This window comes from Metopolophium dirhodum, chromosome 8 (assembly GCF_019925205.1).
Source record: "Metopolophium dirhodum isolate CAU chromosome 8, ASM1992520v1, whole genome shotgun sequence".
In the NCBI taxonomy this organism is placed as follows: Eukaryota; Metazoa; Arthropoda; class Insecta; order Hemiptera; family Aphididae; genus Metopolophium; species Metopolophium dirhodum.
The window spans coordinates 18794296-18910576 of NC_083567.1; the positions used below are offsets into that span (position 1 = coordinate 18794296).

Below are 116281 nucleotides of genomic sequence, written 5' to 3' on the forward strand. Positions count from 1 at the left end.
TACAAATTATGTATGACAAACGATCAACATTTTAAAAAATATAGTTAGTATCAATACTTTTTAAATTCCAAGATGAATACCTATTTGATGAAAATTGCAAGTCTCTACGGTTAGTTAATTTTGAGTTACATCAAAAAAAAAAAAAGGTGGATAAGTGGATGTCGCTCTGCTGTACGGTAGGTTACAAGTGGGTCACTGTAATGGATGGTGTTAAATTTGAATTCAATGATATAATATCATTGTATAAGAAAAACGATTCTGAGCGAAAACGGTCAGTCAGCCTATGATTTTACCAAGTATATTTGATGATATTATTGTGAATAAAGTAATTTATATATAACCTATTTACGTGGAGCCTTGTTTTAAATTTTCAATCCTTAGCCATAAAAGTTAAAATTTTTAACCACAAAATAATTAATAAATTATAAATTTGATAAATGTTGTCAAAATTTGAACTTTAAAAGCTTATAAAAAAAAATTGTGCCGATATATTTTTAATATTTTTCAACTGCTATTAGAACGATATATCAGGAGCCTTATATAAATTTTCACGCTTTTTTACCCAACAAATAAAAATGTATTGATATTTATAGAAAAAAAAACTAAAAAAATTGAAAACTGACAATGTCCGTAAACAGCTCAAAAAGAGTCAAAATATTTTCAACATTTTATGGTGTATAGAAAATGCTAATATAAACATTCAGTGAAATTTTCAAGTATTTACAGTCATTCGTTTTTTAATTACAATAAAATAAGAAAATTGTTATATGAAAAACGAGTGATTATCAAATGTTGTAAAAATATAAATTTCAGACGCTCATAAAAATTTAATTTAAGTTTCTTGTAGACATTTTTTTTTGATAGAGGTAGACAAACTTATGAGTAATCTTATATTACATTTTCAAATCTTAGATTTAAAAAGAAAAATTTTTATGAATTCTCAACTCAAAATAATTTGCTATTTTTCGTGATTTTTCCGTATTTTGTCAAAATTTGAACTTTAAATGCTTATAAATAAAAACTGTGACTAAGGATTTTTAATTTTTTTCATCTGCCTTTGAAACAATAACGTAGGAGCCTTCTATTCAATTTTCAAGCTTTTTTCCTCAACAGATAAAATTTTATTGATATTTATAGAACAAAAACTAAAAAAATTGAAAACTGAAATTTGTCCGTAAACAGCTCAAAAAGAGTCAAAATATTTTCAAAATTTTATGGTCTATAGAAAAGGCTAATATAAACATTCAGTCAAAATTTCATGTCCCTACGGTCATTTGTTTTAGAGTTACACCACAAACCAAAATCGATTTTCTCGAAAACAGATTTTGCGTAAAAATTCCCGTTTTTCCTTAATTTTTCTTTTGTTTTTCACGTCGCTTATGAAAACTACTGGGAAATTTTTACTTTTGACCCCCCAAAGTACCAACTAGATTCACTTTCCTATCAGAAAAGTTATTGTTGAAGAAAATCCAAGCACTTTTACTGTCCTAAAAGGTGATGACAGACACAAAAATAAAAAAAAAAAATAAAAAAAACACACTTCATTGTAAAATCAAAACATTCATCGCTTCGCTCAGGACCTAAAAATACTATTTTCCCTAGTTCTTTTTACGTTTTTCATGAAAAGTATTGAGAATTTTTTACTTTTAACCTCCTAAATAGGTATCATCATGATCCAATTTTGTACCAGAAACCACTCAAAGTTGATGATCGATGCATTTTTCTACTCTAAAACGTGTACACATAAAAAAACTCATCATCATTGTAAAATCAATATATCGCTCCACTAGAAATCTAAAATATTATTTCTCGGGACTTGAAACTTATCACCACAGCACATATTATTATGTGCATAATATTACTGCACATAATGATATTTTCAAAATATTTATATTAATTTTAAACTATTTATACCAAGAACTGGTATTTATTCACACTGTTGTACGTTTCTGAGTCATAATCTTCTTATAAGTAATTAACATGTAGAAAATATATCATATGAAATAACAAGTACTAAGTATATAATAAATGCAATTTGTTTTTGCCAAAAATGAACTAAAACTACGCCGTACCCATGAGGTTGGAAAATCTCCGCGACTATTAGTTCAATGCAAAACAACAAATAAACTATTTCGTTCATCGATAGAAATAGAGGCAATATTCAATATGATTTCCAAAACGGATGGAAACTTCAAGAAGAAGATCTATCAGTTATCACTAATATAAAAATATATTACTAATATCAATATAAATTATAAAATATAAATAAAATATCCTTAGAAATATCAGCCTATAGGACCGTCTCTGTTCAGAATCGTTCATCATGTCCGTGCAATAATTCATCATTGAATTCGTACACATTTGTCACACATCCATTAAAACGACTTACTCTCAATGACGAAGTATACCTACTCGAAGCCTACGTTACAGCGAGCGAGTTGCCCGGTCTTGTGATATTATTTGCTCGGTTATTGCATTTAATACTTTTTAAGGGAATTTAATGCATTTTCGTTAAATAAATAAAAATAAGTCATGTGTAGACATGAATACATGATATAAATGAAATGGTTTTTCCGAATATTTCCTATGATCATAAATTATTCACACACACATGCTTAAAACATAATATCATTTAACCTGCTGGCTGCTTCATAGACCATAGTAGCGAAAGATAAATAAAATTCGTTAGCTACTAAAGCTAGATTGTATATATTTGTATTTATCGTAAGATAAATTATCTTAGATAATCGATTAAAACATTGTCAGTCGCATAATGATAAATTTCTGTAGTATAGCGCTGAGTAGTTGTAGTCAATATGTGTCTGTTAAAATCTTAAATTTTCACATCAACTTGAAATGAGTTCAAAATGCCCAAAATGTAATCTCCAAATAGTTAACGTTTAATTTAAAATCATTTCAATTTGAAGGAAATATTTTTCCGACTGACATTACAGTCCGTTCTTTATTTGTATTTTAACAATGTTTCCTATTTTAATTAAATATTTTTTTTTTTAAAATACACATTTTAAATGAAATTTTATTTCGCATTTTTAGTGCATTTTTAAACATTTTTATATCATTTTAAAGTTTTTTTGTGAATTTTTGAAACATATTTAGTTTATCAAGTAAAGGTGGGCTGGCGGGCTCTAGTTATGAGTGTTATGACACAAGTCCCTGGTAACTATTCGTATGAATCGTACACAAATAGTTTTTCGAATCGTGCAACTGTTTACCAAATGTCCCTGTGAATTATAACATTTATTTATACTGTTTTTATGTGCCATCCTTGAGTTATCCTCATAACACATATTATATAGGTTAACCTATAGGTATAATAAAACTAATATAAACTAACCTAGTGTACCTACCTATTTAACAAAAATAAATAAATATATACTCTAGGAACACGTCATGTTATACTACAATATTTGGTACACATATTAAAATATTGTATGTTTTACACAAGTCACAAGGTAATAAAATACTCAGTCCTTTACAATTCATTCTCGAAAATCTATACTATACTATTCGAAACTGATCTATTTCACTTGAGTATAATTTTTAATATAACGAGAGATCAATCTTGCATTCTTGCCTCATTAAGTTTGGCAGTACAATCTAATACAGACACCTACGAAATATATTCACCAAACTTGTTCGTAATTGCTATTGGACATTGTTGGAGCACTCTTCAATTTGTTTGAACTTTATTTTAAAGAATTCTTAGTTTTGCTCTGCCAACAATACTTCAATGGCACATCTTTCACTGCGTTCAAAGTTCAAATATTTGATAAAAAATGCATTAAGAACCTGCATTTTCCAATTAAATTTTAGTAAATAATATTTTTATTTTCAATTACTAATACCTGGAAATATAATTCAAGTTTAATATGTACTAATAAATATCAAAAATTGGTTGTCAACTTTATAAGCGTTTAAAGTTTATACTTTTCTGGTAATTTGTTCTGAACTCAAAAAACTGAAACCCATAATATTTATTTGTTGTTTAAAGTTTGTTTGCAAATGTTCTATTTTTGTTGCAAAGTGTAATTACTGCAGTCCACACATCGGTTTATCGTTGAACCTCCCATAGGAATAAGAATCAGATTTAATATTATTTTTTTAAAGTATAAAATATGATTCTAATGTTTACAGGATCCTACTTGCGTTTAGTTACATTCCAACGACAATCGTAATACCAAATTAGTAAATTAAAAGGCTTTTTGCGTAAATTAATACTTTTTATTTTACTTTGAGGATAATTATTAATTCATAATATAATAATAATAATATTGAAAATCTAGTATAGCGGTTCTTAGTGTTGACTGTTGAGAAAACCCTTGGTTTCTATGATTTAATACCTATCCCATAAACAAAAGTGTGGTTCAAAATATACTTATATTATATTATCTATAAGTTACTCTATTACAACTTACAATGCTAGAATCCGCAATACTAACAATATTATACTATATTATACTCTGTCAGTCCCAAACCCAAATGTCCAAACGTTATAGTTTGGTAGCGCATGTACTCGTATAAAACCAGTTTCGATTCCTAAAATGGTCTGATTATGATTTATGACTATTTATAATATACCTAATATTTGTATGGAATCATATTATGTTGACACGCGTTGTACGCACTAAACTTTACCGTTGTAAGCCCAAGCGCCCAACAAGGTGATTATAATATTATTTTTCTTCGCAAATTTCGTAAATTTCATACTATAGTAATATAGCTAGATGCCTAGATAATTTATTTTACAAGCCAACAATTTAATTAAATAGTTTTTTTTCCACAAACTGAAAGTCTTTATCATCCAGTGCACAACATTGGGAAAGAGAAACATGAACAAAAAAAAACTCTTCTTCGTAGGGGGTACGATCGCACTTATGCGGGAGCCGCCCCACTGATATATAATAGGTACCTATTATAACATGGTCTTTATCTATATACAAACCTATATATATATATATATATATATATTTCAACACTGTAATAAACGTAAAATAATAATATTTTTTTCGTATTTTGTATGTATTTTATTATGAATATACAATGTATGTACATAACGAAAATAATAAGCTCGTCTGTAGTGTGTGCGTGTGTGTGTAAGGAGCGGGGAATAATAAAAAAATAATTATGAATTGTAAGTATATTATAATACTGCTAGATAATACTATTAGTATATTTACAGCGATGTTTCATAATTACCTAGCTGATTTAATAAGAATAAAGGACGAAAAATAAAAACGTATACCTACATAATTGCATTTAAAATTCAACTTTTGTTATATCATCAATTCAAAATAAATTGTATGTATCTATTACTGAAAATAATTAAAATGTATAAATAGCAACTATAAAATGTATTAAATAATTTATATTTCGAGGTGATCGAGAAATGTGATGGTTTTTTATTGAAATTTTTTTGCATTTAATACTAAAATATCATAGATATTTAACTTAATATTCAATTGTTTCAATAGTTTTTACTTTTTCTAAGCGTTATGAAAATCCACTAGTAACAGTTTTTATTTTAGGATATAAGATCTTTATTCCCAATGGCAGTTTTTGCCCATACTATCATCTATATGTATCGAACTTAATAAAAAATAAATTTAAATAAGCTAGGTACCCACCGGATATACCCTAACACTACTTCAGGACTAATCAGATGGAAAGCATGTGTATCAGTCGATACACTTGAGATATAGGATAGCTGTCACTAGTTATTCTCATACATTTGGAAATTAAATTTATTAAATATGATTAATGTTGTAAAATGTAATTGGCTGAAAATAATTAAGACTAATACGCGTGTATAGGTACATTATATTGTTGTTAAAATTATAAATAAATAAAATTGTTTTTGTGTTAAATAAAAACTGAATATTTTATCATTCACCAGTACAAAATTTATAATATTATAATATAACAGTAAGTAATATAGGAAATTTCAGTATATATATTTTTACTTTATTATATAACATTATAAATTATAATATTTTATTATAGTGCTAAGACTGATTTTAAAAAACTGTGTAAAAAGTTTTAATTTAATGAAAGTTATTGGTACACATCAATCTACAAACTTTTCGATAAGTACATTCAAGAGTGATAACTTCAGTGACACAGCAAATTGTTCTGAAACCAAGAAACCAAGATACGCAGATGAAATTATTAGACTTTCATCGGTACGATATAAGCCGGAAAAAGTTTACACAAAACAATGCCCAGATTGTAAACCTATCTGTAATCGTACACAGTTTCAAAGTTGTGACTTAACACTGAAGTGTCCTCATATGTGTAATGAGCAACAATCTACAAATTAAAACATCTGAACATAAAAAATAAATAGTAATTAACCTGAACCTATACGCTTTCTCCTTATATGATCTTTATATTATGAATTATGATCATTCACCCTACACGTGTGTACTGTATGGATATGGGTACTTTATATTATTTAATGATAAAATAAAACCACTCCACATTATCCACCCACGTCCTCGATCCCTATTATTGTGATTCTGGAAGTACCGGGGGGGAGGGGGGTGATATTATTATCCCTTTTTTTCCATAAAAAAATGTATCCCTACATTGAGTCTACGCTTAGTGGTACATTATACACTGCTGCACCTGCGCGGCGCAGAGAAATGGCCATCTCGTACAAAGAATAAACGCATGTCATGTCAACAGTTGATGAACGACCTATAACAGGTGCAATGTCGAGGAATATGATTTTTGAGGGCTGTAAAACTTTTTATGCGCAGATAATATTATCATCACTATATAATAACAGTATAAAAGGTGGGTTTACACGATCAGTTTTATCTGTACAAACTATAGCTACCTTACATTGGTACATGCTACTGATTACTGAATATACTTGCACAAACATTAAAATAAATAATCGTTTTCGAAATAATTGATATCATTTGGCTTGATGACAACCTTGAAAAGGTCATATTGACTATAATATTTTTAGCTCAATGTATACCTCAAGGATATACTACTACCTATACGAATGTGCAAGCCTCTACAATTTTTGTTAACGCACTCGGGTCAGCAATACCCGAAGATAATATGTCTGATAATTAAAATATAAATAAATGTATTTCAGACTTATTCTCCACAATATTTTTTAAGATTTAACTTATCAATTCAACCCTGTATGGCCGTATTTATTTAAGATGTAGCCTTGATACATTTCTTCCTATTACATATATAAAATCTGTATCCTAGAGGCAAGGACATAATAAGCATTTGATAGTTGAATAATACGACGATGAAATATTGCTTGATCAAAGAAGCCATTCGGTGGTCGACACTTCCTTACCGTGATAACGCAAGGACGACGTCTTCTCGATTTGTTTGCATGCTAATGTTTAGCAAATCGACGTAGGTACCCAGTTTTGGACTTGTTACTTTTCAAAAGTGATAAATAATTTTAATCAGTCCATTAAAATAAAAAACGCAATGTAAAATAATATGTTGGTACAAAATAATATGAAATTCTATTTTGTATGTATTTTTACATAATATAAGGATGGAGAATCATGTTTTTATTGTATCTATATTCGATAACCCTCAACTTTTTTTTTTGATTTTGTTATAAATTGCTTCATGAGCTAGGGTGTATCGTTTTCACATTACTTTTCCCCATTTACCTGCAACTTGCAAAATTGACAAAAAATATTTCCTACAAAGATATAGGCACACGCATCAACGCTGCGTGTAATAATCGAGTACTCCATCAAATCATAATATAAAAGGTGTTATATTATAGTTGTGACATATTACTCATATTTATGCAGGAAATGTAAATAGGTAAGTACGTGGTTAATCGATAACCGTTTTAATGACTTTTATTTATAATGGATGTTGTATACAATTTTTGTGTTACACATGTATTTATATGTCATTAATCATAATTCATATAGGTACCAATGTTGTTAACTGCCATTTTCATAAATAGGTTTGGTTACCAGCTAAGGGACATTATTATAAATAAAGCTACACATCAACTATAATTCAAAAATTTAATTACCTCAATCCGTGATGATATTAAATTCAATCTCTGCAGTTTATGGACGTGTGAAAATACAAAATTATGCACAGTAAATTCGTAGGTATATTAGGTATCGATAGTAAAGCATGTATAATGTATATAGTATCCACCCCGACCCCCTCAGCACTCTCTCCGTAAAACCGCCACTGATATGACCAATGACCATATTTATAATAGTTGTAGCTATTACTTTTTGTGTACTGAAACGCTTTAAATATAATATGCGAAGCTTTAAGCTACGGTCATTAGTAATATATGGAAAATTAAATTCATAAAAAAATTAAACGATCACAATTTAGGCTAAATATTCGATTTACAAGCACAAGTGTATTATAATATAATATTATAATTAACTACATGAAAATAATATATGCGATAGTATAAATGTATAATATAAAAAATACCAGCACCCATAGTAGATAAAAACATCGCTCAATAATATTGTATTTTATTGATGTATAGCGATAATAATTGGTTAGCAGCTAAAGATAATTGTACAACGAAAACCACTCTTATCCAACAATCAAAAAAAAACATATGTTTATTCACTCAAATTTATTAATTAAAGAAACTAAATGTCTATCAAAAAAAAAAAAACAACAATACAATATTTTAAACAAATTAACAAACGCATGTTGAATTCAAACGTCTAAATACGAATTTATTTACTAACGTGTCGAATTCAACAATTGTTTCTATATGACTAGCTTGACTCGTATTCATTTATTATTTACATGAATAATGATCATAAAATTAATAATATTATAAGTACATGACAAAGTTAGATACTAACCGACTGTTCATCAAAAAACATGCGTTATCAGTTTTCCAATTAAATTAACTGAAGTAAGTTAAAGTGTTTAATATTTGCCATTGAAATAAAGATATTAATCTTCAAAATCACCTACCTTGTGAAATAATATAATGATTTATATTTCTTAACACTTTTATAATTATTAAATATTAAATATAACCATAGATACTTTGTATATAAGCCTATAACGAATAAATTTCCCTTAATAATAAGTTAAATAATAAATTAACCTAAATAATAATATTTTGTACATATTATGTTTATATACATACAGATGTTCAATAAACATATATATATTTATACGCAAGAAGTTAATTTATTATAGATCAATGTACAAATATTTCCCGTTACATTGTATGTATATATATATGTTGAACACCTATGTATATGTATATGTATGTATGTATGTATAATATATGTTTATAAATTAATCCAATGAAAAATTTAAGACATAATGTGTACATATGCGATATAAATATTATAATATGTCATAAAGGCTAGGCGACTTAGAACATAAGACTAGATAATTATTGTACATTAATACTATAATAATAAAGCTAGAATACAGGTAAAATTGTAAAGTGTAAATTGTTAATTTGTTAATAAGTTCACACGTAATACATTTATATATATAATATATTAATATATACCTATGTATGCACTGGTTCAAACAATAAATAATCTAACAGTAATAATTTAATGTAATATTCTTTTGGTTTATTAATATAATTGATGATGGTAATATTATTTGATAAAATCATTGGGTAATTATTTACTTTAAATGTAAATTCCTTTGAAAATGTGGCTAAGTCTAGAGGGTTAATATCCAGCCAATTCAGCAAATGTGGAATCCATCTCGTCAGCCAAAGACTTGTATCTGTCTTTGTTGAGGCCGAGTTCATCTGAAAAATAATGAGATTCTCGTTGTAAAAAGTTAAAGAATTATTTTAAATAAACACAGTAAACAAATTGAAAAATTGAGTTCAACCACAAAAATAAATTAAAATTTCAAACATTTATAATAAATGTTCTTTTAATACTTAATCGTAAAAATGTGGTCAAAACACGATTTCTCTAGTATTTAAAAATACAAATATATTTATTTAAAAAAAAAAAACATTGAAGGATGAAAAAATGTAGTATTTAAATATATAATATTCGTGATCAAATCAATTTTATAAAAATTATTAAGTTTGGCTTGGGAAATAAATGTTTAAGAATGTACAAACAACAATTATTTGAACTTCATTTAAGAATCGACTGCATTCAGTGACGTCATTTGATGGGGACAAAGTGGGCAATTTCCCACGTCTAATTGAAAAAAGCATTCCAACTGTTGGTCCAGTTGTTTGTGAAATAATATAACTATAATTTTGCTCATTTTGAGGAAATATTATATTGTATAAGCACTAGGAAACTATATTGTCACGTTAATAATTAATATTATTTATTTGTTTATCAATAATATATTAATGTATTTCCTTAAAAAAAACTAATCTGTACAACCGAATTTAAATATTTCACATATTATGTACCATTAAAACTATTTTTATTACCAAATAATACTTGTTATAAATGATTATTATTATGAATGAACATATTAATGTAAAATATAAAAGGCAAATTATTTTTTCCCGGATAATGACTTTATTGTTGAAGCCGTAATAAATTTAAAAAAATATATTTATAGTTTTTAGTTCAAATATTATGTATAGAAGCCAAAACTATAAAAATATAAAAACAAAACGATCACTCTTAAATGTTTCTATGTTTTTGAAAATCCCTCTATAATAGAAAATTTTTTTTTAAATTAAGTATTTAGATTTTTCAATTACGATTTATCAGTCGTGTTTCATATTGTAATTTAATTTATTCGACCACTCAAGAAAAATATAAAATTATAACGGTAGGTACTATAATTATTTCAGCTCTTCCGAGTTTTTTTTTATCTATAAAATCAGGCTATTTTTGCCTCAGATATGTTTAAAGTTATGTAATATAGTATTGTATCGAGGTAAAAATAGTAATGGAAATTAGCTTGCGAGCAAATAGCGATTTGTTTTTTTTTTTTTGTTCAGTGAGATATATGGGCTGGTCAAAATTTTTCCCCGTCTTAAAAACTTAAATAAAACGCCATTGATTGCATTAAAAAAAATCAAACATTTTAGTTATTCGCATAATATAAAAGAGCTCATATTCAATAACATGCGTCAATGTTTTTTTTTTTTTTTTTTATATTGAACTATTATTGTACCTGGCAGTTATAGAAGCGAATTTGTACAGCAACAACTGGAGACAAAACATATTAAAACGACAAAAAAGCAAAATTATGTGAAAAAAAAAAATAAAAAAGCATTATTTTTACAAAAAGCTACGTTGGTTTATGACAAAACTCGAACATAAAAAAACAAGAAGAAAACAAAGTGAAGGCTATGCAGAATTTGTATTTGGTTAGTAGCCAGTGAGTTCAGCAAATGTCGAATCCAAGTCATCCGTGATTTCTTTGGATTTTTCTTTCTCTTTGAAGAGATCATCTGAAAAACAACACATTATTGTACAAAACAAACGTAAATAACCCATTGATAAACAAAGCCCCGATCGTCTAAATGTTAAGCTTTTAAAAATAAAAATAAAATAATAACAATACAAAGCGTAAGTATATAGCTGCACGTATTTCATTGAGCTAAACTAATAAGTATAATAACAATATATAAATACAACATTTTGTATAAATGTATTATTTATGAAAATTAAATCGCGGGACTTACCTTCAAGTCTGTCAACTTCCTTCTGCAGTTTCTTAACGGTCTTCTCGGCGAATTCAGCACGAGCTTCAGCCTGAAATATAAAATCAATATTTGTATAAAATATTATATTTTTTGAAGGTTTTAACTATGAAAATATGTAATATTATAATATTTATATAAACATGAATGTCTACCTCCTTTAATTTTACAGTGAGTTGTTTGATTTGATGCTTGTACTCTTCCACTCGTTGATTGGCCTAAAAAAAAAATTATTATCTTTTATAATCTTAATATTTTTACACTAATTACCTTTTCTTCAGAAACTTCCAATGACTTCAAGCTGTTTCCGACAACTTTCAATTCTTCTTCCAGCTCCATGATTTTTCTATAATTAAAAATTGCAATAATATCGTATGTTGTATGCATCCAAATTGTACTTACGAGTCTCCAGATTTCACACGATCCTCTGCTACTTCAAGTTCATCTTCAACAAAAGCAAGTTTTCTCGAAACCTTAAATTTAATATTTTTTTTAGTACTTTTTCTATTTGATTATGTTATTATTTGTTATTACTTCATCAGATTTTCCATCAGCATCTTCAGCTAAGAGACGAGCTTCCTTTAATTGGTTAGTCAATTGGTCCATACGTTCCTCGTCTTGCTGGCTACGGTTTTCGAGTACTTTGCACATACTAAAAACATAATTTGTATAAGTTATGCACATAAATTATGTATATAACGTAAAAATAAATTATGTCTTCGACTTACCGTTGAGATTCATCAGCTGCTTGAGAAGCCTCAGCCAATTTTGATGCAGCAGCTTGAGACCTTTCTTCAGATCTTTCAAGGTCTTCTTCAATCATCTGGACTTTCCTGTTCAAAGCAGCTACTTCACTTTCAGCCTTTAAACAAATTTATATTAAAACATCTTATGCATATTATTACTTATCGTGAACTTACCGCAGTAAGTGCCTTTTCTCTATCCTCTAACTGTTTGATGGCCTCTTCCAACTTATTCTTGTTTGTGTCCAGATCACTTTCTACCTGGGTCAATTTCTTTTGACAATCTCTCACATCTTCATTAACCTAAAAGAAGACAACGTTTATACTAGTTAAAAAATGTTTACTTGAAATATATATCTTGTTTACTTTGTCTGCACGAAGGTTCGCATCCTTGGACTGGCCTTCACAAGTGTCGGCCTTGTCCATGGCACTATCCTTCTCCATCTTCATGGCCTGCATCTTCTTCTTAATGGCGTCCATTTTGAAGTTTTTTGTCTACCCCACTAATACAAAATATAACAGTTCATTAAAGTAGGTACTATATAATACTATGACGTATTCGTAAAGAACTATAATTTTGTCATATTTTTTATAGTAAATGTATATAAATCAACTTAAATTTAGGGGATCAAATCACAAAATACACTTAACTATTAACAAAATTTATTAATTACAACAATAAATTATTTAGTTGCATTAAATATTATACATAGGTAGGTATGTTGTTTGTAATATTATAAATTGTATATATTTTTACCTAGTACCTAATTGTTATAAATAAATAAAATTAGTTTTTATATTATAGTTACGTGTTTATGCGTAAGCCATTTTCTTACTTAAACACTTAATAGGTCGAGTTATTTTTGAAGGATAATCGTTTTTTTATTTTTAGAGTTAAGTTAATAATAATACTTATTTTCGGCTCTACTTATAATATTATACTAATAATTTTATCATACATTTAATGAATATATTTTTTTTGTCGGAAACACTTGAGCGGAAACTAACGAATATAGTCATAGATAGTATTTGTTAAGCCCATAGTTAAGTATACAATAAAAACAATCTCTTAAATACTTCCAAAATAGTGTATAAGAAATAACTATAATGTAAATTGTAGGTACCTCATACCTATGATTTAAGTCTTTGATCTATAACCAAATAATTTTTAAGTACTTAATAAAATCTACCTATATAATTATATTACACGAACATTTTCAACATATGGAGCACAATTAACAATAAAACAAATATTAACTTAATGTCATAGTCGTCAATATGAAAAACAAAGAAAACTTAACAATATCCCGATCAACCACATGAAAACCAAGGACCACAAGTCAGAGCTATAAATAAAATAATACACTTTTTAAAGCGAACTAATTTGTGCAAAATAATACAAATATTCGGAACAAGTGAACAACCATTGTAAAAAAAAAATAAAGTTTGAGCTTAAAAAAAGTAATTTAAAAAAAATATATAATTAAGACTTATAATTTATTTTACATTTATATCTCTAATATAATAATATAAATATAAAATGGTTTGAATAATGCAAATCTATCTACTCTTATTACCGTATCCGCTTACTAATTGGTAAAAAAGATTTTAAAAAGGAAAATGAAGGTACCGATTACAAAACCATTATGTATCTAACTAGATATTATGGATTATATTATATACTTAAATATACCTAATAGAATTAGGGCATAGGACAATAATAACTAAATATCATAATTTATGCTAGATAGATTTAGTTCACTAGTCATTTTGGCAAGTATTGGCTGTTTTCTATTAGCTATTATAAATAAATAATTCATTGATTTTTAAACTACAAACCAGTATTATAATGTACTCTGTAGATATATATTGTATGTTGTATATTAGGTAAAGAAAAAATTGCCTTAATTATCTTAAAATAAATGGTATTGGTTTTAAAATTAAAGGACGGGATTTAAATATCAATAAATAATATCTTATTATATCAACTGTTATAATTCGTATAGGTATGTTGTGGCTATATTAAAAAAAATTTATTTTTGAAAAATAGCACAATTTTAATCAACTATTTAAGTTTATAAGACCGATTATATATACTATAACTATCATTATAAACATTAATGATCTTGAAATATAAAAATATTGAAAATGTCCAACTAATGATAATTGTTATTTTAAAAAATGTAAGTTGAGTAAAGAGTATCCCATGGGTAATTTAGAAAGGTAATGGTCGCACACATCCTTCTTATTTTCTGCCATTATCTATTTTGAAAGAAAAATAGGCTTCCGTGGAATCGGACAAAAATAGCAAAGTTGCTAATGCCGAAGTATAAAATAAAAAATAAAACAGTCTGGTACCCGCCATTTACAGTGAGTAAAACGATACCACCGCGCGGCACCACGCAGCGGACGTTTAAAAATAGTTGTACGCCGCCGTTGCGGTATGCACTCAACCGACCCAAATTCCGACCAAACACCTCACCGCCCCCACTAGTTGTTAAATTTTAGTTGCTAAATTTGTTTTAATTTTAATAACACGATAATTAAAACGCAAATCACATCATGAATCAATCATCGTGAATTTAACGCAACAATTATTAATGGCACTAATTTACGAAACTTTTCTAGTTTTATCGTAGTAATAAAGACGATTTGAAAATTAAAGATGAAAACAAATTCAGAAAAATCAAGGACTAGATTAATTACATAATATAATAATCTTTCATTTTTCAATTTATCTTTGAAACTCGTTCGTTTTAAAAGCTGTTTAAACTACCGATGTGTATCGGTTTAATTTATAAATATTATTTAAGTTAATAATCATAATTTATTTAATAGTGATAAAGTTATTAGTATCATATCGTGTTACAATAATAATTATGAATATAAAAATGTCAACGCCAAATCTTAAATATAGAAGTATTCGGAACATACTGTAGTTTGCACAAGCCCACGCTTTGTGACAAAATTAAACTACCTATATTCGCATGTTTGGGCAACCAGAAATCTGGAAATACTTGGTAAAATAATGTTTCAAATTGCATAAAATTAAAATTATTAATAAATAAAGCCAAAAATACAGAACAAATTTAAATATGATAATAAACCATTCATTGCTTTTAAACTATTAGGTACACGGTTTTATTATTATAAGTATAAAACTCTTGAAAGTTTAAAAGTTACCTATATAATTTAATTTTTACCATAAATCGTTTTAGATACTTATTTAACAATAATTTTAAAATGTATCTATTTAAATATTAGTATTAAATAAAGCCAGAAAATAATATTATAAAATACATTTTTTTAGAAAAACATATATTTTTACAATACATTTTTTCGAAAAACAAAATGCAATCATAACTTACAATATTATAGAAATTTAATTAAACCCGTACGTTTAATATACGAATTTATTCACTTAAATATTGTATAGAGGTAGTATTTGAAAAATAATAATAACTAATAAGATATTAATTTGTGTGAATATTTGTATCAACATTAATAATTATTATTAACGGCTATAAATAATGCTTAATTAATTTTAAATAAAATAAAAAATATATTATATAATTACCTCCAAATAAAATAAACCGAATCTGAAAGGCACCACTGACAGCGATAGCAGCTGATCCTGGACTGTTGTTGTTCTATATGTGTAGTTCCAAATCTGTACTGTGTTGCCTTCTCCCACCACAAATACGCCCCACCATGGGGTTATAACTGGTGGGGATTGTAAAAAAAAATAGGAATGTAGTGACGAACTGGGAGAGACCTTTTAGTAAAGTGATCTATAAAACCAGTGAGCTTTATATAGCTGTACTGAACAGGGTAAAAGTATATCCGTATCACCAGTGTTGACTTAAAATATAAAAAATTTAAAATAACGTAATAATAAGCATCCCAAACATCGACAATTGTCTTCAAAATTGAATTATTCATAAATAATTAACGATTTAAAATAAGTATACATTATATTAACAAATTGTTGGATTTTATCAAAAACTATTGCCAAATGTATGATATATCATATTAAGATATATTTTAATGTAGGTGCCTACCTTATTTTCTTCCCGTTTGATTAACAAAGTGCTGTGTCAGCATTTGACTGACACATTAATTAAAACCCGGGAGATTATTATTATTTATATTGTGCTAAATCCTAAAATGTCGTTCACTTTAAATTAATAAGACCTCTAAATTATTGAAAAACCCTATTATTTTTAATGAAAAGAAAAGTATGCACGTTCTTATTTCTCGAATTGTGTACATTTAATTTGAATTTTTTTCGGTTTGTTTAGAAAATTAATATCCATTTATTTAATTTATGTATTTGAATCGTTAAATAAAAGTTTAAATTGTATTCCATCAAACACTATTCGTGTAAATTATTCTTCACACTACATTTAAAATTAGATCTATCGTATAAACAGATTACACAATATACATTTACATACATAATTATTTACAGAATTTTAACATCTATTAATATAATGAATTGGAGGGTAGGGCAAGAACTATTAATTTTCAAAAAACAATATTTGTGAATATCTGAAATTTGATTTACATATCATTAAAAATTTTTAGAATAATTATTAAAATTCTGATAATTTATTTAATTACTTATGATTTATTTGAGTTTAATTTGTGTGGGTTAATAAGTATGGGAACACAATTATTCTAGATTTTTCCATCCCTTTGGCATAAAATAAATTATACTTCTAGTTTGTATAGTATGATAAAATATATGCTAACAATAGACTTAGGTGCCTACCTTAATATGGTGTTTATAGAAACTTAAGACTGCGGAGGGTCTTGGCCTACCATCAGATGTTTTCCCTACAAAGCAGTAAAACAATAGTGAAGTGGATGTTTTAAAAAAAATACTACTATACAATAATGCTAAATTGTGCACTGTATAGTTACATAAATACTTATAAATCTAAGAGTAGTACAATTATATGTGATGTACCTATTTATACCTCAAAAAGACGTACATATTATGTAAACTCGCTTCTCAAATATCAAGACACATATTTTAGACCTAAAACTTCTATTTAAATCGTTGGTTATTAATAATATTAGGAATTTAATATTTCTTTCAAAGAATTATCATCTATTCTAAGCCACACCATTCCATTAAAATTATTTATTATACACTAAACAATTTTCTTGAACAATTAAAAAAAAAATACATAGGTATTAAAAATATATTTTCACAACAAGATAACTGATATATTATATTAATACTATACTACTATGTTTGGTAATATAGGTACTAGAACATAAACTAGGTAATATAAACTAACCACTGATTTTCGTAGTTCTGTTTAATGACTGCTCTGTTTTTATTTATATTTAAACAATTAATTTTAATGACAAATAAATAAATGAATTGAAAATATTAAATAATGTTATGGTTTTATTCATTATTCATTAGATAATTATCAAATCCTTAAAATGATATAAGTAATGTAATACTACATTATAGATTGTTATGACAAAAAAAAAATTCAAACAGCGTGTTTGTGTAAACTTCAAAGTTATAAGCAAAATTTTAAAAAGAAGACGCCAAGAATTGTAATCCCCACTATACAAATTATTGGCAAATCGCCAACAGAAATTTAATGAACTAATAAAATTATACAAATAATAATAACATTTATAAAGTTTATATGTCTTATGTTACTCTAGACTAGATTTAAAATAATTTATCAAGATCAAATTATAAAACGATCCAAATTCTATGGCCATGGTTACATGGTTACATATATATGTCAAAGAAATGCTTATATTACAAATACTTATATTACTAATGAATTATGAAATGGGTTTATAACACAAGATAAATAAATTTATTTGATTTTTATTTGAAACGAGTAATTTCCGCAGTTGTTTAATCATACAACAATTATTTACTATCACCCACAAAAATGTTTTACCTAAGAAATCGTTGTTTTTAGGTCCTGAGCGAAGCGATGAATGTATTGATTTTACAATGAAGTGTGTTTTTTTTATTTTTTTTTTTTATTTTTGTGTCTGTCATCACCTTTTAGGACAGTAAAAGTGCTTGGATTTTCTTCAACAATAACTTTTCTGATAGGAAAGTGAATCTAGTTGGTACTTAGGGGGGTCAAAAGTAAAAATTTCCCAGTAGTTTTCGAAAGCGACGTGAAAAACAAAAGAAAAATTAAGGAAAAACGGGAATTTTTACGCAAAATCTGTTTTCGAGAAAATCGATTTTGGTTTTTGGTATAACTCTAAAACAAATGACCGTAGGGACATGAAATTTTGACTAAATGTTTATATTAGCATTTTCTATACACCATAAAATTTTGAAAATATTTTGACTCTTTTTGAGCTGTATACGGACATTGTCAGTTTTCAATTTTTTTAGTTTTTTTTTTCTATAAATATCAATAAAATTTTATCTGTTGAGTAAAAAAGCTTGAAAATTTAATAGAAGGCTCCTAGGTTATTGTTTCAAAGGTAGATGGAAAAAATTAAAAATCCTTAGTCACAGTTTTTATTTATAAGCATTTAAAGTTCAAATTTTGAAAAATACGGAAAAATCACGAAAATTAGCAAATTATTTTGAGTTGAGAATTTATAAAAATTTTTCTTTTTAAATCTAAGATTTGAAAATGTAATACAAGATTATCCATAAGTTTGTCTACCTTTATCAAAAAAAAAAATGTCTACAAGAAAGTCAAATTAAAATTTTATGAGCGTTTGAAATTCATATTTTTACAACATTTGATATTCACTCGATATCTCATGTAACGATTTTCTTATTTTGTTGTAATTAAAAATGTATGACTAAAGATACTTGAAAATTTCACTGAATGTCTGTATTAGCATTTTCTATACGCGTAAAACTTTGAAAATAATTGACACTTTTTGAGCTGTTTACGGACATTGTCTGTTTTCAATTTTTTTAGTTTTTTTTTCTATAAATATGATTAAAATTTTATTTGTTGGGTAGAAAAGCGTGAACATGTAATACAAGGCTCCTGTTATATTGTTACAATAGCAGTTGAAAAATATTGAAAATATATAGGCACAATTTTTTTTTATAATCATTTAAAGTTCAAATTTTGATAAAATTTATCAAATTTATAATTTAATAATTATTTTGTAAGTAAAAATTTATAAAATGTTCAACTTTTATAGCTAAGGATTGAAAATTGAAAACAAGGCTCCACGTAAATAGGTTATATATAAATTACTTTATTCACAATAATATCATCAAATATACTTGGTAATATCATAGGCTGACTGACTGTTTTCGCTCAGAATCGTTTTTCTTATACAATGATATTATATCATTGAATTTAAATTTAACACCATCCATATTACAGTGACCCACTTGTAACCTATTGTACAGCAGAGTGACATCCACTTACCCACCTTTTTTTTTTAACTGTAAAAACAAAAAAGCAGCAGTTGGCCGGCGTTTTTACTGGTAATACCTACCTATAGCTGGTATAAAATATGGTAATGATAGATATAGTAGGTCGACAGTTGAAAAATTGTTTCAATTTCCATACATACATATTAATAAGTAGTATCATTGTTTATAAGTACTATTATAATCTAGTATTTATAATCAATGGTAGTACCTATACGGCCATACATATTATAAAAATGTCAACAATTATAATGTATTGCATACAAATTTAATGAAACACAATATTATTTATGGTTTTTATTTAAATGTGTAGGTATCGACAACTGATATCGATAATCGGTATGCATCTATCTACGATCTACCAAACTAAATATTTCAAATCTAAATAAAAATGTCCGTGTGTTTTACTTTAGGTTTTAAGTTAAGTGGGTATGCGATTGATAATTATTGCATGCGATAACTTGCAGACGTCAACAGTTAATATATTAGTAGTACCTATAATTATAATATTTTGTTACAAAATAATAAGTATTAGGTATAAAAATATATCACAACAAATTATCTGTTAAATCTAAAACAAATATGTACCTATTAATTAGTTAAAATTGAAGAGAGATTAAATATTTAAATATTCAATGATCCATAACTGGAGGGGTTCATTTTGAATTGTTTGTAGCTAAATTTATGTAACTATTTGTGTAGGGGTACATTAAAATGTCACGAGCTTAAAATTTAGACTTTTCAAAAAGATCCAACTAGACAATTTATCAAGGCTACGAGTAGATTTCTTAAAAAAACCAAAAATACATAGAACTCTAAAAACATTATACAATTATTACGGCACGATAAGATTTTTTTAAACATACATACAATTTTTGTTATACCTATTATCAAATATATAATGTGTATAGTAATAATTTTCGTGTAGTAATGAGATATTAATTAAATTATGAATTATGCTACTATCAATATTATAAGAATTTGGTATTATTAATATTTACTTTTATTTGAAAGTTATGTAACTGTATATAAATACTAAAATACCTATAATACCATAATACAACGGATGTGTTACAGCCTAGTGGCGGTATGATAAACTTTATACGGCAAGGTAGCTGGGCGATAACAAACAAGTATTTACCCTACCAATTACCAGTTACTTGTAACTAGTAAGTAAACATAAAGATCCAAAACATTGAAAAATTAATTATTTTTTATTTTTTACAAAACATCTTCATGGATAATAATCAATAAGCTCATTGAACTAATGAATCTTACTATAAATCTGAAACAACTTCAACTGTTCTGATAATTTTAATCTTTAAATTCTGAGCGGAGCAGATGAATGCGTTAGGTTGTACAAATATATATTTTTTTTTCGTGTGTATATTATATTGTCTAATACCACATTCAAGTAAAAATATATAGCAGTAAAAATTTGTAAGATTTTTTAAATGTTTTTTTACTAAAAATTAAAGAAAAATTCAGTGTAGTTATAGTACCTAAGTTTTTTATGTGTGATTGAAGTTCAAATTTTGAAGATATTAGATATTTAAATATATTATCAACGATTTATGCTCTAACAATTTTTATTAATCAAAAAATATAGCTTTGTTTCACCAGCAATGCCACTTTTAAATTTCAATACCAAACCTTAACAGTATTAGGTACAATTTATTTTGTATAATATTTGTACACCACCCTGAAGACTATAAACACGAGAATTTCGAAAAAATAATGTTGCGTATCACAAATACTAATCAGAATCGGTTTGCTGGAATGTCAGGAATCTGAAAATTAAATTTAAAACAAAAATCTTTACGCCGCGCCATACAGCAGCGTTATCTAGTAACCAAAGTGAACGGTATTCTTGGATAGTGTTTTTCACACCCATGCTAATCATTTTTCTTAATTACAGCGGTAGATAGCGTTGCCGTTATTATCCGTACCATGACTACTAATATTTATTGCCTTGAAAATAATTACTAAAAATTAATGCAGCTATACAAAAGTACATTTACCTCTTGAAACTGCATTTTTTGTTACCCAAGTAAAAATTAATTGGCTTCTGACTCCAGCCTCCAGCGCTTTCCAGAAAATATACACGCACGCATTATTTTAATAATCTGTGTCATACAATTAAATTAAAAAACGTCTATATATAATGTGAATATAATATTATATTTCATGTTTGAAACAATCTTTTAAAATTAATGAAATATACTAACCAGTTAAAAATTATGAAATGTACAGCAAAAAGTATAGTGTAGAGGGAAAGAGAGAGAGAAAGAGTGAAAGAGAGGGAGATTAATGCTCTAAAAGCAAAAATAAACCCCAAAATATGCATTTATGTGCAAAATAAAATTACATAGGTACCTACTAGCTATAGCACTTTGTAGTTTTGTCTTCACCTGACGTCTTCACCTATTTATTACTTACTCTGCACAAATATGATCCTCTGCCGACTAGTGACTACCATCATAATAAATTATCATACTCATCAATAGTACCATCATTGTCTTAATAAATTTAAATATTTTATACGTTCATATATATGAGATAACTTACTACCTAATATTAAATTATTTATTCTTGTCACTCAGTTGTTATAATTGTTTGGTCTAACATCAACCGTAATTCTGGACTCTAGATCATAACTGGATTTTTTGGAGTTGACTGCTGATTGAAATAGATTTCTGAAAGGTAACAATATTAACCTGTAATAATAATCTATACTTTAAGAGGACGTCTTACCATGGGCGTTACTATTGGATTTAAAAGTTACATGGGATTATGGGAAAGGACTAGAGTTCTAGAAAACAAAGTTCGAAATAATCCGCGGCCTGTAAAAAATGAATGTTGTTTTACACTTACCTTTTATTTAATTCCAGGGAAAAAACTTATGAGGTATAATGTTATAATTTGTCAACCCTTATATAGTTATAAGTGTTAAAATTAAATTGTTATGGATTTTAACGACAGAATATAAGCATAGGTATTAAAAGATTTTAGTGATTATTATACGAATTTTGTAAATACCTATAAAAAAAATGGAACTATATATTACCTATATAATTATCGGTATTTTGTAATCACTGTAAGAACTATTTTTTTTATAGTTATGATCAAAAAATCTTACATTACATTTTCAAACTATTTTACTTAACAACAAACATTTTATCATACACACAAAAAACTAATAAAAGTCGAAAATTAGCCAAAATACTTTAAACGTTGTATCATTTCTAATAATTGCTATTATGAATATTTGGTTAAAATGTCAAGTCTCTACAAAGTACAGACCTACAGTTACTCATTTTTGAACTACAGCAATGAACCAAAATTAATTAAGCCAACAACCGGTTTGAGCAAGTATTCTGTACCTATTTTCTTAATTTCTTATACCTTATAGGCTGCAATCGTATAAGTCCGGCAATGATAACGATTTACGATTTCTCACTGTTATTAAAATTGGGAAATCTGTCCCAGTCCCTAGGCCAAAAGTATTATTAATTATGTATTTGAATAATATTTCATGTCATTATAGGTACTCATTACACTCATTTAGACTTGGGTAAAATACTTTTAAAAAGTATTTGGAATAATACTCGAATACTCATGAAAAATAGTATTTAGAATATGTATTCAAATAACTCATACAAATAGTATTCTGAATAAAGTATTTTAAATACTTCAAAAGTATTCCAAATACATTTTAATTTTTGTTTTAAATATTAAGCCAACAATACTTATCTTCGGGAAAATTGTCCAGCATAAATAAAAGTAAAACACTATAATACTATACACGCCCTGCGTACATCGTACAATGATATAATATAGTATTTAAAATTTGAATGTAAAAAATAATATGAACATTTAAAATTGAGAATGACCATGGTCGTAAACTCGGAACTCATAAAGTCATGACATCAACCACGGTTGTGACTTTTGCACTCCAGTCTCCGGCACTTGACGCGGTAAATGATCATAAAATTTAAATAATAACTGGTTTTGCAATGATGTCAGGTATATTATGGCATTATGCATTCATGCTTGACCATGTTCATACCTATATTATCATGGGTCGTGCATTGTGCAACCGCGACGTGCGTACCATAATTTATGATAATAACATTATACCTATCACCTGTCCTGTCTATGGTGCGTACTGCGTAGTGCGTAGTGCTATGGTAGTGCGTACTCGCCACTCGCAGTGCTCGCGTCCGCCGACCACCCGCGACCCGCGTCCGTGTGCGTCGACCGCGGAAGCAGCGCTCAAAACCGGTCCGCGGCGATCGGCGTAACTAAAACCGTTACAAAAAATAACCGTCCGATACCAACACACACAGACGTAACGCATTCGAATTTCGAACGACCCAACGTACATTTGTAATTCGTATTTTGTGCGTCGCCATTTGCCGATCGTTATTCGTCGTTTATTGAGTTTCTGTTGTTTTGATTGTTTTTTGAAGCGCAACTGTCGTGTCGTTCGACATAATATTATCATTATTATTTAAACGACAACTGCACACGCCGCAATAAATATAAAACCGGTTGACTTACCACTACCACCGATGCCAAACAGTTTTATTTTGCCGCCGTCGAGTAAATAGAAAGCATGTCGTCCATCATGTTCGGGTCGCCGTCGATGAAAGACGAGTAAGTACATAATATTATAACCGACCGAATAAATGCCCGGAAATGTGCGCTTCGACGGGACGCAAATGTCGCGATGCACGATTTGTTTCACAACGCCTCTTTACCAGCAAAACATTACGGTAATTGACACGTAAAATGTCGGCATTTTTATTTTTCCTACAATTATTGTTATATTTATCGGACTGATGCGTATTAATAACTACCGTTTGGTATTTACCCAGCGGCCTGCCTGGGGCGTTTCGTTTCAAACTTTGCTCCCCAAACATATTATTATTGTCTTTCATACGATGACGTCTTATTTAATATTTAAACATATCGTAATGCGTAGGTACCTAATATTATATTCTGCGTTCTGTAGGTGAAATGATTCTCTGCATCGTTGTAAAGTTATAATGTCCTTTTATCGTAGTACCTAAACCAGTAACAGGCTATTACTTCATGTCTTTGCTCAATAGGTAGTAATTAATTCAGTACCTTTATGTATGATGAAAATACTAAGAATAGGAGATCTTACTCATAACCAATTAAATGACTACAAAAATAATTAAATATATAGGTAACTGTCATATTCTGTAGGAAGTACCTTAGCATTGTTTAGCGTTCTATCATAAATATTCAGATTTATTGAGTTTTTGGTATTCGTATTAAATTTTTATCAGTTACATAGTCACCGGTAGCATGTATAATAATAATAATCAACTCCTTCAATAATATCTGAAACCCAATAGGTATGCCGCAAACTAAGTAATTTAAAATTATATATGAGAATACTAGAGAGATTACCATATTAATATCAATCAGTCCTTTGGGATAATAAACCTATCGTTATAATATTTTAAAATTATTACAGATAATGGTTATAGACAGTGGCGTGCTGAACAGCTATTTTTTGAGGCAATTTACTCAGGGAAAATACCGGTGGGTGAGTTACTAGGTGTGCAACTCGGCACTAATTTGATCGCGTACATTTTAAATATCATATAAATGTATACAATTTGTTAAAGTATCAATTGAGTACGCAAAACCTGATAGTGGTAGGGTGGGTGGTCAAATTGTATAGTTTGCCTCAGGTCTGAAAAATGTTCTGCACGCCACTGGTATACCTACACTTTATTATCTACGATAAATAATATTATGTAGATTAGATAGGTCTAAGTACAGCGACTTTCTAAATGAAGTCCATTCGGTATGAAAAAAATAAACTATTGGCTGAGAATTGTGTATGGTAGATGACCCTCGATACTGTTAAGTGGAGTTTCAGGTATTCGACTAGGGTACAAATTGTTCAAACCGTTTAACTTTCCTCTCTCCAAGCAATGATATAACTTAACTCTTTAAAATATATCATATTTACTAGGTAATGAACAATTTTTTGAACTTATTAATTATAAATTACCTTATCTGTTGTAATATATTATATGATTGTCATAGTTTGGCAGTGTTAATTGATAATTAACCTTTACTTATAAATTGTTCATTATTTCAGCTCGAGCTTTCTACACAAAATGGATTACTCAATGGGGTGAGTTTAATAATATATCAGATAATATAAGTTAATTTTCATTATTTTTATTCTTATTTCAAGAAAATCAAATTGAAATGTATGTTATGTACTATCCTGTTTTTAAATTTAAATTATTACTAGTTTTAATTTTAAATTGATAAATAAATTACCAATAGTAATATACAACCACATTCGGCTATTTTATAATAATATTCTTCCCCAAACCTGTAATTTATTAATCAAATTGAAAGCTAAATTACGTAGGTATTTATAATAGGTTATTATATTTATTATAGGTACGTCTACTATTTAAGTTGTCTATATAATATTATAATACATTGAACATATTTTCTTTACATATATTTAAAAAAAAAATTTACTCACCTACCTGTATAGTTATTTAAATATAAACAAAGTACCTACCTACCTAATAATTTAAATAATACAATTTTAAGTAATTTAGTTTAAATATAGATACCTTTATAAACTTATCCAATAAGTAAAAACAATATGTTTATATTATATTTAATTGATAACAGTGTTAAATTAGTTATGTATGTGAATTTATATTTCTAAATAAAACAAACAATAGCAGAAATAAAATATATAATTGAAGTGTAAAAATCTAAGACTGATAGCCTAAGAAGTAACAATTTAGATTGATCAATAAACAAATCATTACGGCACCTAGGTACCTTCCTACTACTTACACAATATACTTATATTATCAAATTGTATGGTTAATCTAAGGTCATAGTATCACAACAATTGTAATTCCTTGAAGGTACCTACCTAAGTCTCAAAATAATAATAACTTATACAATCTTTAACATTTGAACTACCTAAATATTAGTTTTTTTTTTCTTCAAATTATTGAGGTAACATATTGTTTTAAAACCTCGTCATTACCTAAGTTTTAAAATTATATTTGATCTATAGGCCAGATACAGATAAAATACAACTTATACTGGATGAAATTTGTGCACATTCAAAAAAAGAAATCCTAAAAGTACAACGCAATCTAGATGTTATATATGGAACTGATTCAGATGAAAAGAAAAATGGCATCAACCAACTTCATGAACATTTGAAAGCTCATATAACTGTAAGTATTGTGACCTAACCTAACCTATAATTATCAATATAATTAGATTACATTTATTTTATTTTATTGTTTCAATGTTCAGTCATTTTTGGATGAAGTTGTTATGGAATCTGACAGAGACAAAAATAATATTATAAAAGATATTGAGGAATTGTTAGTTGAAAAGGAACTTTTAGAAAAGGTTAGTTATATAAACTGTGTTAGAAATGTTGTCAGGAAACCATTACTTACATAGACAATCTGGTGTGACCATAGTCAAGTATAGAAGACGGACGTGTTATTAATAAATTACTTACTAATCTAGGAACTACAAATGCATATTTCAATTGATGACCACAATGATGCCACTCCATTAATTGATGTTCAAATAAATATTGATAAATCTCTAAAAGAATGTAGACAAATAAAAGAACAACGCATGTCAGAACTTAATAGACTTCAAGAAGAAGTAATTTTGACTTATTACCCCTTACTTTATATTTATAATGTGTGTTTGTTTACTTTCAATAGGAAAAACAAATTTGTCAATTACTTAATGAAAAACCTAAATACTCGGGCATTAAAGATATGCCTTCTGCAACACTACTAGAAAACATCAAAAGTCATCTTATAGATTTAACAAATACTCAAGTACTGTCATTATTATATTATATTTTTAATGTCTGAACAATATTTCATTGAATGATTCACCTGATATTTAGATTAAACGTCGATCTACATTTGCGGAACAAAAATCAAAAGTTGAATCGTTACTGGCAGATCTGGGAGAAATACCAATTTTACAGTTTGATAAAATGGTGTTGGGGGATCCAAACCAGTTTCAACTGTCGAAATCAAACTTGGATGAACTTCAAGTGAGACTAACATTTTAATTGTATGATGTTTTATTAACTATTTTTATTTATTATAAACAGAAATTGATAAAACGCTTGGAAAATCAAACAGAAAATCAAAAATGTATGGCTATGGAATTAAGAACAAAATTAAATTCACTGTGGGATCGCTTACAAATTGATGTTACTTATAGAGAACATTTTGTGAGTACAAAAAAAGGATTTGGAAAATTGGTTATACAAGAGGTACCTATATAGAGTTTTTAATATTTTTATATTAACTTTCTATTACAACTTGATTTAATGTAATTATATTTTTTTTTTAGCTAAAATTAGAAGTGGAGAGATGTGAGACCTTAAAAAAAGAAAACATTAAACAATTTATCGAAAAGTTACGTAGTGAATTAAATGACTTATGGGATAGATGTCATTTTGGTGAACGCCAAAGAAAACAGTGTCCTGTGTATTATAGCACTGAGTATAATGAAGATGTAATGGATTTATTAGACATTGAAGTTGATAATGCTAAAAAATTCTATAATGATAACATGTAAGAGTATATAAAAAATAATGAGCAATTGCCTTTAATGCGAATCATAATTATTCTGCATACATATCCATTTTTTATTATTATTGTTTGTTTTTTAGTTCTATTTATCGTTTATTTGAAGAAAGAGAACATTTATGGAATAAGATGATTATGATGCAAGAACAAGCTAATGATCCAGCAAGACTTTGGCAAAATAGAGGTGGTCAATTACTTAAAGAAGAAAAAGAAAGAAAAATTATACAAAAAGTAAATTTTTTTTTATCAACACTACATCTGTACTATTTTTTTACTATTTGCAAAAAACTCTTTTAAGACTTATTTAATAAAACATTATAATATTTTATAGGAACTACCAAAAGTAGAAAGAGAACTAAAGAACCAATTGCAATCATATGAACAAAGAGAAAATAAAATATTCTACTATAGAGATGAAAGATTATTTGATTTTATTGAAAGGCAGTGGGATGAATTAAAAAGCAATAAGAAAATTTTACAACAAACAAAGGTATTGTATTATTTTTTTAGAAAAGAATATATGTGAATAATACAAGAATCATATATTTTGTTTAGTCCAAGATACAAAGTGGAACAAAGCCTCAAACGCCACTAACAGCCACTCGCAGTAAAAGAAAGATAGTCGGTACATCAAGCAACCAAGCTTCTAAGGTCCGTAAAATCGGCATGGACCATAAAGCTGTGGTAACAAAATAATGCTCAAACAATTAATTGTATATAGAAATCTTTTATTCAAATTAATTCTTTCTGAATTAGAACTTAAATTTAATTTTATATTTACCTTGATCGTATACTATCTATAACTATTAAAGACAATCATATTATTCTTTAGTATATAGTTAGACCTCGTTTATCGGACTATAATAATATAATAACGGGTGTCTATTAATGTTTGTTTTTAATTTTTGAAATAAAAAGTGCAGTGAATCAAACAATTATTTATTAATTATATTGATAATTTCAAACATGTTTTATACTGAGTCGCATAATTGTCTTAGCTATGTCAAATAAACGAGGTTCTACCTAGTGTAAGTACAATTAATTGTTATATACTACTCATTAATAATGATACTGAATTGTATTTGTTTATTCATTTTTAGGTTACCCCAAGAAGACAATTGTTTAATTTTCATAATACTAATGTAGCTACGTTAGTTCCATTAAACTCTACCAAACTAAATGAAGTAAATCTAACTACGACAAGACAGCATCCGACCTTCCATGGATCCAATGATGAAAATGGATCTGTTGAATCTTATGCAACCTTCCAGGTTTGAATTACGTGAGATAATGCGTTCCACACGTAATAATTTCTTTGTGTGTGAATATAATTTCTATCGCTTTATTTCGTATCAGCAAAAACTACAAAATTGTTTCTAAAAAAAAATTTTAATATTCTTAATGTTAGTTTTTATTGTACTTGAATTTTCTCAGAGGAATTCTCAAAACTGTTAATACAATGTTTTATGAATAATAGAATTATTTAATTCTTATTGATATACCAATAACTCATAAAGGCATAACTAACAAAAACATTGATATAACCTTAGAAAATGTGGTACTCAACTACAATAGTAGTACTACTAGTCAAATAATCTGAAATTAATATATGAATATAATTTTTTTTTTTTTTTTAATCTATCAGTATTTTACTAACTCACAACAGTTCAACAAATACGTCTGATATTTTATCATATTTTAGTTTAATAATAAAATTAAATGATTCTTGTTATTTTTTATTTAAATGTTAAATTAGTATAAAAAATATAATGTAAAGTTTACATAAAATAAATTTTTATGCATATTATGTTGTTATTATTTTTTTATGAACAATTTTATTAAAAATTGATTCATTATGCTTTTAAAATTGTCTTTATATCATGTATATTACATAATATAAATTAAAAATTGACAATTATCAGCCATTTGTCTCTAATTGCTTGTTATTCTAAAAATATGTTGTATCCCATAGTTATCTATAGCAAGATTGCTTTCTATGCTTAATAAATAATAATCTTAACTAATTACTAATTATTTTAAATATTTTAGGAACATCTTGAATCCAAAAAACATAGGTTGTTTACAAGTCCTACTACTAAAAGTGTATTGAGGGAACCAAATGCAACATTTACCACACCGAGGAAACCATTAATGAAGACCCCTGTTAAAGGATCTCAAATTCCAATACCAACCACACCTAAAACGCCATTACGTACAACACCAAGAATGACGCCCAATACACGCACAGTTACCAAACTAACGCGAACTATAAACAACAAACTTCCAATCATTTTTTAACCATGTTTTAAAACTTTTTAATCAATTAACTGTTTAATTTTTTTTCAATTTATCTTCTTGTATGTATAGTTTGTTACTTAAATTTATATTGTGTCAGTATTATATGTAAGAAATTTTTAGTTAAAAATTTGTGAATTTAAACAATATTTTTTATTACAATTTAATATAATATGGTATTTCAATAAATTACTCAATTTGTTTGTTGAATTAATATTTGTATTAAAAAATAAAATGTATAATCAAAAAGCCATTTCATATAATTTCTAAATCTTTGATTGTTTGAATAGACATTAATTTTATTCACTGCACAATTGTATATATTAACTAATGTGCAAAATATATTATATTGTTTTTATATTGAAAAACATAATATACACAAACTATTGTATTTTAATTTTAGTTATAATTTGTTTTTTATCTTCAAATATTTACATTTAGCGTAATACATATTATACTATTGTTTATGTTAAAATTATAACAAACCAGAGTATTGGTAAATGTTAACACATGAAATTTAATTATTAAATATAAACACGTTTACAAGATAAATAACATTATTTTAAGTAATAATATAATATTTGTAGCAAAATATAAAAAAAAAAACATGGTGATCCTTATGTTAAAAAGTTGTTTTATTTATATGCAATATATTAACTCGAAAGCTTTATTTTTAAAATATTATAAAAATCACAAAATAAGTGAAGATTTTTATGAAAGCTATTTGTTGTATTTTTCAATACGACAGTTCTGATACTTGACTAAAAATAAAAAAATACAAATATCAAAAATTATTAAGCGTTATGCTTGTATTTGATTAATATGCTGCTAAATCATATGACTGGCCAATTTGGTCAGCAATAACTCGATACTCTTGCTTGGCAGTGTCAAGTTTTTCTAAAATAAATAAATGAACTGTTAGTTGCATGCATGTTAATGATAGCTGTTATCACAGGCATTAAAAAAATCAGTTATTCACATCAGCTTTTGTTAGTATTTGTAAAACACTGATGTCTAGACATGTTGATTCACCAAGCATACTATCCCCCCCCCCCCTTGTATTATAGTGTTTAAAGTCTGAAATATTTCACAAAAACGTGTAACATTGAATTTTTTTAATTTCATGAAATTTTCAAACACTAGTTCTAATAGGTAAGGACCGGCTTATTGGCTCCTTAGTTTATGTATTTATCTAATACTTAAGATTCATATATGGGCTTAAAATGGGACTATCTCTTTGAGACCTTAATCACCCACTATACATAGGCCTCTTCAAAAATATTTCGCAAATAGCCCCGATATCCATCAAGCCGGTCCAACTTGGAAATATCTTATTTCATACCTACTGGTTCTTAAATAGCTTTACTATTTTTTATTATAAATGTATGCATTATTTAAAGTAGTTTTATACTTGGGGAGGTGGACGACCCGCGAAGGCAAAGTGCCCCCCCCCCCCCCCAGTCACGCCCCGAATCACGAACACACACAAAAGGTATATTGTTACACGTTTGGACCAAATTTCACCAATAAACAAATGTGTTACTTCAATTTTATTTGGGCTTATAATATTTTTTATGAATATTTTAGCTAGCTTCGGACTGGCAAATTTCGAATTGGACCGTTACAATACGAAAATATATCAGCCAGCTGCCAGCAGGCAGTAAAATTATTTATTTCAAACCATCTGATTTAATCAGCAGTCAACAAAAAATGTGTATTGTTATTATCGGGTGAACAAGATCAAAAGCTGTAAGAAAACACGTTTATAAAATAAAAAACAAATTGTACACACATATACTTATTAGGTACCTACCCATCTAGGTTTGTACCCGCTCAGCTACTATGAATTATCATAAATAATTACATAAAAATAAAAAATTATATATATTTTTGGAAGGTAATGATAATGATCACCTCAGCTTACAGCCATCATTCGTGGGGTATCCTCTGCCCTCTGGCTAATGTCAAATAAAAAAAAAATTGTACACCATATTTGTCATGTGGGGGTACCTATTAGTACCTTATCTAAATTTAAACAATCTGAGCTCGTGAAAGCTATTGTTAATAAAATTAATGTTTTCTACCTTAAAAAATAACTTTATAATAATTTAGATTAGGGTACAATTGCATCCCTTACGTCTCATCTCTATAGTTGTGCCTGCCGATTCACAACCTTTTATATTTTCTGCCGAAGGTACATAAATAATTTCAGTTATAGTATTAGTATTGTAGTATTTAGGAATGAATACTAATGATTTTTTACCGTGGGGGAGGGCCCCTTCTTAAGCTAATGCCCCTACCAAAAAAAAAAACAACCCACAATGTACATGTCCAGTGTCCACTAATTTATTATGAATATAGGCACTTGTGAAATATTTAAAATGTATTAAAAAATCTATAAATTGATAATCAAATATCTAACCTTAACAGAATGATTCACCGATCATAATATCTATACCAAAACACGGGAAAAGGACTTTTATCATTTAATTATGTCTTCATTAAAAATGTAATTTTTAAGGTATAGCTTCGCTACCTTCGCTTAAAATTTAAAGTCGAAAGACCTTGAGACCATATAATATACCCAAATAATGGGTTTTTTTATGACTATGATTTAATTACCTATTAGGTACCTACCTACCTATTCGGCAATGACCTGCGTGCAGTGTATCTACCCTCAATTTCACAAATAATTATAGAAAACGTTGAGGCGTCCAATTCGAAATTTGTACAAGTTTCTCGTACAACGATAAGTTTTTAAACTACCTTTTAAACTTTGTGTTCTTACATGGCTACGAACTAATTACTAATATATCTAGTACCTATCTACCTTACGCATGGATAGCTACTAGCTGTGTAACCCCCCCAACTTTGCCCGGTCAAAAGTGAACAATTAATAGAAAAAAATACGTCGTAATGTGGGAGGTTTTTGGTTTTAGTGGACCTATTATAGTTCGGATATTATAGCTTAAGTTATATTTTTTAACGTGGTTCAAACTTTAGGTACTCTCTAAGCTTTTCTAATATCTCCGAAAACAATATCTGAATAGTTTTCGTAAAAATCGGTCGAGTAGACGAGTAGTTTTGAGTCTACCTATATATTATAATTCTCAAGTCTAGACGTACATGTCCCCAGCCCCACCCAATAAAAATTTTAACATTTTTTTCAACTCAACATTTAGCAGTCAATTAGCAACAATTTGCAAGACTATTTTCACAATTTGCAAGCCTTTAGTTGAATCATAAAATAAAAAAAACTAAGGGTGGGGCTGGGGACATGTGTCTCCCGCCCCACCCATATCATCGAAAACACATTTTTTAATTTTTCTTGAACCATCATTTAGCAGCCAATTAGCAACGATTTGCAAGGTAGTTGTTGAAATTTGCAAACCAATATTTCGTCTGTTATACGCATTTCCGAAATTTGCACATGTCGCCAGCCCCACCCCGTACCGATATACCCCATACTAATTGACTGCTAAATGTTGAGTTGAAAAAAATGTTAAAATTTTTATTGGGTGGGGCTGGGGACATGTACGTCAAGTCTAGGCAAAAAACATAATATAGAAGAAGAATTTTAATAATAAACACTGTCATATTTGTTTAAATATATACATTGTTTATTCAAGGCTATAATCGCGACGATTTGATGCTGATGCACGCCCTAGTAATACCAATAAAATTGCAACCAATTTATAAACAACAAAATATTTTTAATTTACATCGTGAATCTCAAAATTCTTATGTGAGCACTGAGTGAAGCTCTAAAATACAAATTTTGGAAAGTCCTTAGTGCACCCCTCTACATTGTGGTACAAAATTACAATGACAATTTAAAGTCTCTAACTACCTACCTAGTATAACTACTATCATAGTTTATAGGCTCCATGTGACTTCGTTGATCAGTCAGTTAAGACACTTTCGATTATAATATAATATATATATTTTGGATAATAGTCCTTAGTAATGGCTTTATATAAAATACAAATTTAAATGTAATAGATATTAAGTACTTTTTTACTATGAAAATTTTTACAAATCATAACATTGTAATTAATTTATAATAATTATTATCAGTGGCGTAGCCAGGGGAGAGGGGGCTACGCTAATTTTTGATGTTATGCCCATACTCCACAGACAAGTATATAATATTGTATACACCTACCTAATATTATATGAGTAGGTACATCGACAGAATATATGAAAATTGTATTATTATTATTATTTATTATTTTCATAGTCTGTGGTAACAATGTCTATAATAATATGAAATATGAATGTAGCCATTAAGTATGATATGTATACCTAATAACTAATTACCTAATATAACATATAGCAATATAAATTGTATTTATTATATTTATTAATATTTTTTATTGCCCCCCCCCCCCACCCCTTAGAAATCTTGGCTACTCCACTGTTGATCATCATTTTCAAATCATTATAGTCTCGTGCATATCATTATATTATAAAAACCTATAACGTTGGATTATTATCCTTATATAGGTACAATAGGTAGGTACACATATTAATTACCATTTTAAATTTCGATTTATATACCCGTCCATGGCTATTTTTAATATAATTAGGATTTCAAATTTTTATTTACCTATTTAATTACTCAAATACTCAATGTCACGTTTATATATTATAATTTTAAATGTGATGATTTTATAAGTTCCTTCTATAAACATAACCTACGGGCTACGACTTATATAATATAATAATATCGACTATCGAGTAGATAATGTATACAGATATATATCTAGGTATATCAGATATCATTATATTAAGCATACATAGGTCGTACCACCACTCCATCTAAGACCTAAGTAGGTATCTGAACTTATTAAACTATTAATGGTTTTGTCGTCATAAATATAAACAATATAGGTACGATATACCTAAATTATCTTCTGCGACGTTTGTTTGTAATTTGTATTGCGTATAGTTAGGTTTATAGGTACCTATCTATATTTTTTTTAAAACCTGCATATATTATACAGAGGTACCTGGGTTAATATATTATATTATAATATATACATTTTTGAAAATGTATCGACGGTTTAAATCATCATTTGAAACAATCGAACGAATATAGACCTAGGTTTTTGGTAGGTATAGGTACCCTATTAAATTTTTTTTTCAAATATCCATCATTTAATCAAATTTTATTTTTGATTATTTACAATATAAACTATATAGATAAAAGTTGATTTCGCCAAGTCCGTGTACGGCTATAATACCGGTGGTCAGCTGTGAAAGTGAATTGCCCAACATTATAATATAGCTTATAACAGTTGCCATACTCAGATCCGTCAGCACTGATAGGCAGTGACAGTATCATTATGTATAATAGGTACCTACTCATAACTTGCTATTATACATAGACACCAATCGTGTCCATATAAGTAGGTAGAATATATCGTATGGTAAGAACCTATATAAGGATATATTACATGAGCTGGCGTTAAGCATTGGTGTCCATTTTAAAGTGATCGCAGCCTATCCACGAAACCACGTGATATATATAGTTACTTGTTAGGTATGTCTATATCATAAACCTATAAACTAATGGACTATGGACAGCGCTTCCCACAACGGCCACAACCGCCTATTGCACTTGGTCAATCCAAACGACATAACTGAGAGTAAAAATACAACAAATGAGCATAATATGAGAGGGAAGTAATATGTTTTGGCGCACTGTAACGGCCCCAAAACCTCACTTTTCTCACTCAACTAACTCGTCAGGGGATTTCCTCTCTCCATTGGTTTACATGTATATAATATCTATTCGTCTACACTCTACAACACAACTGCCCGTATAGATTGAATTAGGATTAAGTGCATATATTTTATTTATACCTTCGTACTTTATTTTCTACTATAGTCGTGGCTTGTGCGAGTGCCGATTATAAGCATAGGTATTCCTTCCCAATTTTCAAGAACGATTATGGCTCAAGTCGAAATTTTTTTATTTTAGGTCTCCCTCGCTTCCGATGCCCATTAATCAGTAACTATAATATAAGACTATAGTCAATAATAAACACTATTCAGGTGTATAGGGTCGCGTGAAATTTAATTTATTCTGTTGTACGATTTTTAATCTAAACTGTGACTATACCGTCGTCATAGCGAGTTATACACTCGGCGAAAAAATCCTAACACGAACTGCTAAACATTATAGTTACCTATATAAATGTGCATCAGAAAATATGTAAAACTGCAGCAGTGTGTCCGTTTCCATAGTTACCGGAATAATTTATGGCACAAGCCACACAAAATGGGTTAATTTTCTACCCTATAGGCACTTACATATCATTTCTACAGGTATTTGTATACGCAGTCATATTATAGTTGAAGAGTTGGGTATGGGGTGTACCTACATGGCTATATAGACTATATGGTTATTAGTTTGTTTATTTTTAAAGAGTGACCGAAGGTCATAGTCGTTATACCGACTCAACGTAAAACAATAAAAAATGTGCCCAGTAAAATAGTCTATTTTAATTTTTTACGTGTACCACGGGTACCTGTGATTATAAAAAAAATAGCATAAACATCACATAGGTACCTATACTCATATTATGAACGCGTTAATAAAATGTAATGACTATTATATAATCAATAATAATTGGTAGGAAACTTTTTCAGAAAATATTTTATTATTGTTTTTGCTTGTATATACCTACCGAATTCATATTTTATAAATTGGAGAGTTGACCAGAAATTACAATTACTATAAAACCCATCATTGATGTAGGTATCATACGCCTATATAGTCATCTTCTTAGTTCTTGCCGCTTAACGTACCTATTTGCTTCAATTTTTGTAGCGGTTTTATGCGAGTACGACGACACACGATTTCGTGATCGGAAGTTATTAATGGATTTTTTTTCCGCCCGTGTAGGAGGTGTGTATCGGTTATATTATATATTATAATATGCATAGTTTTGATGTTTACGTCTTAATATGTCCACGCATATTTGCGGTAAAACTCCAATTTTTTTTTTTTATAATATCAAACAATTTTCTCAGATAAAAATATAATGGACTACGCGTGCAGGTCGATGTACCTACCTATACCTGTAATTGACTATAATATAATAGAAGGTGGTACCTACGTGCTTTCATACCGAAATTCTAGTCCACGACAAAATTGAAGAGGCGGATATGCCTCTAATGTAAAAAAAAAATGTATACCTAGGTACTTATAATAGTATAATTTATTAGCTAAATAGTATAGGTTTATATAGATTAATATGAATAGTAGGTATTGTGCAGGGTAGGTAAACGTCTAAATAGCAGAAATCTCAACTAACGTGCCAATTATATATTACCCATATTGCACAGAGCCGGCCTTAAGATGAAGCGAGGCCTGAGGCAAATTTGTTTTAGGCTACGCCTCAGATAAAATATACTTTTTTTTTTTAACGCGAGGCCCAAAATGTTTGACAAACGCCTCTGTTGTTGCTAATGATCATTTTCAGTTTCTCGATCGCGTGCAATCTCGTTAATTGAAACGTATTCGAATTTATACCACCAACGCAAGTAAGTCGTACCGGGATGGGACACATCCATAAAAAATATCTGTTTTTCCACTCTGTCACATCACCACTATCATCTCGAGTGTCGAGACATATCGATGTAGGTCGAGCTCAAGACTATACCGTCTAAAGACTATTCGACCCTATACCTGTCGATCGCAGTTCGTATATTCTTCGACAAGAACATTAGAATGCGAACCAAACGATTTCACGCCTGCAACTCAGTTTCTCGACGCGTCGTATTCACCAATAATAATAATAATGATACTGATGACGACGTCGACGAGGATCGTGTGTGGCCACGGCGAACACCATAATAATAATATTATTAAATTGTAGGTATATTTATCGGAAAGGATTGCGAGGACGAGGATGTAGGCAGATGATACGAGGCATGCACGACGGCGGTGATATGCGTATACAAAATCAAACGCAAAACAATAATAATAAGTGTGCAGTGAAATAAAATTTAAATCAAAAACGCATTCGACTGTGTGTAGGTACGGGTGTCTGTATAATTATTATGTATATCATATTATAATATATAATCTCTGGGAGTTCGAAACAAGAAAACCCGTCATCAGTTGCTCGCGGTAACAAACAGTATTAGCATTAATTAACATTTATAATATTTACATGGACAAAAAAAAATAAAAACTTGATGCAATTCTCTGATACCTATAAAAAAGTCATTAATAATTCGATAAAAATGGGCTGAATACAAATCAACATGCTGATGATAAAATATTGCAAAACACAACAAATAATAAATATAATTTAAGTCATCGATATCTTATCAATATCATGGCCACCGTTATACTGAACGCGTTAGTCAACAAGTTCAGAGAACGTTTGGTCAAGATCGTCACAAATGTATTTGTATTTCTCTTTCTCATGGACCAACTCGTCTGCAAAATAAAACAAAAACGGAAATGTTCAAAGCAATCATTTTTTTTTTTCCAAAATCGCTTTAATATATTTTTTTCTTTTACATTGTTTTATTGGTAAAACATATAGCACTTGGGATGACAATAAATATATGTAAAAAAAAATTTTAATAATAATAAATAATAATTCGTAAAATAAGTTATCAGTGATTACGATCTAAGTGTTAATGAAATAAATCGTCTGTACAATACAAATAAGACGTAGGTAATATATATATTATTTATATACCGAGATGATTATATATCAGAATTTGTGTTTTTTTCAATTATATTTTTATCGTAGGTTATTTGACTAACAACGAAAACAATACAAAGCTCTATATAAATCACAAAAATACATTTTTTTTTTTAATAGACATATACAGTTAGACAAAAGTTAGGTTATGGTTTTTTTTTTAAATGTTATATAAATAAAAACTAAGCGTATATATAAATAATAATAACGTTTGGATAAAAATTAATTATATTCAACAGACGTGTTTTCCGAAGAACAAAAAAACATTTTAGGTACACGCGACGCCACGGCCGGTACAAAGTGTCAAAAGACATTATACGATTTCTCTCAGGTGGAGAAAAAAGGTATCATAGATATAATAGTTACAATATTTTTTTTTAATTATTCACTTCGGGGTAGTCAAAGGTCACACCTACGGCGTTCCGTACAATTTTCTACAAGCGTAAAAACAAAGCCGAAATAATATCGTAAAATCAGTAAGCTATGAAATACAATACATTGCAAAACAAAAAAAAAATAAAATAAATAAATAAAAATAAAATTTAGGTAATTTACTAAAATACACTAAAGTTACAAGTTTTGTGTCGAAAAGTTTAACGCGTGGACACGGTGTTAGTAGCACTGTATTATTAAAATGATATTTTATTGTTTCGTTCTGTGTTTTGTATATTAAGGGAATGTAGTGTGTGGTAATCGGTAGAGCTGCAGGAGTGTGGTCGGAGACAAAGACGACGGAAATGGATAAAATTTAGTGGAATCGTGTGTGTCGGGAGAGGAGGTCTGTGTGTGTTGTGTGTTTGTGTGTATGTGTATGTGTATTTTTTGTGTTTAGATGCCATACAAGTCGACAAACGCAAGGTCCAAGCTGTCGCCAATGTCTCTGAATCTCTCCTTTTCGGCGACCAACTCATCTGAAAAGCAAATCGGTTACCACCGGGTCAGTAAAAACGTTCGGACGCGACTCGGGTTTGTGAAAAGACATTTTTGGACAGGACAGTGTCTCGGCGGAAGTGTAGATGTATATATATATATATAAATATATATATATACGTAGAGCCCAATCACATAACTGTACATATATAGAAAATAAGAGGACGACAGAGCCGAATAGAATGATAGTCGATTGGTTTCGCAAATATAGAGGATGTTAGCAGGTTTTTAATATTATAATAACACAACTACCACATAAGAATGAAAAAATTAATAATATACATATAATAATTCATTAATAATATTATTATAGTGTTAATGGTTTCTAAGGGCAAGAATCACGGGGTAGAAATTCGATCGTGTTAATCCGTCCGTTAAACTAACACGCTTATTAGACGTTCATTAGTCATATATAGATTTGTGTTTAGTATGGAAATTATAACGTAGAAATATTAGTAGGTATACGTGTTAACAACGACAGTATCTAAGAAGTCACTATTAAAACAAAAATCTAATTTTACCCAAAACCAAATTCAAAATATGTATAAACATATTTTAATAATTATTACTTCAGTGTTGGTCGATAATGCGAAGTCTACATTAAAGTAATTACCTATACATTAACTATGGTCAATGATTATATCTATTAATTATTTGAAATGTCGAAAAACGAACAAAAGAATCGAAATTTTTTTGTATTATTTTAAACTGTATATTTATATAGATACATTTCTTATAGATAGGTAGGCGTTACGCACGATGTGTACATATTATGATTCATTTTATTCATCGTAAAATGTCCATTACGTGCAGTCCTACACTCGTCGTACCTACCTATATCATACACTGTAATTGAGACTGTATACCAGTCAGTTAACGTCAAGGTGTATTGTTATAGATTATAGAGAATAATATGTTCGGAATTGAATACGGTTCCTATTGTTTTAAGGTTTCACGATGTGCGGTAATATCGTACTCGAATTATTATAAGAAGTACGGACATTATATTAGTGCATTTATCGCCTTCGAATATTCAATAACGGTCGCACACGAAGAAAATGTTTATTGCGATTTGAAATGAACCTACCCCCCCCCCCCCCCCCCCCCGTGCTACCTATGCCATAAAATTGATTTTTAAATCCTCAGCGAAAGACCAACCTATTTTATTCGAGCGTAGTATTCGTCAACACGGTGCATAAATATTCGAATATTATGAGCGTTAGTACTTAGTATATAATAATATAGTCGTTCATATAAGGTTAGTAAGTAGTATAGACGTATAGTGATGGGTTAGAAGAAGAAGAAGAAGAAGAAGAAAGAAAATAATTAAATTATAATATAAAATATAAAATATAAGTGAATTTAATTATTATTAAAATGTGTATAGTCAAACCTGTGCAATAACGAAGTTAGTATGGAGTGCGGAAATGTTAAACAAAACATAAATATAACGAGTGTAAAAGTATAAAAAAAATTGTTTAAAAAATTAAATAATAATATTAGATAATTTTTAATAAGGAGTAGGAAATTTGCTAAGAAGGAACGGGGAAGGAAAACGCGGGATGGTATGTTATTTTACATGTTTTGAATGTCGTGCAGGGTGGCCTCCATTTCCTCTTGCAGATGTTTGTTCTTTTCCTTTTCGCCAGTTAAGTCGTCTGTGTTGCGTCAGGTCCACAGCAAAACACACACGCGCGTCACACATGAAAACAAAACATTTAGCTAACATGCACAAACAAGTGAAAATAAAAAAATAAAAACCAAAACAATATCTAAATACAAGTCACTAGACTACTGAAGATAATGTTTAATAAAAAACAAATAATAAAACTCTACGTGCCGAAAAAACAGACAAGTATAATATTATATTATTATGATGTTAAATACAGAATCAAGGATGATGAATTCGGTGGCGCCGAAGTGTACATTTAAATCGCCTGCAGGACATTGACGAACGTTACCCCTCACCCCACCCCCACTCTATATAAGAAATAAGAAAATCAAATCTTAGGTAAAATGTAAGTACACCACACAAGTACGTGCAAATACGTACACGTTTATACGTCAACAGTATACACTATACATATTATAGTGTCGCTGTATATAACATTTACACCACCACTTGAGATATTATACGTCTGTTCGGCGCCACCGAGGATGATGATGATGTGTGTCTGTCTGCGAGTTCGTTGGGTACATCGCAACGATACTCTATTTAGGATTATTATTATAAACATTCGCAGACCATCATCGTATTATTACTGTAATAATTATATGATATGGACACAAAAGTGTATCGATTAATCGGCATTATTAGATTAGAAACACTTGGCCTCCGGACAACACACGAGCGCGATATTAGAAAACAATCTCAAACACGATAAAAACACATTTTATTTATTTATATTTTTGTAGGTATAGTTCTCGATTGTTTACCATGCGCCTCCCCGTTGTGACATTGAAACTTCAACGGTCTTAGATCATGCTGCAGATATTTTGTGGACTATACAGTCTAACTAGTCAAGACTAGACGTTTTGTACAGTATGATGCATAGTGCACATAAAATTGGCTGGGACCGAGGAATCTCATTAACGTGTACAGAGAATCCCCACCACTTTTTTTTTATCGCGAAATTCAGAAGACCCTGTATGTTATATTGTCATGCATAAGACATGGATAAGATCCGCGAAAAAATATTAATACTCCCGCGTAAAACACAGTACCTATACGCCACGCGGGATATTAAGTACTATAATATTATATTACGCGACACACTATGCGTTTAGATATTGCTGATCTTCTTTGTATAAATATTATTATAATAAACTATCGATCCCAAGACTGTAAATCGATATAATAGTATTTTTGAAAATATATAACAATGTACGAGGGGAACGTAAAACTCACCTTCGAGCCTGTCGACTTCCTTCTGCAATTTCTGCACTGATCTCTCGGCGAATTCAGCGCGTGCCTCAGCCTATAAGTGGAAAAAAAATCGAGTGTCGATTAATGTCTGTTCAATATTTACAGTTTTGTATTGTTTTTGTTTTTAACGAATAAACACAACAAGTATAATATTATAAGTGTATACAGAGTGTATTATCCCGAGGATATGACGGTTTTACAATTATATACAAATTACGTTAAAAATATCAAAATCTCGTGATATGGATACACTCCGTACACAGTACACATAGAAGAAAAACCATGCGGTACAATAAATTAGAAATTAAATTAATTAATTTAAATAAGACGATCTTATATTATGACAGTGATATTGTTAACGAAACACGGTGTTATGAACTGCAAACGAAAACTTCAGATTTAAAATTATTATTAATATTATAGTATGTATATGGCGATTGATGGCGGCGTGTGTGGAAAATCGTGCGAAAACTGTGAACTCATCGTTGAAAGCATCGATATGTGCGTTATTAACAAATAATTATTATACTTAATACGAGTCCATCGTATACAACGAATACATAGACACATCGTACACGTGAAATCAGGACGAAAACTTCAGAATAACGATCAAACTTTTTTTTTATGTTACCGTAATCACATAATATACACGAACAGTCGTGATAAAGAAAAAACCAGTTGTTCTGTGTCGTACTCAGCGGAGCTTCAATATTAAGTCAAAAATTGAGTTACGGCAATCTGCGATCGACGAGTAGAGAAAGACACACATAGATAATTATTAAATGATAAATATACGAGAAAAATGTAGACTGAATATTATAAATTATATAATAATTATGAAATGTATTAAATATGTATTGAGCTTATACCTCTTTGAGCTGTGCTCCGAGACCTTTCACTTGTTCCTCAAACGTTTCTTCCCTTTGTGTGGCCTATATTTATTTTAAGTATATAAACGTGTGCCGTGTTTGTGAGTTAAGCGTGTACAAACCAATTTGCAAAAAAAAAAAAAACAAAAAGTTAGACAAACGTATTATAACACACGTTAAGATAATATATTATTAAATTTGGTTTTGTTTGTCAGTGATTTTATATGTATAGTGGGGGTGTATTTAGTAAGTTTCGTGGGAAAGGTGTCATATCAAAATCACAAATTGTATTATTAGTTATTATATAAAAACGGTACAAGTGGTGTAAGTAACGTTATAAGCCTTAGTGGTATTTTTTTTTTAATTTTCTTAAGCAGGCTAAAATGCAAACAAACGCAGCCTGTGAATTGTTTTTTTTTTTATATAAAATACCTCCTTCAAACGGTTGGTCAAAGTCTTAATTTGGTTCTTATATTCTTCTTCGCGTTGATTTGCCTGTCCAAAACCATTAGTTAGAAATTTAGAAATTTTTTATACAATAGGATATCTTTAAATACTATATAAGAATTTATGGATTTCTGAAATGTCTTGTCAGTTTATTAACTGTTTAACACATCTACTTATAATATTCTATCTGAATCTTTATTAGAAATATCCAAACTCAAATTAACTAAACTATTTTTCATCTTATAAGTCAGTTATTTTTATAAAATTGAATTGCCTGGGATGATTGAATGAAAAATATTTCCCCATTTCGTAGGTAGTCTGGCTAAATAGTTATTTTTTTCTAATCTTTGGTCAACAATTAATATTGATTTATAAAATAGTCTGAATCAATGTTGTAAACCTTTGGTCAACAACAGATATTGATTTATAAAATATTCTGAATCAAATTGTAAGGTTTTAAAAATAATAAATGTCAATTATTGGTTTATCTATAACATATTATGTTTATAAATATTATAAGAAAACTAATAAATATTGTCTTGTAAACGTCTTATTGGTCGTAAAAAATGAATGTAATTAATTTAACTGAATTGTATACGTGTACCTTTTCTTCCGAAACCTCGAGGGATTTCAAGTTGTTGCCAACAACACGTAATTCTTCTTCCAATTCAACGATCTTTCTATAGGATAAAAATTAACACAGAATTATTACAACAGGTAATAAACAAAATAATTATGTTCACTACTAAGTTATTTTTTTTTTAAAATATCAACTCAAACTTAAGGGTTTCTATAATGTGATCGAAGGTTTAAAGAAAATTTATTTGTTTACTATAAATACCCTTAAAAGTTACATGAGTAAATATTAAAACAGAAAAAATTGGTAATTTTTGATTGCGATGAAAAGCCACTCGGACGCAACACACTACTTTCAAATAAAGCAAAAATACAACAGAATATGTTCACGTAAAAGGTGTACCATCGTTGTTGTTCAGCACTTACCAAAAAGTAGTCATCTAACTATGGTCTAAATAAGGGTGGAAGTATTTTTAAATTTATTTTCGAAGTGCGCGTTCTCACTTTTCGACTTTAAAACGACTAATATACTTACGCATCGCTGTGTTCAGCTCTTTCTTCAGCTCTTTCCAAATCTTGTTCCATCATGACCAATTTACGGCCGACCTAATTGTAATTGAAAATAAAAAAAATATAACAAACTAATTTCATGCAATAAAACTAAAAATAATAAAATATCTTGGACAAATTGGAAAAAGGACAAAGATGAAGATAATGTATAATATTATGATATTATATAATATGGATAGATGAAAAAAACACAAAACACAAAAACAAAAAAATCAAAACCAAAAACGAAAACTAAAAAAAAAATTCAAACAGCCGCCGAATGGAAACTATAAGCTTCAGTATTTTTTTTTATGAAAATTACTATGATTGTGAACAAAGCCCAAAAAAACTTAATGACACTAATTATGCGCGCAACAATTATTATTTAAGCGTAGTATAATATTATATGATATAATAATACACTACAGTATATATTCTGCTAAAGCAATGAAAAATCGCAATCATAAAAATTATCCAACGATTTCCTTTAAGTGTTTTTCATATGTGTAAATCTAATGATTTATTAATCGTCCTTACGATTCGCCTGATTCGGCACGTTCTTCGGCTCTTTCCAAGTCGGCTTCAACCATGGCCAGCTTACGCGCTACCTAATCGCAATAATTTCCCAAAAAAGATAATTAAACAAAAATATCTTAAATATTTTTTTATACAAATATTAAGAAATAGGTAAATTAATGAACACACACACGCCCACACATTATCATATAATATACATGTATTTATGTATAGAGTAGTGTAGCGAGGATATCTGCAGTGTAGGTCGGGGTGAATAAAAATTACTTTATGAAAATCAGACTTTTGTGGTCTCCGTTAGTTTTTTTTTCCTGTGGTGAAAATAAAATACCACCATTCCCTTGCCCACTTTTTAAAACAAACACATTTAGCTGCAGTATAGGTACCTAATAGGATTACTATAGTTAGTAATTATTGATGGGCGCCATATTATAATAATATAAACGAGATACTACCATTGTGACACTTCAGGTACATATAAATATATGTAATAACTAATAATCATATTATATTTTTCGACCAATAGAGACCGTCAAATAAAACAGCCATAAGGCATTATAGGGAAACTCAAGATAGTTGACTTGCAAGGCTGATGGTTTAAAATAAAAAATAACGGATCATTGTTATTTGTTGTGGAATGTGGGGCGAGTGGAGTTTCATTCAGTGCTGGTCCCTTAGCTACACCACATTAAACATAATATACATATTATATTATATTAACTTGTAACACTCTATACAGCATGTAAACTATATTAATATTACTGATTAGGAATGTATAGGTATGTACAGTCAATATTATATGCAAAGGAACACCAAAGACAGTGAAATTGTTAGTTTTCGACGAGTTAAACAGAGAACAAACCACAAACAGCCTAACGAGTTATCCTATATTATTTTAATATACTTAATTATGCAAACTGTAGGTATGGCTTCTATAACAAAATTACTATTGAATCCAAGTAAACCGACTTTATAATATATACGACGATAACGTTTTACAATATAAAGATTAACATTTAACTTAAAATTACATTACACATTAAAAAAATAAATATTGAGTGATATACTAGCGACGTATTTTATAAACAGACGTATACAAAAAAAATTAATTTTAATTGCGTATCTAGTAAAAAAAATGTTTACATAAAATCAACCAGCACGATAAATACATAATATATTAGCGGATACATTGCATAATAATTATTATAAGTAATAACACGTCAAAATATTATACTCATATTATTATTTTATGACGAATACCGATTCAGCCAAGACACTCAGTAGTTGTTATTTTTATTATATTTGTAAACAAATACAAAACAGTAACAATACCAGTTATTTGAAATCGGTTGTACATTACCATTACGGATGCACAATGCCTTATTATAAAAAAAAACGTGTCTTAGCTGAACGAGTTTACAACCAATAACTACATACGTAAACTTTCGCGACGATTACAAACTGTGTCCGTTCACGAGATAACATTCGAAACTTCGAAAGAACTCCACATGTAACGATAATAATATTTCATAATAAACAATTAAACGAAATTCGTCAATCGTCTAGACAAAAATTCGAATGATTATACATTCTTAAAACTCGGAAAAATTAGATTAGCTCATGATACTTCCTCAAAATTGCACTCATTCTGTGTGCTAGGGAACATCTTGTAAATTCAAAACGTTTTGCTAACATTATAAATTGTCTAGAAACTGTTATCATTTTTTATTGGTAAACCAATTGTATACAGAGTGATTATTTAAAACGTAACACGTTAACATTCGTCGTCCCGTATATTATGTTCGTCAAGTTTTTACAGTTTATTTAATAGTGGCGACGACTGCCAAAGCTGTCAATCTTTAATTATTTTATTACAAAATAAAAAGAGAAAAAAAACGTTCGATATTTTTTTGAACATTTGGCGTAGGTTTAATATTAAAGTTGTTTTTTTCACATAATAGTATTTCCAAGAATATTTAGACAGTAAAAAACACTAGTGGCAGAGGAAACTCGACGAAATTGTTCAAAAATACTCCGCTTATCAAATCGTTGTAAAGCTCAAAAGATATAAATAGAAAGCTATTATTTCAATATTCGTTATATTTTATAGATGAACATTTCATAAAAATATTCCGCTTGAAAGGCTGCCACACAACATTTGTTTTCTCTAGCAACAAAAGTATTGCAGTATTACGTACTTCCACGATTAGGACTCTCAAGTTCAGTTTAAGGAAAAGGGACCACCTATAGTACGTTTTATAGATAAGGTTATTTCCTATATATTGGTATAGGTCCAATAGTTTTTTAAATTTTTATAATGATAAACATGTTTTAATTTAACTTGTTTTTAACCATTAAAAACTTCTTAAAATTGAAAAAAAAATCTATCCGGCCAATGCACAGGAATTATACTTATCTAGACTATAAGAACATCGTAAATAATAAAAGGTTTAATAGATCTATTTGCCTTTAAGAGGACGCTACACGGCCATTCGTTGTCTCCGTCTTGCAAATGTGTAACATGGCAAATTTACGTCCAGAAAATCACGTTCAGGCGTTCAGCTACGTTAGTTTAAACATTAGAGTGAATCGACCTATTATGAAACTTGATGTTAAGAACATTATCTGTGTTGAATGTGGGTTTTTTTACAATAGTTAAATTTTTTAGCAAGTTATGCGTATATAATGTAGTGTAAATTAAAAATGCTCATTATTCACTTAAAAACTGAGTTATCGTAAAAAACCCACATTCAAACAAAGATAATGTTCTTACCACCAAGTTTCGTAATAGACCGATTTACTCTAATTTTTAAACTAACTGAGTTAAACGTGATCTGCTGAGCGTAAATTTGCATTCTTACGCACTTGTAAGACGGAGATAACAAATATCTGCGTAGCGTCCTGTTAAATGAACGTCGTGGAAGTACGGAATACCAAACCCAAAAACACAAATTTCGAGTGAGGGACGTCGAGCGTATACTATATTATAGAATCACTCTGTATAATAAAATATTGTAACGACCACGTTGACAAAAATGTGGACAGCCTCGACGACAGGAATTTCGACTGGTCGGCGAAACAATAATGTTTTATTATCATCATTACCTACATTTTAAACGTATTCTTTGTATTCTCCTTCTTATAATATTATTCATAGAGCGAACATAACACACGACGTCAACGTACGAAATATCCAAATGGTCTACTTTTTGTGTTTAAACAAAATTATGTCACGTCCTATTATTAATTTAGACATATTATGATATTATTAGATACCTACGTCATATTATTATTATTATTATTATTATTATTATTATTATTATTATTATGTCGTCATTGGCTATCGTACGTAAAATACCCATTAACGGGCAAAACGATTTTTTGGACGGCGTGATAATTGATTATTCTTAAAAAAACAAAAATATATTACATAATAATATAATATTATTACATTAGTTTGTGATTGAAGTTAAAAGTAATATAACTATCATTAATGTATGCTTTGTACGTACAAGGTACGCATGTAAGTAAAATAATTTCATGAATATGATGATATTTGAATCGGAATTGTTGTTCTTCGAAACATTATACGAAAAGCAACATTACCGGGTAATTATTTCAACTGGAGTTTCGAAAACAATGACTAATCAAACGTGTTTTTAAGGACGATTCACATCGGTATGAGTGTTTTAAAATTATTTCTACTGGATTATTTAATATTTTAATTTTACAGATCTACATACCTGTAGACATAGAACCTACGAGTTACAACATCGTATTATTATTATATTGTATAATATGATACGCATACATAAAAACGTAAAGACCTTGGAATTATAATTTCGTCGCTTGTGTAAAATTTAAACACGTCGAATGCATAGGTCGTGAGAAAATGATAATAATTTTTTTCACATTTATGTATATTAATATAATAATATGTGTGTGGGACAGTAGAATGTAGATAAGAGGTAACGAAAACGCCGATTAGCACCCATGAAAAGAAACTTAATTAATTTGTTGTTAATGCAAAACAGGAGGGACAAAAAAAATAATAATATAATATTAAATTCTTAGTCCCTCCCCACAACGATATAATCTTGTTATATTTTGTCCAAACAAGGAGATCGGACGTTACACCGATAAAAAGTTGTTATTCCCATAGGATTTTCTAGAAAACGACGAATATTGCGTCCGAACGATTATAATATTTATAACTGAATAAAATTGATGGCCGTCGATCATAGAAAACTTAAAATAGGGCATAGGGTTTGGTGTATAACCATCGATGTATTAATTTAATTTTTCATGAGACACATACGTCATCAATATGCGATTACCACCCCCCGGGAGTCTAACCATACTCTTTTATCGTAAACTGATACTGTTTTGTAATATTATAGGCCAACAATTTTTCTGGAAGACTGATCGCAAAAATATTATGACGTTATTGCTGTTATAAATTTATTTTGCGTTTAGCCGCTATTACATTCATAAAAAAATCTGTACCTATCCCTCCCAATCGAAATGCCTTGTACTCGTATACGGATTTGCTAGGAACAACGACGTCTGAATCGGTTTTCTTTGAACTGTTAATATTTTATAGAATCTACCAGTCTTTCATTCGATGTTTATAAGACGCTCGCAGTGTACGTCGTTTCAAGTATTTTTCAATACATATAATAATAACAGAATGTGTGTATTTTCGAAGAAGAATTATGATAATGGATGAAACTCATTCCTCGGACAACAAAACCAGTTCTCTCTTTTACAGACCGAATACACCCTTTTCCCCGGTTACCGTCGTGTTGAATATATTATTATTATTACACATACAAAAAGCATGTAACGCCCGTAACTCTGTCGTACCGTCATTTTACAAGTAAAAATCCTATTAGAGATGATTTTTTGTTTCTTCATATTATAAAACAATCCGAGGAATGCAAATAGTAACTATACGCCACCATAACGTTTAACATTTATTATTATTATTATTATTATTATGCCGTTTTTAGTGTACACAATCTTCAACTGAGATTTCACTTAGATCGATTGATTTGTTATACTGTAATTTTATTGAATGCCACATCGCGTCCACTAATCGACTATGAGCTTTTGTTTTTAATTTTTAATTTATTATCGTACTATACAGTCTTGGGTGGACATATTTTTTTTCATCGGACTACGTCAATCTGTAGTTTTCGTAATTTATTTTAAACACCGTAATACCGACAACTCTATGAGAACTCCTCTTACAATATTAATATGGTATATACGTCGTAGACACTGGCTGAATATAACATTGTAGTCACTAGTCACAACAGAGTCAATGATCACCTTTCAATTTCTCAATTTTTAACAAGACAGCTCATATTCTTAGAAGCATAATATTATAATATATTATAATAATTATTATGATACTAAAAATGTTCAAAATAATACAAAAATAAATTAAAACAGAAATACTGATTTATTCAGTTACACAAGAAAAATAATATATCAAACAACTCAAATATTAGATAAATTATTAAAACTCCCATTAGTTTTTAGCCAACTTAAATTAATTACCAAAACATTAACATTGTGAATAACAATAATAAAATAATAATAGGTACTATTATTCATTATCATTAAAATCAAACAGTTTTGTAAAAGTTTGTTATAAACAAAAAATGTATACATGTAAAAAATTACGCGTGTAACATTAATTACGTAAGATTACGATTTATTAAGTAGTACAATTTCATAGAATAATATATATCAGAACAGCTTTTTTTGATATCGACTTTCGAACAAATAAATTTGATATAAATTTTAGTCTTATAATAGAATTATGAATACATAATAAATCATATGTTATTTTTCATTAATTAACACAAAAATAAAATTCGACACTTAAAAAATATGTAATCATTTTCTTACAATATTTTTAAAAACAAAAACATAACAGAAAAAAAACTTGACAATAGTTCTTAAAACTTATAACAGCCTATGTCAATGGTATATAATTTTGAAGTAGGATATATTTTAATATCTAAAATGTCAATATTACTTGGATTCGATAAAAAATGATAATTAGGTAATGTAAACAATTTAATAATGGTAAAGTTTAAATACACAAAACAATAAAAAATAAAAATAATTGTTTGCACAAACTTCCAAAACTCATAAAAATATACCAATAGCGAAAACGCCGATATTTTTACTGATGGTTTTTTTATTATCTTTAAGCCATTAGTAATGAAATTTCCATTTTATGGACTCATTTGTTTTCACACAGATTTTATATGAGTCACATTATGCCATATTACAGTTGCATACAACTGACATTTGTAAAATTATTGATTAGTAAAATTCAAGTGAGATAACGATTTAATAGTGTTAGTAACACACTATCGTTCACCTCATCATATTTCTTATCAGCTTCTTCAGCCAAGAAGCGGGCTTCCTTTAGCTGATTCTCCAAGGCATCCATACGTTCTTCATCGGCCAAACTGCGGTTTTCCAACACCTTACGTGCACTATATAAATCCCAACCAATAAGTTACTCCCTACAAATCTAGAGCTTAAATTGTACCTATCAATATATTTATATATCTACTCAAGGGATTTATAACTCCTAACAAAAAATCTACTTATTTTAATTTTCCTAACCAAATCAGTCAAATGAACAATACCTACAGTGTCCATGTAGCCACGTCGTGTTTTTGTGCTTATCAGGAATATAAGGATAAGGTTGTAAAATAATTTGAAACACAATAAAAAAAATACTCAGATGCTGTTATTTTACCTCCTCATATTTTTTGTCAGCCTCCTCGGCAATAAGTTTGGCTTGTGCCAATTGAGCTTCGAGAATGGCTACTCGGTCATCCTCCATATTTGTTCGGTTCTCCAATGCTTTTCGGATCCTTTTAATTTACAAACAACAACTCATCAAACAGATGCACACACAGCGTTATTGTTTTAGCGGGTAAGTAGTATATAATAAAGATAATTTAAACTAGTATTTTCTACTTGAAAACAAGTTAGTAAGTAGTGGATTATGTAATACATAATAGTTTATGATTTACCTATTTTCTATTAAGTAGTAGTATTTACCTATTTCCTAATCAGGAATCTAAAATGAAATGTTGGTTTATAAGCTGTTGTCTATAGTGAAAGTATTAACTCATTTGATGTATAAAAGTTGTATAAACTATAAAATAAACAACTACTTAATGCAATGATTTTGAAGAAATCAAGTGAATAACAAAAATAATTAATTTTAATAATAACCTCAAAAAATTTGGATAGTACAAATTTATAAAAATTGATAATCAATTGCATATTTATAAATTTAAATAAATCACTGAACACTAATCAGACAAATTTGAATACAAGATATAAAATAATATGTAGGAACCTACATTTTAAACAAATTTCTAAGAAAGCAAGGTTTACAAAAAATAAATGTATCCATCATTTCATTTTTGAAATATTAGTATTAATTCAAACCATAATGGATGTGTAACTAACATGCAGAACTTATTTAGGTAATGAAATAAAAATAATTTAAGTTTTAAAAATTTCAATAAGATATCTTATAGTATAGATTATAGATACAACACAAATATTAATTATATCATTATCTCAACACATGAACAAATAGTAGGACTATATTATTATCTATTATAGATACAATTATTTTTTTTTTTAATCTATATATTATACCTTTTAACTTTATCATTATATAATTTACTAATCTTAAATTTATAGTTGAAGAAAATTTCCTTGATATAAATGTAAAGCATCTCTGATACCTACTGGTTAAAAAAAACATAGATATCATTCTTTATATTAGAATAGACTAACAGAGTATCTGTAGTTGTACTTAAATTAATTTAAATTTAATTATGTATACTTATTACTAAATAAACAGGCATGTCAGTTAGATAACATTGCGCATAAAATATTCCACAGACTTTGAATAAACGCTCAAGTATTGAACACTATAATATTTAACATTATACATTTGATATGGTTAGGCGTTAGGAACATGCACAATGATAGTGAAAATTAAACTTTAGGTGACATGCCTATTTATTATGTCTATTATACCTACCTAGGTGTTTTTAATAATTTTTATCAATTCTGTATACAAATATTTAAAATTTTGAATACCCAACACAAATAAATATTTAAATTAAAGATGAAAATTTCCAAAGTATACGGTATACCTATTTCAAAATTGTATTTAGCAAGAAATAAATATTTATACAAAGTTAATTCAGAAGAATATATTATAAGATATTAGTTTTATATTGACTTTTTAAGGGGATTTGAATAGGAAAATCTAATGAAAGTTTAATAAAAATGATAATCTAACAATTTAAATAGGTACATATTTTAACAACCTGCATTTACCAAATAAAATTAAAAAAATATCCCATATAATTATGGTTATTGATAGGTATATAGTTACAAATGTATAGATAAAAACTGTTTTGTACCAATGCCAATCAAAATATGATTTTTAAAAACTAACCACATTTTTATAATAAATTGAGTGAGATTATCTAAATATAAGTTTTTTTAATTTGAATAAGTTCAGTAGTTTTCAAGCATTTATGATGAAACTATCATTATATTATCTTTATTCACAGCAAGTTTAATTTATGGTTTTTACATTTGATTTACATGCACACAACATTCACTTAAGGAGGTTTTAATAAAATGTTTAAGAACTGATGTTAGTTATCAATTATCATAGTATTATAAGTAAATGATTAATAGCATTTTTAAACATAGTTAATACTACATCTTGCAAATTAAATCAGACAAAACATTGGTAATGGATATATATTGGTAATTTAAACTTACCTACATAAAGACGACGTGACAGAATTTACAAGATAATGTAAATATAATGATTTTTAAGATTTTTAAATGTATACTATACTTAATGAGCCTATTAAAATATATTTAACTAAACATACCTCTACCTAGCATATTATAATAAATAATTTTAATTTTACATTTATTATCTGCTAGGATATAAAATGTCTAATTTAAATAATATCACAAGTAGTATTTAATCACATTGAATAATTGTATTTATCTACAAGATAATATCATAGTAATTGGTTTTTAACATTCAAAACCTATTTGATATTATTAAAATAAATATAGGGACTAGTAAATGTATTTTTGAGATCAAAATATAACCTAAGATGAAATCTATGCGAGTCCTAGAATCCTGAAACACTAATACCTTTGACAAACATTTAACACACACTTACCGTTCAGACTCATCAGCAGCTTGAGATGCCTCGGCCAACTTAGCAGTGGCCGTGGCCAAGCGCTCTTCAGACCTTTCAAGGTCCTCTTCCAGCAATTGGATACGCCTGTTAAGTGCAGCAACTTCACTTTCAGCCTGTAATAAAAAATTAACAATAAATATTTAGCATAATGCTGTTAACGTGGGGGGAAATAATTCATAGATTTTAATACAGGATTGTTTACATAAAAGTAAACATTATGTAAATACAAATATAAATATCCTATTTTATACATATTCAGGTGTAAAATACCAAATTAACAGGAAACCCAACCTAGGCCGTAACTTCCTGAATTCACAGCAGACAAAACTGTCTGTACATTTAACACACATGAAGCCCATTGTTAGGATATAAATTATTTCATCACGCCTCATCGTTCCATAAATAACCTTGAATGATCAGCTTAATTTTACATACTACAAAACTGTTTAGTTATTTAACTCAAAGTTTGTATGCAATAATGCTCGTGTTTAAATTCCCCTATCATATTATCAGTGTTATGAATGTTTAAGGTCTGTTTAAGATGTCACATAAATAAACATTGAATTGAATAAGTTAGGTATAACTCTTATGTTAATTTATTTTACCCAATAATAAATAACAATTAGGTATTTATATTATATTGTATTTGATCAATGATATTAAAAAACCAGTGATATGAGTTATGGGTAATTTCAAAATATGTGGACTATTAGTCCCACGGTATAACATTTTAATTATTACACAACTACAATTTTTAAAGTGCAACAATCAATAAAATATTCAGATAACATTTATTTTTTTTAACAATTAGGTAATTAAAATTTTTTTCCTCGACTAGTTATGAATAATTAAGTTCCATATAGTTAATTGCTAACAATATATTAGATTATTGGTTTCTATATTTTTAATCTTGGTTTCAATAGTTGACTAATGACGGGACTAATGACTAATGACTAATGGCTGATTAAATTTCAACAATAAATCATAATTTTCTTGAATGATGTATGAAAAATTATTTTCTTAACTTTAAGCAAAAATCAAAATATGAGGTTCCTACAAACATAAGGTATGTTTACCAACAACACATATAAATAGATAATGTCGTTTTTTTTTCTTTATTCATAATAATAAGTAAACCAACAATAACTAATTTAGTATATGTCTACATAGGTGATATAGCCATTAATTGTTGAATATTTGCATTAAAAGTACTAGGTAAGGTTACTTTACATTTTGAATTCTAAGTTTAGATCGGGGTTTAGATCACAAATATGCATATTCAACAGCTATTATGTATTAAAACATGTCACAATAACGATCATGAATCAAATGTGCTCAGTTATATGTTTTGTTTCCAATTATCATGTTGTTTTAATCTACAATAGCCAAGTGAATAGCCAAATAGGGTATGTAACATGAACTAAACATGGAGCCAATAACTTACCAAATTATCAATAAAATTATGCAAATACCTACCTATTATACATATAAGATAAGTCCATTTTTACGTTAACATTTACGCTTATACTAAATCAACTATTTGATAAATATATAGAAAATATTATCGATTACATAATGAGTAAAAACTTTTAGATATACACTGATAACTTTTTTGTAGGATAGACAAAGTTAAGTCATATTTATTTTATCAATAGTAAATAAATCAATCAACTATAGGATAACCAAACAGGTAGGTATTGAAATGGAGTAAAAATCAAAATCCATTTACAATACATATAGCCACAAAGGCAATTACAATATTTTTTCATCTGAAATTCAAAAGTGTACCTAATACAAAATATTTCTAAAAGAATGTGTAAACAGCAGTAGGGTTGAGTATGATATCCTTCGAACGGAGGATCTTAGGTACCACCCACTAGTATCAGCCCTAGTCAACAGCGAAACGGTATAGGGCTCAAGATATGAAATTCAAAAACAGTTTGGTTGAACATCGTTGACACATTATTATTATGATCGTAGTCAGTATTCCTATTTTCTAGATACAAAAACACTGAGCTAAAAACTACGGACGGAGCAGTCGTGATGGGGGGAGGGAGGTGTTTTTCCAAAATCACGCGTAACCACGATAATATTATTACATAGGCAGGCGTATAATTATTTATTATGTCGGAAAACTCAACGTACTTCCTCGCGTCTCATGACCTCCATCTGGAGTTTCTTGTGGAAATCCTCGCACTCCTCCTTATACCTCTCCATCTCCTCTTTGGTCTGACGCATTTTTTTCTTCAGCACGTCCAACAGCGAACCCTGCTGTATGGTGGTCATGGTGACTTCGCGCCGGGGTAGGACACACGACCAACGAACAAGACGACCGGAAAACCGCGCACTTACGTCACCACCCTCGTGTGCCTGACCGGGAATAGACGTGAAAACAACGTCACGTAAACTACGCTTTTGGGACGACGAGGGCGTTGTTTTATCACGTTGTCCGGGAAAATCGGACGGACGACGGGGCAGCGGGTGAGCCGGCACGCGTTTGTCGCGGTAACGGACGGACGGACAACACACACAAATCGCGAACACACAAGCTAACGCACACTGAGTCACTGACACCGGGAACAAGTCCACAACCACTGACGGTGACTGGAGAGTGGTGACGACGACCGCTAATATTTTTACGTTGGTTACGTGCAATGTTCGGTTACGGGGACGCACTGCAGAAGCCACACACACACACACACACACACGCGCGACACGCACACTCGTTCGCTCGCTAACGGCCAACCAGTAACCAACCAAACTATATTATACGATAATATTATTATAACATAATATATATATGTATATAATATTATTGTATTTACGATAATAATAGTAATAATAATACCTACGACGACGGTTCGTCGAACGAATACAATACTCGCGCACAGTGCTCACACACACTCACACACACACGTACGCGGGTCATGCGCGCGCCCCGCCCCGCCCGCCAGAGTGCCGGGGCGGCGACGTACCGTCGGGGCGGTGGCCTTGCGGGCGACGTTGCCGGATTTCGACGGCGCGTCGCCGGGTCGGTGCGGCGGTAAGTCCGCTCGTATTTGGCGTCGACCGAGACCGGCCGGCCGGCGCAAAAATATCTCGAACTGGTTCCGCGGACGGTCCTGCGCGTCCGCAGAAATCTCGTACCGCGCGGCTTTTCCACAAACGCGCCGCGCCACCCCTCGCCCCCCCTTCCACCGGTACAAAAGCCGCGCGGACCGGGACGGGACTCCGCCGCCGTCTGTTGAGATTCCGAACTCGTCTTGTAACGATCGGCCGGACCATAATATGCTAAATATGGTAATGTTTCGTCGTTGATTATTGTTACGCGCGCGCAAGGGTCGTGTGCCACTGACACGCACGACAAGTGTTTCGCCAAATAAGGGGCGGCGGCGTAGACTTTTCGCTCGCAATCATCATAATATACGTTCTCTTCTTTTCGCAACACCTGCATGTCATGACGTCCCGTGTGTGTTCCGACGATGTTTCGCCTTTTACGTACAACGGTATTATAACTATTGTTATTATGTACACCTCTAAACCTCTTCTATACACCGAATAAGACGACACTCGAAACACGACGGACGAGTTATCCTGCGGGGGGGGGGGGGTCGGAATGAGGGGTACAACAAAACTTTGAGGCTCGGTCATACGACAAAATATGAAGATGTGTATTTAAAAAATGCGTTTAGAGCAGTCAAGGGACAACGAGACAAAATCGCTTATTTACACATTATAACGTGGCCATGTTTTCATGCAGAGTATATAAGCCGTTACAGTTCTTATGAAATGCAAACCATCACGTTATTATCTGTGAATACTTTTTGTACGCGTGAATAGCGTGAGTCGTGAGTGTATGAAACGAAACGATTTATATTCATTAATCATTACTGTGCATTTCACGAACACAGATTTTAATCAAGGGACTTTAAAGAATTCAAACTGTTTGTTCCAACGGTTTGAAGTTTGTGCAGTGTTTGCACGGTTATGAGAAATTCTTAGATGTTTAAATAAAAGTTGATAAAAAATAAGGACGCAACACAAAAATGCATCAGTTTTTCACCACACATTAATCAAAATAAATTCCTAAATATTATTTAAATCTACAATCTGCCATACCTGCTCAATCAAATGTATAATATATTATCATTAAACTTTTCGTATTTTTGTTCGTTAAAACTTAAAACCTATTCAACAACACGTCATATTATACGAACATCGTTAATGTTTTTCTCTATTTTTAATTCGTATAAACAAACACGGACACGTGCAAATTCCAAAGTGCGATTTATTACAACGTTAATTATTGATTTATAGACAAAGATTATTTAGTTGTATGAATATTAAATGAATATTATTTACTACGTATTAAAAAATTATTACAATGGTCAATTTGTTTTAGCAAAGTATGCAGTGTGATTGTTGTAAATTGTAAATTCCCCACAACCTATATTGAAAGTATGTTTCATATAATAATTGGACTTGATTTTATAATCACCCGGTATGAGGACAAAAATGAGTTAATGAAAAAACGCTACATATTTTAGTTGTACTACACTCATAGACTTATTAATATAATATATTAATATATATATATATTAATATATTAATATATATTATATATTAATATATTAAATATTATTTATAATATATTTTTGTATAGGTCTATAACTTACTACACTTGAGTACTTCACAATAACTATTATTGATGATACAAATATATGATGTTTTTACGATGCATAATATATAAACAAAAAGTTATTTTTTACAAAACCACACGCATTTTCGAGTTATATCTATACGCCTATATTTGACCGGTCACGCGGTTTTGTTTTCGATTAGCCACACCTACTGTATTAGGCACTAGGCAATGCCGTAACTCCCCTTGAAACGGTTTTAACTTAACAGAGAAAGAGAACCATAAAACACGAAAAAAAACAACATAAATCAATACACGTGTAACCGGTGAGTAGTAAAACAGTAAAATACTACCTATAAATGCGAACGTGCGACCAACTAACTACACCATAATATTATATAAAATAGTAAAATGCATTATTATATGTGCAGACAGCCGCCGGTTGTTGTCGATTCTTTACAATGAATTTTATATTTATATGATATTTAATTATTGAATTATACGAATAATAATAATTAGGGCACGTATTTTGTTGCAATTTTTCGGAATTGCCAAGTTATATATTTTTTTCGTGCCGATACAACACATTGCAATTATAGTCACGTAATTTTACTTTTCTAATTATTTTTTGAGCAGTTTTATAAAAATTCAATCTACGTAATATAATTATCGAATTGTAAATAAGTATCAAGTACAATATTTACAATAGTCAATATTACATGATTGATGCACTTGTTGTCCAATGCAAAGATGTTTAGATTGTTTCAATTTCTTTTTAATACTTATTTACTAAAATTATCATTTAAGAAATGAAAAATGAAAATAGATGTGAAACATTATTGAATGTTTATTCAAAGTATACTGTTAGCTGTAAAGTCAAAAAACAAAATTAAAATTAACATTTATAACGAAACTCTTTGTTATTTGTTATTTTTTTATACTATAGCAATCAACTTTGATAGTTGTTTACTACTACAACATCTGTGCCCTAATAATAATACACCTAGGTTATGATTTAATATGGTCGTCCGGTATTATGATGGGTTATCGTTAACGAGACGTACAGCACTTATGCGAAAAAAAAATTATCAAAAACCGTTACTATCTCCGTCGTCATCGTCGGGTTGTCGATATCGCGGAATGTTAAGCGCAAGGCCGCATATTTTGGCGTATCTACCGATTTGCATATCAGTGGCGTATTTGTGACGTTCCAAAAGGCGAAATGAGGAGAGAATAGTGTAAAAACACACTAAAAACACTTACAATACAGTAGATGACTAGTAAAATTGTTGATCATACATTCATAAAAGATTGTCAACAAGTAACAACGTATTTATAGAATCTGATCATTGAATTGTTGGCGAGGGGGGGGGGGGGAGATTAATGCCCACCAGCACCCAGACCATCAGTCAGCAAATACGCCACCGAGGACTTGTTGAATGCGTATAAACGGTATGACGATTTCTCGTGCATTGTAATAATAATAATATTATGTAGTGCCTAAGTATGATGTGCCAACAACAAAAACGACGACGACGCGCGATGTCAATCATAATAATATTATATATTACAATAGTAAAAACTATGGGGCTGCGACGACCATAACCACTATAATAATAGCGTACGTTATAATAGCGGCGGCGTCATAGCGCTGCGCGTAATAACAATATCGGAAAGAACGCGAAGGTTGACGGCGCGACGACACCAGCTGGCGGTGGCCGAACGAACAGTCAGTCCCCCGGAATGCGGTGTGGGATCTGCTCCGCCATCGCCGCCGCCACAGCAGCAGTTGGGATAGTTGGCACCGCGCCTTACGGTTTAATTATACGTTTAAATAATTGTCGGCCGAACCAGTGGTCGTTAAAGGTCGAAAACTATAATGCCGTGTAGCACCGAAAAATGGAATCGAAAATCGAACCACGGAAGGCGAATCCTCCGCCGCGGTCACGGCGCCACGAGTACGACGGCCGCGAGAGTGGGAGGGTGCTCTGGTGAGGTCGGTCGGGGAGAAGGGAATCGGACGGACGGAATAAACGGCTGAAACGTTGAGAACCCGCGGTGGTTCCACGTCGGCGATGCGGGGAGATGGTCCGTCGACGGCGGCGGCGGTCGGCGGTCGACGGGCAGTCAGCTGCTACAAATAGAGTCGGCCGCCGCCGCCGCCGCTGCCACCGCGGTCACACCGCCACCGACTTACCCGTCGCAGTTGCGGCTTGAGCACGTTGTGCAGTTCGTTCCTGATGATGCTGAACTTCATGCCCGTTTCCGTGCTGAACACGGAACTGGAAAGCGCTAGTCCGGGATAGTCGGGGCACCGACGTCGCTGCCGTCGCTTCTCCCGTTCGGCGACCACCTCGGCGCTCTCGCTGGGACACCGGAGCTTGGCCAGCAGTTCTGTGTCGTCGGCCACGCCGCTTCCTCCGGCAGTCGCTCCGCAGTCTTCCACTCCGTCACCGGATTCCCGTATCCGGCATTCCTGTTGCGGCTGTGGTCCAATCGGCAGCGGTAACCTCGGCGTCGACGGCTGTGGCTGTTCCGTTGCTGGCGGTCTCGGCGTCGGTGGAGTCTGTGGCCGTAGCAATCGGGGCGGCGGGGGCTGTGACAGTGGCATTCTGGGTGAAGGTAGCAGTCGGGGAGGTGGCGGCGGCGGCGGTTTGCAAGGGCCGGCGGTGGAGGCCGTGGCCGTTGAACCGGCCGCCGTTTCAGCGCCGACCACTACACGTTGCTGTTGGTCGGGCGACCACTGCGGCCGCCTAGGTGCCCGAGGGCCCCTGTGCGGACGCCTGTCGCCCGGCCGCCTATCGCGTCCACCGCGGATATCCATCCGTGTGGCCGTCCTTCGTCCACAACGTGGCGGTGGTGGCGTCGTCGTCAACGGGAACGGCTGTGGCAGCAGCAGCGCTCTCACACGGCCGACGGAGCGTCGTGTACAGTGAACGGCAGCAGTGAACGCGCAGGAAATGCACGCGCACGACGCCGCTGCGGTTCCGTGTCGTTTTGTTGGCTGGTATTCAGAAACGTAAAACGACGCACAAGACGGCGGGCGGGCGGTGCCACCGTCTGGCCCGCCGCGCGTGTTGATCTCACCGTCTTTCCCTCTCTCCCGAACGGCGCCGCCGCGAACGGTGTATAACGTAACCGTGTTAACTTGCTCTAGTCTCGCGTTAATTAAACGAATTAATAAAACGTCGTCGCGATTGATCGACCACCGTTGTACTGGTCGCAATTATTAATAATATTATTGTCATATCTTGAGCACTGTGGCCTTATACAATAAAAGTATGGTGTAAATCCATTATAAAGTGTGCAACAACGTAATAATTATAAAATTGTCATTATTTCGGGTTCTCAGATCGGATTCTCGGGTTACTATGTATCATAACTGGTAATGATATATTTTTAATAGACGGATCCGCTTACTTTGGTTACTGATGTTGACGTAGGTACACGAAACTGTGTCGTTGATCAATTAGAGAGAGAGAGAGAGAAACCGTAACCCGATCTATGCGCGTATAATTACTGGCAAACGATAGATTATTCGGCGAGCGTTTAATTATAATTATTGTTGGCAGGCTTCGATGACAGACGTTTGGTGGCCGAGATAGTAATATTAAATAATAAATATTATACTGCCGTATTGGCGTTAATCAAATAATAAGAATAGCTTTATAAATGTATAAAAATAAAAACATGACCATCGGTTGACGGTTTATCATTCGGTTGGAACTTGGAATTTCGACTTCGAAGTTGGAAACGGTCATAAACTATAATACTGTTATGCAGTGAACATAATATTGTTACGTTCATAAACTATTTTGATATTTTCATTTTTTATTTCGATTAGATTAAAGAAATGTGTGCACTAAAATTCTATAATTATATGAAGGTCAAACGCACAATGTCTTGATATTTCAACCGAATACAATCGCTTTTAGTACGAACCGTATAGGTACTATTAATAGTACCTATTCAATCAAGTTACAATGTTTTATTTTCATAAGAGTGCATTTTTGTAATATGTTGTATACAAAATACCTACCTGCATATTATGTGTGTATAATATTATACCTACAATATCGAGTTTATTATAAGTACATAGATATAATTATATTATTATTAATAGTTTGGAGTTTTGTTTAATGGACATTGATAAAAATATTCAACTAACAAAAAAAACAATTGACAAGTCACAAGTGAATACCCTGGAACTAACAATTTACTGTTCAAAGATTTTTATTCAAATGTGCACCTGTTGACCGTGTATATAGATTAAAGTACAAAAATGAAGAACATTTTTATAAGATCTACAAAAAAATAAAACTTAAATACTCCATCATAACTCATATATCGTTAATCGTTATGGCGCATTATTGTAAAATTAATATTATTATTGGCTTATAATAATGATTTTAGATTATAAAGTACCTATTTAAAAGTTATAATGGGAGTTTTCTCCTTGTCCCTGATCAGCGATCACTCATTATGAAGTCGTGTGGCTGTACGTCTGTACTACGTAACAATATATTATTATAAATTATTTATACACACAATATTATGCAGACTAAAAAATATAATACTACAATAATTAAATACTAGTATCCAACAACAGTCATTGTATATCCCGTATTGCCGTCATACGAGTAGTGTACTATAGTGTATGACGTATCAAAAACTGCGTCATTACATGATAATATGGGCGACTAAAATATTAATATAGCATGTCCTAGTGCAGTTGTATATAGTTTATACAGTTATACATTGTACATCCGTATGACCGTATATTGTATATGTAATATGTAAAGTGTATACGATGCACATAATATAACATTATATAAGCATAATATAGATTGTATCCCTATTTTATACTTAGCTCACTGCTCACTAAAATTTAAAATATGTATCATAGTTTAAATATTGTAAATTATTATCTCAAAAATATGATAAATAACTGTATTTATTTTATTATAGTATTTAGTATACAAATGAAAGAAATTACTATAAAGTGAATGGATAAATATTTTAGTTTTAAAAAATATCATAGTAAAAAAATAATTATATATTAATAAGTAAATAACAATTGGTTATTAATTATTACTTTTTACTTATTAGGTAGTTTTTGTCAATAATCATTATTATTAATAACTAACAACTATCTATAACGATAAGATTTGTGGCAGTTATAAACATATACGCTGAAAATTATCAAATATACACAAAAAAGGAGTAACGACTGACGAGAATTATATAAGTTGAGTAAACTCCGAAATCAAAATTGTCCACTGTCCACAAGTCACAGAAATACAACATATACCTATTTAAAATAGATACCTAATATTACTAATTAACCTAAATCTTTATGACATTATATATTAAACTTGGTTTGGCAACGTAAAGTGATAAAAAAATAATAATAAATGCAAAATATGATAGTAAATCGGTTTCCTAGTAGGTAATAACCAAAATTCTGCAATATGACAAACGAAAGTAACCTATTTAGTTATCTATACTCATTGTATAATAATTAAAAGTGAAGTACGAAAGTGTTATCGATTACAATTTATAGATTTATACATAAATACTTTATAATTTATGTTTTATAATATGTTTAGAGTGTATGATTAACTAATTTATTAAGCCTGGGCAATTAAGTGAACAATGTCTAACTAGTTAAAATAAGAATATTTAAAAAAATAATTCTTACTAGGTAATTATATATTTAAGTTACTTAACTACTAAAGTAAACTAAAGAGTTTATGCTGTTTATGAAATATAGTAATACTTAGTTAAATTATAATTTAGTGGATTAATATACCAACTCAATCACTTACTAAAAACAACTAAAATATTTTATACCTACCTTAAGTATAGTATATAAATAATAATTATATTAATTATAATAATTATAATAATTATAATAATAAATAATTATTTATTGCATTTTAATAATATTGAATTTTTTTCAAAATTGTTGACATATGTAATCTACCTATTTTTAAAATATTTCATTAAAAATTAATTGAATTATAACTTTTTGATTTTAAATTTTTCGATAATTTTATGGAAATTCTGTTGAATAGTGGAATGACTCAGTTACTATATAGGTAGTATATAAAATATAATTTATAAAAAAACGAACTAGTTAAGTTATAAGTTATCGACAAAAAATAAACACTTAACTTAACTTCTTACTGATATAAATTAAAATTAGGCATTATGTAAGTATGTAACAATTCATTAATTAATAAATAATTGTCAAATAGTAGGATACATATTTGAATATTTCTGCTGTCATCAGTGAGAAAAAAACATGAAATTATTACTACCGTTTTGACTAAGAACTACTCGGCTACTATAGCCGTATAGGCATTATAAAGAAAATTTTTGTTTTATATAGGTATTTTACGTAATAACCAAATATAATGAAAAACCAAACCAATAAAACCGTTTATAGAATTAATTATGTTTGTACTACAGAACGGCGAACGAGTTCTGTATATCAGCTATAATCTACATATTGTTTACATATTATGTAAACAATACAATTACTTTAATTGTACTTCAGTAATGTCTATTATCTATATTCAGTTCATGTTTAATAAGTATATATATGAATTATGAGCATATTTTAAAACTATTATTTTGTTATTATGATTTATAAACAAAAACTGAAGACCAATAAATAGTGGTTATAATTAGTACACAACTTAACGGTCAGGCTAGTAATATGTATTGCGTCTATGTAATAATCCAGGCGCCTACTAATCAAAATATGCATTTATTTCTATACCTATTTTTCGGAATGTTTTCTTTTCGTTAACAGAGTGTGCAAAAATATATATATATTATAAAATATTTCTGTAGTATGTAACAAGAACACATTGAAATATACAAAATTATATGTACGCACACTAATCAAGAAAAAATTATACGAATTTCAAGTTTTGATATCATGTAATGTACTAAAGTACCTATAATGTAAGTTATAATTAAGTTATAATGTGTTATATAATATGTAATATGTATGCTATAATACATAAATATATGAGTATCGATCCTTATTTAGCGAAGCTAGTAATATCAACACTGAAATAATAAGTAAAATACTAAAATATAATTTGTGACGTGTGCTACTATTATGAAAAAAAGGGTAAACATTTAATGCACTTGTATTTTTGCTTGTTCTTGTTTATTCGTATTTATTAACCTAAATAGTTTTTGAAAAATCTAATACCTTTTATGTAAAAAATAAGATAAATATAGATTATTTTAAAATTGAACAACTTGTAGTACTTACATATTTCAATATTTGGCAATACTCTATATTATATTCTTATTTCTTATATATTCTTATTCTTACATACATTTATTTTTATTTTTTTACATAATATTATTATGTATTACTTCGTGTATTTTCTACTTTTATTTTAAAATGCACGTTACTATATAGAAGTTAAATATTTAAAAAGGATAATATTAAAATAACTAATAAGTAATATGTTATATTTATTATATAAAATCTATTTACCTAATAAATAATAATATACCTATAGAATTATGGTTGTATCATAATATCATATTTATAATTCATATTATGAAACATAATAGAAAAATACTACAGTAATATTATTTAATATTTTTCAAATGGATTTTTTTATTTTAATTTATGAATACATACATCCACATACATAATATTAACTTAATATTTTAATATTCAATATAATATAATAGTCACAACTATACAGACAATGTCATACTCTATTTTATTTTATGTAGAGATTTCGCCAATGATCTATTATGGCCGAGTATTAGCTGCACATTTTATGCTGACACATGATAAACATTAACAATTCGACGAAGTTTGAGTAGAAATTATTCACATATTCAGGTAATGACGCAATATGTAAATAATAAATATAAAATATAGTACAATATAGGGACACCTTCATCGCATAATTTATGTGAGTCCCTTAATTCTGAAATGTTGATATATAGGTACTACGCACTACGCACGAATAGAAGAAAACAAAAGTTTAGTTATCAAACAAACATAAAATTATTATTACTAAATTATTAATTGTTATTAAAAATTTGAAAATGATATATCTAAATGTCCAATCATTTTAATTTCCTAACTACACATCCAAAAAACTATCTATTTTATATTTTTGATAGGTACTTTTTAGTTAATACCTACTAATATTAATGCTTAGATAATAAATGTTAAATGTGTAACTAATACTTAAATAAAACCCTCATCAGTCGTTACACTCTGCTCTCCTATGTAGAGTGTAAAATGTGGTGTGTTATTATTTTAAAAATATAAATGAAATAATCATTAAAAAAATTATTTTTTGCTGAGTTCAGTTGACCAAAATATTCTCAATATTTTGCTAAGAACGATCAAAGTTATATTCCCTTGTAATTTCCAATTATTTTTTTACACTTTTATAGTGATATTGTATTAGGGTTTTTTCGTCATTTTACCTATCTTAATAAGATAGTTTTCATCAAAATAAAAAGGATTACAAATAGTTTATCACAAAGCACTTAAGCATTCAACATTTATCAGACATTTTTAAAAATCTGATTATTGTTCGATAATAAATAATAATTTATTTTTTTTAAAAAAAAACATATTTTTGATAATTTTTAAACCGAATTAATTTTAAAAGTATTTGATAAATGTATGGTTTCGTAATTTGTGTAATGCGTTATGAAAAATATCTATTCGATCTATTTAATGACATTAATCAGTTTTTAAATTACAATAAATGAGAAATACATTTTCTATTACTATATTTTAATATCAATGATTGAACAAGAAACATAGTTTTTATATATAATATGTATTATTTTATAAATTATAGCTCCTTTTAATATCAACAATAATATCGTTACTTTACGGAGTATTGGGTTACATATTATACTGAGCCCGGAGACATCTGTTATGTATGCGAATCGCGCGTCGGTCCGTATTTGGCACAGTGTAACACAAATACCAGTTCTATTCTTGAACCACGCGGAGGGCCTCTAATTTTAGAATAGCCTAAGCCAACACTGGTCTTTGCACACTGCGCTAACAGCTTTTAAGACCAATAAGCCTCCTTTTTAATAATATTAGTTTTTATACAAATATTTTTTAGAATAATCAACATTTTTCGGGTAAAAATCTATTCTTACAACTAAATCCGTTAGTCGTATAATATTATCATTTACCTCTTAATGTAATACATTTTGTCCAGTTGCAGGATAAATATTTAAAAAATATACTTTGGCAGCTATCCAAATGTATTATTATAATAATCCCTGAAGATAGTATATAAATTACAGCCAGGGCGCAGGCACAAAATAGGATTTTTTTTTACTGATATCAAATTGTATTCCTACACGTATGGTGACATGGTGTATACCTACAGCTACCAAGTATTTATCTGACCGGAAATATTTATGACGCATATTGTACAATGAACGTGACTATTTGATATGTTATGTATATACCAACCTAATATTGCGTAATATTTCTGCAAACTAAAATCAAATTAATAATAAAAAGAAAGGTAGTGCGAATTGCACGAGAACTATATATTATCACAGAACCTGACGAAAAAACGTGACAAAACTTAGAAATCTGAGTATATGCACTGACGTAGGTACTGTCAATGTTAAATGTTAAAGAAAATGTAATTTAACTATTCTAGTATTCTACGTGGTTTTATTTGAATGATGTACCTATTATAAACATTATTTTTTTATTTGAAATTTGAAAATATAGATTTAACAAATTCTTGTTGGATACTAAATGTTAGATATTTACTTACAAATATGATGTGTTCTTAAAAGATAAACTACCTATAGGCTATTAAAATATTTCATTTTGTGTTTGTTTTTGTTTTTTGTGTGTCTAATGGATCAACTGGAAATATATTTTAATGGTTGTCTGCACCATTGATGACGGTATTCGATAAACCGCATACCTACAAACGATTTACAAATTTCATTGGTATGTGACAATAGAACCCAGAACCAGAATGTCGTTTAGTCGCTTTTTAGTCATTGTATATAATATTTTGTACACAGAGTATAGAATATGTTTTATGTAGGTATACATAATATTTTTCTTATTTTCACTAGACAGAATAGTTTTATAAAAATCCTATAATATGTACCATTTTATTAACATAATACACAATCCACTTAGTGAATAAATCCGTTTAATGTTGTAATAAATAATAATCATTGTGGTATAATGTTAAAACAAGTACCTATACAACTAGCACGTCTTTAAGTCATAATATTGTTATTATTATTAACTAGACAAACTGATGTCTTTGTGTTAAGGTCAGCATATTTTGAAAATTTTTAACAAACCGAGTTGTAAGAACTAAAATTTTATTTGAAATAATATATAATCAAGTAGGTTAATTTTGTATACGTGATTTTTCATTTTAGTTATAATAATAACTAATAGAAACTATTTTTCAAATTATACGAATTGCGAAGTGAAGAAAAACCATAAAGTTATTTGGCATAGTATTAAAATAACAAGCTATGCAAATTACAATATTTTATAATTATTCGATAATTATGTACTATGAAATAAGTGCCTTGTTTTGATAATTTGATTGTATGGCCTAAATTCCTTAATATAGTAAATATTTAAATTAAAGATAAAGTATACGAATAAAATCCAAACATTTAAATGTAGTCCTAAATTGCATGTATAGAAGTAAACTAGACTTTGATTTGAATAATAGTGATACATAGTAAGTGATACAATAATATTTAAAATATACTCACATTTTGCAAAGCCTTGTCCTTCTCTTCAAGTTTGGCACTAACTGTCATAAGCTGTTCCTGGGTTTGGTCGAGCTCATTTTCAATTGTTTGAATCTTTTTTTGTAAGGCTCTTGCCTCTTCTTCAGCCTTTTCGGCTCTTAAATTGGCATCACGAGCTTGTTGTTCGCATAATAAGGCCCTGTCCATGGCATTGTCCTTCTCCAGCTTCATCGCCTGCATTTTCTTCTTGATCGCGTCCATTTTTGAAGTTTTTTTTGAGCGACTGAAATTTCAAATTATTAATTAAACGTTCGATTATATTTTAAATTGTTTTTATGGGTATTTTATATAAATCAACTAAATAGGCACCTAGTAGAAGAATTTTTTATAGGTTTTTTATAATAGTTTTACTATTTTGACTTTATAAATTGTATTAATTATATTGATACAAATTATAAAGTTATTATAAACAATAGTCTTTCAAATTAAAAATACAAAAAAGCTAAGAAATTTTTCAAAGTTGATAAAAAAAACTCTAAAATGTATATAATAAAAAAAATTCTTACCTAGTCACAAAATATAATAATAATTACACAAAAACGATATTAACTTAACACCCGTAAGCACACGCGTTAGCACTGAACTTGCGTCGACTAGCAACCAGACATGTAGCAGTAGACCCCCGGTACGGTTTTGTGACAGAGTGGGGGAATAATGAAGACGATCAGCTTTCTTTTGGCCTCAACGAACAGTAGTGGGGAGAGGGACAGGCTTCTGTCTATTTTTGGGATGTCCTAAAATCTCACTCGGAGACACAAATTATTTATTACTCCAGACCTGGATGACATAATACCATATCCATATGGGTATGTATGACACACTTAAATAGAAAATTGCATCGCTCATGTCATACATAAATAACTAATGAATATTCACATTGATTAAAATAAATTACGTAATTTTTTATTAAATTTATATATTCTATCATTGTTGTTATGGTTTTGTTATTTATTCAGTTAATTGGTAGGTACCTATAAATGTGTTAAAAATGGAAGGTAGTACACAACATTATTATAAGTCACGTATATAGACAAGAATTTGTGGTTGAGGAAAAACAAAGAGCTAAGCAGATTTGTGTACGGTTAAGATTCTTCCCACTCTCGTGTATATTATTATAGTTATTACATGCAACGTTAGAAGCGATTCAAAACCACATTTACGTGGTTGCATTTTACGGGTTTTAATAATGTAGTTATTTAATCCAAAATAAAACGGGTACTTGAGGTCAATTGAGTTTATTCCTGATACACGATTAAACAGAAACAGAATCAATAAAATTAATTGTATATTAATCATGTTTGTTATAAATTATAATGTTATACATAAGTGGGTAGGTGGGTACCTAACTTTTACCTTATTTATACCTTACTTAGACACATTCTTAAGGCCGTAATTAGATATGTATTTGAAGGGTGGGTTCAAATATGTATTTATTTGTAATTTTAGTCAATACTGACGTTTGGTCAAAGATGTGACAAAAACAAAATTTATTATTTTTTTAATAGGGAGTATATTATAAGAATCATCCAGATATGTCCTTGATGGCTTGATTATACATTCATACAATATACTAGTTGGTATTTAGTATAATATTTTGGTATAGGTATGAGGTATCTATACGATTTAATGTATTGTAATATTCTAAACTTTTGACTGTTGTTTGTTGCAGTATTTAGAGTCATATAATTTCAAAATATTTCATAATTTATTGTATACAGCGTGAATGAATAGTGTATAATATATATATACCCGTATAGGTATAATATTGAAGTAATGCGTTATAAATCATTCCATATAAGGCCATAAAATGCATGTATTACTAACAAAAACGACACGCGTGTAATATTGAATCCGTTTAAAAGTATTATTATTATTTTAAGTAGAAATATATAATTTATATCAGTAGACATGATCAGTATATAATAATTATGATTACTATTCGATTAATAGGTATGTATATAATATTATCTTGTTTTAATCGTCTACTGTTTAGTTTTCAAATATTGACAATGAAACTAATACAATTAAATATATCGCAACCCGCAATTTGCAATACATATCTTAAATGCTATTACCATTAGGTATATCATAATTTAATTTAAGCCATGATATTTTATTGTTAAAAATAGCATGTTACAGACAATGGCTGTATGCAACTAAAATTATTAATATTTGATGTAGGTACCTAACAAGTAACAAATTATGTATTTATGTATCATAAATAATAATATTATTAAGTATTGACGTATTGTGATATTATAATTTGTAATGCAAATAATGTAATAGTATTTTACCTAGGTACCTACAATACGTACAAAGCATATTAATCAGTAAAGTGGATGTTTACATAACAATAATACAATTAACAACTAAACACATTGCAGTTCTGAAATTTGGTCAAACATTAATTATTTAAGATTTTTAATAATTATAAGTTAAACTCACTCGTATACTTACTTATAACTGATTAGTTATATACTAATATAATAACTATATAAGAGCAGTAAATAGTAATATACAAATAATATTATAATATAGGTTCAAATAAAGAAGGGAATGTTTTTAATGGGTTTTATATTATTATGTGGACATATCATATTTTAAAGATTATTGACTTAAAAAGTAAACATTAGAACATAGCAGAGTAAAGCAATTAGGTACGGAATAGGCATTTAATATTATAGGTAACAAATAAATGTATTAATTAATATAAAATACAGAGGTATATCTAAGGGAAGATAAGATATTTAGGTAGGTAAATCGTATATTAAGTCCCTTTCTAGAAAAAATCACATTTGTTTATAAAAAAATAGTTATAATATGGATATAAAATTATTTTGAAAAAATTATAAATAAATAAAATGTATTTATTATTGTTTATAAAAAAAAAAAATGTGTTCTCCATAATATATATCAATATTTGTCCAAATGTTGTATACCTACCATTGGTAATGGTCCTAACAATCATATTTATCGAGGAGCCTACTCTGCAGATATAGGCTTAGATGGATATCAGCCATCAGAATTATGGACGTATAATATAATATTATGTACTATATAACTAGTGTACGGTGTATGTACTACGGACTAATATAAATAAAGTAAATAATAATAAGTATGTATTAAGAAGTTATAACTAATAAAATATAAAAACATGTAACGTGCCTCTACTATCTACCTGGATACCTATACCTAAACCTATCAATACAAATGTACAGATTTACTGTAAATTATTTAGTGGATAATTTGACGAATGTGACGGATCAAAATCAAATTACGGACGAGCAGTATTTGAGTTATTTAATTTTGTCTATACTAATTCATAACTACTAAGTACAAATTAGTAACTAGAATAAGGATAATATTAAGTCGATGATAATGGGTTTGGAAGATATTAGGGCTATGTTGACTACTGATTTGACTACTTTAAAAATTAATATTAATCTATCAACAACTATGAATTTATAATTATAATCTGTAAAAATGGTCAAAGTACAAAAAATAAACATTAGATCCAATATTACATTATTTAATATTTTTTGAAAACCATTTTTTATGACTTATACCTCAGTATCAATCGTTCGCATTTTGAATTAGGAGGTACACATACCTACACATTTTTTTTAATTATTTACTAAATAATTTACAATAAAACAAGAAGGGAAAGGGGTTCTTATTTGAAAAACAGAATTTTATGTGTCTACTGGACACTTCTTAAGTAGTAAAACCAATCTCAAGAACTTGTAAAATGTGTTCGTTAAGTATTTAAAAAAACCAAATCCAGAATTTGAATAAATTCATTATTAAATGAAAAATTGGACTGAGCATGCTTCGTGAATCATCCTCTGTATTTAATATTTATCTTATTTTTATTGTTATAAATTATTATAGGTGCTACCTGCAGGTCTGTGTATTAACTATGTAGGTAAATAGTAAATTGCTTTTCAATCGAATTATAAAATAATATATTCTAATAGGTAGGTACTTATTTGTAAAGTACCTATACGTACCAAAGAACAAAAGCAGCTGATGATGATTTTTTAGAAATTTCCATTAAATGGAAATCATTCATAACACCTAATAAAACATTTTGTGGAATTGATAAGCCAAGTAACACCTTGAAGGCTACTGTAAACGTGAGTCATCGCGTTGCCGGGTTTGATACCATAAATGGTTACGAAACTGCACATAATATTGTTGTCGGTTGCAGACAACTATCACCGGCCGGCGCATATGTTTATACCAAGATTTGGATTCTCATCTGGCAACTGGAGCGACAGGTACATAATTTACGGTCTTTTTGACGTACGACCTATATATTTATTGATGTTTTTTTCTTTACTATAAGTATAAAAAAAATACCATAAGAAGGTTATTTCATTACGTCTTATATATGTATTATGATGGCAAGTAGTGTAATTGTACCTAACACTGTAATGACTATTGAGTATTATGTATACATATATGATATAGGCATACCAGCAGACCAGCTGTTGACAGACAACAACAATTTATTTTTCGATGAAGACATTCAAGAAAACAATTTTTACAATTAATAATATTAATTGTCCAACTGTAAATAAAAAGTTAAATAATTAAATGTTGTTACTATATATATATATAGAGTATCTATAGATGCGAAACTAAGTTAGAATTTAAAGCAAGATTTTCTAACATGAAATTGAAATATTAAGAGTGAAATAATTAATTTTAGTTGGCTGTAAGTGTTGGTAGTTTTCTAATGGTATATGTTATTGTACAATTGTACATAAATAGGTTTTTTTTAGCAAAATAGGACAAAGGTTCAGAAATTGGAAATTTATAGTAGGCATGTTGGTATGATAGAGAATTGAGGAATTTGATAGGGATTATTTAAATTTAAAATCGTACTGTAGATAAAGCATAACATTGATTAAGCGGAGGCAAACCATTATCTTTTACGTCACTATAAAATGTAAGGGGTGCAACTGTGCAAGTACACTTTGCCTGTGCCTGAGGCCTGAGTAGTGAGTACACCAACTGTTTTATATAATGATACTTTTTGCAATTTAATTAGAAGTCGAAAATAGCACTAAAAGTATAAAATATTACGGTAAAGCTGTACGTACATTGTACTGGATATTAAATATAATATTATGGACAATGTACCTACTAACATTTTATAAAACAATTTTAGTTTTTAAATATAAAAATGTTCAATTAGATTTTGTATTGGACAACTTTTTTGGATTTTCTTTTGATGAAATTTGTATTTTTAATATCGTATTCGCGTGTTCCTATACTGTTTTTATTAGCAAATATAGGTAACCTAAAATACTATTTAGTAGATTGGACAGTATAGGAACACAAGAATATGCAATTAAAAAATCAAATTGCATTAAGAGGAAATCCTAAAAAAAAAAATGTCTTATACGAAATCTAAGGAGGAGGTATTAAACATTTATTAATATGACAAACACAGTGGCAAACACGAATTAACGTTTTTACATGAATATAAGATAAATAGGATAGATTTTTACAATAACTAAGGAACAAGTAAAAAACTATATAGTGAAATATAAAAGGCTTAAAAAATACCAAAAAAAGTATAAATATGTCATAACCACAGAGATATTTTTAAAGATGTAAATCACATTTAAAGTATAGGAATTAGGAGATAATCGAGTTTTGGGAGCATATATAAAATATATATTATAATAAGCGTTTGCCCGAATGAATGAACATATTTTGTGGGTCAATCTATTTTTAAATTTTATTTAAGTACCTACCTATATATATATAATTTATAATAAACGTTGGTAAGTTCATTTAAATATAAACGTTTGAATGCGCTTGATATAATGTATAATATTAGATGATGTTAATACTAAAAAGTGATTTAATATTAATTACCATGCTCACTTTAAATAATTTATTTATATTCAAATTCAAATTTTTAGAATTTTTAAGTTTTCTTAAAGACCATTTTTCTAATAGATACTCCGATTTGTTATGCCATATAAGGACTGTCCTTCGACAGTAAAAACTATTGTTTTTAATTGAAAACCATGATTCTTTACAGTAAATTGCAGATCATTTTTTTGAAAGTGAATCTAAATTTAAATTTGAATAAGTATATAATATTTTTTTTGAATTACTAAAATTTCGTACGAAGGATAATAGTTTATGATAATATAATATTATCTATGGCTAAGATATGTAAGCCGTGGGTAGTAGATAACGTAAATAGTTGATAATAGATAATGTTATCACAATGATTAAGAACAATTTCAAAATTAAAATATAAATTGTAAATTTAAAGAAATATAAAGTTGTCAACTGTATTTTGTTTTACATGAATATAAATTGAAAATTCAGTTTTTTTTTTTTGTACAATCCAATGTGACCTTGGCACTTGGCAGTATACATTTAGTTTATTCAAAATTAATTACAACTTCTCACTTACCAGGTAAGATCTTAATTCATGTCTCATGATCAAAAATCATTTATTTGTACCAGTAACTATAAATTAGGCAGGTGCCTTAGTTTATAGTTGAAAATAGATTTTATATTATTAGAATCCTTGGACAACCAAAATTGTGACTTATCACTTGATCACTTGTTGCCCGAGAGGTGGGAATTTTTTGGTCGTTTAAATGATTCAAATCATTTGAATCAGATTAGTCTAGTGATTCAGTCATTTCAGTTTTTTGGTCAGGCATCTAAAATTGTTCTTATCATTAGATGAATCTATTTTCTTTTGAATCAGTGACAGATTAATTAATTATGAAGCCAATAGTAAAACCAAGGTGGATTTAATGGATTTTATATCCACCTTGAGTAAAACCATATAGCATAGACCATATTATGAGAGTTGATTGTATGTTTGTAACTTATACACTCAAAAACTAATTTACTAATTTTATGAAAATTTAAAATTGTTTTTAGAAATGTCAGTATTTATATCATAAATTGTTAGTTCATAATATTTACTAGTATTCTGGTTAATGTCGGTATCAATAGTGTTACCATACTTACTAAAGACACAGAATTCTGTGCTAAAGATCCAAATTTCAATTTGGTTTCAGTCATTGATACTAATCCGTGTCTATAACAAAGGACAGTTTTATTAAAAATCGTCAAAAGATCTAAAGATCGATTTTACCAAATAATTTCTGAACATCTCGTTTATTTTGATTTGTTAAGTCACGGCCAGGTACTTGTTGGCTACTTTGCTGTTATCACATAAGTAGTTTTGTACTCTTGTATAAGCACAAAAGCTACAAAACTGTTAATACTGGTAACAATAATGTCCGATTGCTTGTGTCTTGTGGACTTTTCATAATGATTACCTATTTAATTAAACAAGTGTTCAATGTAGCTTGTTAATGCTATATTTTTATTATTTTTCATCTTAACTGTTAATTTATCTGTACATTTTAGTTGTAAATTTGTTATCACTTGTTTTATACAATTTATAATAAATCCAACAACCTTCCAACTAAAATTTATCAAAATCACAAATATATGATTTAAAAATATTTTAGTTTTACAAGCGTTACATTTTATTTTACTATTTTGTTTATCTATTATAGTATGACTGACAATTTAGAAAATGAAGAATCTACTGTATTGAAATTTGTCCAAGACTTTTTTAATAGCTATGATAAAAACCGTCATATACTCCACACATTGTTCCCAGAAGATGGTACATTTGTTGTGCTTGGCAACCGTATGGTAGGCCATTCATCAATTCAACAAGCTATGTTAACAATGGCTACAACAACTCATCAACTCTTCAGCATTGACATTAATAATCTCGACATGCAAATGCCAGAAAAAGTATCAATGTATCAAGTATTATGTGCAGGTGATGTCGAGTTTGGAAGTGATGCACAAATACACGGATTTACTGCTACTCTTTTAGTATATTTTCAGAGGCCCAATGTTTTGAATGTTGTATCGTTTGACGAACGATGTCAATGGCCTAAATTGTCCTAGTGTTTAAATTAATAAATGTATAAAATACCAAAAGGCACAAAAATGTTTTTTATTTCATAATATTACACGTTTACACTCTAAATGGCTATTTTGTTTTATGAAGAAAAAAAATGAATGATTGTAAATTTGTAAATGAAAAAAATGTTGAGCATAGAATAATGTATATATGTACAGACAATTAAATTTTTCCACTACCTACATATATTATAAATTATAAATTATAATTTATAATAATAAATGTTTGACTTCATATACAACAACAAAACATGTTTACTTTCTTATAAATATTGAGAGTATTTATTTACAAAACTTATAAAGTTATAAGCTTATATTAATTTTTCCATGAATATACCAATTATCTTAATTTGTGGACTGTGGTTGACACTCGGCGTCGGCGCCGAAAAGTGAGTCTTATGTTGACGACATTTAATGTGGTAATTGTCAGCCAGGAATGCTAAGAAGACCGATTATTTAAATAATTATAATATGTAGTGGTATACGCATCAAAAATTTAGGAACAAATGTAGTTTACTTCTCCAACAATTTTTTGGAACTTTTAAAATTTTTATGCTCAACGTGTTGGTGAAATCAGAATTTATCTACCTTACTTACTTTTTATGTTATTGTTAATAAACCACATACAAATTAACTGTAGGTTTATTATTCAAATGCTTTATTATTTATTAACAATAGGTAACAAAAAAAGTAAGTAAGATAGGTAAATTCTGGTTTCACCAACATGTTGAGGATAAAAATAATTTCATAAAAAAAAAAATTCCAAAAAAAGTGAATTCTCATTATTTTAAACTCAAAAACAAATTTTTTTTTTTTGATAATTTAGCATTTTGAAGTTTTTTTGACTATAACTAACAAATTAAGTTTGAGTGATTTTTTTTTAAGTACCAACAAATTAAGCATGCATATCTGTAATTGTGAGCCTTATGCCCCTATGCACTTTAATCTATTCTGTGCTTTAGGACCCTATTTATGTCCATGATAAGATCTTATAATATCTATGGATATACGATATACCATATACCGAAAAGCCATAATATATTACCTAACCTATTTTATAATTATTAATATTATTATACATGTTATCTAAAATATAAGCACGGTGTTGCATAAATAATTTTCTACCCTGTATGTTCAGAAATTTTGAAGCCATTACTACAAACACAGAAAGATAAAAGTTGTCTCGCGCAAAACAGTTTTTGGCATTTTTGCTATGTTGTACCACGAATTAAGATATATCTGTGTTCTGTGTTGTGCATTTGTAAGACGAAGACAACACATGCGGGTGTGACGCAAGGGCGCCCATCAATCAGAACCTAGAGAGGTGACAATATCATAAAAGAATAACGTAAGAACCAACCAAATTGATTTTATTAAATAACAGAAAATAAATTCATAACAGATAAATGATGTACCTATGTAATATGTCATGTATTATAATATAATCAGTAAAAATAGTTTATTATTTACAATTACAAAAAATTATAATCATTTAACATTTGTCGAGAGTGGTGACATGTCACCTCCTTGCAACCCCTAATGGGCGTTCTTGGCATGACGTACTCTTAACAAATATTATTAGGTTCAAGAAGATTATAACTAATTGAGCACGAATTAAGAAAGTTTGTGGAATTAAGATATTATATTATTATTTATATATTATTTTTAACCTAGGTGAGACTATCATATTATTATATAAAAACATTTTGGTGCCATAATCACTGAACTAAATACATGGAATGCGTATCATGTATAATTCTCATATAATATGTAAAACTGTATTTGTAACGACCAAGACAATATTATGGACATGCCCCTTTATTTGCTATTTAGTCATGAATCATATAATTGTCATAGATCATGACAAAATAGTGAGAATAGATATTAATATATAGTATTTGTATTTGTATAGACCTAGTAATCCAGTTCATTGACCATTATAATATTTAAATATTATATCTTAGTCCGTAGTATTTAATATTATTATTATATTATTTAGTACCAAATTATTGTTGTATTATTATTTGTATCTTATTATAAGATTTCAAAATGAAGAGGTATGTTTGGAAATAGTTGGGCGTGCATTATGAAATCGACCATGATTAGCCGTTACAGGCATTATATGGTATTTTATTTTTTTGTTATATCTATCATAGTATGCAAGAGTTAGAAAACGAAGAGTCTATCATACAATTTGTTAGACTTTTGAAATTTTAGAAAAAAATTGTCATATACTACACACTCTGTTGTATGAATATATTGTACATGTATTGTGCTTGGCAACCGTATGTCTGGTCATTCAGAAATTCAACAAGCTTAGTCAAAAATGGTTACAACTCATCGTTCTTCAGTATTGACATTACAAGTCTCGACATATAATTACCTGAAAAAGTCAAAATATTTCAAGTGTTATATACAGGTGATGTAGAGATTGGGAGCTATTCACAAACATATGAATTTACTGCAACATTATTAGTACATTATCTAAGGTTGGGCACAGTTTTGAATATTGTATCGTTTAATGAACGATGTCTTTGGCCTAAATTGTCCTAATGTTTTAATAAACAAATTTAAAAAATACAAAAAAATTATTTTTATTTTATAATATTACACTCTAAATGACTATTTTGTCTTATTAAAAAAATGAATGATTACAAATAAAAATAGTTTTGAGGATAGAATTATGTATGTACAGACAATTCAATTTTTTCCGCTACATATTATATAATAATAAATGTTTTACAACAACAAAACATGTTCACTTTCTTATATACATTGAGAATATTTAATTACAAAACTAATAAGCTTTATATTGGGTTTAAATTATGTAAATACTTAAGAAAACACCAATGTATCTATACAATGAATATATCATATTATATAGAATGGAAGATAAATCACAGATAATAATATTACATGAGTGAAACACAGCATTGTAAAATTAATAATTATGTATTTTAACATCTGTTCTACATAAAAATTATTATGAATTAATCATAAATATTTTCATTAAAAATATGAGTATGTTCTAGATCTGGATCCATACACAGTTTAACTACCACAATTAATGGTATATTTCTTAAGGCAATACATTCAATAGTGTTAATCAGAATATTAATAATATACAATCAAAATAACAATAAATTATGGTTAACAATACACAACTCATTTATGTTGACAAAAGAAAATACTTCAATTTAATAAAAAATAAAACATAATTTAAATTACATGTTTTTAACTTTGTGTTATTGGAATAAATTAACATTTTATTTAAGTTTACTTTTTTTTTTAAATCATAATACAATTTAAATTCAAAATGATTTTGAACTTTTTTCTGGTACTCATATAAATAATAATAAAATTAAAATAATACCTAATAAAAAAAATATATAAATGCAATTAATAAAATAATTAAAAAAACTTATTTTCTTCTAAAAACATTTTTGAAAAACTAATCTATAATAAATAATGTACCATGGAAATTAGTTTCATAATAAGTAAACAAAAACATGGGTCCAACATTTTCAATTCATGTAATTATATTAAATTATAAACCATTTTACTTAATGTAACTTTCTACTTTGTTATTTAGTTATTTAACAACTAATATTTAAATAAAGGTTACTTAATTAACAAGTATTACAACAAAAATAAATTTAATATTTATTAACAAGAAATTTAAAACATAACAAATAATTGAGAATGATTTTTGTAGAATTAATTTGAGTATGAAACACATTGTTACAAGTATATATATAATTCACAAAAATTGAAAATATACCCAACTTTGTTTAACAATTTAGAAGTTTTCAATATGGCGTAACATTTATTTGTACATTACTTCTATACACATAAAAAAAAACAGATATTAAATCATTATATAAGATTAATTAATTTTGTTTTTAGATCACAGCACTTACTCGTTGTTCACGAAAAATAAAATATACACTTATGAATAAATGGAAAAGTTTGACACAAGTTGGGGAACTTAATTGATTAAAAAAAGAAATATTTTTTTTTGTTTTGACTAAGAGTAGGAATTTTTTTCAATATTGATTTAATTAGTGAAATTTTAAATCTAAAATAGTAATAATAAAATGATATAAGGGCCATTCAACATAATATATGTTTATAGATGAATACAAAATGTAATAAAAATAAAAAAATAGCTTAACATAAATGCTATACATAAAATAGTTTCTGTAAATTATTTGGTCATGGTAAAATAAAAAGTTTATTATAATAAACTATGATGAATAGTTTAAAAAAAATACATTTTCACTAAGCAACTATATTATACATACAAATATAAAAAAATTAAATCAAAATAAACAAGATGTTTAAGAAGTTGGCAATTAAAAAAAATAAACTCACTCGTTTAGTATAAAATTCATTTGTGTCAATTAACATTATAAATGAAATTCTAAAGAAGTATCAATAAAGAACAGAAGTACAAAATAACCACAACTCTGATCGGAGTACAGTCTTTACGTTTAACAAACATTTTTTCTTTTTTACAAGGCTACTAAAAAAATTAATAATAGTAATTAAAAAAATAAAATAACAATGATATAGCACCAACTAACCAACATATAATGGAAAAAATATAATACAAAACAACAAGTTATACAAAAGTAACAGCCTTTGGGATAACTTAAGTATTTTATCAAGTCTTAAATAATAAAATACACTCATAACTATATATGTTTAAAAAATACAAAAGAAAATGCATTAAGTAAAATTAATGTACTATGTTCAAACCATAATTGGATCCTCATCGCTATCCAATGTATTATTGTTCGAACGTTTAGATTTTTTTGTAGTATTTTTCAGTTTAGCTTTGCGATTACTACTAAGTGTATCTAGAAACAATCAAGAACAAAATATAGTATTATAAATAGATATTACTTTTTGTTTTGATGATGGTATAGATTGTGACAGTCTATACTGGGTAAATACTAAATTGTGATTATTTGTAATATTATTTATTTTATATAGTATCATTAATATGAATATATACTAATCTATACTATGATTGGTATGAAATATATGATAATCAAAGTTTATAGTAGAAAGTTTAGGAACATAAAAAACTTACTTGTGTCAACATCATCTAAACTTCCATCATCAGTTGATAAGAGATCATCATCTGAATTTGTGCGTCGTAAACTTGGTAAATTAGAGGTTAAAAAGTCTTTCTCTTTCTTGATTTCTTGAATTTGTCCAACCAGCATTTCTTCTTCTTCATCCATTTTACTGGGTCCTTCAGTTGGTCCATACACCTAAAACATTAGATAGTTTAATTTTTAACAACTCTAGAAATTTAATAATGTACATACTTTTGAAATACGTAAAGAAGACAATCGATGTGTAGCTGTATGATGTGCAGTATCTAATGTATCAATGTCAGCTAATGTTGATTTGATTTTATCCATTTGGTGGCTAATTATAGAACTGATGCAAAGAGTCTGTTGTTCAATGTCCCTAAGTGATTCTTGTGCAGGAACTAATTTATTTGTTCTTAGTACACATGGCGCAAACACTATAGCCAATGAACTAGCATTCATGCGGTTCACATTTTCATGTAATGCAACCCTGAAAAAAGAGTTATATCAAAATAAATTGGAGAAAAATGTTAGCTTATAATAAGTACCTAGCAAGATGAAAAACAAGTCTCTCCATTAAATCATAGTTGACTTTTGGTAATTTTTTTAAAATGTTAAACAGTGTTGAGACACGATCTTCTGATAGGCTAGCAGCACGAATAAAATCATCATAACAGTCAAATGTTAATAATGGTTCTGGCATGTCACGTAAAAATGACTTCAATACACTGGCCAGCACATGAACCTGTTGCACATAATTTAACATATTATTGAAACTAAAAGTTCACATTAATGTATGCCGAATAAACAATATGTATTTGTTAAATAATATGAGTACTAGGTAGCATAGAAATATAGAATACAAAACATTCTTGATTTAAATTTAAAATATGCCTAAAAGCTGGACTAGTTTTTTTTATTATTATTAAGTAAACTAACTTACCTGATATTTTTCAAATTCAATTTTGCTTACGTCATTGTTATCAATGAGTTCTTTAAGTTCATTTACACGTGTTGTAAGCTATAACAGATACATAAAAATCATCCGTTATGAACAAATTATTTGTTTTTATTTATTCATTAATTATATAAAATTAATACAACATAAACTGAATATTTGTAAAAAAACTTACTCCAGGTTTACGGTAAATGCCTTCTGTGTACATTCCATACATTTCAATAATAGTTATAAGACATTCAACGACAGCTGGAACTTTACCCATGCTCAAATCTAATTCACCTAAAGGACGTCCAAAAACTTTTCCTTTAGCAACGCAAATCCCCTTTGACTGCATGTTTGCAGTGGAAGAATTCATGTCTTTTAAACACTCTAGATTTGCACGAGTATAACATTTTTTATGACATGTCAATTTACAATCTAAAAGAAATCAAAATTATACAGCTGTAAAAAAATGTTTTTAATTATTTTAAAAATACCAAAGTTATACTCACTTCGACACACCAAACTTCTTTCAATTGGCCACAAAAAGAATGAAGTGCAAACTTCACAAGCTGTAGGAATGTTTATCATACTCATTTGTAACACGTGGCCACCATGAATAATGTGGTCTTCAGATTTCTGTTTTTTCTGTTTTTTACGTTTTGTTTTACTGGGCTTTTCTGTTTCAACTCGATTTTGACTCATAAACTCATTCATAAAACCACGAAACGCATTAACACAAAGAGTCACTGGAAAATCATCTTGGATTTTCTCATTACCACATACTGTTTCAATCACCTATATAAAAAAATATTTTTAACATAAGTATGTATGCAAAAATTAAAAAATACAATATCTTACATGTAAGAAGTTGGCAATTAGATCTTTATATTTAATATTGAGCACTTGACCGTTTCCTTGTTTATTAGCAACACTATAAGTTGCAATAAGATTTTCCTTAAACTCACGTAATGCCTGTTTAAATATTCTATCAACTTGGGATGGTTTTTTAACTTCTTCTCGTTCAATTTTGTATAGCTGAAATATAAAAATTAAATTAATATTATCTACTTATTGATTTGAATAATTTGATGTTGTAATTTTGTAATTTTATAGAAGTATGTAAAAACAAAAGGGAGACAGTTTTATTTAAATAAATAATTTTATAGGATTTACATGGGTCATTGTGGTGGGTATGCTTGTGTTATGGTATTATATTTGAAAATAATCATAAATATCACATTGAAAAAACAAGTTTGAGCAGGACTAAGTTAATAATCATACTTGTTTCAACTTCTTACTTTCTTCAAAACATTTTGTAATATTTGTTCTCTTCAGAGAAATTTTAAATTTTAAATTAATTAAATTATTACATTTTTAATAACTGATAACAAGATACAAATTTTCCTGATAAAAAATAAAATTTGAGCATTGTAAAGTTCAAGTATACAGAAATTATAATTTATCATGTATCCTTATTGTGACCTACAAGTAAAGATCAATAATGATTATTATTAAATAGTGACCTACCTAATACCTTACTACCAATATTCAATAAAACAAAAATATATACTGATATTATAAAATACAATCGTTAAATGTTGGACTTTATATTAGCCTTGTATTTGTAAGATGCACACTGCACAGGTAAGACTGACATCCTCTTAACTCTTAAGTATCCAATATTGTTAAAATTTAAGAGTTCATCAAGACTTAACAAAAAATCTGTGCCTAGTATCTTATTATAATATTTTTTAACTGTAACATAAGAATAAAAAATGTTCAAACTTTCATTAAGTAGGTCAGGGACAAATACAGGCCTAGAGATTTTCACTATGGACTCTAACTATTGATGGCCCCAAGGCACTGGTAGGTACTAAGTTTGGTAATCGTAAGTCGTGTAGTATGCTACCTAACGCTACTTCGCTGGTGAAGTATGTTACCTACCAAAAAACATTATGGGTGTTTACTGTATTTTACCTACTGATTATTGATTAATAACAATTTTTTAAGAGGGCGTCAGACACACATGTGTTGTCTCCATCTTAGAAATGTACAACAAATCAAAAAATGTTTTGCGCGGAACAATTTAACTCCCTCAGTATTTATAGCAGAATTACCAAAGTTCAACAACGCACAGGGAAGAACTTTATCTGTGTCGTAATGTTTTCATTTTTCAAACAAAAAATTAGAATTATGCATAGTTAACTCATATTTATCATCTCAAAATAATGTAATGACTAAGTATAAAATACCAGTGGGATACAAAATGGGGGGGGGGGGGGGCAACTGTAAAATACGGTCAATGGGCAGGGCACGGGCTCCATGGGCTCCCTTAAGTACGCACCTGGTTGAACTAATTAGTATATGTTGAAAAACTACAAAAGTATTGAAAAAAATATACTAATATCATTATTTATTACAGAAATGATCGTTAATAACTTATAAGTCAATATCGACTTGAATGGTGTGAATAGGTTCAAGCTATAATATTATCAAAAAATAATTTTTTTTAAGTTTCTAAGATTATTATTTTTTGAATTACAGCAAAATAACTAGAATTGATATTTTAAGTTAAAATTATATCAAATTTCATCAAAATCGATATAAGGATCGGGTGATCGTGTATTCGTGAGACATAAACGTAGCACGCTACTCGATATTTTATACTTCGAAGAATATTTATGAATTATAAATATGCAGTATAAAGGTCCACACACACACACTGCAGCGGTGGTGTTAAATTCTATTGTCTTGGCTTTACCGCCGCGGTGAGCGGTGAAATGTGTCCTGCAGCAGTTTTATAGTTTTCGTGGTTCGGCACTTTAAACCTAAGTATGACATTTAAGTATAACTTATCATAAATGTAACTATTCAAATTTTGAATTCGTAGTTGCAGTTTTTATTTTTTTATGGCAAATTTTTGCAAATTATTAAAAAAATACGAGAATACGGAGGATTTTATACTTTTTTTACCCCTAACTCCAAAGTATCAACTAAATACAATTTGCTAGAAACAATGTTGAATATTGGCATGAATTTTCTGTTTAAAAAACCCCGACATCAGCCACAAAAAATACAAAAGGAGAAAAATAGGTAACAAATCTACTGTACAGAGTATCATAGGCGCAACTAGGGTTAAAATTCTGGGGGGATTAACAAAACTGTTTATTTAAAATAACCTAGAGGGAGCTCATATCTAAATCAATGAGGAACATTTTTTTAGGGGGGGAGGGTAAATCCCCCTCGTTGCGCCAATGCACAATATAGGTGTAGAGTCGTTAATGAGTAGTAAGTAATGTTATGTATATTTTAAATTGGAATTCAATGATAAATAATTGCAGACGAATAATGAACGAAAAAAGACTGTAAGTCTATACTATACAAAGTATATATTATTAGAAATTTTTTTTCATGATATGTTTTTTAATACTGAAATTAAAGCGCAATTTATTTTACTAAATTTATTTAAATTCCGAAAAAATTATATTATTTATAAATATTTAATTATTATTATTAATTTTTGAGTCAATAAATAACCGTAGATCGGTGTGAAATGTGAATAGGTTTGTGGTATAAATAGATAATAGATTCAAATTAATCTAAATAAAATGAAAATTTTATTACGTATATAAAATAAAATATAATAATATTCGTCAAAGTTTCAAATTCCTATGAATAATATTTTTGAATTTCAACAAAATAATAAGTGGTTAATATACTTTGTTTAAATATATAATTTACAGGCTAATAACCTCAGCTGTTGAAGCCTTACACTTAATAAAAAAAAAAAAATATATAATTTCATCCAAATTTAAATTTAAAATGTATAAAAAAAAATTGTGCTTAGGTATATGTTAGAATCTGAATTTTTATCTTCAGATTTTTTTATAACATCATTTAATTATTTCAAATCATTTGGTATTGGTGGCTGAGGCACTAAATCAAGTTGATTTTTGAGACACCCCTCCCCCTTCCGATCAGGTAAACGAATCAGCCGATTTTTCTATCGTATTCGGCAGGCTCGATTATATAAATATATAATATATTAGCTGTAAAAATGTCCGTAAGGTAAAACCGTCAGTAGCCTCTATTCAGATTAAGAACACACCAGGCGGCCATGGTCAAAACCGGTGTGTTCTTATTCTGAATAGTTCTTTACCGAGTAAATTTTTTTTATCAACAATTAAAGATAAAAAAAAAAAAATCGAAAATGTCAAATTTCTATAATTATTAGTTCAGAGGTAAAAAATATTTTGAAAATTATTCTATTTATAGAAAATGCTAACATAATCTTTTAACAACAATTTTAAGTATCTACGGTCATTGTTTTTTGTATTACAACAAAATAAGAAAATCGTTTGATAGAAGATAATTTATTTTGAAAAATACTACAAATTATCCATTTTTACCTCTCAAAAGTCAAAAGTAACAACTAGATCCAATTTGCTATCCAAAACCATTCTCAGTTGAAGATCGAAGAATTCTTTCTACTATAAATCATGTATAGGTGCCTACATAAAAAACACGCATTGTAAAATCAATCAATACATTTATAACACTTATCATTGTTTAATAAATACATTTTTCGCTACACTTAGGTACTATCTAATATACATCATTTTGCAAGGAAAAATTCTAAAAAAAAAACAAATTTAGACTAACCCTTACAGACTTTAAATAGTCTGTAAAACTATAAATGAAACGCTTTTGAGTATAATAAAAAAAAACGTTCTAAAAAATAGTTAATTACTAAAATTATTAGGCAACTGAGTGAAAGTAGGCCACACATAAAACTTAAAAATTACATCCTAGGTTACGTCGACTAGAAAAACTTTATCGATGCCAAACTTTAAAAATTAATTTGATAAAATACTTTAAGCATATAATAGTAAACTTAGGTATTTTGACACTTTAATATAATAGTTTTCGTGTAAAATCAATTAAGAGGACATGATTCCCGAAGTGTTGTCTGCGTCTTACAAGTGCGTAACATAGAAAATTGTCGCTCAGCAAAATACGTGTAGCTTCGTTAATTTAAAAATTAGTGTGAATTGACCTCTTTTAAAATCTAAAGTTAAGATCATTATCTAGGCAACCTTATAGGCTTTTTAATACATTTTAATTTTAAAGCGAACAATGAGTATTTAAAAAGTATTCAAAAGATGTACAAGCAATTTACAATTTTAAAATACTTAAACTCGCTTTAAAATAATAATAAAAAGCCCACGAGGTTGCCTAAATTCAACTAGTTTAAATAAAATAATGGCTTAAAAATTAACTATTTTAACTACGAAAAAGGATGTACAACATTTGAACTTTGAACTTTGAACATAAAACATTTAATTATTTACAAAAACCGATACGAATATTATATGATAAAAATCAATAGCTAAAGGAAAATACACGCAAACTAACCCTTTAGGATATTTTAAAATAACTATAATTATATATTTTGTATATGGGGTGATTCTTAACCTAAAAATTTAATAATACAATATTTTATAATTGTTTGGAATTGGTACGTACTAAACTTAATACTTCAATCGTTAACACGATAGAGCACCCACATCAGTCAACAATTTTCAGAAAAATTTTGATTTTATTTCAAAAAAAATATTAACCTTCTATGAAGGTACATTTTATAATTATTTTTGCATAATTAACAGTTTGATTTGGTTTATGACTATTTATGATACGAGTAAATAACTTTTTTTGAAGGACCATAGATTATATTATATTAACTTGGGAAAGGTATCAAGTAGTAAAAACCAATTATTATTACCTAATATTAATAATTTATATTCATAGGTACAGTTAATGCCCCATGTCTAATGTCCCATGCAGTTTAAAAAGGTTCATTTTCAATGAGATTATAAATTTATATTATATTAATGATTCTTTATAAATAAATTGTGAACATTTTGAATATAAGCATATCATTTACGAATAAAACAATGTAGGTCGTCGAATTATGGAAGGGGAAGTAGAATTGTCGGTCAAAAAGTTGAGGGTTATCGTTACTAGTAAAAACTGGCAGCACGGTAGTATATCAACAGTCAAAATTCTTCTCATTCCTTGTCCGCAAGTTGCCTTGGTTAAACTATTTTTCAAAGTAATACAATTTTCCAACAGTAATAAGTGCGGCAATATATTTTTGTAAAATGTCAGATAATTCTACCATGGGATTATTTATGATATCAAATCCAGTGTTTGAATGTTATGCATTTTATGGAAGCATTCTTATTTTAAAAATGATTATGATGTCTTTTCTAACGGCACTTCAGCGATTTCGAAAAAAAGTAAGATTTATTTACGTTTATTTTTAGATATAGGTAAAAGTGTTTATATTCAATGCTTAAATTTAATTATTTTAAATAAGTGTAAAAGTAAAACATATTTTATATTTATATAACTTAAATTTCTGGTTTTTTCCTTTATAAATATTAAATAAATAGAAAAGAAAGCATTAGTACTTTACATTGGCACAAATAGGGGGGGGGGGGTAAGTCCCGCCAATTCATTTTTAGTTGTACCAACTATCTACAAATTAATTTATATATATTGTAAGATATGAAAGTCTCCCATTTCTAATTTTACACCTAATGGTCTGAACACTCAAAGCTGATAACCATATCAAAAACGATCTAATTTTATTGAAACGTACTGATTGATAAAATATATGAATATAAAAATGCGATAAGGATTTTGAAAATCTGTTCAGATTCTCAATTTTATGTTCTATAATATAGATCTTATTAACATTGTTTAACAAATTTAAAGACTTACACTTACCAACATTTATTCAATTATTCAATAGTGAATTACGTTTTTTTGGTTAAAGAAATGCAAAAAGTTTTTCGTAAGATCCAAACTTAACATACCTATTATTAAGACGTTGAAATCCGTTTTCAAGATCGCATCATAGGACCAAGCGGCAGAATCAAAATTGATAATACATTTATCCTAAATAATTCTTTACAAACATAAGAGTTTCAAATCCCCGACGCTACCCAGTAGTCAGTTCCATGAAATAGTATCTTATATTATACAGCCGTGCCCAGTACCCATGCATGTCCGTTTTACAAACGTACCTACGGAATAGCTAATTTGCGTTCATCAAAATCGATTGTGTGTTTTTAGTATGTTTTATATTAGAGTGAATTTACCCATAATCAAACTTAAGGGTAAGAACATTTCAAATTTTCCACAATTCTATATACAAGTAGAAAATTAAATTTTATTTTAATACTAAGATTTTTCCACTAATCTACTACCCGATACCTATTTAGGGGGTTGGTAGGGTGTATTGGTAGCGATGACTATATTTTTATCTGAAAGAAGGAGACTTCCTACAGCCCGCATCGATCTTTGATTTTGTATTTTACTTCAAATAAATATATTAAAAAAATTGTAAAAAAATGCTTTTTATCTTGTATTTTTTTTAACATATTATTAAGTTTGAGAATAAAATAATAAAAAACAGAGATCGATGCGGGCTGTAAAATATTTCCCTATAGCAATTAAAAAAAAATTATGAAATTTGGTTGATTCTACAAGGCGGTATCGTTATTCCCGCAGAGTGTATTATTGAGAACAAAATAGCATCGGCACCGGGCGCCTTAACTGTACTTTTTTCAATATTTTAATTTTCAAACGAGGTATGAGTATGTAAAATATTACAAATTAAAAATGCTTATATCTATCTTAGAAATAAAAATATCGAAAAATCCGACGCCTAAGCACAGAAAATGTTCTTGCCTTAAACTTTGATAATAGGTAAAATCACTCTTATTTTAAAACTAATAAAGTAATAACATACAGTCGATTCTGATGAACAACAATTTGGTATGCTGTAAGGAAGTTTGAAAGATGGAGGTAACACATGTATGGATAGCGTGGCTCTTAAATACATTTCTATTTATATGTTCTATGTTCTCACACACTGCAGCGATAGTGGTAAAACGAGTCTGGACACAATTTACCGCCACCGCTGCAGTGTGTGGGGACCTTTAAATGTTATACATTGAAATACTGTAGATAAAATTGCTGCATCGATACTCTTACATGCCCTTTATATTACATTTTATAACCAACCCAAAAATCAAATTTTTAACTAAGAAATGTAAAAAAAAATATTTATCCGAGTAATTATTATTGTATTCAATAGGTTTTCATAAGCCCAGAAGATACTGCAATTAGCAAAGGAGGCGGGGAAATTAGATATGATGATCCAGATGTCGAAAGAGTAAGAAGGTAAAATTATGAATGTTAATGAATTGTTCTACAAATAACTGATAATTATATAAATAATAATTTTGAATATCAATTTTAGGGCACATTTAAACGATTTGGAAAATATACCTATATTTTTAATCACTGGATTACTTTTGGTTGCCAGCAAACCTCAAGAAATGATAGCGAACAACTTGTTTAGGATTTATACATTTGTAAGAATAATGCATACAATTTCTTATGCTGTGTTTGTATTACCCCAACCTACAAGAGCAATATTATTTATTGCAGGAGCAATTATAAATATTATTATGGTAGCATATGTTATCTTAAGTATGCATTATTTTTAATTTATTTACTTGTAAGCAACTTATTTTGTTCAGTGCACGTAATTGACAATTTTAATATTACATAAATTATAAGAAAAATTCTAAATTAATATTTTAGGTATATATTATATTATTTTGTTTTTGTAAGGTTTGTTGAATTTATACCAACAGTTATGTTACTCTTATTAATATTTGATAAAAAATTCACATAAATGCAACTCATCATTAATATTTTAATTTAAATATATATACTATAAACAAAGGAACTGTATAAAATAATTTATAATAGAGTATACATATGTGTCACAATTGATATATTATGTTTATTAGGTCTATTAGTTTTTAAATGTATTGACCACAGTTTGCCATATCCAATTTTTTAAGTTACACCTAATAATATTAATAATAATCATTGAGTAAAAAATATAAACTAACCTTTTTGGTAATAAAATCTTGCATCATCTTAAGTTCACGCACGTCAGATATTATCTTGTCCGTGCGGTCTGTGAATTCTGATGTACCAGTCAAACTGAATTTTCCTATTGTAGTATTATTTTGATTATTCGCTATATTAGGTGTTATATGTGCTTTAATGCCAGCAGGGGCAGGTTTCCTAGGTTTTCTTCTGTTGGTCGGTCGATTACATCCATTTTGTTGTATGCATGGCATTTGTAATACACCACCATTTTGAATACACTTTGTATGAAATAACTTTTTACAATCTAAAATATAATATAATAAATTGTTTATCAATAATTGTATAAGAAAATGGTACAAAAATCAAACCACTATAATTGAGTGATAAGTTCAAAAAAAATTTAATAAGACTAATTATGTTCAGCATACACAATTTAATAGTTTTTCTCGTAATTACTAATATAGCCCATCCTCCAGCTCTATGCAGCTTGAAATATATATTCATTAATATCTGAAGAGTACCTACATAAATTAAGTAGACATTTCTAGATGCTGCCACTAATAAATTGTCATAATACTTTCAGACCACAATGTAGAGGTGCAATAATAAATGGTTTAAAAAAATTTGAATTTTTAGATGGGCTTTCACATGGGTTCAAGTAAAAATCAAATTTTTTTTAGTGTATTTATATGGTTGCCATTGGTTACAGAAAATAAAATAGTTATTATGACTACATAATTAATTAGCGATCTACTGGCAATTTAAAAAGTTTATAATCTTAAAAAAAATATGCATTGTAATATAGATTTATATATTGTTTTTTATTTATAATTTCACAATATAATATGCTTAGAAGTAGGGATTGGCATGACATACGAATATCTGAACTATCCAAATATCCGGATATCTAAATCCGGATTTGAATCAAATTCTTATCTGGATTTCTCAAATAATCCAGATTTATGGATTTGCTTTTTATGTGACTTATAATTATTTTTAATGTATGGAAAAATAAATTGTTTCTTTTATTGTAATCAAAATATGTTATAGAATTAAATTTATTGAAATATAAAAACAAGTCATGGATCAGCATATTCGGATTTTCGAAATCCGGATATGCTCACCACTACTTAGAAGAGATTCAGTAACATACAAGAATGTTATGAACCAGTTTGAGATGACACTGAATATATAATTTATGATAAAAAAAAAACAAAAAATATATAACAATTTGATTGGCTAGCTACTTATTGCTCTGCCTCACTTTCGTTCATGGACACACCTAGTAATATATAATATGTAAAATATTTAAACAAATAAAACATTTTATGCAGATAATTTTAATGAGACATTTTGCAATTAAAAATTAAAAATGCATCATAATAAAAATATTTAGATTACCTGAGCATTTGTGTCCTTGAGTTAAAAAGGCATCCATCAATTTATTACAATAAGTACATTTATCTTGAGGAGTAAATCTTCCTAATTTCCTAAATCGATGGCCAGCTATCGTAAACATGGTAGTGCCTTTCCATTCCAATAGTTCAAAAGACGGTGAATATGTTAATTTTGGTTCATCTGATTTTCCCGAGTGAGTGGTTGAGCCATCACTGTTTCTTCTTTTTAATTCTTTTTCATTTGTAATGGAATTGCTATTGAAAAGATAATATTTACGGTTTTCATACAAAATAATATTATAAAACAAAATAGTTATGAGGAAGTCGGCGCACCATTTGTTTTATCTCTATGACATAACAAATTTATGTTTAGCTAAACCAAACCTGTGTTATTACTTTTAATATTATTGTGAATTCACATATTATCAAACTTTAAGCTAAGAAATGACCTATATCCCTATGGCTTTTTTACAATATTTTAATTTTTACATTTATAAGTATTTTTAAATTGTAATAATTTACACCCTCATAACTTAATTGAAATTTCATAAAATAGCCAACGTAAGGACACGGATAATGTTCTTAACTTAAAGTTTGATAATAGGTGAATTCACTCTAATATTAAAAGTAATAACACAGGATTGGTTCTGCTAAACTTAAATTTGCTAAAATGCGTGTGGGTCAGAGAGAAAACAAATAGTGCTTTGACATCGCTTAAGTTAAATCACAATAGTTCAAGACTAATAACTTTTTCTTAATTCCATGATAACAATTTATAATTGCAAGAAAATACAAAATTATGACTTCAAATACCTTAAATAGTGCACATTCACACATGGACACTTTCATGGATAAGAAACATTTACAGAAAAAAAAAACATTCCGGTTTGCGGTACACTCATTCCGTTCAACCAATACATTTCAAATACCTAAGATATACCGAATTATGATACAAACATCAACATCCAGAAACCCACCTTCAGCAAAAGCAGTCTATATTACCAAATGTATAAAATAAACTGATCTCCGTCGACTGATTTAATAAAATCTCAACTCATTGACTACCAACTGCTTGCATCTTTTTGTGGTTCTCCTTCCAATGCGTACATAAAACAATAATGTCTAATAAAAAAAAACTACTTTCATATGGTAATACTTTCAAACAGTGTATGAATAGATTTTTTAAATATCTATTTAATCAAAATTTAGCCAAATGGCGTCAAAATACCCTAAGAGCGTCAATTGGCAATGGAATGCAATCAATGTGTTAAATAATGTAAATAATATATTTTAATTAGTTAATAACTTCATCGTTGTCATAAATATGTAAAAAAAATAATTGCCTTAAAAAAACTAAAAGTATGAAGATACTTGAACTGTCTGTTAGTTATTATATTACTATATTAGACATTGGGTAATTTATATTTTACTAAATTCAAATATTTTTTATCTTACTCTGGTGCTGGTTCAGTATTGGATACACGAAGTCGACCCAATAAACGGACTGGAGGATTTGGCTCGGAAGTAACATGAGGAGTTCTGGTCAGTAAAGTGCGTTTATTAGAATCACTGGTTCGTTCTCTTCGTCTCCAAACAACTGGTGGTTTCATATGAGTATCATCTAATTCACTATCACTAAACGCTGTTCCTTCATGAGTCGGACCATCAGTCTTGTGAAAACGTTCTATGAAGTTAAATTTTTTTTATTTTATTTAAAACAAATTAAGATAGTAACATAACAGTCCCTACTTAAATACTAAAATTGTTACTAATAATACATTTTTCATAATATGAATATAAATATTATACAACATAGATATAAGATACCTAAATATTTAAACTAATCATGGTATACAAATATAAGAGTAGGTATATAACACATATTATGTCATATAATACGATAAAATTATGAAGGAATGGAAAATAATTTTGTTACAAACTAATAAATACAAAAGTATTTTTTTTTTTTTTTTGTAACAGTTAAAGTAATATTAAAAAACTATTAGTACGATAAAGATGGTTTAGAATTAGAAATATATCAACTAAAAATTGACAAATTTTATAAATATCTATTATTTTGATAACGAAATAGTTTAATTATTAATCATGAAAAACAATAAAAAAAATATGCAAAATTTAATATATTTTCATTTAGAACACTTATTTTATTTATTTATATATTCTTGATTTAATTCAATAACATTTGACATAATATATATGTGAAAAGTCTATAATGTATATATACATAAGTGAATAGAATGAACAATTCTATCTATTTTAAATTAAAATACTGATAATTTAATATCTATACCTTTATGTACATCAGTGGGGTGAGATTCTATTCTCAGACGAGATGAAACTTTTCTTTTTGGGGCTTTAAATTGTTCTTCTCTGTATAAAGTAAAAACAATTAAAAATTGAAATTTTAAATTGATAAATTAATTTTCATACTTAATATTATTCATCATTTTAGGTTGTATAAATGGATCAGCTTCTGATTCGCTGTCACCTTTTGCTCCTCCACTACTTCTATGAATGAAAAAAGTATAAATTATGCTAATTAAAACGCAATTATTGTTATGTAAATATTTACTCAGAATCGTGCAGTTCTTCTTGACTAGATTCTTTAGAATTGCTAATTTGAGGAGCTGAAATACTCTTCCTCTGCAAATATTATATATTAAATTAAAATTAGAATAATTCCAAAATGTATTAAAATGATATACCGTATTTTTTATTTTTGAAAACTTTTGTCGAGCTAAATAACCCCGAGAATGGGCCTGTAAAGTAATAACGCTTCTTCGTAAATTCTTATACCAGCTTGCTACTCTATGTTTTCGCCATACAGATTGTATATAAACAGCAGCTGATTCATCCATTCTCATTTTATTAACCAACCTTTGAGCCAATATCATTCTCCACCATGACTACAATGGAAAATAAAATATATTATGTCCAAAAAATAAAATGTTATAACGTTTAATTATACTTGTAACGTTTCTGTAGCCCATGTAATTCTAAGATACTGTCTTCGTTGTAATAGTGTACGAAACCAACGTTGTATAGTTACAATGCTTGCCATAATTTGTTGATGAAGTCTATAGTCAAGTTTTAATTTTTCACACTCTCGTAAAAATACCTTTGATTCACCAATTTGATAATTATCTCTATCTAAATTTAATGTTTGTAAGAAATTTCGAACATCTTGAGAGTTACTATAATATAAAGTTAGTTCAACAAAATTAAAATTTGATTAGAAACATTACTAATATACACAATTAAAGATACTATCTTAAATCATGCTAATATATAATTTTTTTTTTTAACCTATTAAGTCCTTTAGGTAGTAATATTCGATAAAGTTGAACAAATTCCTCATAACTAAGTCGTACATTATATCCAGCTTGACGAATTCTCACAGTTTCTAACATTCCTGTATAGCGTAATTGTCTTTGAACAGTATCATGATCAAACATATTTGCAACCTATATATTATAAAATAAATATAAGATTTAAATGTAAATAAATAGTTTTAGAAATTATTAAAAAGACTCACTTTATTACTATTGCTTTTAATACATCGAATAAAAAATGGATTTGCTTGATTAAGAGTATCCATAAGGCTATTTAAAGACATTTGAAATTGAGCAGTTACTGTAAGAGGTTGTTTACGCGCTTTACTGTTAATTGAACCCTGTACTTGTATTCGTCCAGCAAGTGTTTTTACACTTTGAAGATTTTTCAATCCTTTGTTACCACGGTCTTTAGGTCTAAAAGATTTATTTTTCCTGTAACATTTAATATTTTATTAGCTGTGTCAAATAAAAACCAATATTTATAAAACTATTTATAGATATTTAATTTGTGTATATGGAAGTGTGTTAACAAGAAAATTATAAAATGTCTATATGTAAACAATTTTATTTGTTAGTAAATAATTGAAAAAAATACAAAGCACAAGACACAAGTGTACAGACTTTAAAATGTCAACTAATATTATTAAAATAAATGAATATGGAACAAATATACATTTTTATATTTTATACTCATTTATACTCAATACTCATAAAGGTCTAACAGATTTATTTTTAGTAGTAATAAATAATACATTTTTTTTGTTTAAAAATGTGTATTAAATATACGATAAATATATGAAAGCTAATTAAAATTATTATTTTTTTGGAAACATTTTCACAATAAAGAATATGATTATTTGTTAACTTTATAATATAGATGAAAAATAAAACCTAGCATCATAATTATTTACAAAATATGATTTCAAACCATGCACATGCTTAAATAATACCAAGTACAAACTAATCATATCCCATGCTAAAAACCATAATATGTTTAAGTAAAATTATATTTATAATGTTAAAAAGGAAATTATAATTTCATAAAATGTAATATTATGTTTTAATTTTTAATATGTTTGGAGTAGTTTGTTTATTGCACAGGATAGATAAAATAGAAGATTCCCATTTCAAGTGTTTTTATAAACTTCCGAAACCATCCGAACACCAAGTTTTAATATGTTTAAATTTTGGAAACATACATAACAATTTGTGTAGCTCGTTCAATGACTTTATCTTCATCCGTAGATTTACAATTGGCACGAGTTTTTATATCTTCTTTATTTATAATTTTATTAGAATTAACAATTTCTAAATTTGTAAATTTATTGAAAGCTGAATGATTTTTATATATATTATGTTCATTGTTTGGGGCAGATGCCAATTTTTTACCCACATTAAGCACATATCCACCTGCATATGATGTGGAATTTACGGGAAATTTTGGAGTGTACCTGTAAATATTATGTTAAATAATAATATGCTAATTTGTTTTGTTTAAATAACAACGAACAAAAAAAATCAAACTTAAATTCATTCAGAGGTAATATGTGAAAAAAAATAATATATAAATATTGTAACTTTAAATTTAAATAAAACTGGCCCAAAATAAACAATATAAGCCACATATCATATGATATGTCTAAACATAAATGAATACGTATAAATAATAAATATATTTAGATATGATATGAATATTAAAATGATACATTTTAAGCAGTAACAACAGTATTTAAACTTAACTTACACAATACGATTTATGGTGAGGTTCACCGATGACATTGTTACTAGATGACTGGATGTAGCATAAAAATTAATATTAAGAAATAAATAAATTTACATTAAATTATAATTTTATGGACATGAAAAAAATATTTTTAAAAATCCAGATATTACATAAAGTATTTTGAAATTTGATTTAAAAGTAATAAATGTACAGTAAGCATTTTTACTTTTTTTTTATTTAGTCAACCTTCAGAATGTTTGATGATATATGATAAGGAACTGTTAAAATACACTTAAAAATAATAGCACAATTTTGTTCCAAATCATACGAAAAATGCAATAATTGTATAACAATTGAATATAAATAAACTTAACTTAATTAAATATCTCTATTTAATCTTGGAATATTTATTGTTAATTTATTTAAAGTATATAATATATTTAATCATAGTCAGTTTGGGAAGCGCTCTTTCCACCCATTTTTAAATAATAAATTATTTTAAAATCTATAATATATTGAATCATTTTGTATTTGTTCATAATATATATAAATATAATATAAAATTTTTAGATATAACATAGTTCAATGGTTAACTATCCTTAAAGAAATGGTTACATACATATTATGTATTTTAGTATTAATACAATAACTATATTAAAGGAAGAAAATAAATTACCTGATTAAGCTGTCATTTTGCAAACTATTTCTGAAACGTAAAGATATACTTGAAGCTTTTACACCGTCAACTAAAATGAGATATAATTAATATTAATTAAGATAATTTTTAAAAATTTAAGTAATTTATATAATATGTTTAAAAAACATAAACAATTACCTCTACTTTGTCGATGTCTACGACCAGCTTCTTGAAATGAAAAATAACCTCTAAAAAATGCCCTTACAATTGCCCAGCGGAACACTGCAACTGGATCCGCACCAACAAGTTCTCGGACAAAAGCCATGCTACTATTTTTTAATACACCTACAATGTCTTGTCGCATAAGGTCTAAATTTTTCTCTCTCATCTCAAAAACCTAAATAGAATAATTCATTTTGGCATTAAATAAAAAAGTTAAAATAAAAACATTAAAATAAATAGTTAACAATTTAATTTATAGAAATAATTTAAAGTTCTCTTTTAATTTTATGCGATTTACAAAACTACTAGAAATCTCCATCAACGCCTAGACTAAAAGATGGACTTAGCAAAAGAAAACGGGTATAATTTTTAAAATATTAATGTAATGAGTGAAGTTGGGTAGGTATTGTTTTTTTTGAAGTGAATCAAGCACTTATTTATTAGATTTGAGTAACTCAAAAGTCAAGTACTCAAAATTAGTCTTGAGTATTGTGCGCTGACACAGAAATTACAGTTTTATTGTTGACACGGTGATTTATAAAGTGTTTAGTGGATATGGAATAAAAATTAAATAATTCAATCAAGACCATTTTTCCAATAAAATAGTACAGTACTTATGTTTACATATAATGTAATTGACTAAACAAACTAGACTTGAGAATTTTTTAAAGTTGATTTCCTGCCCAACTCTTACTAGTGAGATTATATTTAAAAACATTTAATTATCATACCTTTTAACGTTGGTAAAAAAACTTGAAATTAAAGATATAATTAAACTATTCTCATTTTGTATTAGCCTGTCATTAATACAATATTTGTCAGTGAAATAAATATAAAAAGAACCCTTCTGAATTGTATACTTATAAAGTTATAAATTTTAAATTAGAAACATTAGTATCAGATGAATTATAAAAAGGTGGGCAAGTGGATGTCGCTCTGCTGTACAGTAGGTTACAAGTGGGTCACTGTGATGGATGGTGTTAAATTTGAATTCAATGATAAATATCATTGTATAAGAAAAACGTTTCTGAGCGAAAACGGTCAGTCAGCCTATGATATTACTAAGTAAATTTGTTGATATTATTGTGAATAAAGTAATTTATATATAACCTATTTACGTGGAGCCTTGTTTTAAATTGTCTATCCTTAGCTATAAAAGTTGAACATTTTATACATTTATAACTACAATATAATTATTAAACCTTGTCAAAATTTGAACTTTAAATGCTTATAAAAACAAAATTGTGCTCATGTATTTTTAATATTTTTCAACTGCTATTGTAACAATATATCAGGAGCCTTGCATCAAATTTTCACGCTTTTTACCCAACAAATAAAATTTTATTGATATTTATAGAAAAAAAACTAAAATAATTGAAAACTAACAATGTCCGTAAACAGTTCAAAAAGAGTCAAAATATTTTCAAAATTGTATGGTGTATAGAAAATGAAAATATAAACATTCAGTAAAATGTTCATGTATCTACAGTCATACGTTTTTTAATTACAACAAAATAAGAAAAACGTTACATGAGATATCGAGTGAATATCAAATGTTGTGAAAATATGAATTTCAAACGCTCATAAAAATTTAATTTGACTTTCTTGTAGACATTTTTTTTTTTTGATAAAGGTAGACAAACTTATGGATAATCTTGTATTAAAATTTCAAATCTTAGATTTAAAAAGCAAAATTTTTATGAATTCTCAACTCAAAATAATTTGCTAATTTTAATGTATTTTGTCAAGATTTGAACTTAAAATGCTTATAAATAAAAACTGTGACTAACGATTTTTAATTTTTTTTATTTGCCTTTGAAACAATAACCTAGAAGCTTTCTATTAAATTTTCAAGCTCTTTTACCAAACAGATAAAATTGTATTGATATTTATAGAAAAAAAAACTAAAAAAATGGAAATTGACAATGTCCTTACACAGCTCAAAATAAATCAAAATATTTGGAAAATGTTTTGGTGTATAGTAAATGCTAATATAAACATTCAGTCAAAATTTCACATACCTACGGTCATTTGTTTAAGAGTTGCACCAAAAACCAAAATTTTGAGAACAGATTTTAACCCGTTTTTCCTTAATTTTTCTCTTGTTTTTCATGTCGCTTTTGAAAACTACTGGGAAATATTTACTTTTGACCCCCCCAAAGTACCAACTAGATTCACTTTCTTATCAGAAAAGTTACTGTTGAAAATCCAAGCATTTTTACTGTCCTAAAAGGTGATGACAGACACAAAAATAAAAAAACATCATTATAAAATCAATACATTCATCGCTTCGCTCAGAATCTAAAATTGTTCATGAATCATCTAGTTGGTCTAATTTAATTATTATTTAAAACTCAAAAAGCAATTAAATATTTGGACTGGTGAAATATAATATCTTTAGTACATACAATTTAAATCAAGGTATACAACTAGATTTTAATAAATTAAAAATATGATGTATAATGTGTTAAATTACTTGATATTTAACTCGTCCAGCATAATGTCTCACAATGAAAGCATTTTCTTTACGTTGAGGCATTTCATAGAACTTGTTATCCTTGTGAACAGAGTTAAATTTTTGTAATAATGTTTCAGAAGATGAGCCAGGAAAACTATGAAACAAATGGTAATAGTGAAAATACTGTATAAAGGTCTAATGGTGTGTACAGTAAAATTACTGTAGGTAATATTAAGTTATGCCTAGTTTAACTGTAAATATTATTACTACTTACTTGCATTGATCATCTAAAACACACAATAATCCATTAGGTTTGCCTTCAATCAATTGCAAACATCCAGTATTATCTAAAAAATCTATATCGCTCCATTTAATTCCTTCTTTGCGGTATTCTTCTTGTTCATATTTAAACACATGTTGATTGAAATAATATTGAAGATGTTCATTGGCATAATTTATGCAAAATTGCTCAAAACTAAATAAACCATATATTTATTGTACATAAATCAAAATATAAAATTTATTTATGATTTACCTATTTGAAGTACCAAAGTCTTCAAATCCAAATATATCTAACACTCCAATTGAATTTCCTTGATGATCTCTTAAAGTATCTTTTTTTGAAAGTAATGCATGGTTTACTTGTAATACAATCCAATCAAATAAAGCACCATAAAGACATTTTGCCATTGCATCTCTAGCTGCTATAGCCTATAATATTTAAAACAATAATGTTGTTTGAAAGTGTAAATACAGAAAAAATTAATATATTACCTCAGGTAACTTATAATTAATTACTAATGTTTCTCCAGATGCTTTAGCACGTTTAGCTGTTAAAGCAGCTAACAATGTTTCCTGTTTTACTCTAAGAAGTTGTGATATTAAAAACACTATTTCAGGGTTACGTACAGCAACCGCTTCATCATGATGGTAAGCAGACTTGCGAGGTTGAAAATCAACATTTCCTAAAAATAAAAATGAATTTAAAAATATTGAGGAAAAGAATTATTGCTATATTGTATAATATAATTATTAATTACCTAATAATAAAACTGCTGAAAGAACTGCAAATAATCGGCGTTGTTTCTCAGGTGTGAAACCTACCATTTCCATAGATTGTTTTAATCTAGAGAATTCATATTTTTCATCTAAATTACCTAAAGTGTAACATCCACTCTAAAAATTTAAACACAAACATTTTCATTAAAGTTAAAATGAATGCTAATATATTAATATATAAAAATGTTCTTACTCCATTTAAATAGTTATAATAATCTACTCGGTGTAAATGTAATGCCTCTTTTTCTGTATCACTAGCTCCATTTAAAAGGTAATAAAATACATGATAATTACGTTCATTTTGTCCCTGGGAACAAATTCTGGATTTTTCTAAAAGATATTTTTGAACAACCGCACTACAATTTACAAAAAAATAAAAGTTAAAACATGTAAGTCTTAGTTACGATTTTTGAAATTTAAGTATTAAAATATTTAAAATACAATTTTAAATAATTATTCAACAATCATATAAAAATGATAATAAGTTAAAAGCTTACAATATTTAATTATTAAGTACTTACCCATGTACCATTCCATTTTCTTTGTAATTAACTTGTATGAACTTACCAAATCGACTTGAATTATTATTATGTGCAGTTTTAGCATTGCCAAAAGCCTAAATAATAATAATATATTGCAGTGTTACAAAAAAAAAAGTTTAAATATTTAATAACATACTTCTAACACTGGACCAGCACTAAGTATAGTCTGTTCTACACCACTCCCATGACTGCCTTTCTGACTCAGAGCAGTGAGGTGGTGTAAAAGAAAATTTGTAGATTCTGTTTTGCCACTACCACTTTCTCCACTTATCACAATGCATTGATTACGTCTTTCCCTTAGCATACAATGGTACGCAGCGTCAGCAATGGCAAAAATATGAGGAGGCAGCTCGGGACCAAGTCTTCGGTTTTGATAGAGTTTTACGTATTTTGGATTATAAATGGGATGAAACTAATAACAAAAATTAATGTATAAATATATGTGGTAATATTGTAATATTATAATTTTTTTAGCAGATAACTACAGAAAAAATGTAATTAAATATGTGTTTACAAATTATTGTTACAATAAATATATTTATCATAATAAACTTTTAAAATATCAGCAACATTTTATTTAAAATATAAAACTTAAATTTTTTTAAAAATTAATTTAAATTTAAATTTAAAACTGTTTTCTATCATTGACCTATACCAAGCCTCGATCAAACTACCAGAGAAAGGTAAAATTTCTGGGGTTTTGCCATATATTTTTTTTTATGACATTTAAATTTTTTTACTGACCACATCACTCAATATTTAGTTTATTTGCGCCCAATTTAAAGTTTATAAAATGTGTTAACGATTAACAGTATTAAGAATATATCGTATTCTAATTCAAGATTATTGACTAAACCAAATAGATCACCTGCTAAATGAATGCTATAATATTTTACTAATGAAAAACTCAATAAATTATTACTATATTTTACCTTAAAAGGATTAACTGCAATTAAAATGGAACCAACATATGTATATATATGACCAGCCAAAAATCTAGCTCTTAGGTTGTCTAAAAGTGTTTGTTCGTTGAGATCAGGTAGTTGACAAAGATCTGGATATTCTCGATCTTGGGGTTGATAAAGAAATCTATAGAAGTAGTCTCTTATAAGTTGTGGGTCCATAGTGAAACCATCAGCCCACAGACTGTCTGATAGTTTTTCTCTCAAATAAAATCTGAAAATTAATAATTAGTGATGAATAAAATAGTAACTAAATGTTTAGAATATCTTTAATCTATGTTTTACCTATAATATTCTTCTTGTTGAGTGTGCCTACGAGGTTGGGGCCATAAAAGCATAACAGCTACAGGGCATTCTGTAGGACCAAGTCTGCGTTCTTTACATTCTCGTCCAAGAGCATCACCAACCACCTCAGCTAGCTCAAATGCACTGTTGCAAGTAGTTCCACAACCCCCTGATAAAGAAAGTCGTTCCACAATACAGCTAACAATCTCATCAGAAGAAGTTTGTTTGCTAGCCTCCACACTGAGTGCTTCATAACATTGGGATAAAGCACCCACAAACACTTGCACTATGTACCTCTGGTTGCCTTCACCCATGGCATTTAAAGTTCATGCTCTATCAACAAGTGGCATAACTTATCAAAAAAAAAAAAAAAATATTAATATTAGAATTTAAATTTAAAAAATGATTTAAATAATACTGAATTAGTTTATTAAGTGACTTTTTAATGATTAAATATTAGGCTAGTATTAACAATACAAAATACAAATTTTAAATAAAATCATTTCAAATAAGTATGAGATAGGTAAGATAATATGGTTAAATTCATAAAATCCAAATCATGTGGAATGGTCTAGCTCAAGGTTGTATTCATTAATGCATTTAAGGGCAGGGCTACAAAATAATTGTTTATACTTATAAAGTTATAAGTATTAACAGAATATAAAAATGTCATTAAAAATAAGAAAGCAATTCATTAGAAAAAAAAAATTCAACATAAACAAGATACTATCATCAAAAATATACTTAATATAAACTAGAAATTACAAAACAAACTTCCTTGCTTACTATAATATTATTTTTATTTGTTTACATATTGGATGTAATATCTATTATAGTAAAATAAATTATATAATTTTCTAATTTCTTAATTAATTTAAATTTGTTTACCTACATTTATTAATAATTCAACTTTATATCAAAATCAATACTTTTTTAAGCTGCAAATTCCTTGAATTTCTTTGTTCTTTCCAACTACAATTTAAAAAATGCTTATATTTTTGAATAGGTTTAATAAGTTTAATGAAACAGAATGATAAAAAACATATATTTTTCAAAAGATTACACTGTACTATTTATAGGAATTCATAATTTATGAAAACGAAATATATACGTTATCTAAATATACAAAGATGTTATAGTCATAACAATTACCTAGGTTCTAGGTGCTACGTAGGTGAATAATTTTGATAATAAATGAGTCTTAATATGCTGAGTATTACATACCTAGGTATGAATATGAAAATCCAAAAAGTACCAGTCATGTCGACAGTTGAAAATTCTCGGCTAGGCCGGGTAAGATTGTTTAGTCTAACACTACAATCTTCTGGTTGTTATACCCTTTAAGGTGATTCTGAATTCTGATAAGACAATACGCGATTAATTATTAGGGACACTGTTTGGTATTTATAATAACGACCAACTGCAAAACCGTTGGTTTGATGGGAACTAACTCTACACAATGCTTGTACCATCAGTGGAGCCTATATTAAAACGAAACACAAATACGCAATGGTTCCCGGGGGGGGAAGTGACGATAGAAAACTCAAGATCCATACCGACGTCGACGATGGATCGCGCAGCCACAGACGAGTTCCGGCTCTCAGGAGTGTCTGTCGTAGTGTCGTCGAAATAATATTGAATCCGATCGATGATAAGACGGCCTCGTCCGGATGGTGAATCGTGCGTCAATCGCTGTCGGATAACGACGTGTAGTCGTCAAACGCAGACGGACGGCGGTACGACATCGCGCGCGCAACTACGGTTCTCAGAGCGTTAAGGGTCCGGCGACGAGAAAACCTAGGCGACCAAAGGTCCTATTTCTGCAAAACCGTTCGTGGAAACCAGAAAAAAAATCAATTTTGCGTACCCACTCACTATACTATAGACCGCGACGACGGACACTGGCGAAACACAATTACACAAACGGATGATAATGAATAATGATGATGATACGGTTATATTCACTTGTTGGCGTTTTTCTGTGTGTGCCGTGAGCGTGTGTGCGTGCGTGCGCTACATCTTTTTGAAAATGATAATAACAGAACGTACGTAATCACTAATAGCACGGGGGACACGTCCATAGAAAGGAGATTATGGCCGCGCGGTCCACCCGATAGAGGGGGGGTCTCTGGTTTCTTCGCCTCGCTCGCTCGCAATTTTACGTGTGGCGGACGTTTTTATATTTATTTTTTCTGCCTGCTTTTCTTTATCCACATCCGACACGACGCGCGATCTCCTCGGAAAAACGGAAACGTCAGAAACCGATAATATAGATAAAATTGTTCAATGATTCGAAAACGCGGTCGCGCATCAGCGCATGCGCTGATGTATGAACGGTGCGGCGGGCGATCCGTCGTATGATACGCCATACCCATGTCCCATACGGCGGCATACGCGATACGCCATAGTGGCCATACACGACGTCTATCTGGCATCTGCTCCAGAGTCTGGACAACCACGGTATGCGCGTGCGCTAAGCATTTTCCCACGGTCAGAGAATATTTTTCATTTCGAAATGTGTGCCTATAATACGTCTATTTTATACTCAGATACTCTATACACTATAATAGTATTTAGTATTTAGTAGACTAGACACTAGTGAAGTAGTGAATACTGAGTACACTAGGTGTACCTATTTCCCTGTTGTACGCAATCGTATATTCGTATAATTATTATATTACCTACCATTTAGTATTTACTATTTTAGTCTATAAACTATTATAATTTCAAATTTGTATTATGTCATTACAATATATATATTATACATAATAATATAATAATATATATAGGTAGTTTAGTAGTTAGGTTTTATTATTATTTAATACCCATTTATTATGGTAATCGGTCAAAAAGTTGGACAAAAAGTCCGAGTACATTTTTTACTATTTTTTCAAACCAGACTTTTTGTTCATAGACTTTTTATCCCCGGATTATTTGTCGGTATGAGCTGGTACTAACTATAGGTACCTATTACCTAGGTAGTTATAGCCTGTAGCGTGTAGCGGCCCTCAGTGGTGGATCCAGGGGGAGGGTGGCAGAGGGGGAATTTGCCCCTCCCCAATCACCGTATTTTCCCTTTGTTTTACACTGTGTTTAGCCATTTTTTGTACTTTTGCTCCCTCATTCCCCCCCCCCCCAATTAAGCTCTGGAACTGCCACTGGCGGCCATATAGGTAAACAGTAGACACAATTATAAGAAGTAGTACTGTATAGCAGTTATTATTGTTTATTATTGTTATTTATTTATGGTATAGGTAATGTCTTATACATTTTATTATTATACATTCCTATTGTTTTCGTGTTACCATGTTTTTGTTTCGATATAATGGCTGTTGCAATTATCGCATGCGTCCACTAACAGGATGAGGCGTGAGCAACTTTTTGACTACTAAAGAATCTGATATTATGTAATTTCCCTATAGTATATGATATTATGATATATTATTCATATCCAATACACAATATAATATTGTTATATCATTGGTGGCTTGCCGCATGCCGCTTGGCCTTTTTTTAAACAAAAAAAAACTTGAAATAATAATTTATTATTTTGTTATAAAATGTGTATTGTAGTAGGTATTAAATTACTAACTACTATCTAAAGACTAAGTAAATGCACTATAACCGTCAAAAAATGCAAAAAAAAATTTCTTTTAAATAATCAGTATTACCCAAAACACATTTTATTATTTTATTTTTACGGACCAACGTTTTGAAACACCAGAAAAAAAGATGCTTTTGCATCAAAATTTCAGCCTTTCTCATAAGTGCACAGATCACACGTTAAATAATAAGTTCTCCCTCCTCAAATATATTTTTTATTTTTTTGCAATTTAAAATATATTAACTGTTAAACAATGTAATTCAATTATGAACTCGAGAACCTTTCTTTCAAATGTTTGTAACTTAGCTACATCACTTTTAGTCATCAAGGTTTGGGCATGTTGATGTTGAGTAATTATTATAAGCTGCAGTACATAGCGGTACATTAGTGAATAAGAGCAATGGTTTTTGGTTTGACAGTTGTGGAGCTGATGGAATGGGAATACACGAGGGGGGGGGCGGAATATTGACGATGACGTTAGAGGTCATTGTAGATTAAAGATTTTACATTTTTACACCCTCTATAATTGGCTGAGCTGTTTACCTTACCTAAAGCGCCAATATGTAACCGGAGCACCTAAGTATCTTTTGATTTTAAGAAAGAAAAGTTTATGTAGTTTTCTCCGCATCTTATACGTAGGTATCTTATTCGTGGGTAACAGGGGCGTAATTAGGGGAGGGGGATTAGGAGGATAGATCCCCTCCTAAAACTTTTTTTTTACTGCTAAGATGTTGATCATCAAAGTATTACCTTTTAGGACAGTAAAAGTGCTTGGATTTTCTTCAACAGTAACTTTTCTGATAGGAAAGTGAATCTAAATGGTACTTTGGAAAAGTAAAAATTTTCCAGTAGTTTTCAAAAGCGACGTGAAAAACAAAAGAAAAATTAAGGAAAAACGGGGATTTTTACGCAAAATCTGTTTTCGAGAAAATCTATTTTGGTTTTTGGTGTAACTCTAAAAAAAAATACTGTAGGTATGTGAAATTTTGACTGAATGTTTATATTAGCATTTTCTATACACCATAACATTTTCCAAATATTTTGACTTATATTGAGCTGTTTACGGATACATTTTCAGTTTCCATTTTTTTTAGTTTTTTTTTCTATAAATATCAATACAATTTTATTTGTTGGTTAAAAAAGTTTGAAAATTGAATAGAAGGCTCCTTCTATATTGTTACAATGACAACATTTAAAGTTCAAATTTTGACAAGGTTTAATAATTATATTGTAGTTATAAATGTATAAAATGTTCAACTTTTATAGCTAAGGATAGAAAATTTAAAACAAGGTTCCACGTAAATAACTTAATATATAAATTACTTTACTAACAATAATATCATCAAACATACATAAGTAGTAATATCATAGTAATATCATAGTAATATCATAGGATGACTGACCGTCTTCGCTCAGAATCGTTTTTCTTATACAATGATATTATATCATTGAATTCAAATTTAACACTATCCATTAAAGTGACCCACTTGTAACATACTGTACAGCAGAGCGACATCCACTTACCCACCTTTTTCAATTTAATTGTAGTTTTTTGTCAAGCAATAATATTACATTTCATCGTGTATATAAAATGCTAATATAAACATTCAGTGAAATTTTCAAGTATCTACAGTCATTCGTTTTTTAATTACTCCAAAATAAGAAAATCGTTACATGAGATATCGAGTGAATATCAAATGTTGTAAAAATATGAATTTCAAACGCTCATAAAAATTTAATTTGACTTTCTTGTACACATTTTTTTTTTTTTGATAAAAGTACACAAACTTATGGATATAATCTTGTATTAAAATTTTAAATCTTAGATTAAAAAAGAAAAAAATTTATGAATTCTCAACTCATAAAAATTTGCTAATTTTCGTGATTTTTCCGTATTTGTCAAAATTTGAACTTTAAATGCTTATAAATAAAAACTGTGACTAAAGATTTTTAATTTTTTTCATCTGCCTTTGAAACAATAACCTAGGAGCCTTCTATTAAATTTTCAAGCTTTTTTACTCAACAGATAAAATTTTATTGATATTTATAGAAAAAAAACTAAAAAAAATGGAAATTGACAATGTCCGTAAACAGCTCAAAATAAGTCAAAATATTTGGAAAATGTTATGGTGTATAGGAAATGCAATTATAAACATTCAGTCAAAATTTCATGTCCCTACGGTCATTTGTTTTAGAGTTACACCAAAAACCAAAATCGATTTTCTCAAAAACAGATTTTGCGTAAAAATTCCCGTTTTTCCTTAATTTTTCTTTTGTTTTTCACGTCGCTTTTGGAAACTACTGGGAAATTTTTACTTTTGACCCCCAAAATTCCCACTAAATTCACTTTCCTATCAGAAAAGTTACTGTTGAAGAAAATCCAAGCACTTTTACTGTCCTAAAAGGTGATGACACACAAAAATAAAAAAAAAAACACACATCATTGTAAAATCAATACATTCATCGCTTCGCTCAGAATCTAAAAAAGTGGCCAGCTGGCTGAACTCACTTATCTGTTTTTATAATTTTTATCGCTTTACTTCCGTAGTTCCGTATATTGATGGAAATTGGAAGCCCATTGTAGATTTTAGTATGATGCACGTGTGAAAGTCCCATATTAACAACCTATATAATATAGTAATAATGTGTTTGATAACTCTTTTAATGCATTTAAAATGTCAAGTACTTATTTGATAATGATTAATTATGGTGAATTGCCACAACACTTTCAAGACGACTCGGGTCTCGGGTTTCAGACCATTTATCTATGACTGTCATAAAAGTTAACCTTCCACCGTTGCTGATTATAATATAAATATATAATATTGTATATTAATTGTTATTTGCACATTTTCAAAGTCTATAAACGACAGGCGATAGTATATCTATTTATAAACCGGAACGAAACGGTTGATTGATCAAAAAAAAAATAACTGAAACATATTTACTAAATTTATAGTTATAAACCCACCTATAGTCCATATACCTATGTAGTATATATTCAGCACATATTATAGCCACATATAGGTAGGTACTATATGTATATACACAATATATATATGTGTAGCCGTGTAGGTACCAAGATAATAATAAAACATCAAAAGCGTCAGAGGGTCGAACCTTTTGTGTAATTCTTACACATCGTTGGACCAGATCGATCTGCATATAAATATATAATATTATTATTGTCATAGATACAATGTACAAGCATCGCCATTAAAAATATATTACAATATATTATATAGATGCGTGGTAAGTTTTTCAGTCTTTGTTATATTTTATTGTGGGTATTTATAGTAGGCATCGTGGATACAATTTACGTCTATACCTACATTATATTATTCTATACCTATATGTATTATAAATAAATAAAGAAGTATAGGTACACACGAAAACGTCGCAGGGTACATTACCCTTACGCAAAGATAAAAAAAACTGCTAGGTTGATTTCACAACATCCCTACAGTTGATTTCTCTGGAAATTAGAATGTTGTGTTACTACTATTAGTACAATAGTGAAGATTAATAAGAGCAGTGGTTTCCTGTTGCCCATCTGTACCTTATCGGCCTATCGAATTTCAAGATTCAAGGAGACTAGAGAACGGCCGTTACTGGATTAGAACCAGAGACGGTGTGCTCGACAGCCACTCGGCAAAACCATTTTCCCGGTATACCATACCTACTGCTGTTATAGCGCTATACATAAATTACTATTATAATATGTGAATGTGATATTTTAATATCAACTCACTGGAGGGTCACTATACCTATACCTTCAGACATTTTCCATTTAAGATTTTCAGGCTTCTTAAATTGTCCACCATCATTACCTTTGCATATAACTCATGAGTTATATGGGCTTATGAATGAATATTACGCACAGGTTTATATAAGCCTTAGGGATTTCCATTTTCATTGATTGTGTCCGGGGCCTGAAGAATCCTAGTAACAGCAGTGCGGCGCTGGATAATGGATACGCATAATATATGCTATGCTAATTAGTAATTGATAATATTATTAATACGCCTATGCGATATATGCCTACGGTGGTCGGCGAGCCTACTTAGTACCTACCTACTATAAATACTATAATTAGTGATGAGTGCTGCATGATGATGATCGATTACCAGCAATAAGTGATGTCGATATAAATTATATTGTTAAAGGAAGTTATACTTATATAGTTATACTAGCTGATCCCACTGGCACTTCGTTGCCCGTTAAATGTACCAATTCTATATGACTCAAACTATGTTCAATTCATTATTTAATATTCGGTGTATGATGTTCTGATTTATATTAACTTTTCTGTTGCCCGGAATAAAAATTCTGATTCGCAGCAGTATATTATCAGGTTAGGTAGATCACGGACCCCGTGCTGTTTGTACGTAAGTGTATGATTTAACTCTAAAGTATCAAAATTGTTCAAAGTTTGTCATTTTTACTTAATTCCACCTTCGGAGGATTAATATGATCGATTAATACAAAAGCCTAACGCAACCGTACTAAAATCCGATGAATAAAAAAAAAACAAATTAAACACTTTTTAAATTAGCCTATCTTCTTCCCAGAGGTCTAATCTACACACAAATATTCATTTTTATCTATACTATAAAATGATAGCGTTTGTTTGTATGTTCGGGATAAACTCCGAAACTACTGAACCGATTTCGAAAATTCTTTCACCAATACAAAACCGCATTCTTTGTGAGTGTCATATAGGCTAATTTAAAAGGGGAAGTGATCACCCCCGGTAGGTGCTCAAACAGGAATTTTGAGATTTACGATAGAAATTTTATCACGTATTGGCAGTGAATAATTATAATCGTTAATTACTCCACTAAAACGCAACATTTTTGAAAATTCTTTCTTATTGCACGGTGAAAATATGAGAAGAACCTCTATTCCAAATTTCAAGTCCGTACGTTGAGTAGTTTTTGAGATACAGCGATCAGCGAGTCAGTGGTATTTGGATTTTATATGTATAGATAACTAATTATTGACTAACATTATCGGACTTTATTTATGCCTAAGACCTGCTCCGTGATATCCTTTTTCATTAAAAAAAAACTGCATGACAATTGAATAAGAAGTTTCGAAGCCAAACCGTAACAAAGATTTCCTCTTTTGCTTGATTTAAGTTTTATATATATAAGATATTATATCTGGTTAACGGGACTACGGGTAAACTGACTGACTGAGGACAAACAATTAGTTTGACGGATATAGTATGGACAGGACAAAGATAGGCAAGTTAATCATTTTTTTCAACTATAAAAAATAGTTAAAGTTAAGTTACTTTAATAAAAAAACTAACTAATTTAGAATATAAGTTAGTTTCTGAAACTGTCCAAATTTCTAACTTAGTTAGTTAGAAGTTAGTTTGGTGAAAATAGTAACTTAAGTTAGAGTAGAAGTTAGAAGTTAGTTTTTTTTATAGATTAAAAACCTATATATATATAAACGGGTAAACGTAAAGACCGATAACACTACCACGAAAATTCAGCATCGTGTCTACACTGATTAGTTAAGCCACCAGTATAGATAGGTACTATTTATATCTATATAGTATATACAGTAGATTTCAACATTCTACAGACTACGCGGAAAAGCCATGGTTTCTGTGCGTGCATTATTATAAATACTAATAATTAATAATATATATGAGCTAATAATCTTTATAGGCATAATATAGCCATAATGTCATGGTCGAGGATCAGCTTTTGGAATTTTGGAATGAAAAAAAAATAATAATAATAATAACTAGTTAGTTTTTTTTCTAACGAGTTAGATTGGACTAATTTACACATTAAATTCAACTAGTTAAGTTACAAAGTTAATATGAATTAAAACTAACAAGTTAAGTAATAAAGTTAATTAAAAAGTAA

General features: G+C 28.8%; 6 protein-coding genes across 26 annotated transcripts; 3 read left to right on the forward strand and 3 right to left on the reverse strand.

Annotated features, from left to right (window-relative positions):
• Nucleotides 1–8509: 8509 nt before the first annotated feature.
• Nucleotides 8510–16155, reverse strand: LOC132950198 (tropomyosin-1). 2 transcript variants are annotated; one of them, XM_061021494.1, is made up of 10 exons: nucleotides 15998–16155; nucleotides 12787–12923; nucleotides 12598–12723; nucleotides 12406–12539; nucleotides 12212–12329; nucleotides 12080–12150; nucleotides 11948–12023; nucleotides 11833–11895; nucleotides 11660–11729; nucleotides 8510–9793 (listed from the first exon to the last, which is right to left on the reverse strand). In XM_061021494.1, the coding sequence occupies exons 2-10, from the start codon at nucleotides 12898–12900 to the stop codon at nucleotides 9711–9713; spliced, it is 855 nt and encodes a 284-aa protein (XP_060877477.1). In that variant the 5' UTR covers nucleotides 12901–12923; nucleotides 15998–16155; the 3' UTR covers nucleotides 8510–9710. The 2 variants fall into 2 exon arrangements, with proteins under 2 accessions (XP_060877477.1, XP_060877478.1); XM_061021495.1 differs by lacking the exon at nucleotides 8510–9793 and adding an exon at nucleotides 11220–11425.
• Nucleotides 16156–24179: 8024 nt separating this feature from the next.
• LOC132950194 (protein regulator of cytokinesis 1-like) lies at nucleotides 24180–31175 on the forward strand. 6 transcript variants are annotated; one of them, XM_061021478.1, is made up of 14 exons: nucleotides 24180–24490; nucleotides 25977–26012; nucleotides 26934–27099; nucleotides 27182–27280; nucleotides 27404–27547; nucleotides 27610–27729; nucleotides 27801–27953; nucleotides 28014–28178; nucleotides 28259–28482; nucleotides 28581–28728; nucleotides 28829–28987; nucleotides 29053–29181; nucleotides 29598–29768; nucleotides 30547–31175. In XM_061021478.1, the coding sequence occupies exons 1-14, from the start codon at nucleotides 24450–24452 to the stop codon at nucleotides 30793–30795; spliced, it is 2004 nt and encodes a 667-aa protein (XP_060877461.1). In that variant the 5' UTR covers nucleotides 24180–24449; the 3' UTR covers nucleotides 30796–31175. The 6 variants fall into 6 exon arrangements, with proteins under 6 accessions (XP_060877461.1, XP_060877460.1, XP_060877462.1 ...); XM_061021477.1 differs by lacking the exon at nucleotides 24180–24490 and adding an exon at nucleotides 24495–24609 and having other exon boundaries at nucleotides 29053–29148; XM_061021475.1 differs by lacking the exon at nucleotides 24180–24490 and adding an exon at nucleotides 24496–24609.
• A 7658-nt stretch (nucleotides 31176–38833) lies between these two features.
• Nucleotides 38834–71788, reverse strand: LOC132950196 (tropomyosin Per a 7.0102). Of its 11 annotated transcripts, none has more exons than XM_061021493.1 (10): nucleotides 71633–71788; nucleotides 71088–71349; nucleotides 55631–55764; nucleotides 52756–52873; nucleotides 46359–46429; nucleotides 45301–45376; nucleotides 44682–44744; nucleotides 43363–43432; nucleotides 41848–42112; nucleotides 39612–40435 (listed from the first exon to the last, which is right to left on the reverse strand). In XM_061021493.1, exons 2-9 carry the CDS (start codon nucleotides 71325–71327, stop codon nucleotides 42030–42032), a joined length of 855 nt encoding a protein of 284 aa, XP_060877476.1. In that variant the 5' UTR covers nucleotides 71328–71349; nucleotides 71633–71788; the 3' UTR covers nucleotides 39612–40435; nucleotides 41848–42029. The 11 variants fall into 11 exon arrangements, with proteins under 11 accessions (XP_060877471.1, XP_060877476.1, XP_060877469.1 ...); XM_061021486.1 differs by lacking the exons at nucleotides 44682–44744; nucleotides 46359–46429; nucleotides 52756–52873 and adding exons at nucleotides 44250–44312; nucleotides 45808–45878; nucleotides 53143–53260; XM_061021487.1 differs by lacking the exons at nucleotides 44682–44744; nucleotides 52756–52873 and adding exons at nucleotides 44250–44312; nucleotides 53143–53260.
• Nucleotides 71789–75259: 3471 nt separating this feature from the next.
• On the forward strand, nucleotides 75260–79188 carry LOC132949932 (uncharacterized). Its single transcript, XM_061021060.1, has 2 exons — nucleotides 75260–75406; nucleotides 78701–79188. Exons 1-2 carry the CDS (start codon nucleotides 75297–75299, stop codon nucleotides 79104–79106), a joined length of 516 nt encoding a protein of 171 aa, XP_060877043.1. The 5' UTR covers nucleotides 75260–75296; the 3' UTR covers nucleotides 79107–79188.
• A 4505-nt stretch (nucleotides 79189–83693) lies between these two features.
• LOC132949931 (unconventional myosin-IXAa-like) lies at nucleotides 83694–109003 on the reverse strand. Of its 5 annotated transcripts, none has more exons than XM_061021057.1 (32): nucleotides 108346–109003; nucleotides 106790–107141; nucleotides 106475–106718; nucleotides 105679–105954; nucleotides 105522–105616; nucleotides 105194–105356; nucleotides 104982–105117; nucleotides 104716–104906; nucleotides 104477–104652; nucleotides 104216–104416; nucleotides 103960–104095; nucleotides 101460–101658; nucleotides 101301–101370; nucleotides 100101–100352; nucleotides 99102–99333; nucleotides 98873–99030; nucleotides 98535–98760; nucleotides 98272–98472; nucleotides 98139–98209; nucleotides 97997–98071; nucleotides 97857–97936; nucleotides 97001–97229; nucleotides 95550–95800; nucleotides 94166–94452; nucleotides 86028–86204; nucleotides 85679–85964; nucleotides 85360–85604; nucleotides 85170–85247; nucleotides 84775–84971; nucleotides 84461–84716; nucleotides 84220–84403; nucleotides 83694–83983 (listed from the first exon to the last, which is right to left on the reverse strand). In XM_061021057.1, exons 2-32 carry the CDS (start codon nucleotides 107101–107103, stop codon nucleotides 83877–83879), a joined length of 5793 nt encoding a protein of 1930 aa, XP_060877040.1. In that variant the 5' UTR covers nucleotides 107104–107141; nucleotides 108346–109003; the 3' UTR covers nucleotides 83694–83876. The 5 variants fall into 5 exon arrangements, with proteins under 5 accessions (XP_060877040.1, XP_060877037.1, XP_060877041.1 ...); XM_061021054.1 differs by having other exon boundaries at nucleotides 97997–98074; nucleotides 108346–109001; XM_061021058.1 differs by lacking the exon at nucleotides 100101–100352 and adding an exon at nucleotides 100646–100693 and having other exon boundaries at nucleotides 97997–98074; nucleotides 108346–109000.
• LOC132949933 (microsomal glutathione S-transferase 1-like) lies at nucleotides 91236–94003 on the forward strand. Its single transcript, XM_061021061.1, has 3 exons — nucleotides 91236–91468; nucleotides 93337–93422; nucleotides 93502–94003. The coding sequence occupies exons 1-3, from the start codon at nucleotides 91331–91333 to the stop codon at nucleotides 93749–93751; spliced, it is 474 nt and encodes a 157-aa protein (XP_060877044.1). The 5' UTR covers nucleotides 91236–91330; the 3' UTR covers nucleotides 93752–94003.
• Nucleotides 109004–116281: the final 7278 nt, after the last annotated feature.

Excerpts from the sequence above, each read along its gene's own strand:
- LOC132950194 (XM_061021475.1), top strand. The coding sequence starts at position 24,533 with ATGTGCGCTTCGACGGGACGCAAATGTCGCGATGCACGATTTGTTTCA. Across the intron at positions 28,483-28,580 it reads AAATTCTATAATGATAACAT|TTCTATTTATCGTTTATTTG; the intron begins GTAAGAGTATAT and ends TTTGTTTTTTAG. Across the intron at positions 29,769-30,546 it reads AATCTTATGCAACCTTCCAG|GAACATCTTGAATCCAAAAA; the intron begins GTTTGAATTACG and ends TAAATATTTTAG.
- LOC132950196 (XM_061021482.1), bottom strand. The coding sequence starts at position 63,114 with ATGGATATCCGCGGTGGACGCGATAGGCGGCCGGGCGACAGGCGTCCG. Across the intron at positions 55,765-62,487 it reads TCAAGCCGCAACTGCGACGG|GCTGAAAGTGAAGTTGCTGC; the intron begins GTAAGTCGGTGG and ends TTTTTATTACAG. Across the intron at positions 42,113-43,362 it reads GGAAGTCGACAGGCTCGAAG|ACGACTTAACTGGCGAAAAG; the intron begins GTGAGTTTTACG and ends GACGCAACACAG.
- LOC132949932 (XM_061021060.1), top strand. The coding sequence starts at position 75,297 with ATGGTTACGAAACTGCACATAATATTGTTGTCGGTTGCAGACAACTAT. Across the intron at positions 75,407-78,700 it reads TCTGGCAACTGGAGCGACAG|TATGACTGACAATTTAGAAA; the intron begins GTACATAATTTA and ends TATCTATTATAG.
- LOC132950198 (XM_061021494.1), bottom strand. The coding sequence starts at position 12,900 with ATGGACGCCATTAAGAAGAAGATGCAGGCCATGAAGATGGAGAAGGAT. Across the intron at positions 12,540-12,597 it reads GAGAAAAGGCACTTACTGCG|GCTGAAAGTGAAGTAGCTGC; the intron begins GTAAGTTCACGA and ends ATTTGTTTAAAG. Across the intron at positions 11,896-11,947 it reads TGGAAGTTTCTGAAGAAAAG|GCCAATCAACGAGTGGAAGA; the intron begins GTAATTAGTGTA and ends TTTTTTTTTTAG.
- LOC132949931 (XM_061021054.1), bottom strand. The coding sequence starts at position 107,103 with ATGGGTGAAGGCAACCAGAGGTACATAGTGCAAGTGTTTGTGGGTGCT. Across the intron at positions 85,965-86,027 it reads TAATTGCCAACTTCTTACAT|GTGATTGAAACAGTATGTGG; the intron begins GTAAGATATTGT and ends TTTTTTATATAG. Across the intron at positions 85,605-85,678 it reads AAGAAGTTTGGTGTGTCGAA|ATTGTAAATTGACATGTCAT; the intron begins GTGAGTATAACT and ends GATTTCTTTTAG.
- LOC132949933 (XM_061021061.1), top strand. The coding sequence starts at position 91,331 with ATGTCAGATAATTCTACCATGGGATTATTTATGATATCAAATCCAGTG. Across the intron at positions 91,469-93,336 it reads TTCAGCGATTTCGAAAAAAA|GTTTTCATAAGCCCAGAAGA; the intron begins GTAAGATTTATT and ends TGTATTCAATAG. Across the intron at positions 93,423-93,501 it reads GATGTCGAAAGAGTAAGAAG|GGCACATTTAAACGATTTGG; the intron begins GTAAAATTATGA and ends TATCAATTTTAG.